This window comes from Mercurialis annua, linkage group LG6, assembly GCF_937616625.2.
Source record: "Mercurialis annua linkage group LG6, ddMerAnnu1.2, whole genome shotgun sequence".
Taxonomy (NCBI): domain Eukaryota; kingdom Viridiplantae; phylum Streptophyta; class Magnoliopsida; order Malpighiales; family Euphorbiaceae; genus Mercurialis; species Mercurialis annua.
In genome coordinates this window covers 42,359,495-42,499,249 of record NC_065575.1, presented here as the reverse complement: position 1 = coordinate 42,499,249, position 139,755 = coordinate 42,359,495, and the positions used below count along the sequence as shown (strand labels likewise).

Genomic DNA, 139,755 nt, shown 5'->3' with positions numbered 1-139,755 from the left:
TTACATGCATATGAAACAAAATTGAATCTAACCGTGATCATAATAACTATAATTAAGGATTAATGGTTTCTAAACAAATTGATTAAAATATTTTAACAGAATGATGAGAATTGTAAAAACAATCATCGAATAGTGCTTTTTCAACAATTAAAAAGATATCCAAATAAATAAGAAAAAAGCTATCCGGATAGAATCTATCCGGATTTAGTCCTTTTTAACCATATATGAAGGATATTTAAATAATTTTATTTAAAAGTAAAAATTAAAAGACATTTGTAACCTTCAGTAAAAATAAATAAATATTTTGAATTTAAATAGATAAAATAAGATACATGTAACACTTTGAATTAGCTAGTACAATTAAATTCAAACACATAACAAACTCATCCATAGCAATCACATAATAAATAAAAATTAGTTAAAAGTAAATAATTAAATAAAAAACTTTTTTTCCTCTCTCCTTTCTCTCAAATAGAAAACCCTAGCCGTCAAGCGTTTCTCCTTCGTTTTTCGCTTCGGCTGCCGTCAATGGTTTATTTTTGCCGTTGGCGGTAGCCATTTCTTTTTAATTGATTTAGAATTAAATAAATGACAGACTCCTTTTCATCTTTTTCATTTTGGTTGGCAAATCTATCGACGAGGCGCATCAATTTCAATAGATATACAAATAAAAAATCAGAGATGGATCAAGCCCTTTCAAGATTGAAGCTGAAATCGTTATAGGTTAGTATTCGTTTTTTTTTTTGATAACTATTTTACAGTGATTGTCTTTTTTTTTTGAAAGTTTTGTTGTTCTTTTTATATGAAAGATTTGTTGTTTTTTATGAAGAGTTTGTGAGTCTTCTGTTAGACAGAAAAGGATTGAATTTTATTGTGTTAGAGCGGTTATGTAATTTTGATTTTGTTTTGTAAGGCGATCTGCGAATCAAGGTTTATATCTTGTTCCATGTCAGGTCATTGGAAACGGTTGTACCCTTTCTGAATTCTTACACCTGTAACTGCTCTTTATTATTAATGAAAGATTATTCGATTGTCAAAAAAAAAAAATAATTAAATGTTTATTAATTAATTTCACATTTGTGTAAACACTGCTGTGTTCATTTGCCATAGATAGAACGAATAGTTCTATCTTCTGGTTTGGTTCCCAGTTCATGTCCTTGAACCGGTTGTCAAACAATCTCCCCAAAACAATAAATTGTAAGGATGCAAGTTTAATTTATTAAATTACACACATATATATTTTTCATTAAATAAAGTCCAATGATAAAAATATTAAAAAAATTTATTTTTTAGAGAATCATGTGTGTTATAATAAATTAAAATACAAAAAGGAGGTTTAGACGAATTTAACCCACCTAATCTATGAAAAAAATCACATATAAGCTTATTTAATTTAATATTGATTCGGTATATTAAGTTCATGTGATTTTGATTATTATAACTTCAGACAAAAATTATACTATGATAATTAGGTTAATATATATCTACACGTTCATAAATATTACTCTCTCCGTCCTAAATTAAAAAAATGTAATTTAGTTAGTAATCTAAATATTTTATCTATTTTTCATTTTTACTGTGCTATAATTTTTTTATATGTATGAGTAGCGTGTTAATAATTTTGTTTCACACAAAAATTTGTTAAATAAGTTGTGTAGTCCAATTTTGTATCTATTAATATCAAACATATATTCATTTTATATATGAAATAATTAATTCAGTGGGGATAATTATATATTTATTGGAGGTAAATAAATCTTCTAATCTTTAACTTATCAAAACTGAAAGATGGTTTATAATTTGAAACGTCAAAAATCAATTCAACGCGGATGAAATGTACGGTGATATATATAACTTAGTTTAAAGCAGTTTTCTAAAATCCAAATTGGTGTTGCCACTAGCTCTTGGTTCAACTAGTTTTATCGTCGGAATCAATTGAGTAAATATTTTTAAATAATATAAAACCATACTTGGTTTATGGTCCAATCACTGCTTGAACAAGTTTACTCACTAGTTAAACCGTCGGTCAACTCGAGTTATCCAGTTTAATATGATCTAGCCCAGTTCTCTAGGTTCGATGGACCAGACAACTGATTTCAATTTTACCCTTTATTTCTTAAAAACAATTATGCAAATTGAAATTTATTTATTTTTATGAGGAGAAAGTACGTACAAAAATTTATAATATTTAGTATCGAATTATATTATTTTACATTTGAAAATTGAAATAATTAATTAATTCAATTGTTAAGGGTAAAGAAGTCTTTAACCCTCAAATTAATTACAAAAACTAAAAGATGGCTTATAATTTAAGACGATACAAATAATAAGATGACATATCAATTCCAAATAAAGGAAGTAAAAATGATTTAGTTTAAAATCAATATTTTGAAAACTGAACGGTGTGACCACGGGTTTCCCATACAACTAGTTCAATCACCGGTTGAACTAATTGAGTAATTTTCTTTAAAATAGACGCAGCTCACGGCCCAACCGTCGACTAAATTGGATTTAGTCATTGGTTCAACCACATGTCAATTCAGCTTGTCCAGTTCAATATGGTCCAGTTTGGTTAGACCGGATTTGCAGTTTTTTATATTAGTTGAGTCGGACACTTGACCGGTTCTCATTTCAACTGGTAAACAAACCGGTTTAATTCTTTAATAATTAGTTTAAAGTTGAATTTTTCCTTCAGTTCTCTTAACTGAACCAAACCGAGCTAAAAAGTTAATTGCTATAGTTATGGATATTAGATAAAAATATTTTTTAAATTATAAAAATTTAAAATTCACAAAATTAGAAGAAATATTAAATAGTTTATAATTCACTTAGCCTCATCAGATAGTATTTATACTTTTCTGTATTTTTTTTAAAGTGACTATCAATTTCGAAAAATATATTATACTGGTGAGCAATTTTTGATGACAAGGCAAAACAATCTTGAAGACTTTTAGTTTTTTTATAGAGCAAATTATGTTGAGGTTCTTGAGTTATATCATAATTAACAGTTTAATATTTCTTATTTTAAAAGTCTACTTAACAGTCTCTCAGTTTTAATTTCGTTAACTGAGAGGTCTTTTCGTTAATTTGAGGGACTAAATCATTAAATCGAGCTAAAACTGAGGTATCAAATCATTTAAAAGTGAAGTATCAAATCGTTTAATGAAATTAAAAGTGAGGGATCAAACCATTGGCGAAATTAAAGGTGGGATACTAAATTATTTGAAAATAAATGTCGAAAACAGAGGGTTCTAATATTTAATGGAATTAAAACTGAAGGATAATTAAATAAACTTTAAAAATAAGAGATATTAAACTGCTAATATTATATGATCTCTAGTTGAATCCTAGATTAATTTTTTGAGTTTATAATTTTGTTGAACAACTACAAAAGACATATTTGATACGCAAACACCGGTTTCCGTTTGGCTGATGTTGAAATGGCTAAAAGAATTCAAGGATTATGTTTAACTAGTCGTACGCCCGCGCATTTGCGCGGAATCAAATTAAAAATTAATTTAAATAATAATTTTATTAAATAATGTGAAAGAAAATCAATACAATTTATATTTTGTATTTTAATATATTGTACTGGAATCCGTTTTTTCCTCTCAATATTCACCTAAAGTTACTTGATGTGATAAACTGGGAATCAGGTGCTATGTTTCTTAGTACTTTACGATATTTATCAGACTTGCTTTTATGATTTGATTATTTTGTACTTCTTAATTAAAATTATATTTTTTCTATCTTAAAATATGTTCTCAATAACCGCATAATAAAGGTTGCATAGATGTTTCTTCTTGATAAGACTTTTTTTTATTATAAAATCTTTATACTATTTTTTCTGTCAAAAAATAAATTGATAAATTGCAATAATAATTTTAGCATATTTGTTTTTAGCTCTTTTATATTTTAGTAGCATATCATATTTTTATATATATATATATATATATATATATATATATATATATATATATATATATATATATATTCATAAAAGGAAATTAACATTCAAATTCTTTATATTCTTTGAGTTTTGTGTTGTAGAATCTATACAAAATATATTGGATTAGATTATATTTATTTGCAACTATAAATACTTTATTAATTTTATATTTAAGTTAATATAAATTTTGTAAATCACTTTACTTTTGAAGAATTTTCAATAATAATATTAGACTTTTCATAATTTTAATATATATTGCATTTTTTTTCTATCAAAATAACAATAAAAACGACAATAAAACAATACAATTGAAATAAAAAATGTCACAATGTCCATCAAAAACAATTTCTTATTAATATCCAATGAACAATTTAATATTTAAATTATTTTTACATAACAATATAGAATTGTTAATATATAACCAATAAAGACTTTCATTAAAAAAAATATTTGTGTAAAAAAGTATTTAATTACTATTTTCTAAATTAATCTTTTATTTATTTTAGCGGAGTGTGTTTTTAACAAATTTTTAATTTAATTAAAGTTTTTTTGAATTTAATGTAATTGAGATAACTGTGAAATCACTGATTGATAATTAAATTGATTGCGTTGGTATATCATCATTATTTATTCTTAATATGTAAGATCTATTTATTTAAGTTATTCTTAAAAATATTAATTTTACATATGTGGTAATTACAAATTTAATTTTTTACATGTAATTATGAATAATTTAATTATACTTATATTTTATCACAATATAAATTTTAATCCCGATGCTCTATTATATATAAGTTATATTCTTTCAAAAATAATACATAAATTATGATTATAAACAAATTAGCTATCTAATGAATTTTTATTTTAATTCACTTGTATTCTTATTTTATTTAATGTTCATATATTAAAGGCCAAATGACCAAAAAGGGCAAAACCTTTAATGAAAATTTCACAAAAGTCTAAATCTTTCAATTTTATCCAATTTATCCTGAAACGCATTATTTCGTTTGAATTTTGTCCAATTATATAATTTTACTCACGTGGCACCTACGTGGCGCTGAAATAGCATGCTACACATCAGCGCCACATAAGCAAAATTGTGTAGTTGGACAAAAAACGAAATCATACGTTTCAGGACAAATTGGATAAAATTGAAAGATATAGACTTTTGTGAAACTTTTATGAAAGGTTTGGCCTTTTTTAGTCATTCGACCTATATTAAATCTGACGTTATATCATAGCCTCTGCAACGGTTCAATTGTTTACGTCAGTCCCATGACTTTTTATCCAATGGTCCAATACATTTTAAAATATATTACTACTCGCAATTGCACAAATATTTTCTTTATATTAATTTTTATAGAAATATGCATACGAAATTAAGCATATTTTTTATGTTCGGCTGGAATTTGTTATCATTCCAATTTTTTTATGACAATTAAATACAAAATATGTTAATGTAAATTAAATAGGCCTAATGTCTTAAAAAAAACCCGACCTTTTAACCCCTTTTCAATCATACCCTGACGTTGAAAATTTGTCAATTTTACCCTATTTTGCATATTTGTGTTTCAATTGTACCCTGAAAAATTAAATTAACGTCTTTTGCGTTTGGAAATTTGTTTAAAACATTCTCCATGTCTAGCATATATTAATTATATATTTTTAAAATTTATTTAAATTTAGTTAAATTATTTAAGAATTTAAATTAGTGTTAATTTGATTATGGTTTTTAGTTAGTTTTTAAAAATAAAGGACTTATTTGTACTTTTTTGAATAAAAAAGAATTTAATTTCATGTTTAGACTTAATTAATTGAATGGTTTCATTATTTAAGTAAAAAAATTAATAAAAATTAAAATATTGGGGTACAATTGAAAACGGAAAATTCAAAAGTGGGTAAAATTGACAAATTTTCAACGTCGGGGTGGAATTGAAAAAAAGTTTAAAGATAAGGGGTTTTTGAGTGATTAGGCCAATTAAATATGTAGTTTATGAAAGTTGATGTAAATTTAAATTTTATGATAGAAAAAAGTGTTGTTTAATTACTTTAGATTATGCTCAAAACGTAGTACTTTTATATACTATTAAATTTAGGCTTAATGTCTTAAAAAAGACCCGACCTTTCATTCCATTTTCAATCCTACTCTGACGTTGTAAATTTGTCAATTTTATCCCATTTTGTATTTTTTTTATTTATGTGATAAAAGTTCAAAAACAATTCTTCAAAAATAGTCAATTTAATATAAAAAGTTATTCTAATGTAAAAAGGGTCAATTTAGAGAGTTTTTGCCAAATAAAAAAAGGTCAATTTTATGTTTTAGGGTACAATTGAAATGAAAAAATACAAAATAGGGTAAAATTGACTGATTTACAACGTCAAGATAGGATTGAAAAAGGAATGAAAGATCAGAATTTTTAAGAGATTAGGCCTTAAATTTACCATATTATGTTAGTAACATATTTCCTAGTGTAATCAAAATAATACTTTAGTATAACTTTTAGTTGTATAGATGAATAAATACTGATTTGTTTTTTCTTTTTTAAAAAAGTAATTTTAAAACCGTATAGGATATATATATTTAAAAGTTGATTTCATGCACTTTTCTATCTTCATAATCAAATTTTCCTCTTTCATTTTATTTTATTTTCTACTATAACTTGAGAATATATTTGTTTTGATGATTAGAATGTGAATAATTTCTAACTCTTGAATTTTATCATTTTATACGCAGATAAAAAGTCTGACCTATAAAAATTCAATCCGACCAAATTAATTTATAAATAAAAAAAATTATTTATTAATAATAAAATTATAAGATAGTTTAATTGTATTACAATTATTTAATCAATAGTTTAAACATGGTATAAGTCATTTAATTGGATTTTTATTAATAAAATAATATTAAATTGTTTTCTATGAATTTTTTTATTTATGCAGAATCAGCTTTCATTTATAAGTTCTGTCCTATCTTTTTCTATTTATTACATTGGAAACGAATTTTAGTATATGAATCATGAAATTTAATAGGTTATATTAGTTTATAACTCTAAATTAATTTTAACCTTGACCCACCTAAACATTCTTAGATTGATTTCAAAAAGTATATTGTATCATGGAAACACGTATTTATCATTTTGCTACAACTTTCACTATGTGCTTTTTAAATTTATTGGATAGATATAATAGCTAATTTCTATTCTATACGTTTCCACTAAACAGATTAGTATAATTACTTTATTTATATTCAAACAAAATAAAATTTATGTAAAATAAAGTTACCATTTAGTAAAATTTGTTGTAATTTAAGAAAAGTAAAAACTCATGAGTAGTTTAAAAAAGATGGGAACTCGTGAGAAAATTCTATTTGATAAGAATTAATAAAAAAATTCTATTTGATGAGAATTAATAAAAAATTTCAATTTGGTGAGAATTAATGAGAGAGCTCTGTTAATCCTCTCAATTATATAAGTATATAGATATAGATTATTAACAAAAAAAATGTTAAATAATGATTAAGTAGTTTATTAAAAACTGAATACTGCAAAACGTAGTAAATATTAAATTTAAAGATAAGTACTATATTAAAAATCATTTAATATAGATTATTAACAAAATAAAATTGTTAAATAATGATTAAGCAGTTTATTAAAAACTGAATACTGCAAAACATAGTAAATATTAAATTTAAAGATAAGTACTATATTAAAAATCATTTAATATAGATTATTAACAAAATAAAATTGTTAAATAATGATTAAGCAGTTTATTAAAAACTGAATACTGCAAAACATAGTAAATATTAGATTTAAAGATAAGTACTATATTAAAAATCATTAAAAAAAGATTAAATGAAGTATTTTAAGAAAAGTGGAGACTATGAGAATGCTCTATTTGGTGAGAATGAATGAGAACTCTCCGTTGGTCCTCTCAATTATATAATATATAGATTTGTTCGGTATAATTACTTTGAACAATCTATGTTACAACGTTCATCGTTCTTAAAATTTTTACTCTAAAGAACTATTACTGCAAATTTAATTTTCATGTGCAGTCTAATTAAGAAACTAACAAAAATTGATTTTATTGCAAGTGGTGAAACATGATTTTTTAACAAACTCTGCAAACCTTAAATGCCTGTGTTCATCATGCCTTGTGAATTTTCCATGTTGAAAACTATTTTTATTAGAATCTTCTTCAACTGGTTTTAGAGTAAATTAAGAACGATAGACTTTAGAACATAGATTAGTATATAAAATGCATAACTATTATGAGAAATTAAAATTGAAGTTGCACAAAATCTTAAAAAAAAAATACAGTTGATTTTTGTTAAGAAATGTATAATTACTATTAAAAATAAAAAGTAATTTTATATAGAAATAATTAGAGCTTAATTTTTAAAATAGTTAGAGTAAATTAAGAGTTTGTTAGAGAAAAGATAAGTTGTAAAAAAATATAAATTACTAAAAGTTAATATCAAAGTGAAAAATATTTAAAAATCAATGGTGGTAAAAAGGTTAATATAGTAATTAATTTATAATTGAATAATTAAATTAAGAAAAAAAAATTGTATCCTGATAGATTCTATCCGGATAGCATCACCCAATAAATAAATGGTTCAAATATAAAAACTAAAATTTGAAACCGCGTGATTCTTGAAATTTTAAATTTTTCAAGTCCCTTATTTAACATAATTTCAAAAGTTATCCAATAAGACATAAAACATCATCATAAAATCATTATTAAAAATAACTCAAATTAATTTAAAGATTTTTAGAGACTTATGTTTTTAATTTTGAGATCTAAATCCAATCAAAAAAAACTAACCTTCTCAATCGGATTGAAAATTCTTCAAACCAAAATAACAAAAAAAGTAATAAAAAGTCTATCAATAGATTTTTAAAAAGAAATTATTAGATAAAGTAGTATTATTGGGTTTCTTGCCACCAAAACCACCTTTCTAATCTAGGATCTTTTAATCATATAAAGTAGAAGGATCTTCAAAGTATGAAGTTTTACATGGTTGTCAAACCCGAACCGGACCGGCCGGTTTATCCGGAAAAACCGGAAACTGGTCAGGTAACTGGTTCGGGTTGCACTAAAAACCCCTATATTTAGGGAACCGGCCAACCCGCGTCGAACCGTCCGGATAACCCGTGCTTTTCAACAATTTAACCGGTAAATCCGGATTCATACCCGGCCGGTTCTACCAAGTAACCAAAATGTTGCACTTTTCCTTAATTAAAAAAAGGAGAATGCCAAGGCTGGGATTCAAACTCATGCCAATGACACTAACATACAACATCTAATACCATCCAACTAATAGTTTTTTTATGTTTAAGCTTTATTTGTATTATATATGTTCAAAACAAGTTGATTTTCTATTTTCAATGTATATCACTATATTAATTATTTATTTTTTATAAAAATATATTAATAATTATTAAATATATTATTATTTTTAACCCCCGGTTGAACCTCGGTGACCCCGGTTGAACTTCTAACCCTTGACCCTCTGTCTTCATCGGTTCAATGGCCGGGTCGGTTTTGACAACATTGAGTTTTATTAGTGAAATAAAGTAAAGATTGAAGAAACGGAGGAGGTGATTTTTCCTGCCAAATGTCAAAACCACCTCCTCAAAATTATGATTTTAGTTTTGTATTTTTTTAAAGAAAAGGGAGTGAGTTTATTTTTAGAGAGAAAAAAAAAATGGTGGCCAGACTTTCACCATTATACTCTTTGTATTCTAATTATTTTGAAAAAATTTATTAAAAAAGATTCTTGTACTATACTATTTGTATTTAGAAAGTCCTATACTATTTTTTTATTCTTTGAGTCCTTTTATTTTTTTAATTTTCGATTTTCAAGTCCTTTTGTGTGACTTGGTTTAGAAAAAAATTGAAAGAAGAAAGGCCAGAAAAAACTAAAAAAGAACATGAAAATCGAAAATTGAATAAATAGAGGGATTGAAAGAAAAAAAATAGTATAAAGACTTTCTGAATAAAAATAATATAATATAGAAGCCTTTATATGAATTTAGCCAATTATTTTAATAACAGTGAATTCCAAGTACTTCCGAAATTAAACATTTGATTGACATTTGAAATTAAAATTTCCCTGAAATTGAAATTTGATTACACGGTGGCAACACGAGATTGGACCACTAGAACTACACTTTTAGAACGGACTGCTAAAAAAACTTTGAAACAATAAATTTAATTAGTCAAACTAATTAAAAAAATTATTATATTTATTTTTTATTTATATTTATATTTTTATTTGAAGATAATTCAATTTAATTTATTTTTTTATCGATTCAGTTAAAACAAATATTTTAATTAATTAATTAATTTTTAACCTAGCCATTTACTCACCTGTATCTAAATCCAAAACTAAAATATTCAAGACAATAAATAACTTTTTATCCTATGATCCACTATGAAATAACCCACATCATATACCACCTGCTACGACAAAATATCAAAAATTTCTGCATTCAAGTTACACTATTATTTAGGATTAAATTTTTATACAACGGTTATCGAATTATAAAAAATTATGAAATAATTATTATAGGTTTTCTATAAACTGGATACCAAATTATAAAAAGTTGTAAAGCGGTTGCCGAACTATAATTTTGTTATAAGACGGTAATTGACTTGTTGATGTGGACACCAGCTTGTAGATGTGGACGAGGCAAAAATATATAGTCAAACATGAAATCGATAATCACTTTATAAAAAAAAATTGGCGGGATTCATCCTGCCATTTTTAGCGACGGTAATTCCGTCGTTAAAATAGCGGGATGAATCCCGCCGTTTTTTTTGGATTTAGCGACTAGAATTATTTTAGCTACGGATTTGATATCCGTCGCTAATATTCGCGCTAATCGACTGTTTTCTAGTAATGACAAGCTACACATACCATCACATTTTTAAAAAAAAATCTCATAAAAACAGGAGTGTACAAAATTCATGTGATAAACAAACTTTTTTTTTAGCAGCATATAGCAGTAGCAGTTACAATCTGAAAAAGACTATATATTATTACAGAACCACAAGTTCTTGAAAACGCGCAGCAATACATGACACAATTAAAACTTATGGATCGTATTGCCTAACCGGCACCTTTCAATGTGCTTTTTACTAGTACTGTCTGCAATAATCTCAGGACATCAATTGCCTTTGCTGCAGGCTGCAGCATGCATTTCCAACTGAAAATGATTGGTCATTTCGACTTGACATGAAAAAAATCTAGATTTTTAAATATGAAGCATTAAGAAACCGATCACCACCGACCATAACATAAGGATCAAGCACAAGACGGGGGGTTAAATATTGTTGTGGTTGTCGAATTATACTTTTAAAATAATATGACAAACTATAGTTAACTGTTTTGATAACTACAAGCAGGGACACCCAGGTGAGAAGGTGAAGGGTCAACCGTCCCCCCAATTTTTTATTTTTTTTACTAAAGAGTGCTTCAAGTGGTTATTAATTTTTTCTTTTTTCTAGAATCTGCCCCCTCAAATATATTTTTATACGATCACGTCCCCCATACTTAAGTTTCTAGTTCCGCACCTGACTACAAGACACTACTCCTACGCACGTATAAAGTTATGCACATATACAGGGATGTGCAAAAACCGAGCAAACCAACTAAACTGAAATATTTAGTTCGGTTTTATTTGAAATTGTAAAAATAATTTTGGTCGGTTGGTTCAATTTGGCTTGAAGCATAACAAAAAAATTCAATCAGTTTTCCATTTAAACAAAACTGAAAAACCAAATCAAACCTAAAAAAACTAGGGAACAGACAAGTTAGGTTAGGTTCGGATTTTTCAAAACTTCGATTTGATTTTCAAGAAAGAAAAATCGGTTCTGTCGGTCCAATCTGACCGTTTGCACACCCCTGCACATATATAGTTATAACTGATAACTACCGAATAGAATTAACTTGATTGAGGCAAAAACCACTGATCCAATTATTTGATTGTGTGATGTGTTGTTGTTCTTGAAACTTTGCAGCAACTTCAACATATCTATTTATAGAAAAAAATAATATTACAGAGGGCAGTTGACCAATGAATTAAACAGTTAAGATATATACGGCACAAAAAGGTAAAAGAACCTTGAGACATCAGACAACCAGATTCTATGTCCAACCTAATCAAAATATTAGACAATGATTAACAAAAAGTTGAAAATTTGACAAAAGAAAACTAAAGTACAAAATGTTAAGAAACAGCAGCAAAACTAAGATATATTCCACGGCCAGCCAGTGCTACATGATCTTTCTTATTCCGGCAAATACCAACGAAAATCTAAGTGCTCCACCGTGGAATAGACCATCTTCCGCTCGAAGGAGACGGAGACGATGAGACAGCCATGTACAAAGAGGTTGTTTTTTGTTTTTCGTAATTTTTTTAATTTTCTGATCATTTAGGACTTGTTGAACTTAAATAACCTAATTTCTCAGCTAATACATCAACATCTTCATTTTCATCAACTCCGTTAGTACTCTCACTCAACAACTCTTCCCAAAAACCATCGTCTAGTACTCTATCTTCTTCCTCTTCCTCCTCTCCGTCGAGTTCTTCTCGTCGAGATCTCCCGTACCCTTGCATTTCCAGAGCAAGCGCTTCCAGTTCCGACACTCCAAACCCATACTCTAAAGGCTCAGCTTTAACAGAGTTTCTACTTGATTCACCGGCCCCGCTACGTCGTCGTATCTGGTCAATAGGCCGTCGTCTTTTCTTAGTCAAATCTTCTTCCAGTTCTTTTCTTTTGTCCTTCCGCTGAGCTAACTGTTGTACAAAAGCCGGATTTTGAACCGCTCGAGCCAAGAACTGCATCATCTGCTGCTGTTTCATTTCTGTTCCTTGTAACCTCTGTTCCATTGATTGAATATGAGCTCTTGTCGTCTGCTGTTGATGTCTGAGCTTCACTAGTTCCGTCATTAAAACCTGTTTGTCGCGCTTTAGTCTGTCGAATTCTTTGTCCAGTCCGAATCTTCCGACTTCAACGCAAGATTCTTGTTGCTGATGAGGAGTATTTTGTTGGAGCTGATGGTGAGGTGGCAGTGGCTGATTTGATGATTTTCTTCTCTTGATGTTTTTTAGTAGATGTTTTTGTCCTCTCAAAAAACCTTCGTTTGCAAATTCCCATCTATCTGGGTCTATCTTTTTAAAACCCTGCAATTTTTGATTTTTGAGTATCAGATCACCAAGTTTGATTTAATCTCAAACTTGCATCTGAAAACTTATTTCTAAATAAAAAAATTAAAAGTTTCTGACTTTTTTTTTTGGTTAAATTTTTTGAGACTTTTTAGAAAACAAAAAAACAAAAAAGACCCACATGGGCACGTACAGAAACAGCCATTGGGAGATTTTTAAAAGAAAAAATTATAAAAAATGTGGATTTAATCATCACAGTCTGTAGCACAATGAACATTCCAGAACTTCTTAGAACAATCTTCTTCGCTGGTGAGTTAGTCAATAGTTCACTTGGTCACTGTTCCTTGAAGAATAATAAAAAATTCACTTTAACAACCGGAATTCATTCGTTTCAAAACAAGATTAAGATCAACCAGAATTGTATTGGACTAAATTTGAACAGCAAATTAAAGATTTACTTACATAAGTGTTAAGCTGTCTGACAAAGCTGGAGAAGTTATTATGTTTGAAGCACCTAGGCAAAAGTTCAGTAGAGAAAGTGTACGGATCCCAAACGACAAAACTGGAACCACTTACACTCCAAGAAACTACATGATCAGTGACTGGATCATCCACCATTTCAAAAGTCTTGGTCAGAAATGGCGGTGGCCCAATATCATGAAGTCCTTCTCTTGGCTGCGGTGGTGGTGCTGGTGGTCTCACCATTTCCGCTACTTGTGGTGGCTCATCCCCAAATTGAAATGAGCTTGAATCTCCATACTCTTTTTTCACTGTGAAATATGGATTCATAATTGCAATTCGTACGTTCTGTGTGTTAGTGTTGTAGTTAATTCAAGAAACAGAGTAATAAACTAAGCCAGTTCAAGAAACAGAGTAATGAACTCAGTTCAAGATTATTGAAACTGAGAAAAGAAAAGGTAGTTAAATCTGTTGGAAATTGAAAAAGAATAAATGAACAAGTTATTCATGGTAAGCAACTTAAGTCAAGAACAGAGTAGTGTGTAAAATTCAGAGGAGAGAAGTGTAAGATTATTATAGAAATGGAGAAGATAGAAATGGATTGAAGATTCTATTTTAAGGTTAAGACAAGAAAATTTGTATTGCTGTTACTGTTTTTATAGCATGTACAAGGGTTGGTTACACCATAGTTAGTTGAGTAAGAAGGGAGTGAGGTTCTAATATCTTTAAATAGAAAGTTCTGTTATGTATTTTAGAAACTTCTAGAGTTCTTGGTGGTGATCCTATTCTTTTATGAATTATCTTTTTTTTAATGCAAGGGTGGAGCAGAAAGGTAAGAAGTGGGCGGAGAGTGTTCTTTTAGGAAACTTCTGGAAGAGAAGAAGTTCCAAAGGGGTAGAAATGGTATATTGTATGGTGACCATATGGTGCGGGCCTCAATTTATCTCTTCAAATAAGTGTAAGAATAAACAAATCAATATTGAACAAAAGACCATTTTACCCCTTAATTTGTGTAGAAGTTTTTAAAAAATCAAAAGCTGAAAATATATATCATTTATACTCTGAACTCGTACAAATCAGGTCAAAATCTCCCTCCCCATTTTACTATAAAGCTCAATTCAGTTTAGTGAAGGAAATAAAAGAGAAGAGAAAGAAGTAATAATCAAGTGTGAAAAAGAGCGTACCTTAAAGTCTGCACATAAGGTGATTTACATAGTTGATCTGTGCAAACTTTCTTTTCTTCTCTCTCTGATTCCCATTTTTCTTTTTACTTTACGTAGCCGATTCAGTTACACCTCGACTAGTGTATCAGATGCATGCTACGCGGGGGAACATTGTTGTGTATTAGAACTCTTGTGGTCCCCTCAAAGTTGTTACGTATATATGTTGCCGAGTAAAGAATATTTGGGCAACTTTCTGGTATGACCGCATGTATTTAATATTTTGGGTGAGCAGATACGGGGAAGCGGTTTACGCGTTCCAAATTGTTAGTGAACTTATGAGCTCCAATTCATTCATATGTCGAGATTCTAGCGTTACTAGCGAGCTTATAAGCTCCAAGTTATTCGTATGTCTGGATTTTTGAGTTACCACATCTTAGTTAGGTTATGTCATTTATTATTTATCTTAGTGATGTTTTATTTTAACAAGATTGTTTGTGCCTAATACGTGTTATGCTACATTATCAATTATTTTGATAAATGCTATCTATTACCTTTAGTGTTTTCTTATAAAGATATTTGTCTATATCTACAATACATAAATAATTAATTAAAAAAAATTATAGTAATTATTATTTAATTATAAATTTAATTATTTATTTATATTCATTTTAATTTTAGTTTTAAATATTTAATCATTTAAATTAACTTTTTATAAAATATTTTTTTCTAGTAATTAAACCGGCTAAAACTGAAATCATGAACCAGAACTTGACCGGACCACCCAACTTTGACAGGTGAAAAAGTTAAGAAATTTGTAGCCAGTTGGCTAAAACTACTAATAGTAAAAGATGGGATATTGAACTCCCTTAATTAATGACCTTACCTATTATTATTAAAAGTATACTAAATTCTATTTTAGTAATAAAAAAAGTCATTAAATTATACTAATAAAAGGGATACTAAATTTCTGGTGAATTATAAAAGGATTATTAAGTTATATCTTCTATTATAAAAAAAAGTCAATGAATTATGTACCTTTTTATAATTTTGGCTTGCCACGTTAATAAAAATGACATCGTTTCATATGGATGAACTTTTTTATGACAAAAGATATAATTTAATGACCTTTTTATAAAAAAAAAAGTTTGGTATTTTTTTTATAAAAATAGATAAAATCAGTGACACGTGGAATTTTATATCCTAAAGATGAGTCCTCACTCCCACGTTGTTGACACAAAAATAAATCCTACGTTGTACTCTATGATTAAGCAAACCAAGTAGATAATACGTGTCATTTCATTTGGATAAAAGTAAAACAGAGCATGACGTGTCTTTCAATATATATGAGACACATGGTAAACTGTGATTGGATATTTTATAGGCCATCCACTTTACCCTTAGAAGTTTCGGATAATTAAAAGGGAGAACCTGAGATTATCGATAATTCAAAGGATTTTAGAGTTATTTATGCTTTTGTGTAGACGACAAGCGAGACAAGAGAAACAAGTGGGTAGAGGTGGCAAATGGGTGTTCTTGGGCGGGTTTGGGTGGGTTTCTTTGGGTTTGGGCATTTTTGGGTTGGGTAATTTTGGGTCACAATATTTTTGGGCAGTTTTGGGTTGGGTAATTTTGGGTTGGGTTGGGTCATGAAAACCCAAAATTACCCAAAATAAAAAGTGAGATACTTGAAATCTATATTTGAGATAAAAGGTTCAAAATAAAAAAAACCAAATTAATTTTTTTTCAAAGAAATTACTTTTCAAAATATTATTTTTCAGAAACAAATATTTTCCGGGAAAAAAATAATTCTCCCAAAAAAATAATTTTCTGGGAAAAATTAATTTTCCGGGGAAAAAATAATTTTCTGGGAAAAAAAATAAATTTTTTCGAAAAAAAATAATTTTCTGGAAAAAAAATAAATTTTCCGAAAAAAATAAATTTCTGGAAAAAAATAAATTTTCCGAAAAAAAAAAAATTTCTGAAAAAAAAAAATTTCGAAAAAAAAAAATTTCTGGGAAAAAAAAATTTCCGGAAAAAGAAATTTCTGGAAAAAATTATTTTAAAAAATAAATTATACAACTTATAAATATTATTTTAAAAACTCAAATACTCTTCATATTGAAATTTGTTTGGACTTAATTTTACCCATTGGGTCATTCTTATAAACCCATTTTAGCCCAAAAAAATTTGGGCTAAAATGGGTTGGGTCAAAAATTACCCAAACTTTTTTTGGGTGCAAATGGGTTGTATTTCTTTGGGCGGGTTGAGTTGGGTGCTTGGGTTGGGCATCTATTTGCCACCTCTACAAGTGGGCATGGCAAAGGCCTATCATATTTATTCGCTCTCCCGTTTCTATTATTTTTCAATTTTTTAAACTCGAAGAGTGGACATATTATATGCTTGCAATATTTTAATTGTTTTTTAAGCTCTAAAATAGTCTCAAAGGATGACATTGAGAAAATAAAATTATTATAAAATGTAAGATATTTATCCATACAAACCTTCTACACACTTCTTGAATGTACTAGACTTTCTGTGTGTGGGTGATACAAGCAGCAGCAAAGAACAATAAGCCTAACAATGAACAATAAAATATTACCAATAATTTACGCCAGCATACTCTCGTCAAGTTAGATATTATCATATTATTATAAAAAGACATATTTGATTTCCAAAATTTTCCAACAACACTATAGTAAAAATCATTTTTAATTTAGTTCTTTTCCATTTTATCAACTAAAAAAATAAATAAACTCCTAAAATAGTACTGTTTCAAAATTAATATTTTAAATTGAGCTTAATTAAGATTTTTCAATGAAATTCAACAAAATTAAACTTTATAAATCGGTGACGTGAATTTGACATCTATGTAAACAATTGATCTAATAAAATATGAATAGCAGAACTTTTGTAGTTTTGCTAAATGTAAAAATATATGCAAGTTAGGCGATTTTTAGATCTAATTTAATTGACAAAAGGCCAACAATGAAGATTATTTAAAATTGTTGTTTAAATTTTAAATAATATTATTAATATAGATTTAAGATTATAATTTTGTCCCCCTTATAACTTTAACTTTAAAAGCTTAATATTATTAAAAGCATATTATGTTAGCACAATATGTAATGGAGGAGCGGAGATTGTTAATATTACAATTACATTTGTATTATGTCTACAATTTTAAGCGATCGTTTCACCAAATTAGAGTTGAGGGGTTTATGTATTTATTGAGTAAAAAGTCAACGATTTATCAGCACCTTTTTCATTATAAATTGTTTTTTACAAGTATTTTTAATAAAAGTTGCTCCATTAGCCATTTAAAATGACACATGAATATTATTAACCGCGACTGGGAGGTTCAGATTTTTCACATCTTGAGAGAAGCGAATTTCGATGCGGACCATCTTGCGTCTCTGAGCAACGACAATTTCATCGGGTTAATCTTTCATGGTAACCCCCCTAGCCTGGTCCCCTGGATCATGCATGATTTTCATAGGACTTCTTATACTAGAAGAATTGTGTCTTAAGTGTTTTTAGGCTTTGCTTCTCATCCTTGTACCAAAAAAAATGACATGAATATTAGAAAAATGAAAAATATCATGAGTAAAAAAAAAACAGTTGCAATTTTATTCTAAAAGTAGACATAGACGGAGGGGCGGAACCAACCCTTTGGCTGAGATAGCGACCGCCCACGTAATTTATTTATTTTTGTAAAATTACCACCTCAACTTTTTTTTTTTAAATATGATTATTTAATTTTATTTTTTATTAGCCCTCTCAAATTTTATTTTATACGAATTAGCCACTTCATAATAAAATTTGTAGTTCTGCCCCTGCATAGTGCATAGACATAAAATTTATGATGAATAGAAAGTAAAAAATCCAATACTATTATAAGTCTAACAATTGTATCATATTAGTACAATAAATTAATAATGTGTTAGTCATACTAATATTTTATAATAAAAATAAATAAAAATTTAAAAATTTATTTCACAAATGTGCATTAACTTGTTTTAAAAATTACGTAGCATAACTCGCCTGACATCAGTTTTGGGAGTAGTTTGGTCGAGTTGCCGTCAACATTCTATGGATGTCTTCCATAATGGCATTCTCACAAATGTCGAGCGTTATAGAAGACTTTTGAGTTTGACCGAAAGAAAAATATGCTCTCCTTGTTTTGTAGTTGATGAAAATTAGGGACAATGTTTTTGCGCCGTAGATTTGAAACAGGGTGGATATTGTTTTGCAAAGCCTACAGCTTACATGTTCATGCGATTGTTCGACCGATTCTTTGCTAACCTTTTTTTTTTTTGGGTAAGTCTATCCAGTTTTCAAGACTTTGCCTTGATTAACCGGATCCGATCCGCATCGTACACCTGGCTTGGTGGGTGAATACGGATGCGGCTGTTTAAAAAAATCTTGAACCGGAGACACATATATTGTATTTTGACTTTATGCCTTGTACCAAAAGAAAAGGTTCAACAAAATTCTTTCAAGAATAAAGATATATTATAAGTAAAACTTAGGCTCTAACTTAACCCTATTTTTAACCCTATGTTACAGTAAAAGAAGAAAAAAAAATGGCTTGAGCCTACACTGAGACACCCCGTAAATGTAAGGTCATATACTCGCATAACAAAAGAAACCCTAATTTCTGATCAGCTGATACATAACCATCTTTATTCTCATCACCTCCTCTATTACTTTCACACAGCAATTCTTCCCAAAACCCATCATCAAGCTCTCTATCTCCACCTGACAGCATTTCTTTATCTTCTTCTTCTTCTTCTCCATCAGGTTCCTCTCTTCGAGATCTTCCGAACCCTTGCATTTCAAGAGCAAGGGCTTCCAGTTCCGACACTCCAAACTCCATAGGCTCAGCTTTGATGGAGTTTCTACTTGATTCTCCAGTCCCGCTATGTCGGCGTTCTTGATCAATAGGCCGTCGTCTTTTCTTAGTCATAGCTTCTTCCAGTTCTTTTCTTTTACCTTTCAGCTGAGCTAATTGCTGTATAAAAGCTGGATTTTGAACTGCTCTAGCCAAAAACTGCATCATTTGCTTCTGTTTTCTTTCTGTTCCTTGTAATCTCTGTTCCATTGATTGAATATAAGCTCTTGTGGTCTGCTGTTGATGTCTGAGTTCCACTAATTCCGTCATTAAAATATGTTTGTCGCGCTTCAATCTGTCAAATTCTTCTCCGACATAAGCCTCTTGTTGCTGATGATGATGGTTTTGATGATTTTGTTGTTGCAGTTGATGAGGTAGCAGAAGCTGATTTGATGATCTTCTTCTCTTGATGTTTCTTAGTAGATGTTTTTGTCCTCTCAAAAACCCTTCGTTTGCAAATTCCCATCTATCTGGGTCTATCTTTTTAAATCCCTGCAATTTTTCATTGATGATTATCAGATCATCAAGTTTGATTACTTGCATCTGAAAAAATTTGACTTTTTTTAGACTATTTTTAAAAACAAAAAAGACCCACATGGCCACGTACAGAAAGATCCATTGGAAAATTTTAAAAAGCAAAAATAATAAAAAAATGGAATGAATCATCACAGTCTGTAGCACATGAACATTCCAGAACTTCTTAGAACAATCTTCTTCGTTGGTGAGTTAGTCAATAGTACACTTGTCCACTGCTGCTTGAATAATAATAAAAAATTCAATTTAATATAAATCCACTGAATCAAAGAAATACAGGTGGAATTTTCAAAAATTTCATTATTTCAAAACAAGATCATACTTGACCAGAATTGAGGAGTCAAAGAATTAAATTAAGCAGCAAATTATAAGATTACTTACGTAAGTGTTAAGCTGTCTGACAAAGCTGGAGAAGTTATTATGTTTGAAACATCTAGGCAAAAAATCAGTAGAGAAAGTATACGGATCCCAAATGACAAAACTAGAACCACTAACACTCCAAGAAACTACATGATCAGTGACTGGATCATCTACCATTTCAAAAGTCTTGGTCAGAAACGGCGGTGGCCCAATATCATGAAGTCCTTCTCTTGGCTGTGGTGGTGGTAGTAGTCTCATCATTTCCGCTGCTTGTGGTGGCTCATCCCCAAATTGAAATGATCTTGAATCTGCATACTCTGTTTTCACTGTGAAATATGGATTCATTACTTCAATTAGTTCTACTGTGTGTCTGTGTTGTAGTTTTAGTGTGTTTGTTCATAAGTGCAAGATTTTTACAGATTTAGGGTTAAGACAAGAGAACTGGTTTTACTGGTTCTGTTTTTTCAGGAAGTAAAAGGTTTGGTTTAGGCCATAGCTAGATGAGTAAGAAGGGAGTGAAGTTCTAATAAATAGAAAGTTCTGTTATGTATTTTAGAAACTTCTAGAGTGGATATGATATAATATGATTATATGAGCCTATTAGGCAAGAAGTAGGCGGAGTGTGATCTTTTAGGAAACTTCTGGAAGAGAAGAAGTTCCGAAGGGGTAGATATGGTAAGTTGTATGGTGACCATATGGTGCGGGCCTCAATTTATCTCTTCAAATAAGTGTTAAGAATAAACAAATCAATAAAAACAAAAGAAATTGCAACTTGTGAGAACTGGACCTTAGCAATTGCAGATCCAGAAATATTTTATAGGATAAAAAAAATTATAACAAAAATTTATAAGAAGGATAAAATTAATAAAATATAAATTTTAAGATGGACAATGCTACACATTTTAAGGCGGAAAATTATACTATTAAACTTATATATTTATATTTTTAAAAAAATTTAAAATAATAAGATGGTCAACTGTCCATCATATACTCTTCCTAATTCCGCCTCCGGACCTTAGTATAAGTTAAGTCAAATTAAATTCAAAACGGATTCGTTTTGAGGAAGATGAACGGCAGGTTGAATGACGTGGACTGAATCGAAAGAGGGTGATAGTGGAGTCGGGACTTTCAAATGTCGGAATGTATATAAAAAATGTTATACCATTAATATACATTACCTATTATATTATCATTGTTCTCTGAATTCGTGGAGAATAATTTTTTTTTGTTCTATTCATAACATTATAAAATTTAAAATATGCTAAATATAAATAGATTTGAATTTTTTGGAGTACAATCGAAAGTAAAAATTGCAAAATGTAATAAAATTGGTCATTTTATAAAGTCAGAGTGTGACAAAAAAGAGTATATAAATGTTGATAATTTTTGAAATATTTTGCTAAAATAAATTACACTTATATTCTATTATTACGCAAATCAAGTAGGATAAATTCTTAGGTAGATTTATAATTTTACTATTATTTTAGTAAGGTACGTATTATATGCTACATACTCGATTTGCCTAAAAACTTTTCAAACCAAGTACTCCCTCCGTCCCGTTTAAGAAGGGACATATCCCATTTTTATTTGTCCCATCTAAGAAGGCCATATCGTGTTTTCCGTGCCAATTTATATTAAACTTCCACTTTTATCCCTTTAATTATTCCAATATGTATTAAATGCGACTCAATTTATAATACATCTATACTATTATTAGGAGAAAATATACTAATTAATAGGGGTAGACATGATAAAATAGAATATTGTTTTATTTTATTAATTTGTGTGCAAAACTCATTTGTCACTTCTTAAACGGGACGGATGGAGTATATAATATTAGAATAATTATACAATACAACGGTTGTACCATGTCATTCGTGCAACAAATTTATGAGGCGTTAGCTATGTATAAATATTTAAAGATAAAAAATAAATAAAGATTTTCTATCGCAAATGATCATTTGTTTATGGATTAATTGCACCAAAAATCACCAACTTTCGCGTGTTTTTGGTATTTAACATAATCATTTTTTCTTGGCATATATAAAAAATCACCAACTTTCATTTTTTGGCATATTCGTCCACATAACCATTTTTTTTTGAAAAATTAAGCGCAAAACGGCGTCGTTTTACATTCGAAACGACGCCGTTTCACATCATGCGGACAAATATGTCAAAAAATGAAAATTGGTGATTTTTTATGCCAAGAAAAAAAGATTATGTTAAATATCAAAAACACGCGAAAGTCGGTAATTTTTTTATGCAATTAAACCTTTGTTTATTGTAAGAATGACGTGGCACGTCTGTCGCATGGGATAAACACTTATGATATTATGTGTCAATCCATGTGGATATTAGCAAAATATACCATGTGACGTGTCTTTTAATTCATAGGAGATTACACGGTGGATTGTGATTGGATATTTCACAGGTTCCCACTTTAGCCTTGGAAGTTTCGGATAATAAAAGGAAGACCTGAGATTATCGATAATTCAAGGTTTTTTAGTTATTTATAGTTTTAAGTACACGACAAGCGTGACACAGAAGCAAGTGGGCATGGCAAAGGCAAAATTATATGCTTATTCTCTTTCTAATTTTTATTATTTTTCAATTTTTAAACTCGAAAGGGTGGACATTATATGCAACTTGCAATATTTTACTATTGTTTTTTCAGCTATAAAATAGTCTCAAAAGATGACATTGAGAAAATAAATTATTATAAAATGTAAGATATTTATCCATACAAACCTTCTACACACTTCTTGAATGTACTAGACTTTCGGTGGGTGACACAAGCAATCTTAATAATTGCAATAAATTATTACTAATAGAACTAAATTTATAATCCGAAAAGTTAAGGGTTAAGAAGGAAAAAAAAGGATTGTAAAGATTGGATTTGATTCGAACTTGCAATATTAGATTCAAGCTCGATCTATTATGAATTATGAATTATTAAATTAATGGTTAATTGTAAAAAATATTAAGACAACATATTTTGAAATTACACATAAATTTTAAAATTTGATAAAATTATTTATTGATTTTCAATTTTGAAAAATTAAAATATTAATCTATGGTTGGTTAAACAGAGCCAATGTTATTGTTTTTAATGCCCACCTCATTGTCCTTTCAACAAAACATAATTCGGTCTTTTGATGCAATTTAAAAATTTATATTTTATTTATAAATCATGTTAAAATTCATATTTTTATTTGTATTTAATTTCTATCTTATTTAAATTTATTTTATAAATTAATTAAGTTCAAATAAACACTTTTAAAATTAATAAAATTAAATAAATAATTTATTAGATTTTTAGATTTTGAATGTTATTAATCAATTTTTATGTAAAAATCTCCTTCCCAAAATTCGATTTTTTAGTGGAAAATGTGTGGTTTTCAGCCTTAAGCCGAAAATTACGATTTTTCTAACTTTAAATTTATATATCTCTATTTTAATTTTTTTTTTTGTTTATGACCACAACTTTCAACTTTATCCATTTTTTTATTTTTCAGTTTCAATTATCTCCACTTGTTTAAGTTAAAGTGAAAAAAAATTTAAATATGCTCTTCATATTATTTCATATTATTCTAATTTATCTTTTTACCATCAAAAATTCCAAATGTAAATTAACATGAAGCTTATATTGATTTTTTTCCAATTAAATTTGGACAAATGGCTATAATTGAAACCGAAAATTAAAAAATTGGATAAAATTAAAAAAAATTAAAAGTTGTAGTCATAAATAAAAAAAATAAAAAAATTGAGGTATTTTTTTTAATGCTAAGCTTATTTTTTTATTTTGTTAACATTTGATGTAATGTGCTTCAATTTTTTAAAGAAAATCTAACTTCTGATAATTATAATAAGGTAAAAGATACAAAAAACCCTCGTAGTTTTTACAAAAGTACAAATCAGCCCTTTTACTTTTTTGGGATATAATTAAGCCCTCTTTGTTTTCAAATATAACAAATAACCCCTTTCATCCAACATCATTAGAAACACTCGTTAACGGCTGATATGTCTCTCATAATCATATAGGAAAAACGTTCAAAAATAATTTTAATATTTAAAATATGTACCAAAAATTTGAGGGGGTATTTGTGTCCCAAAAGTAAACTAAAAGGATTTATTTGTTCGATTTTAGAATAATAAGGGTTTAATTGTTCAATTTTAAAAACACGAGACCTTAATTGTGCTCAGATAAAGTAAAAGGGCTAATCTGTACTTTTGAAAAAAATTCGAGGGTTTTTTTGTACCTTCTGCCTTATAATAATAAGAAAAATAATGTTTAGAGATATTTATACAAAAAGTTATCGGATAGCTCTGAAACATTAGATTTTGTGAGCAACAATTGGCCACTGTAGTCCACCTCGCACGTGCTGTAACGCGTACGGCGCATCCATTGACACGGCGTATCCTTACTAGGCTAGAAATCTTCTGTTCTTTGACTTCTCATTGACTCGTTGAGTTTTTGTTGGTGTGTGACTCAGTGAGTGAGCTATATTGGCGGCTTCAAACTCATATGTGGCGTTTGGCGGGTAACTGATTTTAAAGGTCATTGTACTTTTTTAAAATTACAAAATGGTGACCGAACTTCAAAACGTAACATTTTAGTTATTATACTATTTGGTTATGTTAAGATAGAAAGATTTTTGATCATTGAAGAAAAATATTTCGAGTCGATTTTTTGTTAATTGTGTGCATATATGAAATATAAGGTATTATTTGTCATAAATAATCAAAATTTGATTACTACATATGTATAATTTGACCGTAAAATACTTAAAAACCTTCCAAAATCACATATTTAAAGGTTTAGTAACCATTTTGTTACGTTTTAAAGTTCGGTCACCATTTTGCAATTCTTGGAAAGTATAGTGACCTCAGGAATCAATTACCCGGCGTTTGGCCTTCGTAAAGTTAAGCCACCTACACGTCGTCCTTACTAGAAACAAAGAATTTCGGTATACAAATATACGTGGCATATTTTTAATACATTCATCTTGTAGCATGACTATTATGAACTTATAAATGTCCACGTATTTTTTTATACTTTGCCATAGATAAATTTATCATTAGTGAAAAAATCGACTACAAAAGTCGTAAATCAACTCAAAAGAGTCTCAAATCTGGATTTTTCGACTCATTTTTAGATTTGTGTAATTTTTTAAATTTTTTGTAATGATTTAAATATTTTATAAATAAATTATTGTAAATCTATAATTTTTTGTTTATAAAATTGTTCTAGTATTCATATAATTATTTATTTTGTCTTTCTATTATTCGTAGATTTGTTTATTGCTATTGATTTTGTAAAAAACAAATTGATTTATGGTGCATTTGTAGTAATTTTAAAATATATTTACGTTTTAGTATATTTTTGGTGTATTTCTGCCTTGGCAAAAAAATAGTGTATTTCTGCCGTTTTTTAGTATATCTATGGTGCATTTATAGTGTTTATAGTGTATTTGCAGTGTTTCATGGTGTATTTGCAGTGTTTCATGGTGTAGACCATTAAAAACACTATAAAATGCCATAAATACACTATGCATACTATATATACACTATAAAAACACTATAAAAACGCTATATATACACTATTGTTACACTATAAAAAAATAATAAAAAATTATAGGAAAAAAATCTATAAAAGATAAATAAATTATTAAAAACTGAAAAATAGGATTGTGCAATTGGTCGGTTCGGTCGACCGAACCGAAAAACCCGAAAATCGAATGATATTTGTGAAATTAAAAAAAAAAGTATTTTTCGTAAATAAGAAAAATCAGAAAGAAAATCAAAACTTGACAGGTAAAAGTGTAAATAAGTTACCAAAACATTTATTTCAGGAAATTACCACATCATTAAATGAATATTAAAAGAAAAATACAAAGAATGGTGCATTCATTAAATTTTTTACACCTTATAATACTCGCTTATTCTGGAAACCGAGTGTATGAGCATGGGCAAAACTAAAATTTCGATTTAAGAGGGTCGAAAATTTTACATTTGACAATTTAAAAAAATCAAATAACAGTAAATAATAAAGACTCGAGGCAATTATCACTTATAAGGGCGGTTATAAGAAACAACTGCCCCTATTCTCCCTTATACTGTAAACCCTCTAATAATTAATACTCAATAAATTAATAATTCTAATAATTAATAAAATTTTAAGAAACCAATTTGAATATTACGTCTTATAAAGTATTTAATAAATTACTAATTTTAATAATTAAATTTTTTTAATCCACCATTGATATTAATTATCAGAAGATCGACTGTATGGGCGGCTCTAATATGTAATTTGTTGCAATGATTTTTAAAATTTTTCGGGTCCGATCCTCCTCGACTCTTATGGATTTGCCTCTGTGTGTGAGTACAGTAAAAAAGTATTGAATATTCATTAAACAAAACAATTATAAATAGTTAATACAATTTAAAATTAATTACATTTAAAGTTAAAATCAGCGGGTAATCGATTTTGGAGGTCATCCAGCTTAGCCAATCTAACAAAAAGGTCACTGAACTAAAAAACGCTACAAAATGCTACCTGGACTTTTGTTTTTGTATCACAGGGAGGTCATTCGTTGTATTCCGGCCTATTTTTGCTTAGGTGGACATTGATAGGAGTATTTTTACTCCTATCTTTAGCGTCGTTTCCGCATGCTTTATTAACGTTTTATCACGGTTTTATGGTATTTCGTATGCCTTATTACGTGTTTTAGTATTTCAGGTACTTAGGAGCATTGCGGAAGCATTTTGGTGCAAAAGTTGGAAAAGACGACAAAATCGATGCGGAAGCTCATTTGCAAATCTGAAAAGCTGACCCCGGGGCACTAATTGACCAAGTTGGACTAGCTAGAAGCCTCAAATGAACTCGTGATCTTCATGAAAGTTAAAGTAGACGTCCTGAGCTTTCCAACGGTTCAAGAATCGACTTAATCGGACAGTTCTACACCAAGTTACGAAGGTTTGAAGATCGAGATTTGGAGCAGAAAATGGCAGCTCGAATTGGGCTTCTCATTTAGCCCAAGGAGCTCTATTCAAGCTTGGGCTTGCTGGAATGGGGAAATCTTAAGTCAAGATGCATTAAGGCTTTATTAATTTGTTATTTTGGGCCCAACACATGTGTAATTGAATGTTTGTTTTTTTCCTTCTTTTGTAAGTACTATATATATGGGGCCTTATCTCTATTTTAGGTATAGAAGATTTTGCTAGACTTTATTCTATTTTGTACTTTTGAATCTTCTCCTAATTTTAGAAATCCCCAAGTGTAGTCCTTACCTTCTTCAATAGAATTTCCAGATTTTCATATTTTCCTCCATTGTTGAATACTTAAGCTTTTTCTATTGAAGATTTATTCTCATTTTATTATTGAAGTATTATCTTATTGAATGTTATTGGCTTGGGTTTCTACAAAGGTAACTAGATCTATCTCTCAATGATTTATTATTCTATTTGCTTGATGTTTGTTGTTTTAGCCATGGTTGGCTAAACCCCTTTGTTTGGGGGTTGAAATGAAGTTTAGAAATGTATGATTTGGGTTAGGGTTTGGGCTTATTGTTGTTGTTCTAATTGATTTCCCTAATGCTTGTTTTAGTTTAGCTACCTAAAACATGATTCTAGGTTGGTTAACACTTTGAGAGAAGGTTAATTAATTGGATAGATCAATTAGGATCCTAATTAATGACGCCATGAGAGTGGGTTAGAAATTAGGAAACCTTAGAGTGGATTGTTAATCGCCAATTGGCTTGTTAATCGTGTTTAGTGCCACGAGAGTGGATTAGGCTTGGTTAGTTGGCTTGTTTGTGATTTTATAACTCCTTGAGGCTCGAGAGAGCGGGAGTTATGCTTTAGGAACGCTCGGTTCACTTGTTGAAGCCCTAGACCCGAACCATTGATTGCATGACCTAAGCGTAGTTTCGACCTCCAAACCCCTTTATTAATTGAGTTATCCGTAATTGTTTAAGCGCTTTAGTCTTCTAGAATTGTTGTTTAATTGTTAATTGAAAGTTTTATTTTAGTTAATTGCTATTGTCAAATTGATACTTGAATTCAAATTCCAATTGTCTATTGTGCTAAACGAATTGAATCGCATCTAAGTTCATTCTCATTGATAATCACTCTTGAATTCACTCCTTGTGGGATCGATAACTCGGACTTAGGTCCACTCTATTACAAGTTGGGTTTATTCTCAACAAGTTTTTGGCGCCGTTGCCGGGGAGTGACGAGTGTTTATTGGTTGATTGAAATTAGTTATTGTTCGGTCGAGTTAGCTTTATTTTCTGTTTTTTATCACTTTTGTTGTTTTTGCTTCTTTCCGGATTTACGCGTGGTTTGCTTGTTGTTGTTTGTGTAGGAGATTAACTATAGTGTATGCACAATACACGAAGGGCCAATCTTCCACTAGAACCGTTTCAAGACAACCTCGGGAGATTTGAAAGAAGTGTGAGAAAGGAAAATCGTATACCCGTTATCATGGAACGTGGGGATGATAACTATGAGGAAGAGCAACAAGGGGACAATCACCCTCAAGTTCAAGGCCATCAAGCACAAAGACAAACTTTGGGGGATTTCTTCCTCCCGGATGTGGATAATGCTACCTATGGGTGTTTTGCAAGGCCGGTCACCGCGGCTACTTTTGAGATCAAGCCTAGCACGATTCAACTCCTAGAGAATCGGTGCCAATTCTTTGGGTTACCAAGTGAGGATCCGAATGAACACATAGCCAAGTTCTTGGGAGTGTTGGACACATTCAAGCTCCATAATGTCACCTCCGATCAAATCAAGCTTCGAATGTTTCCGTTCTCACTAAGAGACAAGGCTAGCTTGTGGCTTCGATCACTTCCTAATGCATCTATCCACAATTGGCGGGATCTTGCTCAAGCTTTCCTTCACAAGTACTTTCCGATGGGGAGAACCGCGAAGTTGACAAAGGACATCATTGATTATTACCAATATGAGGGGGAATCTCTCTATGAAACTTGGGAGAGGTTTAAGGATCTCCAAAGGCATGTACCTCATCATCGGCTTGTAAGGGAACATGTGCTTCAAATATTCTATAATGGTTTGGGTGAGATCACAAGGTCTACTATTGATTCGGCCGCGGGAGGATCTTTGATGCAAAAGACGCTTGATGAGGCTAATGAGTTGATTGAAAAATTAGCTATGGTGAGTAGCACTTGGTCCTCGGAAAGGAGAAGACCACCGGCTCAAAAGGCATTAATGACACTTGACCAATCCAAGGAGTTTGAAGCAATGAAAGCCATGAATGCCTCTTTACAAAGTCAAGTTGATGCCTTGAAGAAGCAAGTGGGTCCACGGAATGCTCCGGTTGCATATGTTCAAGTAGGTTGTGAGCATTGTGGAGATTTCAATCATGGAAGTAATGAGTGCTATGCCACGGGTCAAACTTGGAGCGAACAAGTGAATTATGTGGGAGGTCAACGTCAAGGGAATGATCCTTACTCGAACACCTATAATCCGGGGTGGAGAAACCATCCTAACTTCGGATGGAGGAATCAAGAGGGCCAAGGCAATGTGCAAGCAAATCAACAAGCGGGTCCTAGTTTCCAAGGAGGAAATAGGCCCCAACAACAAGGTCCTTATCAAGGCCCTTATCCTAACCATCAAGGGCAAGGAAACAACTATGGTGGTAGACCTCAACACCCTCCGGGATTCCAACAACAAAAGAATACGGATGAGGGAAATGTGCTTTCCAAGGTGCTAGAGAAGCTAGAGAAAATGGAGCAAAGGGAGAAGAATCAAGCTTCTACCATTCATCATTTGGAAACTCAAATTTCTCAAATGGCGATTTCGCTTCAAGGTAGACAACAAGGGGGATTGCCGTCTACTACGGAGAACAATCCTAGAGAGCATGTTAAGGCGGTAGAGCTCCGAAGCGGGAGAAACCTTGAGAAAGCCAATGGGAAGAAGCATGTTGTTGAGGAGGATGAGCCTCAAGTGGTTATTGATGTAGCAAGCTCAAGCCAAGAACTACCAAAGGAATGTGAGGAAGTGGTTATCGAGGTTGAAGAGCCCTATGTGAGGCCACCACCGCCGCCACCGTTTGTGCCACCGGATCCATTCCCAAGCCGGTTAAGGAAAGCTCAAGGGAACGAAAAATTTCACAAGTTCCTTGAGATTTTCAAGAAATTGCAAATCAATCTAAGCTTGGCGGATGCACTTCGGGAGATGCCCCAATATGCAAAGTTCTTGAAAGACATAATTATGAACAAGCGTAGTTGGGAGCAAGATGGGACAATACCGCTCACGGAGCATTGTAGTTCCATAATCCAAAGCAACCTACCGATAAAGCTTAAGGATCCAGGGAGTTTTTCTATACCTTGCACTATAGGAAATATGAATGCTATAAATTGCTTGTGCGATCTTGGGGCAAGTATTAACTTGATGCCATTGTTTCTTTTTAGGTCTTTGTTTGGTGATCAACCGGTAAAGCGCACCTCGATGGTATTGCAACTTGCCGATCACTCTCTCAAAAAGCCATATGGGACAGTGGAAGATGTGCTCGTTAAAGTGGATAAATTCATCTTTCCGGTGGATTTTGTGATCCTAGACTATGCGGTAGATAAAGAATGTCCTATGATTCTTGGTCGCCCTTTTATGAACACCGGGCGTGCTCTCATTGATGTTCATGCCGGCAAGCTCACGTTGAGAATTGATGAGGAAAGTGTGGAATTTGATATGAAGAGAGTGATGCGGAATGCCATCGAGGAGGAGGATTGCATGAGAATTGATGTGATTGATGAGATTGTAGAAGAGCAACTCCGGGAGAATGTGCAATTGTTGAATGAAGCAAAGAGGGTAGAGATTTGTCCTCAACAAATCTCTCAAGTTTCGTTTCATTCCGAGTCGGGGGATGATGAGTATACTAGAGAGGATGAACCGAAGCCGGAAAGTTTAGATAAGAGCAATGGTGTGACTCCACCATCTTCGGAGTTGCCCCCGAAAGTTGAAATGAAGCCGCTCCCGCCACACCTTCGGTATACTTTTGTTGGGGAGAATGAAACCTTGCCGATAATCGTCTCGAACAAGCTCTCTAAGGATCAAGAAAGGAAGGTTGTGCAAGTGGTGAAAGAGCACATGTTAGCAATGGGTTGGCAAATCTCAGACATTCGAGGAATAAGTCCTCAAATTGTGATGCATAAGATTAATCTCGAAGACGAGTCAAAGAAGTCGGCTCAAAGGCAACGAAGATTGAATCCGAATATGAAGGAGGTAGTGCACAAAGAGATCGTCAAGCTCCTCGACGCCGGAATAATCTACCCGATTTCGGATAGTGAGTGGGTTAGTCCCATTCAATGTGTTCCTAAAAAAGGCGGTATGACGATGGTGGAGAGTGAAAAAGGAGAGCAAATCTCCACGAGGACGGTAACCGGTTGGCGTGTATGCATCGATTATCGGAAGCTCAATGAGGTAACCCGAAAAGATCACTTTCCGCTACCATTTATCGATCAAATGTTAGAAAGGGTAGCGGGACACAAGTTTTATTGTTTCCTTGATGGGTACTCGGGTTACAATCAAATCTTAATCCTCCCGGAAGATCAAGAGAAGACGACCTTCACATGCCCCTACGGTACCTTTGCATACCGGCGAATGCCCTTCGGACTATGCAACGCACCCGCCACATTTCAAAGGTGTATGACCTCAATCTTCAACGATATGATTGAAGATATTATGGAGGTGTTCATGGATGACTTCTCCGTGTTTGGCGATTCGTTCGATGGTTGTTTAGCGAATCTAAGGCGGGTTTTAGCACGATGTGTGGAGACAAATTTAGTGCTAAATTGGGAAAAGTGCCACTTCATGGTGGATGAAGGCATTGTACTCGGGCATAGGATATCGGAGGCGGGAATTGAAGTGGATAGGGCAAAAACGGCGGTTATTGAAAAATTAGTCGCTCCGACTACGGTCAAAGGAGTTCGGGCATTTTTGGGCCACGCAGGTTTTTACCGGCGCTTCATTAAAGATTTTTCGTCGATTGCTCGACCTTTGACAAGTTTGCTAGTAAAAGATGCGTCGTTTGACTTCACAAGGGATTGTCAAGATGCTTTTGAGAAGCTAAAGTCGGCACTTGTGACCGCTCCCATTATTTCATCTCCGGATTGGAGTTTGCCTTTTGAGCTAATGTGTGATGCTAGTGACCAAGCATTGGGTTGCGTGTTGGGGCAAAGAAAGGACAAGCGGGTGCATGTGATCTATTACGCTAGTAGAACTATGGCGGGAGCACAACTCAACTATACCACTACCGAAAAGGAGATGTTGGCGGTTGTCTTTGCTCTCGATAAGTTTAGACAATACTTGCTTGGGTCGAAATGCATCATATACACCGATCATGCCGCTTTACGGTATCTATTCACTAAGCAAGATGCAAAGCCTAGGCTTATTCGGTGGATTCTTCTCATGCAAGAGTTCGATGTAGAAATCCGAGATAAGAAGGGTACGGAGAATGTGGTGGCGGATCACCTTTCGAGATTTGAGAATCCGGAACCAATTCCTATTGGTGAGGAGATTAATGAGCGGTTTCCGGACGAAACGCTTATGATGATTCGGGAGGTGGAGACACCATGGTATGCCGATTTTGCAAATTACCTCTCATCGGGAGTCATGCCTCCGGACTCGACATCCCACAAAAGGAAGAAGTTCTTATCCGATGTTAAAAGGTACTTGTGGGACGAACCTTTCTTGTTTAAAATATGTGGTGATGGAATGTTGAGACGATGTGTGTCCTTGGGAGAAATGATGCCCATTTTGAGTTCATGTCATGAGACCGGACATTATGGTTCGGCTAGAACCGCCGCTAGAGTGCTTGAGAGCGGGTTCTTTTGGCCAACTTTGTTTCGTGATGCCAAAGAGTTTGTTGACCATTGTGATCGGTGCCAACGTGTAGGCAACATCTCGAAAAGAGATGAGATGCCTTTGACTTCGGTTCAAGAAGTGGAAATATTTGATGTATGGGGTATAGATTTCATGGGGCCTTTCCCGGTTTCATTCAAAAACCAATACATTTTGGTATGTGTGGATTATGTTTCGAAATGGGTAGAAGCGGAGGCTTTGCCCACTAATGATGCTAAAGTGGTGTTGAGTTTTCTTAAGCGGCTAGTGAATCGGTTTGGGACTCCTAGAGTGGTTATTAGTGATGGTGGTTCGCATTTTTGCAATCGGCAATTTCAAGCTCTTATGAGGAAGTATAATGTGCATCACCGGGTCGCCACACCTTATCACCCCCAAACGAGTGGCCAAGTTGAGGTTTCGAACCGTGAATTGAAAAGAATTCTCGAGAAGACGGTGAATGGATCCCGGAAAGATTGGTCTTTGAAATTGGATGATGCATTGTGGGCGTATAGGACGGCCTACAAAACTCCACTCGGTATGTCACCATTCCGTATTGTTTATGGGAAGGCGTGTCATCTTCCTCTAGAGCTTGAGCATAGAGCTTATTGGGCTATTAAGAAGTTGAACTTTGACTTCAAGAAGGCGGGGGAAAAGAGATTGCTTCAATTGAATGAGTTGGATGAATTCCGATTCATGGCATATGAGAATGCCAAGCTCTATAAAGAGAAAACGAAGCAATGGCATGATGCTCACATCTCCCCAAAGGTCTTAGAGGTTGGTTCGTTTGTACTTCTTTACAATTCACGCTTGCGGTTGTTTCCCGGAAAATTGAAATCTCGTTGGAGTGGCCCATTCAAAATCCGGAATGTGGCGAATCACGGTGCGGTGGAATTGGAGAATTCCAAGGGTGAAACTTTCAAGGTTAATGGCCACCGATGCAAACCATATCTTGGACCCTTGACGAATCGGGTGGAAGATGAGATATCTTTCACAAATCCTACATGAGTCCACCGTGAGACGGTCGAGCTTTCGACTCTAAACAAGCGCACTTGGGAGGCATTCCCAAGAGGTTCGATTTAATGTTTTTGTTGTTGTTTTACCTTCTTTAGATTGTTTAGATATTGTTTTTTGTTAGTTTTATGTCTTTTTGTTCAAGATAACGCCGGCGTGTTTGATTTTTGGTGTGTAGGTTGGACGGAAAGGCTTGTATCGAAGTCTCCCTCGTTAAATGGGAGCTCGATTCAAGCATGGTCTTGAAAAAGACCATGCTCGAATCGAGCATGGTCTGGAAAAGACCATGCTCGAATCGAGCATGGCAATCTGGGTAACCAGATTGCCATGCTCGATTCGAGCATGGCTTACCAAAGTCCATGCTCGAATCGAGCATGGCATGGAAAGGGCCATGCTCGAATCGAGCATGGCAATCTGGGTAACCAGATTGCCATGCTCGATTCGAGCATGGCTAGCCTTTTGTCCATGCTCGAATCGAGCATGGCAATCTGGGTTACCAGATTGCCATGCTCGATTCGAGCATGGCATGGAGAAGGGGGAGCTCGATTCGAGCTCCCCCCTTTAATGAAGAGGGGGCAATTTTTTTTAAAATTCCATTACTCCTATTGGTTGAAATTTTGGAATGTTCCTATTGGTTGGTGTTGAGGGGTGTTGGATTGATGAGGTGTTTTAATCTTGGCCTTCAAATTAGAAAAGCATTTCACAAAGATTCATGACATGGCAAGATCTCCACCCCTCTTCTCCTATTTTTCAAATCTTACCCCAAAAAGAACTCCAACACTTCATCTTCTCCAAATTCTTTTCCCCATTTATCAAAAACTCCATAGCCAAGACCTCCATTCTCTTTCTTCTAGCAAAATTCTCCAAGCTCTATCTCCACCATTTTTAAGCCAAACTCAAAACTAAATACACTTTCAAACACCCTTTTCCTTCCTCTACAATGTCTCGGAATACAAGAGCAAGCCGAGCCTCCAAGAAAAAATCCATACCTCCTAATGAGCAAGAATTTCAAGAGGAGCTACCACCACAACCTATCCGTTCTTCAAGAAAGACAACCAATTTCGGGGCTCTTTCACGGAAATACAAGGCACCATTCGAAATCCGCTCGGATAGTGAGGGTGAACGCTATGAGAAGATTAAGGAATTGGGTGTCACCGATGCGTATGCCATTTGTTGGGAGACTATGAAGAAATTAGGCATTGATGCAAAGTTAGAGGCGGATATTCGATTCCTTTTTCTCGACAAGTTGATAAGGATACCACACGATCAATGTGAGGCACTCACATTTGAATTCTTCACCACTCTTGCCCCAACCAACAATACTTCTATTACATTTCGGTTGGATGGCAAGGAACGGGAATATACCTTGGAAAACTTGTTTCAAGACTTTGAATTGAATGATGAGGGATTAAAGGAGTTGCCGGAAATGGATGCTTTTGAGGCAAACGTGCTTTGGAACAAGGCATCGGGTAAACCGAGCCACGACTCACACATTTCCAAGTTGAAGGAGGTTCGGGATATTGCCACCATAGTCTTGCTCAAGTGGTATGGCCACACCTTTTATGGACGCCATGAGCATAACAAGATAGCGAAGTCGGATTTATTCCTTTTGCAAGCGTTGGATCACCCAACGGAACCGGGCAAACAAGTGCATTTGGCATACCGCTTGATGAAGTCGATACAAGAAACTCCTAAAGCTCTAAAGAAGAAAGGTTTTGGATGGTTGGTTTTGTTTTTGGCACGAAAAGATCCGGAGTTTGATGAAAGCAAGTATCAAATTCAACCGCCACGAATGATTGATATGGATCATTTGGGTATAGGAGGATATGTGAGGAAGGGAAGAGTTGTGGGAAAGTACAAGTATGATAATTGGGTGGAAGGACATCCCGGTGAACCAATTCCGCCTAGGTTGTGCGCATCACCAAGGCAAGAGGTAGAGCCGAGGCGAGCTAAAGAGCCGGTGAGGAGAAAAGACAAACATGCGGCCGGAACAAGCGCCGAAGGAGGAGCAATACCGGAGGGCGTGCAATGGGAGCCTCCCGCTCCTAATGTGGATACAAGGAATGACTTTGAAGCCGCCCAACTCCAATTCATGGAGGATCAACGCAAGATGTGGGCACGTATGGAATATCGCCAAAAGAGGCTTCATGATCGACAAAGGCGTCACGAAGAGAAATTACGTGACTATTTCAATGCCCAAGGAGGGCCGGCCTATCCATCTCCAACTCCATCGCCCGAACCACCGGAATTCGACTAAAACAAGATTTGCATTTCTCTAACTCAACTCATACAATTTTGTTTTATATTTCTTACTTAGGGACTAAGTTCGAAATAGTGTGAGGAGGGTTAGTCAATTGTATGTCGTTAGTTGAAATTTATCTTGTTTTATGCTTTATTGTGTTTTATTTCACTTTGTTGTTTTAGTTTGTGTAGTAGTCTAGTTATTGAGTCACCTCCACTAAATCTTTGCTCTAAGCATGATTTTGAATGTTTTGTATGTTTGTGATTGTGGCGGAATTTGGAAATTTATCAACTTATGACATCTCCCGATCTTTAATGGCATGAATGTATTTTTGTCTAATTTGAGCAACTTCCAAGGATGATTGATTGATGAAAATACTTTTATGTGACAAAATTTTGATGGAAATTGGGTGAAAATGTTCTTTGGTGAAAACAATTGTGAGCATGATAGTTGTTTTGGGATATGGATGCATGATGTGCAAATTTTTGAAAATTTTGGGTTACTTGTGAATAAAGTTGGGCATGATTGGCATGAGAACATAGGAATTAAATTAGTGCATAACACCACATTCTTTTCTAAAATGTTGAGCCTTCATTATAATTCTTGTGTGTTGTGCAACTATATTCCTAGAACTTGCTTAGTGTCCATTTAAGACTATATAGTTGAGTGTCAATTGCTAAATGATTATGGCATTAGGATCACCATTTTGTTTAAAACCACTTAAAAAGCCTACCTTTACCACTAGGTCACCCCTTTGAGCCTTAAGCCATTTCTTTCAAATTGCAACACATGTTAACACACCATCCCTTCAACAAATTACCCTTTGAAAATACCCTAAAAATTGACTTGAATGACTTTTAACTATTAAGAAGTTTGTCTAACTTGAAGAATAGGAAAGGCATGAGCTAAGAAGTAATTATGTGCCTAAAGAAAAGAAAGAAAAACAAAAGAAAGAAAGAATAAAGAAAGATTTTCATTTAAAAAAAAAAAAAAAAAAAAAAATAATAATAAAAAAAAAAAAAAAAAAAAAGAAAGAGAGTAGAAGAAAAGTTGAATAAAAGGCATGAAAATCAAATTGAAGTTCAAATGTGCAAGAAAATTCCAAGTTAGACAAATAATTGTGAATAAATATCTAGTTGTCAAGTCAAATTTTTGTAGCCAAAATTATCCTTCTTTACCTACCCCCTAACCCCTAGCCAAATTACAACCCATTCAAAAGACCATATGATAGCAATTGATTACCGAACTAAGTAGGGGAGAATCGGACTAAAAGCAAGCCTATGGTGAATTAGCATTTTTCTTGAGCTTAATTGTGTGCACCCCCAAACACTTGTGTGTTAGAGTGAATCTTGTGAGAATTAATATGCTTTTAAATTGATGCCTATGTTTGCTATGCCTTGATTGCCTTCTTATCACTTGGCCAAGTAATGCATGTCCCTTAGATGATCTTAATGACTTGAATTGTTCAACAAAAACCTTAAGCCAATGCAAGTGTAGTCTAATTGTCATCTCATTTTGTCATTAAAAGTGCATTCATCTTTTGTGTGCATCATTAGCGGTTGTTGATTTTAGGCGAGATCATTTGAGCCATTGTTGAATAGGAGTTCATTTGTTGATGCTTGTTCAAGATCGCCATGGTTAGTTTCCGTTTAATTTGCCTAAGTTCATTTCTTGCTTGGGGACAAGCAAAGCTTTAGTGTGAGGAGGTTTGATAGGAGTATTTTTACTCCTATCTTTAGCGTCGTTTCCGCATGCTTTATTAACGTTTTATCACGGTTTTATGGTATTTCGTATGCCTTATTACGTGTTTTAGTATTTCAGGTACTTAGGAGCATTGCGGAAGCATTTTGGTGCAAAAGTTGGAAAAGACGACAAAATCGATGCGGAAGCTCATTTGCAAATCTGAAAAGCTGACCCCGGGGCACTAATTGACCAAGTTGGACTAGCTAGAAGCCTCAAATGAACTCGTGATCTTCATGAAAGTTAAAGTAGACGTCCTGAGCTTTCCAACGGTTCAAGAATCGACTTAATCGGACAGTTCTACACCAAGTTACGAAGGTTTGAAGATCGAGATTTGGAGCAGAAAATGGCAGCTCGAATTGGGCTTCTCATTTAGCCCAAGGAGCTCTATTCAAGCTTGGGCTTGCTGGAATGGGGAAATCTTAAGTCAAGATGCATTAAGGCTTTATTAATTTGTTATTTTGGGCCCAACACATGTGTAATTGAATGTTTGTTTTTTTCCTTCTTTTGTAAGTACTATATATATGGGGCCTTATCTCTATTTTAGGTATAGAAGATTTTGCTAGACTTTATTCTATTTTGTACTTTTGAATCTTCTCCTAATTTTAGAAATCCCCAAGTGTAGTCCTTACCTTCTTCAATAGAATTTCCAGATTTTCATATTTTCCTCCATTGTTGAATACTTAAGCTTTTTCTATTGAAGATTTATTCTCATTTTATTATTGAAGTATTATCTTATTGAATGTTATTGGCTTGGGTTTCTACAAAGGTAACTAGATCTATCTCTCAATGATTTATTATTCTATTTGCTTGATGTTTGTTGTTTTAGCCATGGTTGGCTAAACCCCTTTGTTTGGGGGTTGAAATGAAGTTTAGAAATGTATGATTTGGGTTAGGGTTTGGGCTTATTGTTGTTGTTCTAATTGATTTCCCTAATGCTTGTTTTAGTTTAGCTACCTAAAACATGATTCTAGGTTGGTTAACACTTTGAGAGAAGGTTAATTAATTGGATAGATCAATTAGGATCCTAATTAATGACGCCATGAGAGTGGGTTAGAAATTAGGAAACCTTAGAGTGGATTGTTAATCGCCAATTGGCTTGTTAATCGTGTTTAGTGCCACGAGAGTGGATTAGGCTTGGTTAGTTGGCTTGTTTGTGATTTTATAACTCCTTGAGGCTCGAGAGAGCGGGAGTTATGCTTTAGGAACGCTCGGTTCACTTGTTGAAGCCCTAGACCCGAACCATTGATTGCATGACCTAAGCGTAGTTTCGACCTCCAAACCCCTTTATTAATTGAGTTATCCGTAATTGTTTAAGCGCTTTAGTCTTCTAGAATTGTTGTTTAATTGTTAATTGAAAGTTTTATTTTAGTTAATTGCTATTGTCAAATTGATACTTGAATTCAAATTCCAATTGTCTATTGTGCTAAACGAATTGAATCGCATCTAAGTTCATTCTCATTGATAATCACTCTTGAATTCACTCCTTGTGGGATCGATAACTCGGACTTAGGTCCACTCTATTACAAGTTGGGTTTATTCTCAACAGACATCTGAATCCTCAAACCCTCTCTTTCTCCTCCAGCTCATCGACATCTTTTTGACTAAAATCAAAACTCCCCGTTTTTAATATTTCCAATAATATATCAAATTTTAATTAAAACAAAAACTAAGGAGCTTTTCTTCTTTTTTACCATTTTAACCTAATTAGAATTAATTAATACTCCTTCACCATCTTCACCTCGCACTGCCGCCGACAGAAGCAACAACAACCCTTCAACACCTCCCCACCAGCCGCTGCCATCTCTACTCGCCGCCATGTCAAGCTGCCATGAAACCCCCATTGTTCATCTGGGTTGAACAAGACGAAGAGGAGCTTCGTTTGGTTCAAACCCAGACATAATCTTTGTCTGGGTTTAAGCCAGACGAAGAGATCTTCGTCTGGGTTTGAACCAGACAAAGCTCCTCTTCGTTTGGAGGAGGCGGTTGGTTATGAAGCTGAAGAAAATTTCCTCTTCATCTGAGTTGCTGTGTTTTGGTTCAGTTGGTTATAATTGGAAAACCTAATTTTTCTTATTGTTTTGATGAGTACAGATCTTGTTTGTTTGTTGTAATCTTCATTTTTTTTACCAAAACCATCTTTTTTGCTGTTGGTGATGTTGCTGCATTAATTCTTGCTGTTGCCATCTTCAGTAATTTCTAATTTTTGTTCTTGAAGAGCAATTGAGCAATGGAAGATGGCTAGAATGTAAATAAGATTATTAATTTTTATTTTGAAAAATATGTGCAAAGTTGAGGAGGTGAATTGATCTTTTTTCAATTGACGTGGCTTGTGACATGGACTACAAAAAAAATCCGGCTGCCACTTGTGATAAAAATGGCCGGAAATGGGATAGTGACTTCCCTGTGATACAAAATCGAAAGTTTAGTGAGCATTTTGTAGCGTTTTTTAGTTCAGTGATCATTTTGATATATTGTGTAAGTTGAGTGACCCCAGAATCAATTACCCTAAAATCAGCCTATCAACTCTCGACGGAAATAGCATTTTTTTTTAACTCTTTTTGGCACCAAAACTATGCGTGCCGCACCAATGGCTCGTTGAGTCAAAAGTTATGATACGGTGCGGAGAATGCGTGCGGCGCCAACCAACCGCTTGGTTAATCAAAGCTCATTCGATGATTATAACGGTAGAACATACTGTTTACTAGCGCGCGAATCAGTTCTTCAGCTCATTTATAACGGATTTTATTTCCACACCATCAAATCCCAATGAAAATTGAAAATTCAGCTTGACAGAATCCGATGTTATCAGTTAATCGGAGTTTCGTACTTCTAGGGTTCGTTATCTCTCTATACGTAACGAGATGTTGCGGCGGAGAATCGTCTACGTGTTTGACTGTGTATAAAGATGGCGGTGCGCCGGCGGTGTTCGAATCTCCAAAATGCCCTAGCTGGAACCTTCCTAACTACGATTCCCGATCGCGTACTACTACCGGTACGGCTTCCTCCGGCAGCAGTCGTTGCCAATCGGCGATGATTCAAGGTCGGAGAAAGTCTCAGGAGGATCGTACACTTTGCGCTCTCGATATTCGCATTCCATTTCCTGGTTTATTTCTCTCTCACTCGCTTTATCGCTCTTACATTTACAGTTACATAAATTTGCAGACGTGTGAATTAGGGTTTTATCAGCTTTTCTTAATAAAATGTTATATTTTCTGAGATCAAATTCTTTCAGATAAGCACTGTGGTGGCTTTTTTTTAGGTTAGATAGGGAATTTTTTCTCATGTAGTTGTTCTTTTTAATTTTTCGAGCAGGTAAGACAGGCGTTAGAGAGGTTGTAGTTGGAATTATGGCAGTTTTTGATGGACATAATGGTGCTGAGGCTAGTGAGATGGCTTCCAAGTTGTTGCTGGAGTATTTTGTTTTGCATACCTATTTTCTTTTGGATGCAACATATTCTTTTGTGTTGAAGAAATCTACTGGAAGATTGCCTAGTAAGAGAGAAAAGGATGTTATTATACGGGCGTTAAATTTGGATAAAAGAGTCGGACTGCATAAATTGAACTTTCATAGGTGCTTGACTGCTTGTAAATGTTTCTTTTTTCCTTTAGAATTTTGTAGTTTATTTTCGTTTTTTTTTTAATTTATCCTTTAGTTTGGCTAGATTTGTTGTTAGTTCTCATATTGTCATGGTTAGCAATGCACTGATATTGGGTTATATCTCAACGCAATTTCAAGTACACGACTGTTAGTTTGACTTTTCCTGTTAGTTTGGAGTTGTGTGTCCAACTCTTCTCCATGCCACACTTGTCCTTGTTAGTAAATAATAATAAATCTACATATGGTAAAATGTAGAAATGCCACAAATATGTACATCCTTCTGGACTAAGAATATTTAGATCTAGTTGGTTCTGTTATTGCAGAAAATGTGCTTCACTGTTTTATACATGCTTTAAAGAGAGAATTTTTTGCAGGTCTGAGTTTTATTTGCCAGAAAATTTTGATGATTCTTTCCATTTGGAAATTTTGAAGGAGGCATTATTGAGCGCAATCCATGATATTGATGCTACATTCTCTAATGCAAGTTCACTTTGACCTGTCCTATCCTTTTCTATTCGAGTCCTTTTTTTTGCATAATACTTCTTTCATATTTTTACTTATGCTGACAACTGAAATCATCCAATTTGGTCATGAAGGAAGCATCTCGAAAAAACATTGATTCAGGTTCCACGGCCACCATAGTTATGGTAGCAGATGGTCAAATTTTAGTTGCCAATATTGGGGATTCAAAGGCCTTTTTGTGCTCTGAAAAGTTTCAGTCTCCTGCAGAAGCAAAAGGTCTGGAACACGTTGTCCTGTATATACTATTATAAGTTTAGATACATATTTTATTATAATGGCTTGACTTTGCTCTCTTCAATGGTTCAAAGTGCTTTGTTATATGATATATTAAGAATATAGTATAATAAACATAGTTATTATTGAATGGAAATATGGTGAAGATTATTAATGGTCAGTGTGTTTGAATTTACAGCCACTTTATTAAGACTTTACAGAGAACAGAGGCGCGAGGGGGCTGCTTCACCTTTAAGATATCGTGACAACCTGAAATCAGCCACATCAAATGGACTGGCACATCTTATTGTTGAGGAATTGACTAGAGACCACCATCCAGATAGAGATGATGAAAAGTTTAGATTGGAAACTTTTGGCGGATATGTTCATGAATGGGGTGGTGTGTCTCGAGTAAATGGTCAATTGGCTGTTTCCCGAGCTATTGGCGATGTGAATTTTAAGAGGTGAAATTGATAACCAATTAAGAATTTTATCAACTTACTTTGTGCTCAAGCAATCTCTCTGATTTTCACATCGTACATGCTAACTTGCTTATCTTGCCTCTGTATCATCTATCAGACTAGTTGGACTGTCATGTTCACATGTTTTTCTTGTCTAAAGTTTCTGAATAATCTTCAGATATGGTGTTACATCAGCACCTGAAGTGACAGATTGGCGACGTCTCACCACAAATGATACATATTTGGTGGTCGCATCTGATGGCCTGTTTGAGAAGTTGAGCCTACAAAATGTCTGTGATATACTTTGGGATGTAAGCAGTCATGGTATCATGAGATCGGAGCTTTCTTCTTCATGTTCACTTTCATTAGCTGAATGCTTGGTTAACACTGCCTTTGAAAAGGGCAGCCTGGACAATGTGGCAACTGTAATTGTTCCATTAGGATCTTTTGGAATTCCACAAAATCTACCAAAGGAAAGGTGTCTTGGAGAGGGAGACATGCATTGCTCATTAAAAGGACTAAAGAAGTTCACGAGTGAAGATTCAGGTAATTATTTTCTTTGCCTCTAATTTTTCCAGAGGTGCCGTATCTGACTCAGTATTGGCACAGAAAAATACAGCAAAGATGAGAGGACCACTACGTGGTTGTTTGCAAAGGGCAAAAGAGTTGAATTTTGTAATGGATTGCAACGTCATGATTGTATCAAGCACAATGTTAAAACTAACTCTGAGTTGGTTCTTCCTCTCGAGGGATAAACTAACTGCTTGCAAAAGACTGAATATAGTTCTCTCTTGCTTAGATGAGAGATGTAAAATTACCTTGACCATTCTCCCATTCTGCTGCAACAGAAATTGCCATGATCTCTCATTAAGAACTCCTAGATGCTCAGTACTTAGTCCATGACTGTCCTAAGACTTAAAACAAAACCAGGAGAAAGAACACGTTTCATCAACTTCTCAAGTTAAGTAGCAAGCCTACTGTAGATTCTAAACTAAACCAAAAAGTGAGGAAATAGTATAAATACAAGATTTGATAAGAGCGGTATATGACCACCAATGCTGGGGAAACTATCCTTTCCACTCATCCTACATCTTTGAAACTGCAGGTTGCCGGAATATTGCAAACAGACATTACTCCCCAGCAAAACTTTTATGTTAAAAGCCAGCCTTGTCATCCAGTATATTGGAAAGCTAAAATAAGGGTGTTTAAACCATCTTAACTTATTCTAAAAATAAAACACAGCAGGCCCTTCACTACATTTTTTTTTAAGAAATAGTGCAGTGGCTTGATGGTATCAAATATGTGCAATGGACAAGGTAGCCATGTTTTTAGTAATATTTTTAATGATGTTTGAGCCTTATGTATGTATTTCTCTACCCGCATTCCTTCATAGTGATTTTGACTGTTTTGCTATAGAGCTTCTTACTGTTCTACTGTTGCTTCATTTATCAACTTGCAAACCGTTAGTGATTAATGTCATGTTGAGAGCATAAAATCATCAACTAATTCTTTAGTGTTTGATGTTGAAGTCCTTTGATTCCAGTGGCATGTTAATAGTCTCATCATCTAATTAAATGCCTCGCCTACCCCAACTTGGTGCTGAATTATGTGCATCCTACTGATTCTTAAACTCCAACAGTTATCTGCCGCAAAGAGCTTATACTGTTTCTGTCCCTCTTTTCCAGCTAATGACATCACTTCTGATCTCGTACAGTTGACACATGGACTTCCAGTTCGTGTAAAGTTTGACAGGTTATTGGTAAGGTGCTAAAAGGCTTGTCTGTGGTGTATTTATTTGCTTTTTAAATTGTGGGGTTTTACCTCATATTGTTACCCTTGAGAAAATGGATTATTCTGCTGGTGGGAGATATTATGTGTTATTTTTTAACTTGTGACTATATATGAAATGATCAGGGCAGATAAAATCATAACAGCCCAAACTTTGTACTTTTCCCCCCAGTTATCCATATGCTTGAAAATGTATGAAAGTATCTTTATGCTTGAAAAATTTGAAAATTTAATTTTTGTTCACCAGGAAAGTAATGGGTCTGACTCTGAGACATTTTTCCTCGTATGTAATAAATTAAAGTAGAATTTAGCAATTTATGCTGGGTTATCTTTTTTTTTTCTTTCTCTAGGTTGAAGGAAAACATTGGAATTTCGGATGTTATTATTTGTCTGAGAACCTTAATGACATGGATGTGGTGCGAGCTCTAAGTAATGACACAGAAAATTATGCTTACAACCTACCTCAAGCTCTACCGAAGGTCTTCAGTCACCAATATGGTAGGTAAAGTTGCACTAGTTCTCCATTGTGGCACAGTCCTATAATGACCTGACTTATTGCTTTAATAGGATATATGGAATCTTAGTCTACTAAATTACGTTCAATTGTTTGAGTTGTGATTCAGGAGGACCTCTACATTTGTATAACGACCTTAATTATTGCTTACATTTTGAGATGACTGTCGGTGGAGCTAAAGATCAATGCACTAATCCTGAAGGCTTTGCTAGTTTCCTTGGATTGCTTGAATCTATTCCATTTCAGGATGCTGGTTCAAATTATGGATCAACTGAGTATGCAATGCCTGATTTAAGGTTCCAATCTTTTCTTTTATATATAAATTTTACCCTACCTTTGTGATTTTTAGCTGATGAAATAAGATTTTAACATTCAAGTTTCCCTGAAAGAAAATATGGGGAGAAAGCAGAAGAGAATGTGGAGTTTTTGTGGTGGGGTGAAGTGATCTTTCATTGTTATGGTGTAGTTTATGAAATGGTTCTGTTCTGTTGTCCTATGATTATTGTGCTCATCCATGTTTGGGGTTGGGCCACCTCTGCGATGTTTATGATTGTTGCCTTTTTCAAGTTATCTTAACTCAAGTTCACATTATGCTTTTTGCTTTGTTTTCTCTTGGAATAAACAGCTAAGACACTCATGATTTTTTCTTTCATTAGATATGTTTTAAAGAAAAGGTTTGGTCGAGGATCATATGGTGAAGTATGGCTAGCATTTTATTGGAATTGTCATCAAGATAACGATAGTTCAAGTTGGTCTGTAAAGAATGAAAGTATGTCATCTAATAGTCGTCCAAATGCAAATAGAAGAGGTTCAGCTCATAGCACTTCTCATGATTGCAATGCTGGTACTTCTGATGACGATCTGTTAATTTTGAAACGAATCATGGTAAGTTTGAAATTTAATTTGTGCCTCACTTAGATCCCATTCTGATGTTCATACTAGTGTGCGCTAAGGATCCTATATGATATGCAGTCGTCCTTTTGTTTACTTTCATTGCTTTTGCTTCTTTGCTGCTCCTAAATGACTATGACGGTCTGAAATGACCTTATTGAGCTTGCTTTCAAAAGCACCGAGTTGGAATTTCCATTATTTGTGCCCTGCATGGACCTGGCTCACCTGACAAATAACATGTGTCAATTATATCATTTTAGGCTGAGCTTCTAAAATAATATAGCCTATCCTGTTAAAGGTCAAGTTTTTATGGTTAAAATTTCTGGTCCTTGTTTATATTTGATTTGTTCGGGTAACTCGAATTCCAACATTGTCTTATTAATTTGCTTTCGATTTTCAAGTTCTAATGTTTTGTATTTGAGACGACTTACTTTACGTGGGATGTGACTGTTTCATTCTACTTCAGTTGATGCATCCTTGTATTAGGCCGCATTTTAGTTTGTGTTTGAGTTGTAATTTCTGAAGCTAAAAGTTTTTTAATCAGGAATTTGATACTGTAACAGGTGGAGAGAGGAGCTGCTGTTTACTTGAGTGGTCTACGGGAGAAGTATTTTGGTGAAGTTTTTCTAAATGCCTCCAGGTGTCTTGGAGACTTACTATCAGATGGAATCATGACTTCTTTACAAGAAGAGTTGCAAACAGATTATGATGAACAACTACAAACAAATAAATCATTTTTTGGATTTGGGAATATGCTTCCAAACACATTTACAATGCCGGGTGTTTCTTTAGAAGAAGGTTTAAACCATATAGCGAGATACGTGGAGTCTTTTGAGTCAAGATCCAATGAAATTTGGCTTGTTTTCCGTCATGAAGGCGTTTCCTTGTCAAAATTGATATATACTGTGGAGGAAATAGAACATGATGCTGATGAAGAAAAGGTTGAAGTGAAACGTCTTCAGGTATTGCGTCCCTCAAAGTGGTGGCATTGGCTGAAGACAACAGAAGCAGGAAAAGATGAAATGCGTAACCTTATATGGCAGTTGGTATGTCTGCAAACAAATTCTGAACTAAGTGCGATGTGAACCTGAAGATTCCGGTATCTCAGGCATCACAAATTCCTCCACATTCTCTGCATGATTTATTTGTTACGCATTTAATGATTTAGTTCATTGTATTTTGCATCAACATCATACTTTGAGGCATGTGATTGTTCAGTAAATACAGTTGCTTCTTTCCTGCTGAACTTGTCATCACTAGGAATAGATTGACAAATTTCTTTATTGAATTTAAAGCATTTTTTCTGATAAATATTTTATGGAAGCTTTATTGGGTCTTCAGGTGCAACAAAAGGCTAGTGTTGGTTTTGTTATTATGTTTATTTGTGTTGAGGATAGAGTTATAGTGGAATTTAACAGTAACATGTATATTTATAATATAATATAAATTTCTGTTTCATATCTTTGATTGAAAAAGTTTATGGAAGCTTTTTTTAGCTCTTGCACAGTTTAATACTTCTATTGCTCGTATATGCATCATCCTGCTCCAGATATATCTAATTGTTTTAAATTTTGTCATTTTCAGTTGATGGCAATCAAGTCCTGTCATGACCGCAACATTACCCACAGGGACATCAAACCCGGTGAGAGCACCAAGTTCTTGTTCAATTAGGTTAATTTTTGTGTAAAGATATTTATACATAGCCCTTTGGAGATTATTTATACAGATATACTGCAGAAAAACATGCTTCTGATGCTTCTAATTTCAGCCATTGGTTTTTAAAAGATCAGTTAATGTATTGACATTACCTCTGATGCCATAATTAACATCACTTGCTTTTTCTGTCTGTCAGTGCATTTAAAGTTTCATTTGTCTTGCAACAAGTTTATTATTCAATGGTAAAATTGTTATCATATGGTTTTTAAATAACTCAAAGACACTTTCATATTTCTTTTTTGTAGAAAACATGGTGATATGCTTTGAAGATAAGGACACTGGTAAATGCTTAATAGGAGCTCCCAGTGGAGAGAGGAGCTATATTACCAAAATGTATGATTGATTTAGTACTTTTAGTTACTCGAGAAGCTACTTATTTTTAAATATTTACTTTTGCTTCTTCTACCTATAAGTTTCTAATCATTGATTAGTAAATGGACACCTTGTGAAAAGCAGTGTTTGTGACGTGTTTTCTGAGTGTATTTTGAGTTATGATCCTGTTATTAAACTTTGTCTATTGACCGTTAGGCGCATTATTGACTTCGGTAGTGCAATTGACGAGTTTACGGTGAAACATTTATACGGGTCAGCAGGACCTTCTAGGTATTTGATTTCTAGGAGCTCTTTTGTTTTTCTCGTATGTTATCATCTTATCAAATGTTTATGATAGGTATCTCATTTTTGCTAATTAGGGCTGAGCAAACTTATGAGTACTCTCCTCCAGAAGCGTTTCTTAATGCTAGTTGGTATCAAGGGCCAACGGAATTGAATTTAAAGTACGTTCTCCTTCCTTCCAATTATGCTGATGCTTAAAATTTTGTGTCATTCAAATGTTTTGACTGAATTATGACCATTACTTCTCTGTTTTGATAGGTACGATATGTGGAGTGTTGGAGTTGTGATTTTGGAGTTGATTTTGGGATCACCAAATGTTTTTCAAGTAAGTGCTTTAACACAAGCACTTCTAGATCCACATATAGGGGGTTGGAGTGAAAATCTCAAGGAGCTTGCATACAAGTGAGTGTTTTCCCATATAAGATTTATCATTATTAAGTTCTCGGATTCTTATTTTTAATGGAGCTGAGTTATGATCTTTTGCTGATTATGTGCTGTTAAGAATCGCCCATTCATGTATGGATGTTTAACAGTCTGACATATTATTTGGGAGAGTGTCTGATTGTTAAGGAGGAGGAGATTTAATGATTAACCTTCATCTTTTTGATCTTTCACAACTATAGTAAGGTATGCTGACTTTTCAGCAGAAATCAATGGTTATAATACTGCTTTTCCTCGAAATACGTCATAATGGAAACATGAAGTATGAAGATATTTGTAACTTATTTAGTTGCGGAACATATTAACCTTTTGACACTAGGAAATGATCCTCTCTCTTTTCTACCATTGAGGTATATCTGAAGTTGCTTCTGAATTTTATAATAAAGTAAAAAAATTAGATTTTGTTGAGAAGCTTCTATAAGCCTTTAACCCTAGCTACTGACTACATGTTTGTTCTTTTTTTAATCCTTAATGAAGTTAAAGGTGCATCTTGAATGGTTCGGTGTCATGTGGGAAAGAGAAGAAACCCCGTAATCTTCGCTAAAGTGACTACATACACCAGGGAGGGAAGAGAGAGAGAGAGAAGAATCGATGAGGGTGTTATGAGTCACCAATTATAGCTTGTATGCATATTCCTTGACCATTTTTTAAATTACATGTGGTCTTATCATAGTAATAGCTCAAGATTTATTTTTGCTTTATTGGTTCTTGAACAATTATGATGACTGGAAACCATGAGAATTGTCTGTACTAGAAAGGAGCAGCTTATTTGATAATAAATTCTCACACCATAAACAGTATGATTCACAACATTTAAGGTGAAATGGGGCAGTTAAGTTTTAGCTTCCTAAGACAAATGTAATCCGTAGTGCACTGTTTTACCTATTTGAGAATGGTTGTTTTTTTTGGATGCTTTATCCATTAGGATAATTTAAACATGCATGACTAGCTACTTTTGTGGCACCAGACTTAGGTCTTTCATGGAGTTGTGCATCTTAATTCCTGGGAGTTCCTCAAAACGTGAGTACACGACAGGACAAGTGAGTTTTCCATCTCGATTGCTATATTTCTCCTAGTTTTCTTTGTATCTAAACATATTTGTTCTTATTATCTTATTATCTTTCTGTTACCATGTTCAAGTTATTCACCGAGTTAACTGGTCGTTAGGATCAAGCACTTGACTGTCCATACTGGATTTAAGTGCTAAATGTGTTTATTTTTTGAGAAATAATATTTGTTGGCAGTAGGAGAGAATTTCAGGTCATTCAGAAAATTATTTGTTATATATATCATAGACCATGAGTCTTAGCCTAGGCAGTAAGGTGGGAATTTCATAATTGTGCAGCTTCATAAGATGAGTAATGTTTATTCAAGGTTTCTGTAATCTGTGTTCCTTGCACCTGTTATGTGCAACCCATGTTTTAACTTTTATTTACTGGAAACCCTTTTTTCTGTTGAGATATCAGGGTGGAGCTTCACCTGCTTCCTGGAAATGCTCTGAAGATTTCTTTTCACAACAAATCAAGAGCAGGGATCCACTGAAACTCGGGTAGTTTATAATGCTGTGGATACTGTCTCTGATTATTCTACTTCATTACCATATGTAGTTTGTCCTTAATGCTGGTGTATATTTCTATTCTTGCTTTATATATTTGCAGATTTCCAAATGTGTGGGCTTTGCGGTTAGTGCGCCAACTATTACTCTGGAATCCAGTAAGTGTGAGATTTGATTTTCGGTAATTTTATTGAAGTTAGGGTGAATTCAACTTTTAGAAACATGCCTGTTTAAGAGAGATGCGCATATACAATTTATTTTTAGTCCATGAATAATTTTCATCAGAATGTGCATGGGAGGGAAGCCAGAATATAAGTTTACCCATGTCTCGATATTCATTTCTTTTAGCATCTTGAAATGAGTGGAAGCCAATCCATAGGCATCCTGTAAAGGCTGTTGATTCTCTTGGATCAGCAATATGGAGAGTCTATAAGAATGCAACATGGCTGCTTTAATGCAACAAAATTTATTATTAAGAAATTGCTGGTGTCAAATTTTACAGTCAGTTGTCTGCCGCTTATTACCTGTTTACTTTTTTATGGCAGCATTGCAAATTGGACAAACAGTGAATATGGTTTAGACATTGATTAATTTTATTGCGAGTGCAGGAGGATCGATTGAGTGTTGATGATGCTTTGCGGCATCCTTATTTTCAACCTCCCAATGATTGACTATGATTATAAAAGCTTATATATTCCGATACCTGGAGATCATTGTTCCAAGAGGTAAATTTCTGTCTTCAGTTTTTTTCAGATGGTTCATGAAAACTTGTATGAGAAGCGATATTCTTTTGTTGGATTTTTTTTGAAGATTGGAATACGAAAGGGAAGCCAAGAAATTGACTAAATGTCATACCTGGGAAAGCTTTTTACTAAACCATGCCATTCAGTGTCAGATTCAGGTAGAACCATTATATTGGGTCCAATTGAAAGTAGATCACAATCATGAAGAGAAGCTTCAGGTAGTGGCTGACATGGCATGGTGCTAATCAATTCAGCTAGCTGCAGCTTATTCTCGAGCCAGTGTTGAATTGGCGATTCATTGTGGAAATGGTATGTTCAGGATGTCGAAGTTCTACTGTTTTCGCTTCTCATGCTGTTGCCATGTGCAGTAGAGAATTCTAATTGTTCCTCTTGCATCAAGGCGGCATCCATCTTCTGCTAATGGACTGATATAACAGTTTCATCTGATGGAGGCATATCAAACACTGCCAGTGATGGAATTTAACTGAAATCTTTGTTCTTAGTAAAGGCAATATGCAGACCATCTGTTACCTATTGAGGATTATGAATTTTAACAATAATAATTTGCAAGGATGGCCTTTGTTTCTAACTAGTTGCATCCTTAATTTTGTTTTAAAAATTGGTATCACCTTTAATATATCAAAAGTTACAATGATGTTTCATAATTCAGACTATGAGTGAATATTAGCCTCCTAGTCTCGATTATGTCTTGGATATAATTTCAGCTGATCTCAAGGGAACTATGATGGCAGACAAGTTGTTGTTACTGCCCTTTCTGTATGCAGTGTTAATGATGCACGTCGCCATTGTCGTACTCTGTCATGCACCACACTGATTATGATAACCTGCTGTAAGATTTCGATTTCGACGAAAATGACGACAATGATCGGATGGTAGCAATGAAAACAAGATCAAATAAAAGTGATGCAATTGCAATATCAATTCTTCCTTTCATCTTGACATAAAGATAAGAATTTTTTTTCCTTTTAAAGGATTAGATTTAGATGCAGTTAGCTGTTTAACACCAATATAGGAATTAGTTGTAATCTGTTAAGCCTCTGTTAAATAGAAGCAGAATAGGATCTTGATCTTTGTTGCAGCTGAAAACCCTAATCCATGTTGAAGAATCTAAAAATTAATAATCTTTAACTATTCTTTTGGGTACTTGGCTGTAAGGTATAACAAGAGAAAATATGGAAGCTTTTTGACATTTGATTAAATTAAATTACAAAAATTTGAAAAGCATAAACTAAGAAAATGAGGGAAGGGTATTTTGTATACATGGTAATGAAAAAAGAAGCATGTATTTTCTTTTTTACTTGTTTGCCAGTGTATGTTTAGTGTTTTCAGGGCTCATGTCTGTTCATGCGGCTGTGAAGCTCCAGCATTTCTTGATGGTTTGGATCGACAGACAGAGCTGCTCGACAGTCGCGTAGGGCTGCCGTGGCATCACCGACATGCTCGTAGAAAGCAGCTCTTAAATGTGGAAGGTGAAGATCTGCTTTAAATGCAATTGCCTTGGATAGTTCTGCAATTGCTTCCTTTTCTTTGTGACCATCCATTAACACTGTTCAACAGAATAAGCAATGCATTCAATAATGTCGAATTCACAAAGAAATTGATATAAAAAAATACTATAAATGTTGTTGAAGTTAGTCTTAGTTTACACATTACTGCAACGGGGAATGAAATGAAGAAAAAAAAATCTAACCTGCAGCTCGAAATCGGTAAGGGTATACATGAAGTGGATCTAACTTGGTGACCATTTCTAAATCTGCTTTTGTAAGTTCACGATCACAATACTCAGATCTTTTCTCATAAGCAGATGCATTATTCCGGGCATTCTCAACCAGTTTAGGCATTTCCTTATATGCAGCAGCCTTGTCATTTCTGAGATAATGGACCCGAGAAAGACCCTGGTGTGCTCTTGTGTGCCTGATCTTAAGGGCGTTAATGTAGCAATCAGCTGCCGAGTCTAAATCCTTGGAGTCTACATAGACACTTCCGAGGTTGTTAAGTGCCAGTAAAATGAAATTTGTGGACTAATATGTTACTCTCAAAGATTCACGGAACTATTGGACACAGCATAAAGGCGAGCAATATATCTCATTCAGTTGATGCTCTCATACATTTCCCTAGTTATGTCATATTTTGAACTTTATCCGTTGTTTGGTCAATTCTACAGTACAATTCATTTAGTTTCATTTGATATATTAAACATTGATCGATTCTAGAAAACTTAAAATATAGAGTAGCTAACTGAATTTATAAGTAAACCAAACATAGCTATATTAATTTACAAATGAATTCCACAGTATTTTTTGAAATTCATTTGAACCAAACAAACCAAAATGTTCCAGAATTTGATATTATTTAAGCTGACATTTAGGTAACAGAATAACAGTTCTGAATCACTTACTAAGGCTGGCTGTCCTACATTTTGTCAAGCTAGCTCTTATATTTAGAAATATAAACTTCACCTCCCTAAATAATTTAGTAATTTTCTCCAACATGGCAGTTGCTAAACAAAATTGAGAATTAACTGCTGCCTAATTCTTTCAGTGCTAAGATTTGTGGCGGAGAATATATTTTGTCAATATGCAAATTACTCCTCTATCAGCAGCAGTAACATAATACAGTCTTTGATCTAAATCTGTTAAGGTGTTATGTGCATATAAACCAAGTCGAATACTTATTAATCTACTGCATGACATGAATAGACTTGTAATTGGTTGAAAAATTCCAGCAACTCACAGGATAATCATTTGGGATAAGATGGGGGGAATAAAACCATACTTGGCCTTTTCGCAGTCTATCAGACGGGCACTTCAAAGCATCTTGAAGCAGAGAAACAACAGTCGAAGAACAGGACGGATCCTGGCTAGAGTCCGAGTGCATAGGCTTTAAGAAAGAAGGCCTCAAAAGACCTATTGATTTTGATAGACTCCTCTGCTTTGCGAAGCCCTTCGTCACAACGGCCGGTGTCATAGAAGATCCATCCTTCATAAACTAAACGTTCATGTTCAGTTGGTGCATGTTGGCGAGCTAATCGTTGACTTTGCATGGCTGCCTCAGGACAGTTCAACCTGATCAACAAAAGAGTCGTAAACAATCTGAATATCCATAACTGCATGTAAACATAATTTATTTGTAGGGGTCATTTTTTAGTGAAGCATAACACAGCGGAAACACTTCAAAGTAAACTTAAAACAAAATCCAACGAAAAACCGCCCCCGCTCCTTTTCCAATTTGGAGAGGTGAAAAGGAGCGGCGGCGGTTTCTGAATTAATTTTTAGAAAAATTAAAAACTAAAAACAATTATTATTATTTTTAATTTTTTTAAAAAGATGGTATTTTTGTACTATTAGTAATATTATTAATTAGTATATAGGTTAAAAATGAAGGATTGTTTTAAATTTTTTTTCAATAAAAAAGTACAATTTAATACTTTGGGTATAGATGAAATATAAAAATTTAAAATTGGGTATAAATAGTGTTTTTACAAGATCAGCGTATAAACAGAAAAAAAATATAAGGTGGGTTTTTTTTAAGGAATTAAACATTTTTGTTAAGAACAAAGGGTCAATGCGCCCTCTAAACTGTTAACATGAGTCATCTAACTCAATTTATATCTTTTTGAACAACTAATCTCAAAACTCTTTATTTTTGGGGCAAATAACCCAATAACTTATATTTTTATTTCAAAAAATAGATTTATTATAATTTTATCACAAAAATTAAGGAAGTATTTAATTATTTTTTTGCATCCCTCATTTCAGATTTGTATTTTACGTGTTTTAAAAATACAATAATTAGGTTTTTTGACCAAAAAATGAAGAATTTTGGGGTTAGTTGTTTAAAAAAGTATAAACTGGATAAGATAGCTCCATGTTACAAGTTCAGGGGCGCATTGAACCTTTGTTTTTTTTGTTTTTAATACTCGTCGAGTAGTGAGCTAACCTCGAGTTTGTGCAAAAGTGTTAGGAGCCCAACTCGTGAAGAGTCTCAAAATTCGGCGCGTGTCTGACATTAAGTCGAGTTAGACTTATAACAGCATAGCTCCAACAAACTCGAGTTTGGAATTTTCTTTTCTTTTTTTTCCTTATATCTTTGTCTCTGTACTGAAATTAGGGTTATATTCTCTTTAATTTAGGATATTAATTTGGGGTCAAGCAATTCGAGTTATCTTTTTACCTGAAACTATCTATAACCGATGCCTCCGCGGACAGTGAAGAGAGGTGCCGCGGCAGCGGGATCCAAGAGGGGGATGAAAACGGCGAGAGGGGCGACCAAGGGACAGAATCAGCTGCCGGAAGCTACAGAAGAGACGCCGAACAAAGACACAATCTATGGAAATCCTTCCTTTTCTGAGGAGAAACAGCTTCTTGCAAACAAGTCAATTGTGGAGGAAAATTTAGAAGATGAAATTGTTGGTGTTAAATCAGATTCCAATAGCACTGCTGCTTTGAAAAGTAAGTATTCTTCTTTTACGAGTTTCATGATTGATTGATTGATGTTTTTGGATGTGTTTATCAATTGGATGTCGCTTCATATGACAAAGATTATATGTTTTTAATTGGATTCTTATTATAAAGATTACATCTTGATTTTATTTAGCTTTAATGTAAATATGCTTTTTGTGTTCTTGCGCTCCTTAATGATTTTCATCTGGTAGTTAATAGCGCCATGATATATTTAGTGAAAAAAACACAATGCGTTTTATGTTGTGGTTACACGGAGAATTCTAGAATTTATTGATTGGTCTGGATCGCCTACCTTTTTTCATGCCAGAAGGGGAAGATGCTAAGGTGTCTGTTAATGAGTATGAAAAGGATGAGTGTTTACAGCTTGATGATAATGAACCTGAATATGAGCCTGAAGAATATGGTGGTGTGGAATATGATGATAAAGAAATTGAGCAAGATGAAGTTCAGGCAGTGGAAGTTGGGTATGAAGTGGAGGAAGAGCCAGAGGAGCCTGTTGGTGAAGAAGAAGAGGGTGATCTGGTGGAGGAAGAATTGGAAGATGTTGCTGAAGAGTTTGAAGAGGGTGAAGAGGATGATGAGCATGTTGGTGAGGAGGAAGATCATGCTCAGATTGTCGATGCAGAGCAGGACCACCATGACGTGTTCAAGGAAAGACGCAAGCGTAAGGAGTTTGAAGTATTTGTTGGAGGTTTAGACAAGGATGCTATGGAGGATGATCTTAGGAAGGTGTTCAGCCGAGTTGGTGAGGTTACTGAAGTTAGGCTAATGATGAATCCTCAGACCAAGAAAAATAAAGGATTTGCTTTTTTGCGATTTGCAACTGTTGAACAAGCAAGAAAAGCTGTTACAGAGTTAAAAAACCCAGTGGTAATATTCTATCCAATCCATGTCATTTTTGGGGTATCAAGTATAGTTACATTACATATTAAATATCTTCTTTCATGACTGAAATCCAGATTAATGGGAAACAATGTGGTGTAACTCCAAGTCAAGACAGTGATACACTTTTCTTAGGAAACATTTGCAAGACTTGGACAAAGGAAGCTGTAAGTATATTGGATTACAAATGTTAACTTTCAAGTTTCCTCAACTGCTAACTTTCAAGTTTCCTCAACTGCTGAATACTTGGGAGTTGATGTATTCCTGACTTTTGGTTATTGACATATGTTCCAGTTGAAAGAGAAGTTAAAACATTATGGAGTCGACAATGTTGAAGACATGACACTGGTTGAGGACAGTAACAACGAGGGAATGAATAGAGGTTTTGCCTTTTTGGAATTTTCATCTCGGTCAGAGGCCATGGATGCTTTTAAGCGGCTTCAGAGGAGAGATGTTTTATTTGGGGTTGATAGGCCTGCAAAAGTATCTTTTGCTGATTCCTTCATTGACCCTGGTGATGAAATAATGTCACAGGTATCATTTACTTTACCATTTTGCAGTAACTTTGGATTATCTGGATAAAGTGTATTGACCTTGCTGTATCCCTGCTCTTATAAAAGTGAAATCAGCATTCTCTTGTCCTTTGGGCTTACTCTATGCATCCGATCGATTAAGTTAGAGCTCCAAAATTTTTCACATTCTTTTGTTCTCATTTCTTTGATACACTAGGTAGATGTCAGCGCGTTGCGCGGATAAAATCAAATACTTAGTAATCATCTTTACTTTTATTTTAGAATTTAGAATTATTTAATTTTACCTTGATTTTTTTTGAGTGTGATAGTTTAATTTCCATTTAAAGTAGTTAATTGATATTATTACGAATTGGTGTTATTATCTAATTATAATTTATGTATAATTTTTCAGATTACTATGATTTAATTTATAATAATTTGGTTAATATATTTAGGGTGACATGATTCTAAATGTTTTATGATACTTAAAGAGTTAATTATGAAACTAAAGAATATTGTTAACTATTTGTGTTTACAAAGTATGACATGAAATACATTTTTAAAATTAAGTTATTTGATAGTCAAAGTTTAAGTTTATAGAATTTTATGATTTTGATATTTAAAGGATTTTTATAATTTTTTGAATATGAGGAGTTTGTTTTAAAATTTAAATATATTTAATTATATTAATAAGCTATAATATTTAATTTATTAATATAAATTAAATAACTAAATAATTTAATTCAATCTAATTTATATTAGTGGTGGAGTATGTAATAAATTTTATTTCAAATTATATTATATTATATTAAACTAAATTAATTAATTTAAAGAGCCTAATAAAAATAAATTTTTAAAAAGCATTGGATGAGCACCATTGGATGCTTTCCCCAATTTCTTTAGCATCTAATGCGGAGCTGTCCCAATTCTTTTATCTTTGATGATGCAAAAGTATTTGGACCACTAATATTTAATCAAATTCATTTTACTGTTTACTGTGACATTGTTTAGATGGAAATGCTTAGAACTTTTGACGGGATCTATCATAATGCAAAATAGTAAGGACTTCATCATCTTTATTAGCTTGAACAAACTGACTCAAGCCACAGTCAGGTGTACAAAAGCTATATATATAACTACGGTTGCTATTTGTAGATAACTTATCTGAAGATTTACCATCTCAAATTTTCTGGAAAGTACTACAAGTATGAAAATACAATAAAGAATCAAGATTAGAGTTCAATATTAAACTATTAACACAAATTAGTAGTTTTACCTTATCATTAGAGAAAGATGACATGACTTGACTTTTCCATGTCGATATGAACATTCTATTCCGTCATATTTGCTGCATTGGAAAAGAAATCAGATAGAAATGATCATTAGGTTCCAAATACGAATAATTAATCCGAACAAATGTGTTATTTTTGGATGATGTAGATTTTCAACGCCCTCTTTAATCATAACTAAAATTCAAAATCTCTTTGTTTGTCTTGTGTTTATGGGTAGAAGACAAATTGATGCTATTTATAGATAACTTGTAGATTGTAGATGTTGTTTGATGGATGTAGAAAGAGAAATGAAAGGAAGAGTAAATAAATATTTTAAAGTAACCGTTACTTAGTAACGGTTTTAATAATGTGATTAAATATGGAAAATTTGAAGAGTTTTGGTGAATTGAAAAGTTCATGGCAAAGAAAAATCGTTATTTCTGCATTTTAGAGAACTTAAATTAGAAGGTTATGTGACTACAATGGAGTAACAGTCTAATAAATATAAAAAACTTGAAAACTTAGAAGTGAATTTAAAAGCTTATGGCAATGAAAGATCATGAGTGTGTTCTGTTGAAGTGGGACATCCCAAATTGGTTGTGTGTGTGAATGGACATGTGTTTATATATTAGTTGGGCACCTCCACTTAACACCAATTGGTTTTAAGATGGAATCTAACATGGTATCAAAGCCTTGTCCATTCACACAATTTGAGTTTGACCCGGCCCACGTAAGATGTGCGTGAGGGGGGACTTTGTTGCTCGGCCCGTACACGCTACGCGTGAGCGGGAGTGTTGAAGTGGGAAATCCCACATTGGTTGTGTGTGTGAATGGACTTGTGTTTATATATTAGTTGGACACCTCCACTTAACACTAATTGGTTTTAAGATGGAATCTAACATGTTCAATAGGAGTGAACATAAGCAAGATAATTCGTTCTTACTTAAGTTTGAAGTATCCACATGTCTGAATTAAGGAGCGCCACTTGTCAAAATTGTGTTAAAAGTTAATTGGGAGTTCAGAATTATAGTATAGTATAGATTATTGTTCATTTTGAGGCTGTTAAGAGTGTTCAGAATTTGGTGGTTGTAAAACTATCACGCTGTAATTTAAGTGTGGCTAGTACGTACATATGTATCTCACTTCGTTATATCTTCAGGTGAAAACTGTGTTTGTTGATGGTCTGCCTGCCACATGGGATGAGGATCGTGTTAGGGAGATTTTGAAGAGATATGGAGAGATTGAGAAGGTTGAGCTTGCTCGAAATATGCCATCTGCTAAGAGAAAGGACTTTGGTTTTGTTACATTTGATTCACATGATGCTGCAGTGACATGTGCTAAAGGCATTAATAATGCAGAGTTGGGTGAGGGAGACAACAAGGTTTGCCAGTTATTTTTTGCTTATATGATGTTCATCTCTCATGCTTATATGCAGCACATTGGTTTCTCGTTGCATATTTCTTTCCATAATAATTGTTGTGGCATTTCAGGCTAAAGTTAGGGCTCGATTATCAAGACCTCTCCAGAGAGGAAAAGGAAAACATGCAAGTCGTCCAGATTTCAGGTCTTGGTATGGGGGTAGAACTGCTAGAGGTCCATGGGTTCGTCCAGTTAGAGGAATTTCTAGCCATACTGTTCCATCCAGTATGAAGAGGCCTGCAGGATTGCGAGATAGACGTGCCCCTGTAATGTCAATGCCAGCAAGAGGCAGGCCCTTGTCACCTCCTTCCAGGTCTTATGATAGGAGGGCACCTGGTAAATATTATTTATCACTTTATTATAAGGATGCTCTTGTTGGTTATATTATGTTTATTCAGTGGCATGCATTCCATGACAGCTCCATCTTACCCGAAGAGTAGCCTGAAGAGGGATTATGGCCGGCGTGATGAGCTTCCTCCTCCAAGAAGCAGAGCTCCTGTTGATTATGGTTCCAGGTCTGTCCCTGAGAGACGGCAATTTTATAGAGATGATTACTCGTCACGTGGCTCTGGCTATTCAGATCTTCCAAGAGGCATATCTCGTGCTTCATCAAGAAGAGCATATGCGGATGATGGATATGGTCAGAGGTTTGAGAGGAATCCTCCAACTTACCATGAAGGGCGTCCTCGTGATTATGACACTGTGTCTGGGACTAAACGTCCATATTCTGGAATGGTCAGTTTATTGTTGGTTGTCTTATATTTATTTTTTCAATTCTGAGGAATAGCTAAAATGTTGATGTATATTTATGCAATCTTAGGAGGATGTTCCTCCACGTTATGCTGATTCTGGTTCTCGCCATTCGAGGGCTCGGTTGGACTACGAACTTGGCCCTAGTGCTTCCCAATATGGGGATGCATATGGTGATAGGTTTGTGAACATAATTTGGTTTGTATTTTACTTTTCATTGTTAGATTGGCTAAGCCTTGGTAAATCATATTTTCTTTCTATGGTTGCTAGAAGTGGGAGATCCAATGTAGGATATGGGGGCAGCAGAAGCTCTCTTTCCAGTCAGGATTCACATGGGCTATATTCCAGCCGTCAGGGTATGGGTTATGGAGGTGTGTTTTGTGTTGCAGAGAAATTAATGTGAATAATATCACCATTAGAACTACGATCTTAAGTTGTGCTCTACTGAATTGGTATTCTTTCAGGATCTTATGGTGGCAATGATGTTGGTGGAATGTACCCATCAAACTATGGTGGGGAATACATGTCTCGCAGCAGTAGTGATGTATGTTCTTTGCCACTTGTATGCAATGATGATACATACATGTGTTGTCATCCTATATTCTTATATCCTGATACCGTACTTCACTTGCAGGTTGCTGGTAGGTCTTATTCATCTATGTACTCCAGTCGTGGCATGGGTAGCAGCAATTACATGGGTTCTGGTGGTTCAGGATCATACTATTGATGTAAGTAAAATTATTACTTCAACATTTTCTTTATTATTAAGTGCTCAAGGAAGTGCGAAACCTTTGTGCCCTGGCCAATTTAACGGAGATCATCATTTTCTGAAGATTTAGCATCTCTTTGATTCCTTAGAGGTGTGATTGGACAAAAAAGGAACTTGTGGGTACTAGTTAATTTGTCTACGGAACAGATTTGACATGACAAGGGGCTGCTCTAGGATGTGGGGTGTATGAAGCTTATGCATTATGATGCTTATTTAATTGGAGAGAGCATCTTGTCACATGTGTAAAGCCTCCAAATGCTGTTGAAGTTATTGAGCTTAAAAGTTATGTACTCAAGAGAAGTGTTGCTTTGGTTAAATCTTGTTTTAGATATGCTGACTGAAAACTTGTCAAGTCCTAAGCTCATGATGTATGGAATTTTACTCTTATAGAGATGAAAACAAGAATTGCTTAGTATTTTGATATGTATGAATTTGATTTATTACTCTCAATCTTTAAGTTCACCTTATGGACTCGAGAAGCGATTCTGCTTATATATATTGATGGACAGCTGCTATGTTGGATACTGGCCTCTCTGTCTCACTCTCTCTTTGTATGGTAAGGAATTTTGGATAATCAGGATTGGAAAATGTAATTTTTTGTTTACATCATCTCTGTGCGAGTGAAAGGAAGTTTTCCAGCAAGCTACTGAGGTGCATAGGAAAGTAGTGATACACCTCTGGATTTCGCCTTTAAATTGTGGTTCATAGAGCCATATAAGAGAAGTTATTGGGGCTCTTGGTAATGGCTTGTGAAGCTCAATGTCTTCTAAATGCATGTTTTGGGATCCTAATGCTGATATTTCTTTTTTCTGTTACTAAGTGTGCATTTAATTTAAGACTGGTAACTTCTATATAAGAGGAAAACTGAGCTCTACACGAGCATATTCGAGTAAACAGACTTGGAGTGTTAATTTTCCTGCGCCCTAAGTTGGATTATGTTGGATGGAATATATTTGAGCTGGAGATGTGGTATTTTTCCTCCTAGTCATTTTTTTTGTCTCATCTTCTTAAAGTCAAAAACTCATTTTGCTTGGTTGTTCTTGTATCACCTAGATTTTATGTGGATTGCCAAGTAACGTGTCGAGTCTCACAGACTGCTTTTATATTTAGTGGAGAACATATAAAATGAGCATAAAATGGTCGGTTCATCCTTTTGAGGATGTTCTAGAATGGAATGTGGAACTTATGAAAGAAACCTTGTTTTTTGGTTATTGTCAGTCAGTGGTCTGATTTCTGCATTGGACAATGTCGTTTATTTTGGAAAATGATATAGTAGAACTTGGAGCAGTCTGTTAAGAATTTTGGTCCTTTGGCAATTGAATTACAGTAAGATTGGAGCTTGTGATTGCATTAAATATCAGGTAGGCTGAATTTGATAAGTTGATTCTTTGTAGCAAAAGCAGGTGAGAATTGCTCTTATGATTTTTGATTCCATCGACAAGAATTTGGTTATAAACACAGATTGTTGCTTTAATTTTCTTGGTTCGTAAACATGAATTTGGATAGCTGAAAAATAAAATTACTTCAAATGGAAGAACATTATTTAAATTTTATTCAGTTTTGCAAAGGTTGGTTCTTCAGTTTATGGTTGTGGATAGAAGGGTATTCAACATGTTAGTTGGAATTGTTTCTTATTGCATCCTTTATTGATCGTATGATTATTGATTCTATTGACAAGAATCATGCTCTACTTTTGGGTTTTATTCCAGGATTAATATATTCTCAAGTTGATTAACCAATCTTCACTTTTCAGTACAAAATTAATCTTAGACTAAAAGAGCTTAATTTATGTTTAAGTTAATTCATTTTTGAATGAGTGTACACTGATTGAACGTGATAAGCAATGTTCAATCAACTTGAGATTCTGATCCTTCATTTCGTAGCTCGACCTCAACCTACAAGTTGTTGCTGGGTGCGCGGTGTGTGTTGAGATTGTAATTATTACGGGTATGTATTTGCATTTATTTGTTGATCAGTAGTACTAGTTTATAGCTCTTGTTGGACTGTTGTAATTGCAATTATGGTATATAAAATAATTGTGAATGCTCTCTCTATCCTTACGTATGTACTAATGTAAACAAATAGCATTATGCTCTTACATTCTGAAAATTAAACCGATAAGATTCCTCGTAAAAATTGGCTTAATTTAATGAACTGCATGAGAAACTAAACTCTATGACATTTTCAGCTCTTATATTGTTTGTATCAGATCCTCCGCAAACACGTTTACCATCATTTTATCTTCAAGTTGTAACATCTCTATTTTCTCAGCGAACGCTTTTATGAAGAACAAATCTGTTTTCTTTCATTATTTCAACCTAAACCAATTGAAAAAAGTTGAGAGAATTCATAAGCTGCTTATGGAGTTGTGATGTAATTAAATTCAAGAGCACCACCAAAAGTTGCTGAGAAAATGGCGGCACATTACCTGTTGATTCAGTCCTTCATTTTCAGATGTAATGACAAATTTAGCTAAATGAATTACAGAATAATCCTAAATAAAATAAATTATTTTATTCATAAAAACTAATCCCTCCGTCTTAGAAAATTTATGTCCTTTTTTGTATCGCCTTTAATATATCAAAAGTTACAATGATGTTTCATAATTCAGACTATGAGTGAATATTAGCCTGTGACCAATCAGAATCCTAGTCTCGATTATGTCTTGGATAAAATTTCAGCCGATCTCAAGGGAACTATGATGGCAGACAAGTTGTCGTTACTGCCTTTTCTGTATGCAGTGTTAATGATGCACTCTGCCAATGAAGTTGAACTCAGGCATACAGAGGAGTTTCTACTTCCTTTCCATTCAGAGATGAGATCACAAATATCCTCTTCTGCCAAACTCTCGAAAATGCCGTCTGATGCAACCACAAGATGTGCATCGTTAACATCTAAAAGTCGCCAACCAGTGTACTCCGGCTCAGCTATAACACCGTACCTATCGACACAAATTATATATTTTTATGCACAGGAGTTGGTACTTTTTGATAAGTGCGTCAACACATTAACTTAGTTGGATTCCCAGAGATTGACAGAGCAAAATTGAGAAGAAAACTAGCAAACATTTGACTCATAAGCTCGCTTACCTTTTCAAATAAACATCGCCAATGGCTCGTGACATGGCAAGCACCCCATTGACTCGAGGCACACCCCATATTGTAACGGAACCACCAGCTGCTTCAATTCTAGCTCTTTCATCTTCTCTATCAGGATGATGATCATATGTTAATGCTGTTGCTGAGAGATGCACTGTTGAGCTACCTATCATTTCCTCACACACGTCTAATCAGATAAACCTAAAGTTTCACTGAAGAACCGGCCAATGAGCATAAAGACGACTCCTTTTACGCATCCTTTAAATGCGGAAAATGAAGAAGACAATACGAAATAGCTATATTGTACTGGAAAATATTGAAATAGAAAGCACCGAAATAATATGTTTACAAGAATATGATGTATATATAAAATTGTCGAGTTATTTTTTACAAGAATATTAAATACTATGAAGTTTCCGAATTCAAAAGTATTTCTGAAAATGAAAACAAAACACCGAATTGTGCACTGGATAAGTTTACAAACAATATAGCGAAACAGAAGATGCCAAGAGATCCTCACCAGACTGATATTTCTCTGAAAAAAGAAGAGCCTTGGAGTCCCCAACATTAGCAACTAGTATTTTGCCGTCATAGATAAGAGCAACAACAGCAGTAGAACCAGAGACATAGTTGTTTCTTACAGCTTCCTGAAAATAAACCACAAACAATGATCTTAACTTTAAAAAGGCAGCAGAGTTGAATCAACGTGTCCCGTTTCGAAAATATTTCAGACAATGTTTGTTTCAAACTTCAATTTTAACATTGAAAACCATAAAATAATATTGTTTCGCTGCGTCTGTATTCGAGTGTCCCGTTTTTCGTGTGCGTGTCCATGCTAGCTAGGTTACTAATGATTAAATTGTGAAACAAAGCTGCTATAAGCAGAACAAATCATCACTTACCTGAGAAAACCTCAAATCAATGTCAGCAATTGTCCTAGACAAAGCTTCTTTCAAAATTTCCAGCTGAAGTGCTGAAAATTGATGATCACTTGAGGACGACACGTCATCATCATGATGTTGTACAATTTTCTTGTAAGATTGAAATACAACATGCAAATAAAGATAATCAAGCAGAAGATTTGAAGCCATTTCACTAGCTTCACTTCCACCATGCCCATCAAACACTGCTACAACACCGATTTTCTGCTCCTCAAACCCATTTTTACCTGCAAAACTTCATTATATGGAATACTGGATCTAAAAAGTTTAGGGATTTTGATTATTTTTTAAAAGACTGAAACTTTTACCAGGTAATGGTATATTGAAGTGAAGATGACAAACTATAGCATCTTCTTGGTACTGTCTGCGTCCATGGAGAATGGCAAACTGGCAATTATTTGAAATTTGATTTTGAAGAGATTTCCATTGGGAACACTCTAAAGAATCGTATACAGCAGGAGCGCTGCCGCTGTCATACTCCGTCATGCACCATACTGATACCGGTAGCCCGCCGTAGGACTTTGATTTCGACGAAGACGACGACGGGATGGCAGCAATTAAAACAAGGTCAAATAAAATTGTTGCAACAGCAACATCAATTCTTCCTTTCATCCCGGAAGATTTTGATTTTGACATCTTTTTCCTTAGATTTAGAAGTAGTTAGCTTTTTAATCCTGTTATGTAACTGTAGCCACTCTGTTAAGCCTACTTAGTTGCAGAGAAAATTTTGATCTTTGTTGTAGCTGAAAACCCTAATCCATGTTGAAGAAACTAAATTTATAATCTTTAATTATCCTTTTGGGTACTTAGCTGTAAGTTATAACAAGAGAAAAGATGGAAGCTTTTTGACATTTGATTAAATTAAATTACAAAAATTTGAAAAACATACACTAAGAAAATGAGGAAGGGTATTTTGTATACATGGTAATGAAAAAAGAAGCATGTATTTTCTTTTTTACTTGTTTGCCAGTGTATGTTTAGTGTTTTCAGGGCTCATGGCTGTTCATACGGCTGTGAAGTTCCAGCATTTCTTGATGGTTGGGATCGACTGAAAGAGCTGCTCGACAGTCACGTAGGGCTGCTGTGGCGTCACCGACATGCTCATAGAAAGCAGCTCTTAAATGTAGAAGGTGAAGATCTGCCTTAAATGCAATTGCCTTAGAAAGTTCTGCAATTGCTTCCTTTTCTTTGTGACCATCCATCAAAACTGTTCAAGAGAATAAGCGATGCAACTTCAATAAAGTCGGTTTCCGGAAAAAAAATTGAAATCATAAATATAAACGTTGTGAAGTTAGTCTAGTTTACACACTACTGCAACGGGGAAATGGAATGAAGAAAAAGAAAATCTAACCTGCAGCTCGGAATCGGTAAGGGTAAACTCGAAGTGGATCTAACTTGGTGACCATCTCTAAATCTGCTTTTGTAAGTTCACGATCACAATACTCTGATCTTTTCTCATAAGCAGATGCATTATTCCGGGCATTTTCAACTAGCTTAGTCATTTCCTTGTATGCAGCAGCCTTGTCATTTCTGAGATAATGGACCCGAGCAAGACCCTGGTGTGCTCTTGTGTGCCTGATCTTAAGGGCGTTAATGTAGCAATCAGCTGCCGAGTCTAAATCCTCAGAGTCTACATAGACGCTTCCGAGGTTGTTAAGTGCCTGTAAAATGAAATTTGTGGACTAATATGTTACTCTCAAAGATTCACGGAACTAATGGACACAGCATAAAGGCGAGCACTATATCTCATTTAGTTGATGCTCTCATACATTTCCCTAGTTATGTCGGGTCATATTCTGAACTTCATTCGTTGTTTGGTCAATTCTATTGTACAATTCATTTAGTTTTTCATTTGATATATTAGCATTGATCGATTCTACAAAACAAAATATAGAGTAACAACATGAATTTATAAGTAAACCAAACATAGCTATATTAATTTACAAATGAATTCTACAGTATTTTTTGAAATTCATTTGAACCAAACAAACCAAAATGTTCCAGAATTTGATATTATTTTAAGCTGACATTTGGTAACATTCAGTTCTGAATCACTTACTAAGGCTGGTTGTCCTACATTTTGTCAAACTAGCTCTTATTTTTAGAAATATAAACTTCACCTCCCTAAATAATTTAGTAATTTTCTCTAGCACTGCAGTTGTTAAACAAAATTGAGAATTAACTGCTGCCTAATTCTTTCATTGCTAAGATTTGTCGCGGGGAATATATTTTTTACTCCTCTAATACCAGCAATAGCATATTGCAATGTCTTTGATCTAACTCTTTTAAGGTGTTCATGTGCATAGAAACTAAGTTGAATACTTATTAAGGTTGAACGACGGTCATTATCTTTGGAAGATGAGCTAATCTACTACATGACATGAATATACTTCTAATTGGTTGAAAAATTCCAGCAATTCACAGGAATATCATTAAGAATAAGATAGGGGGAATAAAACCATACTTGGCCTTTTCGCAGTCTATCAGACGGGCACTTCAAAGCATCTTGAAGCAGAGAAACAACAGTTGAAGAACAGGACGGATCCTGGCTAGAGTCCGCCAGTGCATAGGCTTTAAGAAAGAAGGCCTCAAAAGACCTATTAATTTTGATAGATTCCTCTGCTTTGCGAAGCCCTTCCTCACAATGGCCAGTGTCATATAAGATCCATCCTTCATAAACTAAACGTTCATGTTCAGTTGATGCATGTTGGCGAGCTAATTGTTGACTTTGCATGGCTGCCTCAGGACAGTTCAACCTGATCAAGAAAAGAGTCGTAAACAATCTGAATATCTGTGGAGTCCATAACAGCATGTAAGCATAATTTACTTCTAAGGGACATTTTTTAGTGAAGCATAACACAGGGGACAAGAATTCGGAAACACTTCAAAGTAAACTTAAAGAACAAACTGCGCTCACTGCTGACAGAAAAAATAATGCAGAGTCAAGAAAACTACATGTATGCTCTGATATCACAAATTTCGGTTATGTTTGCAGGTAGATTCACTGCTAAATTTCATATGCGCAAATACTGTGCTGCATATACTTGATGATAAAGTTAAGCATTGGCCTAAACAAAATAGATTTAGAAGACGCAAATACTGTGCTGCATATACTTGATGATAAAGTTAAGCATTGGCCTAAACAAAATAGATTTAGAAGATACCAAGGCGGCAAGGCCAGCAACAAAATAGTTTGAGGACATACCTAAGAAGAAGCAAAGACTGCCTGAAGTATAAAACACCTTTCGGTGCATCCGATTCAAGCATTTGGTATATGACAGAGAGGGATCCTATATCATCCACTGCTGACCACTTTTCATATAATTGCATCCAACAATCTGCTGTCGTCCAATGTCCAACATGCTCACGTACAAGGGTACGGAGTTGGTATGCTGCCACCCTTCCCTCAAACATCCTATAATCTGGGGAAAGTGTAAGTATTGTCTGAACATCGCAAAGAGCTGCTTGGTAATCCTCGAGGGCAAGATAAAAACAAAATCGGAGTTCCAAGCATTCTAACGCGAGTTTAAATCCGAGAACCCTATTGATTTCAGCAAGTGCAGCTTGAACATTCGGTTTTCTCATCAAGGAAGCAGCACGATACATGTAAGGATAAGTAAGAGTTGGATCCAACTCAGTTGCTTTCTCAAGGTCCTCATACTTCTTATCACCGTCACAATATAAAGACCTCTCCAGGTACATCCACCCAAGTGGAGTAACAGATGAAATCACAGAGCTAATTTTTTCATAAGCCCAAATCCGATGACCACTGATGTAACCGAGTCTAGCCAAACCTGATATGGAATAAACATGACCGGCATTCACAGCTTCCTCAAAAAGATGTTCGGCTTCATCATACTCTTTCCTCAAGAGTCTCACACATCCCAATTGATGGAAAGCCAACAGTTTCTGCCGGTTAGTTTCAGCGGACTCCACTAATCGTTCAAGGAAAGAAGCAGTTTTATTGGAGCGAGGATCCAGGCTCATGGAAACTTCACTTAATAAACAGTACAGTGAGAACGAGGCTGTTCCAACCATAATCATTCTCTCTTGTTTATTAGCATTGCTAAATATGTCCACCACCCTATCATCATTCAAACAATCAGGCAATTCATATAAGAAAACTTGCAAACAAGAAGCAGCCAGCACAGGAGAGTTCTCTTGAAGAGCATACTCCATCAGTTCTACAGCGTCTTCTCTAGAGGAAACCAAAGATGCAAGTTTCCGATCACACGCATCCTTTAGCCTCTCGCAACAGAAATTATTTGCAAAAACCAATATTTCTAACAAATTATTATGAGGAACTTCATTCAAACTGCCAGTCTCACAGAAATCATTTATTGTCTTAAAACCCAGTGGGGATATGTTATTTTCAGAGAAATCAATGTGTTCACATGAAGATTCTGCAAAACTTCCATTAAGCATAGCATGGAACGGAGCAGAAAGGCCTGCAATTTTCTTTCTATCGCAAACTATCTTCTCATCTCCTATGATAAAAACGACGTTTCTTAATTTACAGTCAGCATTCATCATAACAGACACCTCAGAACTTAAACTTAAATCCGTATGCAGCTGGGAGACAACATCTAACGGCCCAAACGCTTGTGCGCATTTACCACAAGTAGCAAGCAAGTCAGAAATAATCTCCTCTCCTTGCTTCTCATACTTCAACCATGCCCCGAACACAAGCTTCTCATGCACAGAGCCAGCCTTCTGCCACGCCAAGCGGAGGCTTCTCCGCATAAGTTTGACTTCCCCAAGTCCTCTAAAGACCTGAAATTGCAATAAATAGAGATTCGACCTATCTTGTGGAGAACAAGATTCAAGCTCTTCATGAATCTGAGCTAAAACTTCTACATAATCAATAGGTTTATAGAATGGTAAAATTGGAGGCTCAGGGACCTTGATAAGTGATTCTCTACATATATTTACCAAAAACAGAAAAAAAAAAGTAAAGTCAATTATTTGAATAAGATTTTAACTTTTCAGCAATGAAAACTATATAAATAAAAGCAAAAACTTACATGGATGATGATGATGAAGAAGAACAAGAAGAAAACTTGGAAAGTTTCCCTCTCTCAACCTGAAGCCAAGACTGTGGATTTAAAGCATTGAGTTGTGACTCTTTACACGACTCGGATGGGAAAAAAGTCCTCATGGGACATAACAGATGAAACAAATCCCAGATCTCCACAGTAGCCAGATAGGTTTTTCCCCCACTTTCTTTCTCACACTCACCCTCCTTCCCCAGAACTTACACAAGTTTCAGGGTCAAATTTAAAATAGCTGATAGCTTTTATCTGCTAAAAAATCACTACCCTTAGCCTAGAGATCTCTAAAAAGTCCACAAAACACCAAAAAAACACAACAAACACTTAAAAAACAAACTCAGAAACAAACAAAAATTTACATAAAAAAAGAAAGACCAATCTTGTGTTAGCTATCTAATTCATAGAAATGAATACATACAACAGTAAAGCTTCTATTCTTTAACATAACACAAAAAGTTTCAATCTTTACCATAAAAAATATAATAAATGGAACTATATAATCAAACCCACATTACACTAAATCCAATATTCTCAGCAGAAAACTACAGTTTAGATGAGTGTTTGAATTTGAAAACTGGAAATATGAGCTTTGCAGAAATGAAAGTGAATTGGAATCCAAAGAAGAAAAATTGTGAAATCCAACTTTTTAAGCTTCTTTTGTTTGGTAAAAGGGAAAGTGTTTTTCTTTTATTTTCTTCCTTTTGTCTTACTTTACTTCTCTCTCTACTTTCCTCCCGTTAGATAGAGAGTGAAGTAAAGTGAAGAAAGCAATTGAAAAAAACACTGTTTGTTGGGAATAATTAAAAATTCAATAAATAAATGTGATTTTCAAGAAATTAATTATATAACTCCTATTTTTAACCCATCTTGATTGACGGGACAATTAACAATTGATGAATTGAATTTTGTTTTTTCACAATATATAATTGTGAAAATGAATTATCCAGATAAAATTTTATTATAGAAAGTGAAATTTTCAATAAAGAGGTGGGTTATCAAAAATATTTAAAAAAATTAATCATTTAAAAATATTTATTTTCATAATTAATCTGTTCATAGACAAGAAATTTAAATTCATCACTTTTATACTTAAAATCAAGAAAAGATAGATTATTTTTGAATTTTTAATTCTAATTATTGATCATTTGTTTATGGTGAAAAAAGTAGAGTATTGTTTGATAAAGCGAAACGGTGTCGTTTAATGCAGCGTTGGATTAATGCATCGCATCAATAGTTGTGTCAATGAAGTGGGGTTCTTTTGAAATTTATTATTCTTAAAGTGTTTAAGAATACTGGGTAAGACTACTGTATGGTACTCATACTGGAACCCACGGCTTCACTTTATTACAAGCCACTGATTTTGCATAATGAGTGGGCGCTTCCTTGTCTTTTTTATTTCATTGGGGATTTGAATTATGAGGATTACTTTTCAGGCAAAAGGTATAAAAAAATCATCGTATTTTTTTATTTGGTACAAATAATCCATCGTATTAAAAAAAGTACATAGAAACACCAATACTAATATTTTTTGGACAAATAACACCCTCGCTATTGATAGATTTCTATTTTTTTAATGAACAAAGGATCACTTTACCCCTCAATTTGTGTCAAAACATAAAAAAAATGTGAAATTGGAAAATCATATCACTTATACCATGTATTTGTGTAAACCTGGTCAAAAGGCCCATTTTGCTGACATAAAACTTTAATTGGAGAATAAGTTTCATAAAACTCATAATTCATTCTAATTAGTTATATTAAATACCAGTTAATCATAATTAAACCCTAATTAAAATAAATTAAATGAATTTTTTTTATCCTTTTAAAATATAAATTCAATTTTTTTAATTTCAGGCGAGAAGGAGCTCCTCGTTTTTGCGAGGAGCGGTATATTTTCGTTTTTAAGTGAATTAATTGCATCACATCAATAAATGTGAAACAAACACTATGAAGGCTAAATGCAGATTAGGATCCTCAAATTATACTAGTGTTGTTTGATTGCTTACATAACTTAATTGTCATTATCACCTGAATTTGCATTTTTTATTTATAAATTTAATATAATGTTTATAAATAAACAATACCGCTTTTACGTTATTAATATATTTAAATTCCTTTTACAAATTATTTAATTTATGTTATAAATATTATTTATTCTTATTTCAAAAATAAAAGACAAAGAAAGGTTAAATCATGAAAGAGATTAGGTGAGATATGACTAAAATACTAAATAATTTAAGAAAGAAACACTAAAAAAATTTAAAAAATCACTAAGAAAATACGTAGATTCTATTTACATTTTTAATTAAAATGACATTATTTTTAATTTGAAACATAAGGAATGTGCAAGGCGGGAGGTGAAGCGTATAAGTGGGATACAGAAAAGTTTTGGGCAATACAAATGAGAAAAAAATAATTCGACCGCACAGCACATGTCTCTCCACCATTATTACAATATTCCCAATCACGCCGTCGTCTACTGCCGATGTTTTCGCCTCGATTAAATGACTAAAATGGCCCTGTATATGAATTAATGTGATAATCAATCAATTAAAATAATATTAATTGACAATATTTTAATTAGAATTAATGCGATATTCATTGATTTTTCATCACATTAATTAATATCATATATTAACGGTAAATGGATAGTTCATAATACTGTGTGGCGAACTAGATCCACGTAACAATTTTTTCAAAATGACTTGACAAGTCAGGTCGATTCACTCTGTTAACATGGTTTGTTTTATTATAAATAAGACTTATTTAATTGAGCCAAATACGATGCAAATTTAGAATGAATAGTCAATACGACTAGCACATTAAATTGAATTGAAAATTCAATTAATACAACTAAAATGACAAACAAAACACACTTAACGTGTAAAGATTTTTAAAACATATAAAAATATAGTATTAAGCAAATCATAATTTTTTTTTAAAGATTACTTATATATATATATATATATATATATATATATATATTATAATTTATTTAATAATTTTATTTTTGTATTAAATAACCACCTTCAGTTCTATATTATTACAACTAGTATAGCATGTAAACAAGTTAGGGGAATTGGTAAGTAAATTCACGATACGATCTATTTATTTAGTGTGTTGATACGTTTTCAATACAAATCCGCCAAAACTCAATCCAAATTTATAATTTTATATATTTGTATGACCCATTTTGACATCCTAATCCTAACTCCCATGTTTGGCATGTTGCCCTGTCTTGTGGGATGGTCATCCCATCTCATTTCCCACGTAACATGTTTAGATCTCCTGTCTCTCTTTGACGCAAACTAAGTGCTTGTTCTTTTTTTGAGAATAAACTAAATGCTTGTTTTGTTCGACATAATTAAGCATTTTTCTTTTCGGAAAGTAATAATTTTCTTGATTGGTTCATTTTCTAAATTTTAGTTTCAAAATAAATAGAAAATTGCATTTTATCTAGAGAAGTAATTTCCGAAGCAAAATGTAGAATATTTGTACTTCTATAACTAATTAAGCTAAAATACTAATGTAATCTTAATTTCAAGTTTAGAATATTAGTAATTTTAAAAAAAAGTTTAGAATATTAGTAAATTAGACTATTGAGATTTAAGAGTATTATAGTTTAATCTAATTTGAACCTAGTATATACTGAATTTATGATAGATCAACTCACACATACATCTAATATAACATGCGTATGGATTTATTATTTAATAGGCTTTATAATTTCTTGCTGCATCCTGAATCATGAGACAAAAAATATATATTCAAATTCTACCTTAATTTCTAAATCCATAGTTTCTCAACATTGAGTTTTAGCTGACTAATTCTTTAGTTTGCCTTAGGATTGCAAGCAATGAACCCAACCCTAATATAAACTTTTATTTTTGGCTTTCTTTTCAAAATTAACTTTCTTTGAAAGTTTATTAGTAAGGTGATTACCGAAATAAATCAATTAGTCATGAAAATAAACACAAAAGTCAAACAAAATGTGATGTGATTTTATGATACGCTAGAAATCATGCATCTTCAAAGAAAACATAACCTAGCTAAGTATAAGGTTCAATGAATTAGAAAGAAGCAATTCTAAAGGGATATATAAACGTATAGCATTTTGCATGTATAATTAAGTCTAAGATAAGGACAGAAAAAAAAAAGGAATTCGTTGTTAACAGAAAACGCCTACTAAAAGGGAAAAAGAAGGGTTAAAAAAAATTATCATTTTAATTTCATGAAACAACTATGTTTTATGCTTCAAAGGACCACATGTGTAAAAAATAAATAGTTAAAGGACCAAATGAAATAAAAATTAATAATATAAGGATTTTAGAATGGGTTTAGCGTAGAATATGTGGGACATCGACAAGCAAATATCATAATTCACCACAATATTTTAGGCAAAGTCACCGAAAAACACCCAATTCTTTTTAAACTTTTCTCATTTATGGTCCAATCTTTCAAAAATATCAATTTTAGCCTCATTTCAATAAGCATGTTTCAATTGTAGCCAAATACTCATTTTTCCAAAAAAAATAATAATAGCATGTCAAAGTTAGACTATAATTGACGAAACTTAAAAAATATAATCATAAATGAAATAAAAAAATAAGAAAGATGGGAAATTTTTTGAAAAAATTGAAACATATTTATCGAAATAAGGTCAAAATTCATGTGGTTAGACCATAAATGAACAAAGTCAAAAATGTTGGGTATTTTTTAGGAATTTACCCAATAACAATAATTTAAGCATAGACAAAATGGGGGAGCAACCAATGGTGGGTTTAGGTTCTTCTAGCTTCAAAATAAGTATATATTCTTTTTCACCATGATCAATAATTTGAATTCTGTCACCAATCTAGTCATAACTATTTAAGCATGCATATCTTCTTCACTTATCCTAAACTGGCTCGTCCATCCCATCATGGGTCCTTCATGCCCCACTTATGTTCCCTTTGGCTTAATACTTTCAAATCTATCATTCTCAGTGTCTACCCAATAAACACTTACATTGAGAAATTTAAATTTCTATGTCAACCTTAATGTTGTTCGAGCTGCTATTAGACACTCATGTAGCCTTTGGCTGCAGAGCATATAAGGGCAGCTCAGGCAACGGATCGACATTTTCCCACCCTAAAATACAGTATTTTACAGACACTAAGAGACGTAGAAGTTTAGAATTCTTACTAACTTGAGGAGAAGACGCAACTTCTACAGAAGAATATACCTTATGGTAGAAATTCATCCCGAGGTGGTACTCTATTCCCTATTGCCTTCTTCATTGATATCAGGAAAAGAAATGGTGACTCATGCTCTCCATTTTTAACATTCTTAAACATCTGGAAGGCATGTATAAGACGATCAGAATTGTCATTCTCACTGTTAAGCATTTTTCTGAAACAATTCCAGACCATAGATGATAAAGAGGCAGGAATAACGTCAGCAATTGCTAATTTGTCATCTGGAATAGAGTACTCAACTAACTAAAAATCCATTTAAAGATCATTCTAGTGACGAGTGAAGCTACAGTCAAATTTCTTGCTAGCATCTTGTATTAAAGCCTTGCACAAAATTTCATCTAAACGGGAACAAGAAGTAACTTTACTTGATAACTAGGTAGTGCATAAAATGGTAGCTAAGGTAGTGATGTGGAACTGGTATAGCAACACAACAAATATGGTTTCCAGAAAGAACCAGCTAGTTCTTAGGATGACAAACATATAGTAACATATATTTTATCAGACAGATAATGTACATCCCACATTTAATAATTTTACTATGTCAAAAAAACAGTTAGTAAACAATACACAAATAACTCAGAGAAGTTATGAAACAAAAGCACAACTCTAATACTACACACTAAGTTTCTCTACAGAGCAATTGATTGGGATAGAAAGTACATGCTGTTCTTGGAAAACTAAGCTCATGACAAATTGACATAGATTTGCAATTCCTACTCCATTCTCAGAGGGTTTAATAATGAACGTGACGCAACAGAACAGCTAAAGCAAATGTACATGTGATGAAAATAGTATGTCACAATTTTCAATTAAAATCAATTTAATAAAAAAACTCAGAATATGAACACTCCAAACCTGTTCCTGAACAAGAGTTTAGAGCTCATGTGTATTTCTGTGATCTAACATTGTTCCCTTGTAATCTGTATCAAATCAAATGACATAAACTAACTGTAAGCATTCCAAGAGTGCATAATGTGTCATTTCTAATACGAATGACAATTTAAGCCACAGAGATAAGTATGTCACCTTTGTCGTTAAAATCAGCAGATAAACAGATTGCAGAATTCTCCATAAAGCTGCATTGATTAGGTATTTTAGGTGGCTGTGCAGGTGAGAATTTAGCAGTTAGGTTCAACTGATCATTTGAGAACTGATCTATCAAACTATGGTTCGAGTAAATCTCAGAGCTGGCAGATGAAGGCCTTGTCACCTTTCTCTTATTATTGTTGAATTTTCACCTAACAGGGGTATGAGGGACAAATTAATAGAGCAAAATCGACTAACTGATTTGTTCTGTTTTCTTTCATGGAGAGCATATCAACAATTTATGATGCCTGTTGTTTTGTTTCTCAAGATATCTCGGTACTGATGCTTTTCTACTTGTTGGTCCTAATATATTTTCATATTTTGAAAGGAATAAGATGAGAAAAAAAGTTAGAAATGTAAAGGAGCGTAAGCACAACAATAAACAAAATTACGTGCATAATTCTATACAATCAGGGCGTCATCTGCTCTTGTTTCTTTTGGGTGATAAGTTTGATTACCCAATATGAAGGAGAACAGTCACAGAAACATTTAAGGGATTAAATAGCTTAGCATCAGCACTGACCTAGGCTGTCTTCATTAGATACGTTGTTTTCTTCCTTGAGCAGAAGACAGATCTCTGTCACTTTCCCTGTAAAGAAAAACCAAAACAACCTGATATAAAAATTTATCAGGGGAAATGACCTTTGCAAATATCCCAGCTTAAAAGAGCAGGTCCATTTGCTCTGTAATCTTAGTGGAAGCCACTATTGTGTATACAAACATTCCAGTAACCATTGAGTTGACAATATTAGACTCATTAGGACTAGTGACAGCATGTAGGGACAAGAAAAAAAAATCCTTGTGTAGGCATATACGAGTTTACTACCCAAAGATGCTAACATGGTTTTCCATCCAACCTGCTGGAAGGATAGGAAAGAAAAACATAGGAATAAGAGATGTTCTGAAACCTGGAGCTTGTAACTGTTATGGAGGTGGCCATAATGCTGGAGCTGCATCGGATGCAGTTTCAAGAGATGTAGAAAGTGGGTGTGCTGCAAGCTGCATTATCGTTCTTGCCTGAAAATAAAAACATCAGAAGACCTATCAACTGCAAATTAACTTTTTAAGTACTCATTCTCAGAAGGAAAATAACGTTTTCAAGTCTTGCTAAAGAGAAATAGGATGGTGACCTTCTTATTTGGTACATCATCAAATACATTAATCTTTCCAGAGTAGAAAATAGTCATCTGGCTTCTGCAATCATTTTCTGCACCTCTAGTCCTGACAAATTAAATTAAATTACTTCAGTTTTAGAACATAAATTATTATTGTCTACGTTACAACAAAGAAGCTTGTCATCTTTTCCTCAAAAATCATGGCCATGAACCCCGATGTTAGACAAAATTATTTACATTGCTGCACAGGATCATTGGCCATAAGGCCCATAACGACAGTTGTTCGCAGAGTATATCAAATACATAGGCAATTAGTAAATGCACTAACAAACACAGATTAGCAAAAAGAAAAGATTTGAAAGGGTTCAGTAGCACATTTAACCCAATTGAATGTCTGAAAATGGAACAATGTCTGGAGATGGAACAAGCCACAATGAGGTTATACACAAGACATTACATGGCAGTAAAGATAATTTAGCAACATCATCTGAATATTTTTACTCTAGAGAGATGGGGCTTTAATTCTGTTACTAACAATATAGGAGGCTCTCCCACGCCCCATAGAGAAACATTATAATATAAATGCATGTCTACTCTATTACACAGTCTAAACCCAGTAGAAAAAAATTCTATCTCAAGCTAATTCCATCTCGAAGATGTTTTACTTAATAAATCAACATCAGCTAACAAAAGATACTAGTACAAAGAGAGCACAACTTTCAATCATTTTCAAATGTCAAACAAAAACCTAACCGTTATGATTTTAACTGATATCTGACCAAAGGTTACAAACACACATCCAGACCGAAAATCTGCATACGGTATATTTAAAGTAAACACACCAGCAAGCACAACATGCCTCTAAAATTGCAGACAGAAAAAGGCAATATTATATGATCAACAAGCTTACACAATACTCATAGGTCAAAAACTATACATCAAAATGTTAAAAACCTATCCACAAGAAGTAATACTAAGGGCCAAAAATTAATTTTCAAAAAAAACAAATGACTCGTTTATTTTATCTTATCTAAACAAGATTAAGAGTTCATTCACGAATGCATGTGATGTGTAGTAGCTAAGCTAATTATGATTTTATAGTATGGTTGCAGGTAATCAACTAATGTTAATTAATAAGAAATATTTAACCTCAGGGAAAACGGTACAGTATCTATGGTTGCAAGAAGGACAGGGACATACTGTATAGATGGATCATGCTGGCAATACGGCACCGTTTCATCAGGTGACTGGGAGTGGGAGATGAGAGTATCGCCACCGTTATTTTCCTTAAGAATTGAAACAGAGGAATCGCTAACAGCTTACAAAAAGTTCTTTAAGAACAATATAACTAAAATAATGAGTGAGCAATAAGCAGCAAACATACCATGCGATATCGAACGGCGTTGAGGGCCGAATCCGACGTCGTTTCGAGGAGAGCTTTGAGAGAGATGACTTGCTGTATGGCCTGAGATTTATTCCATGAAGGTCGTCTCATGCCTGTACTCATTTCAGTCAGTACAAGTTTTGAAGCAACAAATAATTTTGAAATTACTAGATAGAGCTAGGAGATAGACCTTTTTGTTTGAGGTAACGGCGGCAATCTTCGCGAGTGAGCTCAGAAATGTCGCGTTCAGTGAGCTGGTGGAGAGGTTTGTCTAGTGTGGTTGTTGTTGTTGTTGACGACCACCGCATGGAATCTGTGTGTCCCGCCGGTTGCATTGCTACTGATTGATGATCCAGCCGGTAGTTATACCGTTATACTGTAATTTGGTTGGGTTTCGCCCAGAGCGACTTCTTCATTTCGCTGATACTGGTACATAGGGGCGTAAGAGCATCTCCAATTTTAAACAGTATATTTAATAAAATAAAGAGCATCTTTAAAATAGGGAGTGTTATTTTTATTTTTACTCCATAAACTCTTTAAATTTAATTTTAAATTTTGAATTTTTATAGATCATAATAAAAATATTAAATATTAATAACATTAATTCAATGATTTTTTAATGATAATATTTTTATTTAATTTAATTTTTATGAAAAGTAGTACTAATAATATATATTAATAATATGAAATTATTTTTATTTTAAAATTATTTATTTATTCAGTTTTTATATTAAAAATAATTAATATTATATTTTAAAGTAAAACAAACTAATTTATTTTTTAAAATTTAAAAATTGATCTTTTAAGATTTGAAGTAAAAAGTGAAAATGGCTCTCCACATCTTTTCTAAATTAAAAAATAGAGAGTCCATTAAAGTTTTAATTTATTGTCAAATTCTCTAAATTAAAGAGTTTGACAATTTTAAAGAGTTCTTTGGAGATGCTCTAAACGAGTTGAGCTACTCATGATCTACTCGAGATCGACTCGAAAAAAGCTCGACATCGGCTCGAAAAATTCGAGCCGAGCTCGAGTATCAATTACTAGGCTCGTGAGACTCGCGAGCCAAAATAGGTGTAAACGAGCTTGTTATAAAATAACAATAAAAATTTACATTTACCAAAAAAAACCAATAAAAATTTATTATCATTATATAAAAATTTTACACCTCTAAATTTAGGTATGCATCATAAAAATTGTTTAAATTACATAATAATAGTGAAAAATAATTGAAATACATTAACTTTAAATTTTTAATTATTTCTTTATTTTTATTAAATTCAACTTGAGCTCGAGCTCGAACTCGAGTAGCTCGAATGTTGTTCTAGCCCGAGCTCCAAAATTTAAGCCCGTTCGAGCTCGAGCTACTCGGCTCGGCCCATTTACACCCCTATTTGTACGACTATTAATTAGTGATATTTTTATGGAGGTTAGAGTTGTAAATAAGAATGTATTTTGGGCGTGTTTTGCGGAAAAAGTGGTTAAATTTTATTTTTTTAGTTATATATGAAAACCATATTCAAAAAAGTCAATTTTTTTGGAAATAATTTAAATTTTAACATCAAAACTTTAATAATTTTAGAAATAATAATTCTATAATCGAAATGAGAAAATGAAATTAATAAATATTTTATAACTGTAAAAAGTATTTGAGGGTTTAGCTCAATGGTCAAGCCTCTCATTTTATATCCGAGGGGTGGTTCGATCCCAACTTTCGCAAACCGTGGTTTGGCTAATTTAAAATTGGTTAATTAATAATTATAACAACTGATCTCTGCTAATAATAGATTAATCTATTTCTGATGAAAAAAAAAACAAAATTTCTAAATATGTATCAAAATTAATCAATTTAAAATGTTATAGGATTGTAAACCGCATACTATATTATAAATTTTAATCACAACGGCCATACAAATACAACACAGAAACAATCTGATCTGAAACCAAGTGAAATTTATCCGAAACTAACTCAGTACAATGTAACTACGTTGTGGCACCTTCTTAAAAGTAGCCCACAGAAGATCAAAATACAGAGGAAACTGAGCTATTGCAAATAATGTCACTGGCAGACATGTCACAGCATAAACAGGCAATGCAGCCACCTTTAACTCGTCTCTAAGCACAAAAAAATGCCCAGCACAAAACGACACCAAAATAGCAGCGATCGACACAAACAACGACGATAAACCCACCAACAACTTCGTCGGCAAATCGCTCTCAAAATCCTTTTCTTGGTACCGCGAAGTAAGAATCGAAAGAAACATCACCACCGCCGTCACCGAGAAGCACAGAGCTACAAGAGATGATATAGCGAATATGTTGAATGCGGGGTGGCTTTCGAGCGTTGGCTCGCCGTTTTCCTGGTTGACTCCGCCGGGGACGGTGGCTGATGTGGCAAAGGCAACTGTGGCGATGAGTGCAGCCACCACTGAGCATGACTCGGAGGTGTGTGTTAGCCATTCTCCTCCGCTCCTAACGAGTTCTTGGTGTGTTATGGAGAATATGTCCTTCGGGGTCTCGTTGTTCTTGTTGCGAGGCGCAAAAAATTGGTGTGGCATTGAGTTCTTGACGTACTGAATTCAGGAAAATGAAAATATAAAATGGATCAGTAACTACAAAATTTTAAGCTGATGTATATACAGACTTCAAAAAAAAAAGCGTATGGACAGTTGAGCACCTAATTATTTTGAATGTTTAAAAAATATAAATACATAGTTATTAGTATTTCAAATTTATAGCACACCACCTTAAATTTTTTATATTACGCATCTTATAAATTTTTTGTACAATCTTGCCCACCTACACTGTGTATATACATACCTGGTACCACTTGAACTCCCACTGCATTTGCAAAGCAGCGCCTGGGATACGCCAGGGCTTGGAGTCGCCGAGCATGGCAGCAAGGTGCAGTGCGCTATTCCAATTGTCGTCAACCTTGCGAAAAATGCTGGCTCTCATAACTTCTCTCTTCCATAGAAGTTCATAAACATGGGGTTGCCTGTTTTCTACTGCCAATAGCACGATGTTCTTCTTCTCTGAGTTCATATCATGAATTGCTACTGGGTATATATCTAATATTTTCTCCACCATTTCTGTGATTCCATTCTTTGCTGCAATTAGTATGACCGATTCATCTGAAAATTCATAAACACTTCCTCATTCAGTCATCTCTATTTAAAACACAACGATAATTATTATGATATTGTTTACTGACTGCTTCTCGCGCATGGACTTATGTTGAATAAAATACCTTTAAAATCCTTACTCTTATTTTCTTTTGCGTTGATGCTTGTTTTGCTATCAGCACCATGTGTTTCTGTGGTATGTGGATTGGGCAATTCTTCAAACGAGGTTACTAGCTGCGGGCTCTTTCCTCCTCCGGTGCACTCGTACTCATACATAACAGCTCGTTGAAGAAGCTCGTCCATGATTTGGACTGACCAGGTGTGCTTCTCTTTCTTCTTCTCCAGCTTCTTTATCTCCATTGACCCCAAGCCCAGTATCACTAGCATTGCCTTGGACGCGAACTTTAAGATGTCGAAGCATGTGTAGTAATTTGAAGGAAGTGATCGCCTTCTTATAGCACCTTTCTTTTTTGACTTTTTTCCTGCAAGAGTAATTTATTTATTGTTTCATGAATGTAGAGCTAAATTAACCCTTTATCTTGAATTTATATAACTTTTTTTAAGAATTATCTTGAATTTATATAATTAATAAAAATCTCACTAAAAGTTATTGATAAACTTTTTAATTAAAGATGCAAAAAAAATATATAAACATGATCAGTGTCAGAATTAGAACTATGGGGCTAGATAGTTCAAAATATTCGAGATCAAAGAATACCAAATAATCATTTTTACACAAAATGAATTTACATACTCACAACTTTAATGTTTTTACCAAATATAATATAATTTTCAAATTTGTTGTTTGTTCTATCATCTTTTTGATCTTTATCAAATATATACATTACTCGTTTTGAGCTGATGGGGTACAACGTTATTCATTTACATGTACAAAATTGATCCTACGTCGCATATACATCCTCGTGTCATGTTAGCTTCAAATAAATTGTGAGTATATTTAACAATAATTTAAAAGACGGTAGATCAAATAGGAAAAATTTAGCGATCGTGTTATATTTGAAAAAAATATTAAAATCGTGGGTGAGTATATTCATTTTGCCTTATTTTAAGGAGAATCAAAGAACTTCTTTCAAAAATTGAAACAAATAATACGTAGTTAGGTCTAAAATTTTGAAAAAAAAAATCGAACAATATGTGTTGGATCTAGAAAAATCCTATCACTCACCTTGTTGGCTCTCTGTATCTCCTTCTAACTCTAAATCTCTATGCCACCACTGCCACTTCCCAGTTGAAACTGGAAATATTATAATCGTTAATTACTATATAGCACCAACAATTAAAACATGAACAACTCAATTAATCAAATTATTTTAATTAATGAAAAAGAATATCAGTTTATAACTCACCAAATTTCACAAATTTCTTTGGCAACCAAAGGATATTCAGACACGTTTCATAATTCTCTGGATAAGCTGCATGCTTGTTATTTTTGTTGGATAATATTGTATCCACCCATGGTTGATCAATCATTTGGTCCACCTTAAGCTCATCAACAAATATACCTTCCAATAAACATATTTAACAGCTTAATTTTTTCTTATTAATTATGTAAATAAGTATAATATTTTAATAAAGGAATTAATGTTCTTAATTTAAATAAATAAATGTTCTTAATTTAAATAAATAAATGGTGCATACAAGGATATATGAATTTGTTGTAGCCTCCAAGGTATGTACAGCTTTGAAAAGCACTAGGCTTATTTGCCAAGAGATGGAGAGGGGTTATTCCTTCTTCATTCCGACTATTAACCAGTTCTTCATACAGAAATATTATCTGATATGCTAAATCTGTGGTAATCAAAATTAATAAGCTTTCAAATAAAGTTAATAGCTGATTATGCTATTTGAACATCAGCTCAAAAAGAACCAATCTATAAAGTTGGATGGTTTATAAATTATAATATAACCTTTAATCAAATATATCCACAACTCATTTGGAACTGACATAACGCAAGATTGTATATGTCACGTTGGATAAATTTTATACTGGCACAACAGTTCAAAACGTGTTATGATTATATTTGGCAAATATCGAAAAGATGATAGACCGAATGACAAAATTTAAGAATCATGGTATAATTTAGCAAACACAAAAATATTTTGTAGGCAAATAGATTCATTTTGTCAAAAGATTATAAAATAATTATCGAACTATAAATTTTTAAAAAAACATTTACCAAATTTTAAAAATTTATAAAACAATTGCCAGACTAAAACTTTTTTATAGACTAATTATCAGTTATGAATATGCATTTATGTCTCCACATCATCAAAATTTGGTCTGAATATGGGTGATCTCTAATTGTTAAAAAATATAGCTTGATAATTATTTTAAAATTCGATAGCTCTTTTGTAAAAAAATTATAATTAGATAGCCTTAAAGATCTTTTAACTTTTTTTTTTATAAAATTTAACTTGTTAATTAAGCAACAAAAGAAAGAAAAAACAGTAATGAGAAAATCAACATGCTCACCAAAATACTCCCCTTTGATAGCCACATGAAGAATAGTATCACCGTCAGCCTTCCTATAATATTTCCGGCCAAGCTCATGCCCACAAATGCTATGAAGACACAGAAACACATCCTTTTCCCCAAACACCGCCGCCCAAAAGAACGGCGTCTCCATATCCTCGTTACAAACACCCACCAAATCCGGATCCAAATTAGCTAAGCAATAGCACATCCGAGCATTCCTCACCGCCGCAGCAACATGAAGAGCGGTGTTCTTATTATCATTCACAACATTCAGTGCCTCTCTGGCTTCTTTCAGGTGACCGGACATGACTTCCACTAGCTCCGCCACCGTGTCTTCTTGACCGTCGCGTACTGCTAAGTGTAATGCAGTGTCGCCGGATTTTGTGATTTGTGCAGCGTATGCTTTTGGGTTGGTTGTGTAGATTTCAACCACTTGTCCCCATTCGCCTCTCATGGCGGACCTAAATAACTTGCTTCTTAAGCTATCCATTTCTTGATCTTGATCATATAATGCCGCATTCATTATCTCCTTTGGAGAGCCCATTTAAGTCTCCTCCCTTTTTTTTCTTGCTGCTGTTAGTGTATATTAGTGTAAAATTTACTGACTCTGCACATCAGAATTAGCCATGAAAGTATTGGGTTATTTATATTAGGCTAACTCTGTCAAAAAAAAAAAACAAAAAAAAACTTTACGTGTTTTTTGCAATTTAAATAATTAAAATTCTATCCAATTTTTCAAAATTGATTCAATTTTGCTCACATGGCAATACCACGCTTAAATATTACCCATATGATGATGCTATGTTGGAATTTTGCCCACTTGATTTGATGGTGTCAAAAAACATCATTTTTTTAATGTTGCAAATTTAATCCAAATTGATAAATTTGTTGTATCTATATTCTATTTTTTTAATCAATGTGATTGTCTCAATTTAAATTTACATACAAATTCCAAAATTAGCGAAACTCATTTTTTAAAATTCTATAATTCAACTCGTGATCTATAGTTTTGATTTTTTTTTTAATTTTATCAATTTTTATAAAGTTATAATATAATATAACTTTACAATGGATAAAATAAGGTAGGACCGAAGAAGACTTGGATCTCAAGTCTAACAAGTTCCACCTGCTGATGGTGTGTATCACGATTAATCTTGCTCAACAACAGCCAAAACTAATTAAGTTATTCATCATTTTATAAAGGGTTAATATCATAAAAATTCACCAACTTTACATGTTTTTTTATTTTAATCACGCAGTTTAAACTTTTTCATTTTCATGCACGAACTATCACTTTTTCTCAAATTCATACAGTTTAAACGAAGAGTGATTGAAGATTGCACTTAATTTGCGAAACAATTAGTAATTTATTTTTATTTTTGTACGTAAGATTGCGAATCAGGCAGCATGTCGTTTGTTCCATTTCAAGTCATCGGATTTAGTTTTCACATTATCCTAAGTTTTTTAATAAATATAACTGTTTCATATTCAATTTTATGAGATCCGATGAATTCAAACAACAAAAACTATAGTATGCAGAACGAAAAATAAAGTGAAAGCAGAGAATTTTCTTTATTTTCATTGATGGTTCCATAATAAGTATGCAATGACTTTGTTCCTTTTGACAGAGGCTATATATCTCAAACTGAAAAAGCGTATTGATTAAAAAATTAAACTTAAATTTTTTACTTCAGTTTGATTCTAAGATTCTTTAAAAAAGAGAGTCTAATTTTAGATTTTTAGCACCCATTTTGATACCCTTATACTTGTTTTTATTTATCTATTTTTTTTAAATGATATATCTAGTCACATTTAAATTATTTTAAATTTCTAAATCTATTTTTTTGATGGAAAACATGCGTACACTATAATCACTATGAAACACGCATGAGCCGAACTAAAAAAGGGACCAAATAAACAAAAATTTAAAAGTATAAGGAGCAGATAAAAAAAAATTAAAAGTTTAAAGAGCAGATAAATAAAAATTTAAAAGTTAAAGGATCAGATAAATAAAAATTTGAAAATATAAAAATCTATTGAACATGAAAATTTAAATCAATATTCTAAATCTATTTTATCATTTTTCAAGTGGTAATGGTGAAGGCAACTAAACACATGCGTAGTGATTCCGGCTAAAAATGACCTATCAAATCAAATCCGTCAAGTAGAAGAATTTAATAATACAAATTTTTAAAATGACCAGAGAACAAAAATACAAGGGCCTCAAATAAATTTGGTCAAAACGTTAGAAAAAACTCATCCACTGTATTGGTTGTTTTCCATTTCCATGTTGCATTTCAGTTAAATCCTTCATATTTATCATATATTTTATATAACCTTTATAATATTATAAATAGTTAAAAAAAAATCTTTTTGTCCACAAATTCAAATAATAATAATAAAAATAATTTTTTAGTTAAATTTAAATTAATGGTTCTAACATTTTTATATCCATTCTGACATTTGAACCGTCTCCTACCATGCCGTCGTCCTCCTATGATCTGACCACCACCCCACCCCAATTTACCGTTCATCTTCCTCAAGACAAATTCTATTTGGTTTCGTCTTGAAAAAGATGAACCAAAGGAAGATTGGTTCGTTTTCTTCAAGACAAAGTTGTTCGCCAGAGGAATGCGATGTGTCGATGGAAGACATGTAGGAGGAAAGCAGCGGGATCGGAGAAGGACTGCAGTTGATCAAATATCAATATTTAATTGATTTAATATTTTTATTAGAATTAAAAAATTAATTATATATCTAATAAATTTATTTAGATTAAATTAAATTAATTAAGATTTTAAATTAGCTTTAAATTAATTAATATTTTAAATTAAATTTTAAAGATAAATAGTTTATTTGAATTTTTTGAGTGAAGAAGATTATAATTTACCCTGAAATTTAGTGTTTTTTTTTTTGAATTATTTCATTCCTTGAGTAAGAAAATCTTCCAAAATCAAAAATTATGAGTACATATTGAAAGCGAAAAATGTGGATTTGGATAGCGATTTTACAAGATCAACCTGTAACTGAAGAAGAGTTTAAAGTTGAGTGGCTTTACGACATTTTATTTAAATCCAGAGTCTAAATTGACACGTTTTCTTTATTTGTTTAACATTGTTAGGGACATAATACTCTAGAGTTTAAATTTACAACGTCAGATTAAATGTTAATTTAACTCTCTATTTTTTTTTTATTTTTTTTTTTGGTAAGCCCATCCGGTTTTCAAGGGTTCGCCCTGACTAATCCGGATCCGACCCGCGTCGCGCACCTGGCATGGTGGGTGAGTCTACCAGTGGGAATTTTCTGCATTCACAAGGACTCGAACCCGAGACCTTGTTTAAGCGATATCAAACCGTTTACCACTTGAACCAACCCCCATTAGTTAACTCTCTATTTTATTTGTATGAGGACGAGGTTTCTTATAATTTTTCCTAGTATTTTTTTATTTATAGTCCAATTTTTAATATTAACAATTTTATTTCATCAGCTACCATCTTCTCTCAATCTTTCTAACATCTAAATAGAACATGGTCTACTAACGTTTCAAGTCTTGAATAATCACAAGATAAATAATATATCGAATTGAACACATTAACAAGCACAGAATTAATTTGCTACATCCAGTCCTCTTTTTATTCAATAGATACATATGGAAAGGATACAAATCTGAGCCCTAGAATCCAACATCTATACCGACTGATTAATGTAATGCTGTTATGATTTTGAGGAACACTGGAATTAACGGCATAATTTATAACTGCCGCTAAAACGTACCAATATTAATTATGTTATTGAACTGGACAGGATCAAGTTTTGCAGGAGCAACAGAAGGTTGTTGAACAATGGTCATATAGTCGTCACTTTCACCTTCAAAATAAGCCTTGAAAAACGCCACTATGATACCGCCGACAGTTTGTCTCATCGGCTTCTTAGGATCCGGACTGCTCTTGCACATATGACTTGTTATAATCCAATCAATACCTGTTATATTGTCATTTAACATGTCCATGTGCCCATAATCTGTAGCCACAAAATGACCTGCCGGAGCCTTACACTCGTTGAAAAACTCCACATGGTTCACTCCATTCGGAGCACAAGCTGGACAGACTAGCCAGCAGACCGGCTGGCTACCCAACCCGGTTCCGATGACCGCTACTGGAATCGATAAGTTAAAAGAATGAGGAATGTACGTCAGGACTTTGGGGAGGGTTGGGTTATTTTTGCTTGCTCCTGCAACTGGGTCTATAAGTACTAGTCCTGAGATTTGAACTTGTAGAGGCGTTTTTGCATAGCCAAGTGCGAGTGCAACTGCGGTTTTTCCGCCTCTACTGTGGCCGCCGACGGAAAGCTTGTGTAGATCGGGTTTAATGTTTTCCGGTAGCAAAGATTGCAGACCTGAAGGTAACCAGTTTGCTACTTCTGCTGCGTACTCAAGCTCTTCTGGTTCACTTATAGGCATCATTTCGAAGAGCCCTTCGAAGCAATAATATATCTGAGAAAAATTAATGCAACGAAACAACAAATTAGAACTGATTGAGCTTCAATTTAATTACTATGTGTTGCTATTTGGTGGTAATTGATTTTCAGATAATCAAAAACTATCCTCTTATTTTTTTTTCAGTGACCAAATTTTACTTACTTTTACCATATGATAATCAGTTTTTGCCAATTTTTTGTCTGAAAATTTATAACATATGTATAATTTTCTTTTTAGCATAAAGTTTATTGGTCAGATTATGCATACGTGTTAAATTTTTAGTAATTAAAAAGAACATTAATTGTAACGTATATTTTTAAATTTCCCGCAAAATTAAATTAAAATCACAAATTCATACCTGAGGAGCAACAACTATATAACCGTGAGAAGCTATATGTTGGAAGAGATCAGTGTAGAAAGAGTTGATGAGACACGTGCCATGCAGAAGCATAATGACCGGGTATAAACAAGGAAGAGTCGGTTTATATATCAACACAGATTTATTGAAAGGTGTGGCTGATTCGTTCACTTGTAAATATGTTGTTGGAACGTTTCCGATTTCAAAAACATCAAGAACTCTTCTTGTCCCATCAGATTGGGCTTCTGACGGAGTTAATGGCAGCATTATTACTAAAACCACCGCCGCCACCGCCATTGTTGCAACCAGTTTAGCCATTTTTGAGATATGTGAGAAAGAAGAGAAAGATGAAAAATTACACACTGGGCATACTTCTATTTATAGTGAGCTTACTATGGAAGTATGTGCGTATACGCAGGGATGAAATTAGAAAGAATTTATAGTAGACGATTGAAATTTTATTATTTTGAATTTTTTTTTAAAAATATAAATACGCATACATCGCAAAAAAAATTGAAAAAATGAAATCTAATAATATAGTTTTTCTGCTTTAAAATAATAAATACTATCCATTTTAAAATTTATGTTTTGAACATTTTGCCCACATTACAAACTTTCAGTACAATTTTGCTCACTTTATAAAAGAAATTTAGATCCGCCACTGCAAATATGTATAACTCTTTAATTGATGTTCAAATACATACATGTGCAATTAGAAGTGTCTAGCTTTGATTTGATTTGGTTCGATTCAATAAAATATAAAATTAAACGGTTATATGGAAAAATGCTAAACATTTACAGTGGCAATTTTTTTTTAACTCAGACTAAAGACATGTGAATCATTTAATCTATCACTAACCTTCCGACAAGTCCGCTTTAATTTCTCTCTACTTTTGACTTCACTACAGTAAATATTTATATAAGAGATCTTTGTATTAAAAAAAGGTTATATAATTTTGCGGTCGTTAAATTATAATATTTCATATAATGATTATCAACTTTAAAAAATTTATATTTTAATAGTCAAGTTTTAATTTCACAAACAATGGTAGGCCATTAATTTTGATAATTTTCTACTTACATAAACAACGAAAGTAAAGTATTTATTATATATTAAGATTGACAAATGTAAAGTACGGTTAAGCAAGTTTTAATTTCACCAACAAAAATTTAAAAAAAGGACTAAATTGTGCATAAGAGTTTTTTTTTTTTTGATAATTGGAGAGGGGGGAACGCGATGATAAAGTAATTCTCCAGATAATTAATAAAATTATGTTTAAAAGTTCAAAAGGACTATTTTTTTTATTTTTTGAAAATCTATCTATATTCTTTAAATATATTTGAATTTGATAAATTCACTAAAATTTATCTATTTTTTTAAAATTAATTTAATTATGACTATATGTCAATTACATGTGTAATTTACAAAAAAAAAATGCTAATTGAAATGCCATGTAATTCAAATAAATTATAGTTTCATATTTTATACCGATTTGATATTGCCACATAAATTTGATTAAATTTTTGAAATATCAGATAAATTTTTAGCAAATTTGTAAAATTAAAATAATTTTTATAATATTTAAATAAATTCCAAAATTGCATATTTGACTTTTTAGCGATATTCGACCAAAACAATTACCGGCTGTAAGTAATGACCCCGACCACCTGCCAATTATATACCACATACGTATATGGTATCCAAGTCATGATTAATATTCAAATTTGATTTTTCAATACTTACAAATTATGAAAGTGATGCCATTCCAAAAACAATAAATTGCACTTTGATCGAGATAAACGTGTTTTTCATTCGCTGCAATGATATGTTTTATAATTAATAGGAAAGTAAAAATCAAGGCCAAAGATATATTTCTTCCGGTTGATAATATTTAGTGCTAATTTCCCTAAATACATATTTCACCAAAATAATTACAATTTTATATTGCAAGTTTTAAATTTTATTTTTTGACTTTTTGCCCTAACCGTATTTACTTGTTTTGTTTTTTTATTTACCAAAATATCTTTTTCGGTTTTTTAATTTTGGTTTTCGGTTTTGTCGGTTCGGTCAACCAAACCGACCGGCCATTTTTTATATAGTGTAAGATTAGTGTATATATAGTGTTAATTTTTATTTTTTATAGATTCTTTTCCTAGGGTTTTTTATTTTATTTTTTATAGTGTAACAGTAGTGTATATATAGTGTTTTTATGGTGTTTATATAGTGTAAAATTAGTGTATATATAGTGTGTAAGTAATGTATAAGTGGTGTATAAGTAGTGTATAAGTAGTGTATTTATAGCATTTTGTAGTGTTATTTGTGGTTTAACCATGAAACACTGCAAATACACCATAAACACTGCAAATACACCATAAACACTGTAAATGCACCATAAATATACTAAAAAATGGCAGAATTACACCATTAATACACCAAAAATACACTAAAACGTAAAGATATTATAAAATTATTACAAATACACCATAAATCAATATTTTCTTTACAAAATCAGTAGCAATAAACAAATCTATGAATAAGAGAAGACAAAATAAATAATTATATGAATGATAGAACAATTTTATAAACAAAAAATTATAGATCTACAATAATTTATTTACAAAATATTTAAATCATTAAAAAAAACCTAAAAAATTACACAAATTTAAAAACGAGTCGAGAAATCCATAGCGCGAACGGAAAAGACGAACGAACTAGCGCGAACGGAAAAGACGAACAAAAAAACGACGAGAAATCCATCGGAAGTAGACGAACGGAAGCGCGACCGGAAAGACGAACGAAAAAGACGAACGAAAAATAATCGGAGAAGATAACACTACTAGAAAACAGTCGATTAGCGACGGATTTTAGCGACGGATTTGAAATCCGTCGCTAAAAGTGGCGGGATGATTTCCGCCAATATTTCTTCCCTTTTAGCGTCGGATTTTGTAATCCGTCGCTAAAAGTAATACATTTAGCGACGGATTTCAAAATCCGTCGCTAAAAGCATTATTTTTATAAAAAAATTATTAATTAAAAAAATTATTAATTAAAAAAATAAATATTAATTTAAATAATATTAATTAAAAAATAAATTATTACAAAAATAATTATTTATTAAAAAGTAATTATTTATTAAAAAAATAATTGTTTATTATTTGTTTTTATTTAAAATAATAATTAAAAAATAATTTATTAACTATTTATTTAAAAATAATTAGTATGAAAAAATAATTATTTTATATTACGGGAGTAAATTGTGGGAGTAACTTTTTGTTACTTTAAGATATATTTAAATATAATATATATAAATATGTAACAAGAATATGAGTTGGTTGAGGTGGAGCTACGCGTGGGGGAACTAAAAGGTTAAAGAGGATTGGGTGGGAGCAATGTGAAGGATGGATGACCTACTGGGAAGTTTGCAAATTTGCGATAATTGCGGTGGGTGACAGTGTGTAGTGTAGTGTATAGCGGGTGGGTGGGTTACGGAGTGCGACCCATTAAATAATATTTCATCTTACGTTTTTAATTAAAAAATTATTTTTTTTTATTTTCAAAAATTAGCGACGGATTTAATCCGTCGCTAATTTGATAAAATTACATCGCTAATTTTTTTATCCCGTCGTTAAAATTTTAGCGACAAAAGTCCGTCGCTAATTCGTCGCTAATGGTGATTAGCGACGGATTTTTGCCATTTAGCGACGGAAAAATCCGTCGCTAAATGGCTGTTTTTTAGTAGTGTAAACTGAAAATCAAATGAAAAAGAAGAACAAAAGAAGAAGAAAAGAAGAGAGAAGAGTGTCACGACCCAATTTCATGAATCGTGACCGGCGCTAGGGTATGGGTATGGTTGTACCAAAACCCGTAGCAAGCCTCGCGGAAATCAAATAATCATTTAAACCTGCAGAAAACTGCTCGGGGGCAACCGAGACTCCAACCTAAGTCTAGCAATTTATACTACAGTTCTAATATAAATAACTTCAATATCTTAAATGTTCAACATCATGCCTTATATATAACAATATCTAATCCAGAGTAATCATGCCAAATATAATAATCGAATATATCGACAATCCCAAAGTGTAGAATCAAATGAAATAAATAACTAGTTCTACTGCGGTCTAAGAGTTTGAAAATAGAAACTAGTTTAAATAACATAAAAACCTCCGAGGAATCAAAAGAATCGGAGTGGACCAGCTTTCAAATCATAAACCTGGAAAATTTGGGAAAACAACGGGGTCAGATTTACTGAGTAGAGTTTATATAACAATTTACATTTATTAAGTTAAAAACCTTTAAAACGTTTAATAAAATATTTTCATTATGGATTATCAATGAAACCCTAAACCACAATTCTAAATCCATTGTCGTGTCGGTGAGACGTATCTCAATAACCGATCCCCGACTATCACTTAATAAATAGTGAGCTTAGGAGACGTATCTTCCACCGGTGCCCTCACTAAGGTGAGACGTATCTCAAACCTACCTCAATACCATAATCATTACCGGTGCGCACGCAGTCCCGATGATGCCCATCGAGTAGCACGTTCCAAATCAAATCCACAATGCCGAAAAACAGTTCGAAAGCTGTTTATACATATAAATATACAAAATATAACATTTGCTTAATAAAGAGGTAAATAGAGATATAAACTCACTGCTTGCAAATCCACGTGAAAAACCTGGCAAGCAACTAAACCTGTTTCGACTCCGAAGCACGAGCAGTCGACGTGTCTAAAAGAAGGCATAAAACATAATTAATATCATCCCCTAACTCTAGAGAGTACTAGGCAACACGTAGGACTAGCACATATATCAACCAATCCAAAGTACACACCATCAATATGTAACTACACATATTTAGCCAAAATGTCAAAGCATTAACCGAAGTAGAGTAATCATACATATTCAACATAACCAAAGTCATACGATAGTCAAGTCCAATTGAGTTCCCACTTTTAAAACATAATCCGGAAAACCATTTCAATAACTTAGTTAAAATCATAAAACCAAGTTTAAACCAAAGTGGTGAGCTAGCCGAGTTATCACAACTGCCAAGCCTATACTCACGAATTGGGCGACCCAAGTCTAACCCGAACCAAACATCCAACCAAAGTAAAACAATTCGTTTAAAGTCCGGAATCATTTAAATATACCAAAGTTTCAATTTAGAGAAATAAGGGAATTCAAATTAAACATTAAAACCCAAGTATAGCATCATGATTATAATTCGATAAAAGTTCGCAAAGGACAAACACAACCAAATAAGAAAAACACCAATATACAACAGCCCTATCATGCTTAATAATCACATTTTATATAACACATGTCATAGCAAAACATTTGCAATCAATTAATATATTTTTCACGACATCAAGCCAATTAAGAATTCATGGCACTTTGCCCAAAACTAGACCAAACATGAATCGCCAAAACAAAACACCTTAGATCAGTTCATATACATGCCATAATCAATAATATGAAAGTAATTCAGATCTTAAGTCATTACAAAGCATCGAATCTGAAATCAAAGCATTTTAGTGTAAAACTAGCTAGTTTGCAAACTAAGCCAACACGTACTAAAATATTTATAATTCAAACTCCCAAATTCATTTAGATCAGTAGTATATCATACATAATTTCAAAATACCAAACCAACTCAGATCTAAACTCATGCCAACATCCCTTAAACAATCGATAACGCATTTTCGCTAGAATTTGCCTAAACATGCTAAACAAACCAAATCATGCATTCGACAACCCAAATCATATAGCCACTGATCCTAAATCATATAAACATCATATATATCATCTTAGAACAGTAGGTACATCATCGCAAAACATTTATGCAATTACAACTCTTAAAGAACCCAAATTCAGCATTTTACGCAATTTCAGCTAAAACAATCGAGAGCATGCCAAAGTGTTGATACAACCAACAAGATCAGTTCATAAACATCAAATCCATCAAACATATCATACATATCAGTAACCTAAGCATAGAATCTCAATTTCATAGATTCAAACCAGTAAATCGATTAAAATACAACAATTGCTAGAAAAATCCTAACATTGATGAATCATGCCAAACGCTTTTCAAAACATGTAACATCAGTTTATATATGTACAAACCATCATTTTATCCATACAAACTCAGTAGCATAAGCATGGCATGACAATAGCAACAATTCACTTCATTAAAATCCTATATTATGCATTTCTAGGCAAAATCACATAGCAATGAATTCATGAATCAAATGGATATGAAAACAATACCTAAGGATGATGAACAATAAGATAAATAATGTATTAACCCAAGGTTCAAGGGGCTGGACCGAATGTAATTTAATCCACAAGCCTCCAACGAAGAACACAACGTAGAAATCGCGTAGATCTTGCGAGTAGGATGTAAAATCATATTCTTAGCGGAATGAATCGCATCCGGACTTGTTAGAAAGAAGAAATCAAGTTCTTTGAGTGAAGAAATTCGTTTTTAGGTTTTGGAGATTAATGGGGGCTAGGGTTTGCAACTTAAGGGGTCTATTTATAGACTCCTGTGGGCTGCAATTAAAGCTCACGGTTTAAAAGGTAGTTTTAGAGTTAGAAACCTCCAAATAACAATCCAACCGACCAGATTTTAGTAAATCCTCATAGGAACAATATATCCAAAGATGAGCCCGATCCGACCGTTCAATTGTGAGATATCAACGTTTTACTAACACATGGCAGTTTTGGAAAACATGGGAAAACAACTTCAATAAATACCCGAAAATGAATCGAATCAATATCTAATACCCACACGATATATGTGTAACATACAAGATACAAAACAAGGCTCAATCAAGGTGTCTCAATGCAAGAACCAATCCGAAATCAAGTAAAAACATAACGAGAAAAATACGGGGTATTACAAAGAGAGAGAAAAAAAAGGTGGCTATATAAAATTTCAACCTAAAATGAGATAAGGCTTCTTAATATAGTGGATATTTTTGGTAAATAAGTTAGCTTATTAGGTAATGTAGGATAAGAGGAAAAGATGAGCCAAAATGATGTAAATATTTTACCCAAAACAGGTATTTGGAAAATAATCCCTAATATTTATCGTATTTATTTTTAATTAATATAAAAATTGAAAAAGATAATTAATACATCTTAATTTATAAACACTTTTATTAAATTAATTTTACATTAAAATTTATTTATATTTATTACTATTAATTTTATATAATTATCGTATTTTTAATAAATCAATAAAAATAAACATGAAAAATTGCAATAATGCTCACTTAATATTATCAAATGAAAAATATTATGTACTAAAAAAATTTCTTAAATGCAACAAATTATGTACCATAGGGAGTATATTTTATTTTTCAAAACATTTATATAGTTATACCTTTTTAAAATAATTTTTTTAATGATTGGAAAGAGAGAAATTATTATAACATTTGAGATATAATTTATTGATTTTTTATTAAAAGAAAAACAGTTATTTACAAATTTTATTCTATTTCAAAAAATTTACTTAGTACTTTCCATTTTCAAAAATTTTATAGTTTTTACTCTAAGGAGTATTTTGACTATTTTTAAAATCTTACTTACTTAAACAAATGATCTATAAATATTCAAAAATCTACCTCTTTGATTTTCTTTCTTTAATTTGTAATAGTTGTTTTAGGGGCGTGTATTTAATTCAAATAGAACCGAATTAAAATTTAAATTTTTAAAGTCGTACCAAAAAATTTTAAACTAAATGTATCGGTCCGATTAATCTGGTTCAATTTATATTAGAACTTGACTGCAAAAAAATAGAACAAAAGATCAATTTATCCGATAAACTTGTGTCAAAGTTTTAAAAAAGTTCAAAGTAGCAAACTGGGATCACTTTGACCCTGAACTTGTCTAAATCGGGTTAAAAACCCCCTCATACAAGTTCAAGGTATAAATGATACGGATTTTCAGATTTAGACTTTTTTTGAAACTGTGACACAAGTTTAGGAGGTAAACTGATCCTTTGTTCATTTATCATTAGCACTGTCAATTAAAATATTATAATAATTATTAATAATTAAGATATTGTTAATAATTACTATCAGTTAAGATATTATTAATATTTAGGCTTAATTACTTAAAAACCACTCACCTTGAACTTTTTTTTCGTTTATACCTTGACCTAGGAAAATATTCATTTATACCCTGACGTATGTATTTATGTTTCACCTCTACCCCGAGGCACTAAATTAACCTCTTTTTATTTAAAAAAAAGTTTAAAATAGTTCTTCATTTTTAACCTAAGCTAATTAGAGTTTAATTAGAAATGAATTTTTCTCTAAATGAAGGACTATTTTAAACTTTTTTCTAAATGAAAAGAGGTTAATTTAGTGTCTCGTGGTAAAGGTGAAACATAAACACATACGTCAGGGTATAAATGAATTTTTTCCTAGGTCAGGGTATAAACGAAAAAAAAGTTCAAGGTGGGTGGTTTTTAAGTAATTAAGCCTAATATTTAAAACCAATTAAGATGTTATTCATAATTAATATAAAATTATAAAAAAGAAAGGTATTGAATGATTAGAATTTAATCATTATTTTTAAATTTAATTAGTTTATTGTTTGTTTTTAATACATTAAACTATCATTTTCTAATTCTTTAATATGTTATTTTTGTTCAAACCAAAACATGATATTAGAAAAAGAAAGGTATTGGATAATTAAAATTGCAATTTGATCCTCAATCTTTTATGAAAGACCAAAATTAACTTTTAAAGTTATAAATGAACTATAAATTTTAAAAACATTCAATTAAATTCAAACCAAATTCTAAAATCATCCATTTTAAGTTTAATGATCTCTCTTTAGAATAAATTCTTAGGTAGACTCAGACTACCACGTCATCCGTGGACTAAGCCTATCACATAATGACATGTCATTAAAATGATGACAATCTTGTAATATTATTATTCAAAAGTGTAAATAAGTAATAAACGAATTTACAAGATTGTCATTATTGTAATAACATGCCATTATATGATAGGCTTAGTTCACAGATGACGTGGTGGACAGTGGACTGAGTCTACCTAAGAATCTCTCCTCTCTTTAGCTACCATCATTGAAAATAAACGCATTTTTAAAAGTTTGCATCAAAATTATAGTGATTATAGCTAGATTTCTCAATTATAAAAAAAAGATGATATATATAAGCCAAACTAAAACAAAAAAGAATTATACTACCTTTACATAAACAGATACGAAACCTTATAAATATTTAATTTTTCTGTTCAAACTCGCATAACAAGCAATGATAATTTGTCAAACATAAAACAAAAGTATGAAATAGATAAAGATTTTGCAAAAGTCTGTAAGGAAGGAATAACTAAAGGCAAGGCATCATTCTAAAGGTGACCACAAGTAATATGACAATCGATTTTGATATGCTTATCCGTTCGTGAAAAATTTAATAGCTCTTTTATTATTAAAATGTTAAATATTTGGATGTCATATAAAAATTTGTGTCACACTCCCTCCAATTAAACCAAAATCCAATTAAACCAAAAGTTTTGGAAATGATTTATCTATCGAATTCACTGAAAAATGTGTCAATAAAATTATGTTACTATTTATCAAAACAATTATGTTACTATTTATCAAAAAATTATGTTCTTAAATTTGTTGCTATTTTTCGTATTTGCCGACAAATTTTATATAAGTTGTATATCCATTTTTCTATTTATTATAGAATCATTTGTATCCATGAATAAAAATATGAAATCGGACTAGATAAAAAAAAGTTTATATAAATTTTTTAGTTGGGAGACTATAAAGTTCATTATTTAAAGGGTTAAATGCAAATTCATACACCAACTTTGACCTAATTTGCAATTACAACATAAACTTTGAAACTTGGTAATGTCAGTAACCAACTTTACACTTTTGGCAAATCGATACACCAAACTCAAAAAACACTAACGTGGACATTGTAATAAACCGCCATTTGTCGTTTTATGATTGGTCGGTGTACCAATTTGCCAAGAAATGAAAGTTGGTTACCGACATTGTCAAGTTTAAAAGTTTATGTTGTAATTGCAAATTAGGTCAAAGTTGGTGTATGAATTTGCATTTAACCCTTATTTAAATGGAGGCGTAATTAGGTGAAAAATGATACCTTAACTAATTTTAGTGAAAAATTGTTGGATAAAGACCTTTCATCCATGGTCCCTAATTTCGACGATAACATAAGCCCATTAATATTTTTATTTAGAAAGATTTAGAAATTTATTTAAAATAAAAAAATAATAGTGTTCTATACCTCAAAAAAAAAGTTAGCACAAATACATCATAATTTAAACTTTTCTAGAGTTTTACTTTCCGGTGTCATAATTATTTATGATTTTACTCTCTCTCTTTATCTCTCTTTATATGACACATTAGGGGTGTTTAAATTCAGTTTGGTTGGGTTATGAGCTTATAACCACCCAAACTGAATTTCTAATATTATCTTGGGTTATAATCCAAATAATTTGGGTTATGTTAGTTTAGTTATTCAAAACCAATATGGGTTATATGGGTTATTTAACTTACTTTTTTTTGCTTTTTATCACTTTAGATGAAAAATTTAAAACCCAAATTTCAATCTGATTTTTTTAAAAAAACAATATATATATATATATATTTTCAGAAAAAAAAAATTAAAAATTTTTTTTCCCAGAAAAAATATATTTTGATAAAAAAAAATATTTATTTCCAGAAAAAAATATATTTTCAGAAAAAAAATTTAATTTTTTTCCAGAAAAAATATATTTTGATAAAAAAATTTAAAAAAAATTTTCCAGATTTTTTTTTTTAAATATTGTTCCAAAAATATTTATTTCCAGAAAAAATATTAAAAAAATATTTTTTTTGAAAAAACTTGGTGAATCAATCAACAAATGTATATGCACTTTAAATAATATATAACCCAAACAAACCCAAATAAACCAAGAAACTCTTTTAGTTGGGTTATAAAATTTCAATAACCCAATGGTTTATGATTAAAATGAATTTAGTAGTTTGGGTTGGTTTCACATGGTTGGTTTGGGTGGGTTATGTAAATTTTGTACACCCCTATGGCACATCTTACACATATAGACGCTCTCCGTATCCCTTTCTTTCTTTCTATTCTCTCCTTCTTTACATATGTAATCACTGATTGTCATTTCTTTTGTTCTTCTTTAAATCATTTGTTGGCATTTTTTTTTATTTGTTCAAAACTTTTTTCTTTATTAATTATAAATAATTTTTTGAATTAAAATATCAAATATTTTATTAATTTTAAATTAAGTGTTACTATTTATTTAATATCTTATCATATTGATAGAGGATTTATCATATATGTACTAAATATAATAATTTGAATTTTATAAAATATATTTATAACAAATATATATTAATTATATATTATGATGTTAATAAATTATTACTTTATTATTTATACTATTATAATTATATTTTTTCAATTTATCATGTAATTATCAGTGTATCATATTGCATTTGTTGGGTTTTCTAGGTTCATAACGCAGCGGAATTTCAAAAATTTTATCTAAAACCCAAATCAAGATCCATGTAATTCGAATAAATAGATTAACTGCAGAATTAATACTTTTAATACTTACTTGTATGTCGAATTCAACAGCAATGTAGGAAGGAAGGAGGTGGTTCACTTTGGTGATACCTGGCCTCGGATCAGAAACGCCTCCAAAAGAATGCGTCCTCTACGAGTATCCACACGAACAGACCTTAGCCAAAACTAGTGCTTGTGTGCTAGCACTATTGCTTCACAAGCAATTTCGAATTTTTAGTGATTTAGTGAATAATGAATTTCGTGATTTTCAAACCAATTGCTTAATGTGTATTTATAGTGATACAACAACACTAGGGTTTGAGACAAATTCGAATTTCAATCTCATTGCAATTCTACAAGTTTATGTTTATCAAAAACTCCCTTTTTGATAATCATCCATATATATTAATTACTATATTTATTATCTTCCAAAAATAATAAATTAAAAAAAACACTTATCCTTAAATTTCAAATTAATATATATATTTATTAATATATATATATATATTACGAATTATATATATATATATATATATATATATATTACGAATTATATATATATATATATATTAATATATATATATATATTACGAATTATATATATATATATATATATATATATATATATATATATGATAATTAATCACTTAATCACATTGGGCTTGTACAACCCATAACTGTTTTGGTCCTGTTCTTAGTGTGCGACCCTGTAGGTTCATATAACGTTGGCAGTAGGCTCGAAATCCCTATTTCAGCCCACACGTCATAAGTGGCCTCTAACAAGACATTATGACTACCCAAGTTATACGAATATCGACAATCCGATTTAACCATTTACAATAATTTTTTAATCCCTTTGTCTCTCGATATCCAGATTGAATATAAGGAATAGTCCTGTCATCCTTATAATATTCAATCATTAGTTTCTTGACTCTAAGTAGACTGAAAATGATAACTCTTTATCAATTCATTTAGCATGACCATGCATTTCCTTCAGTCTATCTTCTTCAATGGGCCCATAGATATCTTACTCAAATAAATGAGGGACAAATTCCTTCTCAGTCACTCACATTTCTCACATAATTACTTTCATATCCAATGACAATCTATTCCATTATCCTGTTAAAGATAGTGTAAGACTGTATCAAAATATGAAATAGCTATGTAGAAATCCATGATGATTTCAAGGTCAAAGGATTATACTAATAGTACTGTAATGAGAAATACTTATGACAGTGATCTATGTAGTATTCTCACAGTGGGTCATCCAGTGCCTTATTTCTCAAATAGCACCTATGATTTGACTTAATATCTCATATACATGATTAGTAAAACATAATCATCAGTCAACATCATACTAGTCTCAATGTTCTATTAATAAGAATAGGGATAGATGGTATATAATTCTTTTATTAAACCTAAGGGTTCTACTATCAAGTCACATACTTGATGACCTTAGAAAGAATTAACCATTCAAGTATTTTAATCATTAATATAAAATGATAAAAACTGCCAATCAATAAATAACAAAATGATAAAGTCAAAACATGTTCAAACATGATTGACCTAGTGCATATCACTAACAGCATTGATATCTTATTATCATGTTTTTATCAGTATCGTATGTAGCAGATTATTATATGATAATGTGATGATACTGTTGGATAATATTGAACAAAATCATATTATCATATGATTATCGCAGTACTATATTATCATATGATTATCACAGTACTATATTATCATATGATGATCACAGTTTCACCTTATCATATAATTATCAATGTATCATATTGCATTGTCATTTTATTATCATGCCATTATTAGTATCGTATGTAGCAGATTATTATCATTTCGTTATCATAATTTTTCTGTATCTTTTTTCATGCAGGTACCATATTATCATTTTATTATCCATAAGAACCTTATCATACTATTATATTCACATTATCATCTCATTATCATAAATTTTATGTATTCTTTTCCATATAGGTGTCATATTATCATACTATTATCATAATTTTATTATTTAATTATCATCTGGTTATCACTGGTATCATGAATCTTTTTGTAATTATATTTTCACATACGTTATCATCCAATTATCATAACTTTATCATACTTCATTATCATCTAGTTATCATATTGCAGTGTTGTATGATAATGTTATGGTAACGACATGATAATACAGTGATACTCATATGATAATCAGCCGTTTTAAAAAACAAATTATTTTTCTCTTCATTTTTATGATAATGATAATGCAGTGATAATCATATGATAATCAGAAGCCTTTTTTTGCAAAAAAAATCGTTTTTTTTTGCAGAAAATCATTTTTTTCATCTTAACATCGTTTTTTATGCAAATTTTTAGATCTAAAGTTGAAAAAATTCAAGAGTAATTTATTTAGATCTGAAAGTAAAAATCAAACGTATTTATCACCACGAATTAAGGAAAATCGCTAAAATCAAATATAAAAGGACGGTGAAACGATGGCGGAGCGACAGAGGAACGACGAAGAAGAAAAGAATAAAAATAGAGAAGAAAAGAAGAAATAAATTTAAAGAAGAAGAAAAAAATGGTGAAGAAAAAGAACCAGAGAAGAAGAAGAAAGGGAGAAGAAAGAGAGAAAAAAAAGAAAAATGACAGGTGTCAATTAGAGTAAAATAAATATGATTAGAGTAAAATAATAATAAAGAGTAGGTATAATTATAATATAAACATATTTTAGAGTAAAATAATAAATATATTAAAAGGATGAGGTATTTTCTTTATCTTTTTCTTATTGAGGTAGGAAATCATATTATTTTCAAAAATAGAGTATTTTTCCTAATTTTCTCTTTTACTTAAGTGTTGCAAACCCGTATTCTAGAAGGTGCATGATTATTCTATTTTGGTATATAAGCAAAATGGATGGTGGATATTTTGTGAATCAGCTTGAGATATTCCAGCTCGGGAGACACAATTAGGGTGACGGTGTACCTCATTCTACACAATCAAAATGCCAAATGCACAAGCAAACAGATCACCAATGTACTACTTTCAGCCTAAGTCATTAGCAAACAGAATATTCACCAATCTGCCTTAGCAGCTCAGCATTCGATGGACTCCTCCATTTGCCCTATTGTATACCTTGCATTATGGCTAAGAATTGAAGGCAGTTGAAGAGAATGACTCAGCGCAATTTTTAAAAGTTTCTTAGAGTCTATAAATAGCTCTTTTTCAATTATTTGCAAAAGTATGGAACATCAAGTGAGAGAATCAATCAACCACCAATTTTGTGCTTCATACTGCTCATCCCTCTCAAGAGAATTAGGTCTAATTTTGAGTGAAAGTATTTACCATCAATTTCTTTAAATAACTTGTGAGTTATAGACTAACTTATGGGTAGAATTAGTTTTATATTCTCAAAGAAACATAGTTTGTTGAAGCTAACAAATCAGCTTGTAAGTTACAGACTAATTTCTGGGTAGATCTAGAGTTGTATTCTTAAGACTTTGTCTCTAGCTGATAGGAGTAAAATACTCTTAGTATCTGAGTCCGTTTTTCATCGTTTTATTATGTTTTATTGTGCAATATGGGTGTTTCTGTGCCTTATTGAATGTTTGAGTGTTTCAGATACATTGGAGCGAATGCAGAACTATTTTTGACGAAAAGTATGAAGAATTGACGAATCAACAAAGTTGCGAAGTCTCAAACGAAAAAGCAAAGTAAGGAATTGCCAGAAATGAACATGTCTCGATCGAGACATTAAGGAAAACAAAGGCAGGGTTTGTTGGCCTTTGAATCTATTAATCACTTATTTTTTACGGACGATTGATTTTTCAGGGCTACGATAGAGGAGACGGAGGTAGTGAAAGAAATGTTAGACTATTATGAATTGATGTTCGGCCAAAAAGTAAACTTTCAAAAATTTAACATTTTATTTAGTAGCAATATTAGCAGTGAGGAGAGCTTGAGTATTTGTGAGATTATGGGCGTTGATTTGGCTGATAATAATAACAATTATTTAGGTCTTCCTTCTTTGGTTGGAAAGAACAAAAGAGAGATTTTTTGGTTTATTAAAGATCGGGTTTGGAATAAGATCAAAGGGTAGAACTCAAAATTTCTTTCAAGAGGTGGGAAAGAGATTTTAATTAAAACGGTGGCTCAATCTATGCCCATCTACGCGATGAACGTTTTTCTTATTCCTCATAATCTTTGTGACGAGTTCGAGAGGATGATGAATAACTTTTGGTGGGTAGAGACCAAGTATATAAAAAAGGAATAAATTGGGCTAGATGGGACAAGTTGTGCGTCCCGAAAAAATTTGGCAGGTTGGATTTTAAGAAAGTTTGGGACTTTAATTTAGCGATGTTAGCGAGACAAGTTTGGCGTATGGTGAGTGTGGACAGTAACTTGATGGTTCGTTTATTTAAAGCGAAATACTTTCCCAATTCTTCATTTCTTGAAGTTAAGTTAGGAACAAATCCAAGTTATGTTTAGCATAGCATAAGGGTGTCAAAATGGCTCATGACACGATAACACGATTTGCCTAATCCGTAAGTTTGGCGAATCCGGGTTGAGGCTTAGCGGGTTCGTGTCGAAAACGTGTCAACCCGTTTATGACACGAAATAAATGGGCCGTGTCACGGGTTGACTCGCGAACCCATCTAACCAACCTAACCTGTTTACAAATTATATTATTTATAATAATATAAAATAAAATAGTTATAAATATAAAAAATAAAAATAAAAATAAAAATAAAATTATTAAATTAATTATATTAATATATAAATAAAGTTAATTATATTAAAATCTTGTAATTTGAATATTAATTGATAAATTTAGGGTTAAAATTATATTTATATGATTTAAAATATTCGTAAATGTTAAGTGGGTCGTGTTAGTCGTGTCGTGTTAGCCGTGTAATTGTGTTAATCGTGTTACCCGTTTATCTTAGCGTGTTAATCGTGTCGTGTCGTGTCACTCGTTTAAAATTCGTGTCGTGTTAGGGTTGGGAATTTTGACACGATTAGTTAAATGGCCGTGTTGGTGTTGACCCTAATCGTGTCATCAGAGTGGGTCGACACGACACGAACACGACCACGACCCGCCAACCCATTTTGACACCCCTAGCATAGCATTTTTTAGGCTCAGCCAGGTATCAAGCTAGGGGCGCGTATAAGAATAGGGAATGGACAATGTACATTAGTTTGGGGTTCCCCTTGACTTCTGGACTCGAATTCATGTATGACGGTTGCTGAACAACCGCCTAATCTTAAACATGCTTCAGTTGATCAATTGATGAACTTTGAAGGTGATGGTTGGGATGTTGTCTTAGTGAGGGACGATTTTGAGGAAGAAGATGTTAGTCGTACCTTAAGCACTCATGTTAGTAGTAGAAACGTGAGCGATCGATGGTGGTGGAGGTTTGAAAAGAAAGGCAATTTCACGGTGAAGAGCTTTTATAGACAGATGAGTACTTTGGAGGTAGGGAATTTTAATGAGTTATGGAGTAAGCTATGGAATTTAAACGCTTTGTTTTATATTAGGATCTTTGCTTGGAGAATGTTCTCCGGTTATCTTTTTACGATAGAGGCTTTGGCAAGTCGCTGTGTTTTTGTGCATGCAACATGCATGGCGTGTTCTTCAAGTCAGGAGACTTCCTTTATCTCTTTTGTGAATGTTCTGTGGCAAAAGATTGTTGGAGTCTGGCTAGTTTGTTTCTCGTAAGGTCAAGCCTTATTAATACTCAAGAATGATGTCTTGATTGGCTGGGTAGTTTGGGAAAGGAAGATTAGTTAGTGGCATCTTTTCTTTGCTGGAAATCTGGCTTAATGATGTGGAAGAATGTTGGTGGAACGGCAAGAGGGATCGTGGAGGCAACAGGTTTCCAACTTTCGTCGTGGTTGGCGGCGAGGTCATCTTCCCTACAACTACGTGGGACTGTTATTAGTAAAGAGGATGGTTTGCTGAAGTAGAGAGCCCCTCCTACGGGCTAGTTAAAAGCTAATATTGATGCTTGATCAGTCTGCTAAGCAGCAAATGGGCGTGGGTAATGTAATTCTAGATAACGAGGGTAGTGTGGTTCAGGCTTGGTTTTGCAGCTGGTTTGGGTCTTATTCTCCTTGTATGGCTGAGATTATGTGCATTCGAGTGGCTCTAAGTTGGCTTAAAGGGCGAAATAATATTATTTTTGAGTTGGATGCAATGGGCGTAGTGCTTGAAATTCGAAATCAAAACTTAGTTGATTCTGAGTTACTTATTGAGGATTGTGTGCAACTAGAATAGCAGATAGATAATATTCTTTTTGTTTTCGTGAGCTGCGAATCAGGAGGCACATGTTCTAGCGCAATACGTCAGTTACAATTTAGATCATCAAGAGTGATATTGTCATTTCCCTGAGTATTTCACAAATGTAAATATTTTTAATTTAATTTAATATGATCATTTTTCAATTTAAAAAAACATTTGAAAGAGTCTAATTAAGAGAATATATATTAAAAATAAAGTTGTCACTAATAAAAAATCATATCTCCACCCATTAAAGTATCAATAAAGAAAAATAGCAATTATCGTAAAGATTAATATTAAAGATTACATAAGGAATTGAAACATAACATCAATAAAGAAAGATTAAAAAAATTCCTATAAAGTATTACATATAACTATCAAGAGATCTGAAATTTCTGTTTATCAAATAAAATAAGACTTAATATACTAAAATTAAGCAAGAATTGGACCGCCATCAATCCATAAAATAATTGACGGTGACCAAGTTAAAGACATGAAAAAATAAAAGAGATTTTTTGTCTACTTTTACTAGCATTCCAACATGTAATCTATACCCACTTTGTAATTTGATGCCGATATATATAACTTTTAGGGATACAATAATTAACGATATTTTTAGTGGCATTTGCCGAAAAATGCAAGTAAATGCCATGTATATATGTTATAAATACGCTATGCATGGTTGTGCAATCAAATTATGCTTCAATCAATTGGACATGATGAAGTTTTGCCGGAGCTACAGAAGGTTGTTGCACTATAGTCATATAGTCATCACTTTCACCTTCAAAATAAGCCTTGAAAAACGCCACTATGATACCGCCGACAGTTTGTCTCATCGGCTTCTTAGGATCCCGACTACTCTTGCACAAAGAATTCGTTAATCTCCCAACTACATCTGTTATATTATCATTCAACATGTCCATGTGCCCATAATCTGTAGTAACAAAATGACCGGCCGGAGCTTTGAACTCATTGAAAAACTCCTCATGGTTCACTCCGTCAGGAGCACAAGCAGGACAGACTAGCCAGCAGACCGGCTGGTTACCCAACCCGGTTCCGATGACCGCTACCGGAATCGATAAGTTCAGTGACTGAGGAATGTAGGTTAGGATCTTGGGCTGGGTAGGGTTATTTTTGCTTGCTCCTTCAACCGGGTCTATAAGTACTAGAGCTGAGATTTGAACTTGTAGCGGCGTTTCTGCATACTCAAGTGTGAGTGCAGCTGCGGTTTTTCCGCCTCTACTGTGGCCGCCGACGGAAAGCTTGTTTAGATCGGGTTTAATGTTTGCCGGTAAGAAAGATTGCAGGCCTGAAGGTAACCAGTTTGCTGCTTCTGCTGCGGACTCTAGTTCTGCCGGTCCACTTACCGGTAGCATTGGTATTAATCCGTTTAAGCAAATATATATCTGAGAATTATATTACAATGAAACAATAAAATCTTGTTAGTAATTTTTCTATCTATTCATAATTAGGAGTGAATAAATGCAAATTAATGATATATTGCAATTAGAACATCTTGCTAGCATGAATCAAATGATCAGTTTGCACTACTACATGTTGTGGCAATAACAAAGTATGTCTGGCAAGTAAAACTATTTGTAATAATATACAAAAATGGTAGAGGTGACAATTTTTATCCATACCCATTTACCCACCCATTATATAAAAGGTATGGATCATAAAAGGATAGTTATTTATTAAATGGATATATTATGGATGAATATCTTCTAACCCATTAAAATAACGCTTTGATATGGGTACCCATATTTTACCAATGATATTCAATAGATAAAATTTGGATTGGATGACATTTCAATTTAAGAATATTTATTTTTTTGACATGGGTACTCATATTCTACCCATGACCGAACTAAAATTCTACATTAGAGATGATAAACCGCACCATGCATTATATAAGGGCCAATCGCAATATAGATTAATTTTCAATACTAATTTAAGCAATTTTAAAAAGTTGGAAGGGGCCAAAGGCCATCCCATACTCTAAAAATTCTGTTATTTTTTAAAATTAGACTTTCTTTTATTTTTTATTTGATAGTATAAAATATAATTGACATAAAATCTAAAATTATTGGACCAAACTATAAATATTTTTTCTTTAACATATATTTATCAATTTCATCACATATATATAGATTCATTTTGTTTAAAATAAATAAAATCATTGCACTGGCTGTCAAAGTTAGTAAGATGTAAATAATTTATATAGTAGTGTGGGTAAATTTTTTCTTAACCACTATGAAATTAAAGGTTCCGACTGCACCTAATTGGAAGAAAAAAAAGTTGGAATATGAAAAAGATATTATATAATATACCTGAGGAGCAACAATTATATAACCATGAGAAGCTATATGTTGGAAGAGATCACTGTAGAAAGAGTTGACGAGACACGTGCCATGCAGAAGCATAATGACTGGGTATAAACCAGGAACAGTTGGTGTAATTATCAACAGAGGTTTAGGTGGTGAATTAGCAGCCTCTGATTCGTCCACCTCATACTTTGTTGTTGAAACTTTTCCGGTTTCGAAAACGTCAAGTGCCCTTCTTAGATCGGACTCAGCTTTTAACGGAGTTAACGGTAGTAATATTGCTATAACCAGCACCAGCATTGTTGTTGCAAGCAGTTTTGCCATTTTTGAAATATTTGCAAGTAAATTTGTGAGGAAGAAGAGAAGGATGGATGAGAAATTACACACTGGGGGCAGTTCTATTTATAGTAAGCTTGAGGCATACATCTATTAATGTTTAATTCACTTCTAACCTTTCGACAGTTCGAACTTAATCTTCTTCGGACGCGAGTCCGGACTAAAACCTACTATAATCTTATTGGCGGCATATAATCGTACTAGGTCAATGCGTTAATTTGACATGAGTTGGGTATGCAGATATAAGCCGTATAGTAATGACCAACCATCTCCCAATATTTCATGCATGCTTATTTTTTAAATTTGATCTTTCAATAATTACATTATGGACGAACATTGAGTAAAGAGTCATCTCCATCCCTATATTTATTATCGAGATCAATAACTTCACACCTTGCTATTTTAATTAATTAATACTTTTTAGTTTTACGTCATTAACTCTCAAATTGTACAAAATAAATGAGTTTTACAATTATAGAGTTAATTACCTTAAAAATAGAGTATCATCTACGAGTATTTAATTGATTAAAATGGATATGAGATAAGTGTGAGTTAGTTGATCTTCATGCACAAGACTGCACGTGTCCATCATATGCTCCAATTATATTTTGTCACCTTAACTCAATGAGTAAAATGAGTCAAAATACTAATTTTTAGGTCTGAAGCCGCAAACTTAATTAATTTTATTTGATCTTTTAGGCCAAATTTGAGGGGGTAAAATGAATATGAAAAATATATTATCTTTGAAGAAGTTTAAGAGAAAAGCGAATTATACATGTGTGTTAATCATGTTACATGCGATTTGGTTTCTGTCATTGTTTGTCAGGAAAAATAAGTTTATTATCAGAATACTATTAACTTAGACTGATTGATTGAATTCATTATAATATGTACTAGTCATATTGCTTTCAATAAGGTACTAATTTGAATGTTCAACAGGATTTTGGCAGGCTTGTAAGGTTTGTATTGTAGCATATGTGACCTTGATATGTAAGATTTAACACAAATCAATTTTGGTAGGACGAGAAGAGAAGCAGAAGATGACATTATCATTTTTGCAACTATAAGTAAAGACAAGTTGCTCAATTTATCTGTCAATATGCTTTAATTCAATAATTGAAGTTATATACTACTTTGTTTCTTCATATCTTAATGTATTTGTTCAAATGAATTTTATATTTTCTTATTTTCTTGAAAGTCCATACCGGTGTATTAAAAAATAAATCGGTAACCGAATTGATGAGGCTACCGGTTGAATAAATTATATATAAAAAATAAATTATGAACATAGTTTGCAGTCTAAACTATAGAACCAACTATCAATTCAACCGGTACCAATTTAGTCCGGGTGAACTGATTCAATCCAATCCAACCCAATAGGATCAGATTTACAGGTTTTAAGATTAATTCGATTGAACAACTAGTCAGTTTCCAATTCAAACAGCCAATCTGTAAGAATTTTTAATTATTGTTCCATATAATGTATGTTTTATTTTTTAATAAAATCCATTTAAATTCTATATTCAAATTCCAAGGAATTAATTATTCTTATTTCATTGTCTAGCAAAATTAATAGAATTTGCAAATAATTTCAAGAGCTGAAACATATTTTATTATAATGAAACAAACATCTTAAATAGTTCTTAAAAGCATATCAAATTTAAATATATTTTTGATTTTCTTAATATACTCTTTCACGAGTCCATAAAATTTTAAAGAGAGAACATTTATAAATTTTAGATATAAAAAGTTTTAAAAATAAAAATTCATAAATTTAAAAATATGGAGATCGAAAATTTATAACTTTAATTAGAGAAATAAAATCTATAAATTTTAAAAATATATAAACTTTTTGCTACATAATTTTATTGAGAAAAATTATAAATTTTAGTATGATAAAATTTAGATAGCAAAAATTTCAGATGGAGAAGTATAGAGAGAAAAAATGCAAATATTTTTGTAGCAGTGTTTTAAAAAAGCAAACTATTAACCGAATTAGTATGGCCATTAAATATGGGTGTTACTATTTACCGTCCCAATTTTACCACCCACCGCCATAATTTTTAGTAGTAAAACTAGGGCGGTATTTAGTAGTCTAGTTAATTATTCGTTCAGCCACTGGTTGAACTAGTTGACTAAAAACCTAGCTTGTATGGTGCATGGCTCAAAAACTGGTTCAATTACTTCGACTGTCAATATAATTAGGTCAACCGTAGGTTGATGTAACTCATTTAACCACTATGGGTCAAATTTTTTATTTTTAAAGTTAGTTTGATCGAACAGTTGACCAGTTTTTATTTCAACCGTTGGATCAAGCATTTTGATCCGGACAGATTTTTAATTAATATTTTAGAGATAAAAAGAAATTAAACATAGAAAAACTCATAAAGTTTATAATGAAAAAATTATTTTTTTTTAAATCCATATATTTTAGAAAGAAAAAATCCACAGTAATTTTAGAGAAAGAAAATTCATAAATTTTAAAAAGAAAAAATCCATAAATTTCAAAAAGGAGATAATTTATAAAAAAAAATTTAAAAAAAAATCATAGAGATTATCGAGAGAAATTTTTTAATAGACAATAAAAATTTAAGAAAAGAAAGTTAGCAAAAAATTTATCTATAAGAATATGGAAAGAGAATTTTAAGGGGAAAAAATTAATAAATGTAAGAAAATTCAGGCAAAGAGAAGCAGCATATCTACTCCTCAAGCGAGGAGCAAATCTGCCGACGACAGATGGTGGATGGTAGCGGCGGGTTAAGTGGGTGCTTTGGTTTTTTAATTTTGGCCTAACTACTTAAAAACCACTTACCTTATAACTTTTTTTCATTTATACCACGACCTAGAAAAATTTTCATTTGTACCCTATTTTCGATTTTTATGTTTCGTTTGTACCCCAAGAGTAATTTTTTTGATAATTTAACTAATTTAAAGATGAAAATATTAAAAACAAGATACATAAATGATTAACATTAACGTTTTATTAGAATATAGGTTAAAAATGAAGGACTAATTTAAACTTTTTTTTAAAAGAAAATAGGTCAATTCAACTCATTAGGGTAGAGATGAAACATAAAAATAAAAAATAGGGTACAATTGAAAATTTTCCTAGATCATGGTATAAATGAAAAAAATTATAAGGTGAGTGGTTTTTAAGTAATTAAGCCTTTAATTTTTTAATTGAATTGGTGAAAGTAAGGGTATTTCGAACATATTTTTGAATGCTTTAGTGAGATGGTAGCTAATGTAGTTGTTTGTGATTTTTTTTTTATAAATGAATTGAACGTAATCAAAAGGAATTTATTGGTCAATTAGTAAAATTTAGTGAGTTTAACAGTTTTTAAGGGAGTTTTGTGATATAAGGTCCCAAAATGAAGGACATAATTGATTATTAGCCCTTATTTCATACTTCATGAAGTGGAGAAGAATCTTTTAGATAAATCTAATTCGCAACGTAGCATTATGAACTTTCATTTATCATGTGACACGTGGCAATAGTAAATGTACCAATCAATAGATTAGTTGCTTATATTTTAATGTCAATTAATATGATATTTATTGATTAGTTAATGCATTTATTATTCTCACATATCACAGCATAAATGAATGTTTGTAATCCTACATGACGAATTAGTTTCATAAGATGGATATTAAACTCTGTAGATCACTGGACTTTTTTCAAATTATAAAAAATTCATTAAACGAACTTTTCTTACAAAATGCTCATTGAATTATACATTTTGTTACAAAAATATTTCTGTTGTTATAAAAAGAACACTAAATTTTTTATTAATTACAAAAAAAATATTAGGCTATATCTTTTATTATAAAAATGTCATTATACTATGTCTTTTTTTGTAATTTCAGTTTGCCACGTAAGTAAAAAATTTGCGTTTTTACATAAAAATGGTACTTTGTATATGAGTGAATTTTTTTATAATAACAGATATAGTTTAGTGATCTTTTTATAATAAAATTTGGTTTATTAATCTTTCTGTAATTGAGAAAAATTTAATGACCCGCGGAGTTTAATATCCTTGTTAAGATTATCCAAACAAAGAGAACTTTCTTTCTCAAAATAGCAAAAAGAGGAAAACTCTAGACTGACTCAATTTCTTAACACGAAAGGAAAAAAAAAACTAAAATTAAAATCCAGGTGGTAGCACCAGAATATTCCACAGTTTTCTTAACCGCCAATAATACGATACGAGACGCTTCTTCATCTTTCTCCAACGCAAACAAACAAAGCACAAATACGCACAGATAACACCGTTAATTTCTTAAACGAAACCCTAATTCCTTGCGTATTGCCACAGTCGAATCGCTAAAATATGTGGAATCATCCGTACCGGAAGAATGACGTGGAGGCGGGAGCGAGGCCGCTGTATCCGATGATGCTAGAGAGCCCGGAGTTACGGTGGTCTTTCATAAGGAAAGTTTATGCGATATTATGCATTCAATTACTGGCGACGATTGCTGTTGCTTCCGTCGTCGTTTCTGTGCCTCCTATTGCTACTTTCTTTGTTTCCACCGGCGCCGGATTGGCTCTTTACATTGTCCTCATTATCATGCCTTTTATAGGTATTGTTCTACATTTAATTTTACATTATCGCCGTCGTTTATTTGGATTTTGAAATCTAATTTTGGATTTGTATTTTGTAATTTGTATTTCACTGCAGTTATGTGCCCGCTGTATTATTATCATCAGAAGCATCCGGTGAATTACCTTCTTCTTGGAGTTTTTACCATCTGTCTGGCGTTTGCTATTGGATTAACTTGCGCCTTTACCAGCGGTAATTATTATTTTTTATTTCTGTCTTTTCAAGATTTTCATTAATAATTCGCATTTTAGGTGCTTTGTTGCTAATGATTCATTTTTTATAATTGTGTTTTTTGGGATATTATTAATGATTAAATGAACATTATGCTGTATTATATAACGTCGTGTTCCTTTTACTTTATGATTGAATACGTTTTTAAGTTGCTATGCAGTGTGTGACATACTTTTCTTAATTTCTTGAATTTTGATGTTTATGCTTATCGTTATTTTTAGTAAAGCCATAGTCTCTGTTACCCTCGGAGGATGTTTACAGCGATTAGAAGTGCATAAGTGATTCTCTTGCTAGTGTTTGGACAGATTTTAAGATTGTAAACCTAATGTTAGAACTTTTGAAATATTTAACAAATAACTGAGCGGCATTCTACGATGAGGTCAAGTCACCATATGCATGGACAAGTTTACAATCATACTTAACTTTTGGTAGTATTTCAGTTTTCATTCTACAGTGAGGTCAAGTCACCATATGCTAATGATGTTTGATTACTCACGCAAATGTAATTACAATAATTTAATGGCATTGTAGCTTTTCCATCTAAGTTGATGTGGTTTGGTTACAAAGTCCTGTAGGGATGAGTCTTGAAGGTAAGGAGGTCATAGCCGAGGTGTTTGTGTGATATTGGTAGCTAGAAATATTGTGAACCTTACATCGGACCTTTCATACTCGTATAGTTGTATGAGTACATTTCCGACTTCGATTGCAGTTTCCTATGATAATTTAAATTATCGGGCACATTATAGATGCTTATCTGTGGCATGGTTTTAAACTTGTGTTTCTAGCTCCTCAGTTTAATTCGGAACACTTGCTCAGCAAATTATATTAAATTTGTAGCTCTTAAGTAATATTTGGTGACAAAGTATGTGAGCAAATCCATTGGATGATGACTGATGAGATGTGTTGTATCCCCTAGTTTTTCTTTCATGATTTTAGTTTATTGGATGAGAGTTGGTGAGCAGTTACTTATGCTAACATGATTGGTTTTATGAAGGGTATATTCTGGTTTGTTTGATGCTTTTTCATAACTTTTTGCATTTTTCAGATGCAATAATTTTTTGAAACTTTTTGATATTCATGCTATTTCATGTGGCAACAGGGAAAGTTATTCTGGAAGCAGTGATTTTAACAACTGTAGTGGTCTTGAGTCTTACTCTATACACATTCTGGGCTGCAAGGAGAGGCTATGATTTCAATTTCCTTGGCCCCTTTTTATTTGGTGCCATGATGGTTCTTCTGGTGTTTGCTCTCATACAGGTACGCCTACCCTACAGAATTTTATTCTTCCCTGGTCAAACATTCTTTTGGTGTCCCATGTCTCTCAGGAATTTGAATTGGTTGTCTTGTCTTGTTAATGGGTCATTTGGGGATTTTATTTTTGTATTGGGTGCAGATTCTCTTTCCAATGGGCAAACTCTCTGTGATGATCTACGGGTGTTTGGCTTCAATCATATTCTGTGGGTACATCATATATGATACAGACAACCTAATCAAGCGCTACTCCTATGATGAATACATCTGGGCCGCAGTCTCTCTCTATTTGGACGTCATTAATCTCTTCCTCGCATTGCTTACTGTCTTTAGGGCTGCTGATAGTTGAGAAATTGTTGAACTTCTCTGTATATGCAATTCTGTTTTCAGATCAAAATAGATTTCATCAATATGTAAATGTTATGGAGTTCTTTTCCGTCTCCTTTATTTTTCCCCTCTTTTCTGATCCTTCCTTTTCTCCGGGCTCAGGACAAATGCCAAAATTTGAGAAATTCTGTAAATGCTGATGAATCTAATATGAATAAACTTCACAATTCTTGCTCTTGTTATGCATTCAGCTTTTATATTTCCATGATTGAAAGCGAGTGGCGAATTATTTATCGTTTCTACTTTGTTCAATTCAGTACTCTTTTGCAAAATAGCACGCTAATGATGCTTTGATTGTTGAACTTTCACAGCAGTTTTTCCTAAATTGTTGCACAGTAGTTTTTCCTCCTCAAGAAGTCCTCCACCGTGAGAATGACGGATGCATTTTATTGTTACTGCCTCTGTCAGCTTCAGCCTTGAGAGCTTAACTGCAACATAGGTAAATATGTCAGTGGTTGCACAGGACTGAATTATATTTTTCATTTTAGATGATTTTTATTTACTGAAAACCTGTTTAGCACGTTTTAACGTCAAATTAAAGAAACAAGTAACCCAATTAAAACATTTTAATAGTCTCATTTTTCATGTGATCCAGCATTTGATTTGTCTACTCTTATTATCCTAATTTGGACCATTACTTTAACTACCCCTTAATTAATTTTGTAGTAAATGCTGAGGGTGGACCAGTATCCTGATGCAATTGTCAAAAGGAGACTGGAAAGTGCAAGGTTTTTACCCTTAATAGTAAACAAACGTAGCTGATTAATTTTGAAGTTTCAAGTTCTGGACCTTTTGCCAAACAATTGAATAAATATTACAGATTTTCTTTCCAAAATTCAAGTTCATAGTGATAGGTTGGTCTCGGAATAGGCCAAAAATAGTTAGCCCTCCTTTTATTTTAAGTTAAAAGCTCTTTAGATGTCAACTTCTTGTGATGCAACTCTTCTGTATCAAAGGAAATAGTTTCACTAAGCCCTGAAATATCGACAGAGCTCCTTGAAAATGTGCATGCAAATGAAGCAATTTAGAGATGTTGAAGCAGGAATATATCTGGAAATGATGGATATTCCTGATGACAACACGCATCGGGAATTTATTTGCAAAGTGTATATGGTTATAGCAATTCAGTTGCTCCTGACCGCTCTTGGAATTGCTGCAGTTGTTATTCTTATTCAACCTTTGGCTTACTTTCTCGCATATAGTAGCGTTGGATTACCTTTCTACTTGGTCATTTGCATAGCCGCAATCGTATGTGAGTCTATCTGCTTTTGTTCTTTGTTGTTGTTCTAGAAGTTTCAGATTCTTATATTTTCGACTGATGTGAGAGCGCAGCATTGTGCCTGTTGTACAGCTATGACTTGGCCAATTATCTTCTGCTTGGGGTATTGACCGCTACTCTTGCACTTCTGGTCGGATTGACATGTGCAGTTGCTACCGGTAAGACTCAAATCCTGTCTGAAATGGAGTTCCTGTCAGGTTTCTCATGGTTTTTCATCTGATTTGGTGACAGGGAAGGCAATTCTGGGATCGATGATTCTGACAATCGCAATGGTCATTCTTCTAACTCGATATACATTCTGGGCAGCTAGCAGAGGTCACAATTTCGACTTTCTAAGGCCCTTCTTATGTGGTGCAATTGTTCTAATTGTGGTGTTTGCTTCAGTACAGGTACATACATATTAAATTTTAGAATTTCGTATTCTGACAATTTCGAGTCTTGACTTTGATTTTCCTTGGCAGATTATATATCCTTTGGGTAGAATATTTGTGATGTTTTATGGATGTTTTGGTACAATAGCATTCTCTGCCTACATTATTTGCTTCACTGACGGCCTAATTATTAATGCCGCCTCTTATGATAAATACATTTGGGCTGCAGTGTCTCTGTATGTGGACTTCATTAACCTTTTCCTTTTGTTACTTTCTATCTTCAAAGCCCTTGATTATTAAGATTCTAATAGAACTTATTACAAATAATATATTAATGTTTGGCAGCCTTAATAAGAACGTTTAAATGAGTTATTAACACATGATGTAATTACTTAAGGTAAATAGAAAAAAATATTATTTGTATGTTCCATGGCAGACTATTTAAAGACAGGAATGAGAAGAAGATGATGCTTGCAAGTAAAACTTTTCTCCTAGCAAAGCGTTTATTCTTATTTTACAGCTAACTTGCATTAAGGTTTTGCTTGATTTCCAAACTAAACCTGTATTCTTCTATATATTTCTTAAATTGCTAAACAATGAACAAAAACCATTGACGTGGATTTGTGTTTACAATCAGAAACATACAACATATTGGAACAAGAACTAAACTTATGAGCTATGTTCCACGCGAACTTCTCGAATTCTATATTTTGGCGTTACATTTTGAAACGGAAATGCTTTAGGAACTTGTAACTTTATATTTAAAACCTGATCTTTAAAACAAATATTGTTTCGGTATATTTCATTTCAACGTGTTCATTTTCGTGCCATATTGACCAAATTTGACAAACCTGGAACAGTGGAGTATATCAAGCTCCAGAGTTGCATTGCTTCTTCATTGCTAAAAAGTTGTGCAATTGTAATCATACAACTACTAGTGACTGTTGTCTGTTGTTGCTGTTGTAGCTACAGTTATTTTTGTTCCTCCTGTCACCGGTTTATTCTGCAATACTAAGGCTGGCTTGGCCTTCTATATTGTCATAATTCTTCCTTTTATAGCTGTGGACTGTAGTTAATTTTTCCCATTGTATTCTTCTCCTGCTCTCAGATTCTTTGTTGGACTTGCATGTGCATTCACCAGCAAAATAACCTATTTTGCATGGAAACTTATCGAGTGCTATGTTTCAGCATTTTGTTTTTGTTTACGGAAACGCTTTTAAACTCATCAACTTTACATTTATAGCTTATTCTTATAAAATAGTACATGGTTTTGTCGTATTTTGTTTCGGTGTTTTCCGTTTCAACGGTTAATATTTATACCAAGAAAAACATAAAGATGTTTGAATTGCTTTTATGTCTCTGCTATAGTTTAATTTGATTTGGTGTCAGGGAAGTTATTTTGGAATCTGCAGCATCGCCTGTTGTTAGTCTTACAATGTTTACACTGTGGGCAGCAGATAGGGACCATGATGTTAGCTTTCGTGGTCCCATGTTTTTCTTTGCCTGCATTGTTATTTTACTATTTGCTCTGATTCAGGTCTCTATCTTCTGTTTTTCTAGTTTTCTTTTAAAATTATTGGGTTTTAATAAGTCTCACTAGAATGATATAAACGTTATGCTTATGATGAGTAGATGTTGACACGGGTATATGCAAAAACCAAACCGAACTGAAAATAATATTATAATTCAGTTGTTTAATGAATACAGTTTGATTCAGATTGTAGTTCTGTGAAAATTTAATGTTCGGTTTGCAGTTCAGTACGAGCATTTTGAAAAATAAAAAAACCAAATAAGAAAATGAAAAACATTATAAACTACGTTATTGATTGTTTTGTAGTAGACAAGCAACAATATTTTCATCAACTGCCAGGAACAGCTACCAAGCTCTAACTAGAATCTAAATATTAGCCCTTTGCTTGATCAAAACACCTAAAACTCTTATCTATTAATACTTGTTAACTTCTATACTCCTAATACTCACATCAGCAGATAGTTATGCAATTTGTCTAGGTAAAAATAAGAGAGAGTTCAGCTAAAAAGTCTCTTTTTCCTTTGGGATACAATAGAAAGAAGTTTAGAAACTCCATTAGTCCACATATCATGCTCTCTTTGGTTCTTGCATTCGAACTCTACAATGCCTCTCGTTGTCGTCTTTAATCCAAAATATCGACGCTGATCTCCTCCATCAAACAAGTGTCTCCCTGGCCATGCTGCCATGTTCTTGCACACATCCACCACCACATCTGCATTTCAATCAACAATGTTAACATTCACTTTAAAGCCCTGTTCTTGCCGTTTCATGGTCAGATTTTTCTACGGTTACCAAACTATAGTATTATTACGGTTACCAAATTACAAAAGAATACAAAACCGTTACTGGCTTGTTGTCTGGCTGTACATATTTGCCTCATCCGTATTTATAATTTGGCAATCGTTTTGTAAAACAGTTATAGTTCAGTAATAATTTTGTAACCTTTTTTAGTTTGATAATTTTTTTGTAAAATAGTTGTAATTCGGTAACCGTAAAAATTTAATCCGGGTTTGCTTGGATGTTCTGATAGGATATAAAAACTCACTCTTTTTCTTTTTGGTTATGGTCCCTGCTACATGTCTGCTTTTCATTTTCAGCATTACCTGCAAACATATTCCAAATAACAATGATCATCCGTCTATCTTGCCCGTAAACAGAAATGCTGAAATTAAAATGTTGAAATAGAAAACGCTGAAACAGAAAACAGAGGAACTGCATTTTCGGAGCTTTAAAAGCATTTCTAGAAACAAAAACTAAACGTGAAAACGTAATACTCTCCGAGTATTTGTGCAACATAGCATATCATCAATGCAATTGAGATGCTTTTCAGGAACGAACCCTTACCTGACCAGACCTGTGAATGTAAACAGATACAATTTTCCAGTGCAAATCACCTGCAAAGGCAAAAAAATATGACTTAATTTATAGGAAATTACAGAACACAACGCAGAACGAGAGTTAAAATTTATACTTTTGCGTGTTCGTTTGAGTAGCTCACTGCCTCTGGCAAGAAACTCAAGATTACAGGCACCAAGAGAGTTATCTCCAGACACAAGTTCACCACTACTATAAGTCCTATTATGGCTCACATTATTTCCTGTACCGCAAATACCGATCCCTTTCTCTGTTGGTATAACAGATGCAACATTTAAAACATCTTTCAATGCTCTTGCCTTCAAAGTTGCTGCCCCACGAAGAGCTGCATCGAAAACAAAATATAATCTCGATTACCCTTCGTTTGGTTTAATTGTATTGGGGAATTAAGCTCATTTATAAATGAACTCTGCTAAATTATGTAGAATTCACCAAACAACACCTTAATCTCGAAACAAATTAACAATTTGACATCTGAGTGTAGGACGGACACTTCATTCGATCAACATTTTTCATTTTAGACACGTGTTTTAAACTTTATCATTTCGGACATTTTTAACATAGAAAACTTCAAATAACACTGTTTAGTTTCGTTGTATATGTGTCTAAGTGTCACATTTTTTCCGTGCAACGTAAAATGCAGAGAAGATCAATATACCAGTAGCTGCAGCAGCTGTAAGAGTGGTGATATCATCATGAGAACGAACATTAACAGCAGAGCTCACAACAGAAACAAGATGCTCACGCTCAGCTCCCATAGCCTCAGCTGCCTCCACACACTGTGCAGCCACCAAAGTTGCTGCTGATGCAACAGCCATGTCAGTTTTAGCTAACTGCTCATTTCTTCCTGATGAAGAAGAAGAAGCTGTAGCTGCTGCAATGGCTGCTATAGCAGCAGCCACTGCTGCTACTGAAATGGAAGCATGCAGTTGAGCATTATGGGCTCTGCTTTCTTCTTTTTTCTTCTCTTTTCTCTCCTTCAACCACCTCCCAACGGTCTTAGTCCCACCACCAGCGGGTGCACCACTGCCGTTGCCCGCGCTGGCCCGGCCGCCGTTGAGGAAGGGATTGATGGTGGTCTGTGACTGAAAATACTGCATGACAAAGATTAAAAATTTGTTAAACATACAACTAGGTTTATACAAAATGAAAGTTTTATACAAGTTCATTTCTTAGATGGGTAATTTGCAAATGGTGAAAAATTTAAGAACATTGATTGTAATTTGAGTGAAGCAAGGGTAAAAAAGAGTGGTAATGTGATGTAACTAGAAGAGGAAAAAGATTTTTTACCAAGATTTTGATCAAAATTTGCTTGAAATGAGCTAGACAGCAAAATTTACTTGAAGACATGAAAAAACTATTTCTATCTCTAAAATTTGCTTATTATTACTTCAATTAAAAAGAAACCATTTTTTCAACATTGTTCAAGATTTTCACCAACATTTTGATATTTTTTGTTATATGACTCAACCAAGTGAAAAACAGTTAGATAACCATTGGATCCAAAGTGTTTTAAAGTTGAAACCAGAGATAGCCATACTTGAGATCTGAGAAAGAGGCAGAGAATTATGCAGTGCAAACTTACATGTCAGCCTTAAGTTTTTTCTTTTTCTTCTATTCTACTTTTTTGTTAGAATTTGGGAAGAGTGAAGACTATAATTTATCAGAAGTTAGTTGACAAGACACATCAAAAGATGTTTAGAGAGAGAGATAAAAGGTTTTATTGGAAGAAAACAAAAGAAAAAAAATAATCCATGTCTGTGAACTTCTGTGATTTAACATTATTAGCACACAGATCAATTAGAAACAAGACTTGTAATTATGACTTCAAGGAAATGGTTTTTCTTGTGATCTATTTACAGAAACGGAACCCCGAAATATAATGCGAAAAAATGCCGAAATAAAATAAAGAAAACGATATCTTTTTATAAGAATAGATTATAAATATAAAGTTTCAAGTTTTGAAAAATAAAACAAAATAATGAAACACGAAACTTGACAAATTTTTGTTTAGGTAGCAACCTACGTTATTAAAAACACGTTAGAACTCTGCACTTCGGACAGGAAACTTCATTTTTAACATAAAAAATCTTAAAATGTATCCGTGTCTAATTATTATGTTTTTCCGTATCCGTGTTCGTGCTAACTAGGACTTTCCGTTTCCGTGCAATATAGATTGTGATAGAAGTATAAACAATACCTTAAGAACATCATCAAACTCTTCATATGGTGAAATTGGAGGACTGTCCAATTCTCCCAAGTTCAAAGGTCCACTGCTGTGAGACAATCTACCAGATGTCAACGGTGATACTTCCTGCAAAATGCAAACAAACCCTCATCAACCAAATCATAAACATCAAATCTTTACACCCAAAAACTTCAAATCTTTCATTCACACTCACAGATTGAGACATGATACGTTCGAGAAGAAGCTGAGAACTAGCCGAAGAAGCAAACGAGAACTGATTGGAGGAGGTAACAGTAGTGTTATTACTTCTACCGTTAACAATGTTCTCCTCATGTTCTTCTTCAAGAATAGAAGTAGCAGTGGTGCAACTAGAGCTACTGTTGGTAGATTTATTGGAAGCAGCCTTTGAAGAGAGAGCTTTAGAGACTTCAAGAGCAGAAATGCTCCATGATCTCGACAGGAAATCCATCGGAACTTTCGGGCTTTCGGGGAGTTGCATGGAGCTGTGTTGCTGCTCGAGCCTGCGAGTTGTGATCAGAGGAATTCCTTCTTCCATGTGGAGAACTAATTAATGAAGAAGAAAACGAAGTTTATTGAACAAGAAAAATGGTTTCTTATGAGAATTTAAGAGCAATATATATAGTCTCATAGACAAAAATATTTGAAGTGGTCACACCAGAATATATACCATCGGCTCTCGTCTAGTCCTTTTAGAGGTGGCAAATAGATGCCCAACCCAAGCACCCAACTCAACCCGCCCAAAGAAATACAACCCATTTGCACCCAAAAAAAGTTTGGGTAATTTTTGACCCAACCCATTTTAGCCCAAATTTTTTTGGGCTAAAATGGGTTTATAAGAATGACCCAATGGGTAAAATTAAGTCCAAACAAATTTCAATATGAAGAGTATTTGAGTTTTTAAAATAATATTTATAAGTTGTATAATTTATTTTTTAAAATAATTTTTTCCAGAAATTTCTTTTTCCGGAAATTTTTTTTTCCCAGAAATTTTTTTTTTTCGAAATTTTTTTTTTTCAGAAATTTTTTTTTTTTCGGAAAATTTATTTTTTTCCAGAAATTTATTTTTTTCGGAAAATTTATTTTTTTTCCAGAAAATTATTTTTTTTCGAAAAAATTTATTTTTTTTCCCAGAAAATTATTTTTTCCCCGGAAAATTAATTTTTCCCAGAAAATTATTTTTTTGGGAGAATTATTTTTTTCCCGGAAAATATTTGTTTCTGAAAAATAATATTTTGAAAAGTAATTTCTTTGAAAAAAAATTAATTTGGTTTTTTTTATTTTGAACCTTTTATCTCAAATATAGATTTCAAGTATCTCACTTTTTATTTTGGGTAATTTTGGGTTTTCATGACCCAACCCAACCCAAAATTACCCAACCCAAAACTGCCCAAAAATATTGTGACCCAAAATTACCCAACCCAAAAATGCCCAAACCCAAAGAAACCCACCCAAACCCGCCCAAGAACACCCATTTGCCACCTCTAAGTCCTTTTTGTACTTTATCGGTTTTGTTTCATGGTAAGGACTAGTCAATATAGTAAACAATGTGGTCAAGTCAAGTTTAAGGTTATTAATAGACCTATTTTATTCCACGTGGCATTCTTATATGTTGTTGATTTCACTTTTTTGAGCCAGGTAGGCATTTTATGATTGGGATTAGGCCAATGGCTATGGTCTAAGGAAAATTATAAAAGCATAAGTCTAGCTAGCTAGTTGAATCATGGAGTATGATTGAGTCAATTATTTGAGAGTATGCCCATGTTTGGATAGGAAAGGAAATTAATTATTTGGGAAAGAAAATGATAGCATTTGATTAAAGTATATCCAACTATAATGTCATTTGTTTATTTATCCTCTATGTTAATACAATTTTGTTATATATCAAGCACGGAAATGGAAATAAAAACAATATTAAATATGCTACATACGAAATTTTAAAATTTTAGGAGCATTTTCAGAATAAAAATACAACATTAATTTATAAAATCAAAAAATCCAGTGTATTATAAAGAATAAGGATCCAACCGGTGCATTATAAAAAAGAGAAAATTGCACAAAACACTCCCTTTTCTAATTTATTTGCAATGAATACCTCAATTTTAAAAGTTTATTTTTTTACCTTATTTTTCTATTATTTTTAGTTGTACTCCCAACTAAATTTAATTTATTTGTATTTTTACTCTTCTTTTTATACACACATGCACACCTCATTTTTCTTTTCTTTTTCTCTCTCTTCCTTTTCTCTCTCTTTCTTTTCTCTTTCCTCTTCCTCCTCCTTCTCCTTCATCTTCGTCTTTTTCTTCTTCTTTTCTTCTGCAACTTTTTCTTTTCATTTTCTTCCATTGAATTTCTTAGCAAATTCTATTTAAATTTCCTATAATTTATTTAATATATTCGATTTATAACACAAACAATCAGAGATCTGAAACAAATAAGAAATCAAAGATGAAAAAATCAATCGTGTTCGTCTCAGAGAATTTGAAGCAACGGAATATTACGCCATCGTCACCGTCATATCCTCTTATTCTGGATCTTCTTCTTCCTCTTTCTATTTTTTTATGTATTAATTTTTTGTTCATACGTTTGAAACTATTGTAAACTGTTTGAAACTGTTTTTAAGAAATCGTTTTAAATTGTTTGTTTGAAACCTTTATAAACTGTTGAAAACTTTATAAACTGTTTTATAACTAATTTAATTTTTTTTATGCAATGTTTGAAACTGTTTTAAAAATCCGTTTGAATCTGGTAGAAACCTTTGTAAACTGTTTAAAACTTTTATAAACTGTTTTTGGAATTTTTGTAAGCTATTAGAAAATGTTTTATTTTTAAATGTTTGAAACCTTTATAAATTGTTTAAACATTTTTAAACTGTATTTAGATCAAAGTTGCAAATTTTATTTTATGAAACTGTTTGAAACACTTGTAAACTGTTTGAAATTTTTGTAAACTGTTTGAAACTGTTTTTTTTTAAACTGTTTGAAACGCTTGTAAACTGTTTGAGACATTTGTAAACTGTTTGAAGCTGTTTTTTGAAACTGTTTGAAACGCTTGTAAACTATTTTGAAACCATTGTATAAACTTTTTTTAAATGATAATAAAACTGAGCTTTAGAATTTTTTTGAAACCGTTTGAAACTGCATTTGAAAATGCATTTGAAACTGTTTGAAACCGTTTTTAATAGATTTTTAATGTGACCAAATAAATTAATAATTTACAGTTTTTTTGTTTTTGGATAAATTTATGATCATTGGATTTGAATTCGATGTGAAATTTGAAGCGATTTCATTACGAATTAAAAATTCGAGCGGATCGAAAACTAAAGTTGAAACTTATAAAAAAGTGATGTTAGAATTAGAAAATCAATCTATTTAATTGATATGAATTGAAAAATTTGATTTATTTATTGAATTATTAGCTGTTTTGTTTGGATGAAAAGAAAAAAAGAAGAAAAAAAAAGAAGCAGAAGAAGAAGAAGAAGAAGAAGAAAAAGAAAAATCCAAAACGGCAGAGTATAAAAATAAAAGAGGAGAGTAAAAAAATAAAGATGAAACACACTGGAGTACAAAAAGAAAGTTGAAAAATTATGGTTAAAAAATACCAATATTTTTCTTTTTTAGGTATTCTCCTAATTAACCCTATAAAAAATAACAAATTTGTCCCTTCAATTCGGTATAAAAATTAAATAAAATTAAGCTAGTAGTTTTTTTAAAAAAAGAAATACTCTCAAATTTGGCATTGTTACTCATTTACCCTTCGTCTTCAAATTGTTAATAGTTCTATTGCTACCTCATCTCCATTTTGTATATAATGTTTCAATCAATGACTTTCAAAAACTGACTAAATTATTATAAAAAATCAAATTATGTTACGATTTGGCCCTACCGACTTTTAAAAATTGCCTCTCATATAATTTTATTTGGCTTCTACGTAGAATTTCTAGCTCTGTCACTAGTTGTAATAATTTTATGTCACCCCATTTTAGGGTTATAACGAGTCATAATATTAATTTTAAAGGCGTTTTTTTTATCATAGACATGAATTTGACCTTGTTTTATTTTTTTATAGTATTAAATTTGAGGGGCAAAATGGACATTTGTTTATAAAAACAAGGATTCAAATTGAGTTGTGAAGATGGGGAGGACCAATATGGGAAAGGTGGTGAGCAAAGTGATTATGTTCCTTACAGTTAGTGGTGGAAGTGAATTGGCACCATCCTGAGCCGACAAGCTCGGAGGTCCAAACAACTCTACAGTTCTACACATAAAGCTGACCTATGCTCAATTCCGCATGCCTATCTACGTCATTTTCCTTGTCTTCTCTTATGTTTAAGTTTGGGTAATTTACATAAAAATAATTCACTTTTTTATGTATTCTAATGCTTTAAACTCTACATATGAGAGTTAGTAATAGTCTACCTTTTCATTCTTTTGGCAATTCTTCGTCCAATACTAAAATATGATAGCATTTCGTTCATTATGAAATTGTCAAAACATCAATATTTGGTGATGGAAAAATACACGGATATGGAAATGGAAAAACGGGATACTTGAATACGAAAACGGCCAAACAATCTTATTGTAAGATTTTTATGTAAAAAAATGAAGTTTCATGTCTGAAACATAAAGTGTGTGACACGTTTTCGAAGCAGAACACATCGATTGAATGCAGTGTCTGTACTACCTAGAAAATACTTTTAGATCATAATGTCAAAAAAGTTATTCTATTATTTACAAACTTTCATATATAAAACTCAAAGCGCTAAAACAAATAAAGATGGGGATTTTAATGCAAAAAATCCTTAATTGTTTTTGGTGTTTTTCTTTGCATATAAAAAAGTTTGATCAATATCAGAAACACAAGCGGCTCTCTCTTTTAAAAAAGTGTTTTATGGTGACCACCGGCTAAAGCTATGGCCTTTATTCCTTTTGCCACTTTCAATCAACCCCTACTCTTTTTTCACATTTGCATTTCAAACCAATTTTTTTCCGTCTTCAATTATTAATTTACAATATTCAATTCCCCTTTCCCATTTGCATTTCAAACTTATTTATTACTGTCTTCAATGATTAGCTTTATTCAGTAATTAATTGTCAGTATTTTACTAGTAAATTATTCTATAATTGTTTCAGTGAAGTACTGATGGAGTTTAAAGCAGTCTGATTCTCTTAAGATTGAATTCAAAATCTCACATCAATGTGATAGAGTCTCGTCCCTAGCCATGCTAACCTAAGTTAAAAGGAAAAACTTGTATTTATTAAAACAAAATTAAAGCAATTTACATAGCCAACTCTATAAAGCGCCTAAGTTTAAAGGAAACTAAAGGGATTTACATAAAAGTGCCGCCTAGCCATAACTTTTGACCTTTCGTCAGCCTCAAGTTTCCGTGAATCGGGACCTTTCAGAAAATCAAAATGAGCCTAAAAGCACAATTTTTCTTTTGAATTGCTGACTTAGTGCCATATGCATCAAAACAACTCCAATGATCTGCTAATGCATCTGGGCATATGATCATGCAAGCCAAAAAAAATCAGTCATTTCGTTACGTTTCAGCTCTATTAGGCCAACAAATGTAAAGTTTATTGTGTCTTGAGAGTTTTTAAGCAAGCTTGAATGAGGAAACATTTTGAGGCAGCTTATTTAGTTAAAAGCAGACTCAATATCATAACAAATCTGAGGTTATGAAATGTAAACAAACAGCTACCATATCTACAGTAACACGAACTGTATTCTGTAATTCGGCAACAAAATGCAATGATCAGATATAACATTATTCGTTCAGAACAATGCAGTAACAAGAGCCCCCAACAGCCTAGCTGACCATTAATGGCCAATTTGAGAACTTTTTGGGCTTAAGACGTAACAAATTCTACAATCATGCACTAAGGAACTGAGGAATATTGACTCTGCATAAAAAAGGAAGCCATCTCTATCTATCTAAAGCTTATCGATGAAACGGCTCTTAGTGTCCGGACGCTTATCCTTGCATGACCAACTATGCGACTTACAAAAACCAGCCATTGCACGTCCATGTCAGCACCTGATTGGTGAGATATGGATCAATAACAGATCACAGCATCTGAAAGTAGCAGCTAAATATTTTGCAGTCAAATTACACCAGCAACAAATGTCTTCTATCTATAAAGAAATCTTTCTCATTGCGTGCCATAGCTTGCTGAAGACAATCCACGCGAGAATCACGCATAGTTTCATTTGACAGAGATGTGAATTCCTGTGATCTGGGTGGTAAATGTAATTTAAAAAAATTAAAGAAGCATATGAACTAATAATACCCACAAAAAAGTAACTACAACATTGGGAAACTAAAGATTCAAATTTAATGTAGAAGTTACTAATAAAAAGGGAAAACATACTAACCAGACGTGGTTCAATAGAATAAACCAATTGCGGAGAAACAAACGTCCTCCTACATTTCTTACTTGCTCAAAAGTATGTCAACTTTAATGTATGTTTTATCCCCTTGAAGTTGACAAATAGAGCAATAATTAGTGAAATGGAAAGAGATTTGAACTAGTACATTATATCAATCATACACATAAACAACAAAGCATTGTTATCGAGAACACAGTTATGCAAGAAGGTCGTACCAAATGGCATTTCGAAGCATACAAACCCCCGAGCAGCTATCTACTGGACTGTAAACCACTGCCACCGTAATACTGCTTGGTAGTTTCACGAGAGAATTCTGCAAATGTCATTCCATCCTTCAACCGCGATGACAGTGGTGGAATAATCTTACAGAAATCTTGAGTAGATTCATCCGAGTTATTGGTGACATCGCCACTTCCCTCATTAGATAGATTACCAGTGGACATGCTTTTCTCCATAGTATAATCTGAGATTGATAATGTTTTGCTCCATGCAGGTTGCAAAAACAGAACAAAAGTTTCTCTGCTTATGTTTCCCAACTTAGCTGGTTTTGATACACAGTGAAGAGTTGACCTAAGCTTTCCTTTTGACAGTATATCGGCTGATTCCCCAACCTGAATGATGAAACTTTCTGGAGAAGTCTTCACCATGAGGACAATGTTCTTATTTGGATCAAATATTTGCAAATGTGAATAACCATTTGGATAAGGGCATTCTTGATCAGACGATACTGAAGATTGATCTGTTTCCATATTTTTTGATGAATAAGAGGGCTGCAAAAACATGGGTGCTGTTAAAACAGTAAAGATACCATAATCATAGTGCCACTCCTGCCATAGATCAGTGTTATGTCGACATGATTCCATCTTATCGCCTTCTCTGCCCAAGTTTAACCCTCCTTTGTTCTCACTGCTTAAGCAGTGTTCTTGGTCCGTTATAGAATTGCCCTTTATTTTATTGGGTCCCTTCTTTCCCACATTATCTCTTAAAAGACGGCTATCTAGAACTGAATGATAATGTATAAGGCGACCTTTTGCAGTGCCAGATTCTAATAAGCTCTGTTCCAACTCATGGCCACCAATGAACTTATCGCATATTCGAGCAAGACGGAGCCCAAGATCCATCATGCAGTAACCTAGCTCTTTAAAAACAGTAGAAAGATTTTTAAATTCATCATCCTGAAATGTTTTCACCTCATCAAAATCCACACAAGTTCGCTCCAAATTCAAGTTTGGATGAATAGCCTGCGTTGGTTTAGCATGAACAGATTCCAACGCTTCTTCATATCTTAGGTTCATTGCAAAAGACGACACATTTCGATCAGGATTCTTCAAAGAAACATCACTTCCCAAATTATGCTCCTAGAAATTACAAGTCAGCATGAAATTGCAAATAAATATTGAAACAAAAATGATTAAAAATGAACATCTACACAAGCACTGGCGGACCCATAATATTTTTTAAAAAAAGTGGACAAAATTGTACTAAAAATTTATAACAATATGTAAAATTTAAGGTGGGCATGCTATAAATTTAAAAGTGAAAATACTGTATTATACAATTCTATATTAATAATTTAAAAATAAAACCTAGAGCGAAAGAAAATGGGATATGAATTTTGCAAAGGTTATAAAGAATGGAATTGGAGTAAGAAAAAAGACCTTGAGGAGGCGTTTACGAGAGTCGGGGTGGAGAAGAGCGAGGTTTGAAGCAAGAGGGAGGAGACTGCGGCGGAGAAGAGAGGCATTGGGGACGCCGGTGATGGAAAGAAGTCCGGGTCCGGTGGATCCTAGGGTTTCCATTATTTTTCTTTCAATTTGTGATATTCTAGATACATCTTCTTCATAAGATGGCGATGATGAGAGTAACAATAAATCAGAGTAATGAAGTTCGTAAAGCTCTATTACGTTCGCTTCCCTTGCCATTTCCATTAATCGCTCATCAAAGTACAAAAACTACTACTGTGAAAAGTTGGCACTAAATTCATTTTTAAAAAACAGGGTTAAATGCAAATTCATACACCAACTTTGATCTAATTTGCAATTACAACATAAATTTTGAAATTTGACAATATCAGTAACCAACTTTACACTTTTGGCAAATCGATACACCAAACTCAAAAAACACTAACGTGAACATTGTAATAAACCGCCATTTGTCGTTTTATGATTGGTCGGTGTACCAATTTGCCAAAAAATGAAAGTTGGTTACCAACATTGCCAAGTTTAAAAGTTTATGTTGTAATTGCAAATTAGGTCAAAGTTGGTGTATGAATTTGCATTTAACCCTTAAAAAATGACACTAAATTCGATTTTAAAAAAATGGCACTAAATACATCATCAGCTTCGATGACATGGCTTTGGCCACGTCAACGTGTTAGCTGATGTGGATTTAACCATGTCATTACATTAGCTGACTTGGCAACACCCTACCCATCAATATCTCATAAATGAATAATTATTGCACGCAACCGTTACGACATGTTATTCAAGTAATAAACCAATGATACGTTATTCATGTGAAAAAATTAATAATTAAAAAATTAAAAAATAATTAAAAAAAAATTTATCGTAAATACTCATTAACTTGTTATAAATATGACTTGGCACAACCAAATATACATAAAGTTATTTATATATAAATTCACTAAATATATACATTTTCATAAAATAAAAAAATGACGTAGTATAATTTATTTATTATTTTATAAAGAACTTTTTATTTTTTGATAATCCGATTTATTGATTGGATTTCAATCAAAATTGATGGTGTAAAAGCTGAATTTTTAAAATGTAAGATTTTAATGTGTAAATAATGTGGCAAACTCCGGCTTTCACGTCCTCAATTTTTAATCATATATGCGTGCGCGCACACACATACTTATAGTGTGCATTTAGTTCAAATCGAGCTGTAATTATTAATTTAAAAAATTTACTAAACTAATTTTATAAAAATTTAAAATATTTCAACCGAAAAAACCAATTAGTCTAGTGATTGTTCAAGTCAATTTATATTAAAATTGAATTGAACTTTTGTACTATCAGAACCGAATAAAACATAAACGCTCTCCCTTTTTCAATTATAAAAAAAAATAGTATTAAATTAAAAGTTTCAGTTTGATTCAGCTAAATATTGTTTATTAAGTTTTGCACACCCCTATTTATAAAAGATAAAAGATTTCAGTAATAATTTGACCCCTCAACTTATAAGCAAGTGGCAATTATCACATAAATTAATTTTATGAACAAATTAGTTTTAAAGTTGGTGGTTATGGTCAAATACTGCATTTTTCAATTTCTGAAATCAAATATCAATTCTTGAGACAGACAATTAAAGATGCCAGTTGGATAATTTCTCATTTCATCTTCTTTGATTCAGTTTTCAAGTTCAAGTACAGCCTCTCCCAGTGGCAATCAATTCTACTCAACCGATAACACCGCCTCTAAACTGCCTTCAAGGGGAAGACAATGCCCTAAATTTCTATGAGGAAAACAACGTAACAACTTGCATATCCTGTACAATTGGAAAACAACCTTCTGATATGAAGCATTTCTTCTATACTGCAGTCTCTTTGAAGCTCTTTGCCAACCAAATTGCAGTTTCTCTCGGAGAAACTTTCTCAGGCCCGAATGGCTTCAGCAGCACCCCCAGTTCAGTAAACCGCTCCTGCTGCAGGAGACGTGCACTAAACTCAAGTAGCCCTTCCAATGCCTCTGCCCGCTGTTGATATGAACTGGTATCGAATTGGCGCTGTTGATGCTCAGAAGATGAACGGCTTGAACATTCAGAGCCACTTGGAGCAATTTTATTGCTGATATCGGGTAATTGAGGCTTGGTAACAGCTCTGTCCAGAACCTGGATAGTACACTTGTCCTTTGTGATGGAGCAGTCTACACTTCCTAGAGATGAAGAGCATTGTGCTGAAGTTGATGATGTTTCGCGGATGTGAACGAATGGGTCGTCGGAAGAAGCCAGTGGAAATTCAGCAATCTTGTCGATTCTAGGGGCGTCGACAGAAACATTTGGAGATTCAATGCTAGGAAGAAGGCCTGCATTAGCTCTGGAACGGTTAGGTACGTTTACAGCTTTCGTCGGGAATGGAAGGGATGCTCTGCGTGTAGAATGAGATTTGCTTGCCGCCGGAGTATACGACACTGGAAGCTGCAATTATGAGTACACAAATAAATTAGTAAATGATAATTTTAGCACAGTTTTCAATTAAACAGAGCCTTGCTCTGGGACTCGAAGCTGTAGCACAGGTCAAAAACCATTTTGCCCGAGGTCCAGCCTTAAAAGTTGCAGGTATTATCAGACTTCGGAACATAACAGTGACTAAAAGTCACAGTGATTTAAGAGCACCAGAACGTTAAAAGAACAATCCCAGCACCAAAAAAAATTTAAGAAAAACCTCCCTTGATTTGTGTACTTAAATAAAGACTTACCGAATCACGTTTTGAACAAGTATGGATTATTTTTGATGGTGTCTGTCTCCTTGGAGTAACAGAGACTTTTGCAGGCATCGATCTTGGAGTATTGGTAGCTGATGCAAGCTTCGTGGTAACAGCTTTGGGAATATTGATCTCTTCACGGGATTCCAGGGAGTCTTGTTCCGTACCAGATATACTGGGATTCAAGGTCCTGTCATTACTGAAAGATTGCCTTCTCTCTCTGCCAGTATAATGGAGAACAGCTTCTGGCTCTGCGAATCTTGTTTTCTTTACAAAGTCAGAGTGAGACATATGGACAGGGAAAGAACTACGCCTGGGGCCATTCAACTTCGAATGGATATCCCCAAGAAGTGGTTGAAGATGCGGGTGACTGAGCAAATCTGAAGCCTGGTGCAGAAATGTTAACGTCAAGTGAGAGCAAAGATCTATTATATACACACAAATCCAAATGCCTAGAGGTTGATCTTTCTACCATACATATGTCTAGAAGCTAATTCTGTGAATCTTATTAGCAACTATAATCGTAAAATCTTTCCGCCACCCATATACCTGCATGGGTTCATAAACCTAAAAGTTCATATACAGATCACATACACCACCGCCTATACTCCGGCAATTCAGTCAAATAAGTATAAAGTGGTTTCTAGATGCAAATTTAGAGCCAGAAATTGTTGTTATGGGAAGCTTTGTTAATGCTTTACAAGGAATAGGCTTCCACTTCTTGAAATATTAGAATGTGCAGATATTTGGCTGCGTCGTTGATTCCAAATTCATTCAGAAGTATCAACTCGTAACATAATTGAGGACCATTGGCTCCTAGAAACCACTTTGGAATATCAACCTACTAACAGTATCGGGAACCATTGTGCTGATATTTTGGATCTAGAAATCACTTTGGAATACCAACATACAGCCATTTCTTTAAACTATCCTCTTGTTTAATAAAGCAAGAATTGAAGGGATGAGCGAGAGGAAGGCATACACTTGGTCTAAGTTCTGGATTCTTCCTCAGCATGCTTTTAACAAGCCCTCGGCTGAAAAGTTAAATAAACCAGAAAAATAATGAGCAAGCTCATTAACCAAATAGAAATTAAGCATTAAACAGGAAAAAAAAGTAATAGCAAGGCTTATTCTATAAAGCTTCTGTTGAAGAGAACAGTTGCTAATTGTTCTACGACATTGACAAATTGCCAGAAATAAAGGATTCTTTTTATTATGACAGACAAAATAGATTCTTCAAAACCAAAGGACTTCGTTTTTAATGGGATCCAAACTGAAGAATTGTATTACATGATAAAGTGAAAAAGCTCACTTCATGAAGAGGGAAATAAACTCACAATGCACTGGAGTACATGGTAGGAAGAGGAGCCACTGTAGACTTATTTATTTTGTGGATTAGTGCCTGTATATCCTGATAAAAAAAAATTCTAAATAATATAAGCACGCAGAAATGGGGAAAAGTGTGTGTTTAGTTTGAGTAATATGATAATCTGTTTTTATAAGCAAAAAATCAGCAACTCACAAAAGCTTTAAATGCCGGCTTGTATGCAGCCATTTCATAGATGCAGCATCCTGAAAAGAGGGTCATAAGAAATATAAACCAAAAAGTGAAAATAGACGATCACCTTCAGGCTTTTAGACCTTCATATTGAGTAGTTTACCTAAAGACCAAATATCTGACTTTGAACCATAAGGTATATCAGCAAGAAGCTCAGGGCACATGTAGCTGGGGGTTCCCACAACCTGCATTAGAAGCAGAAATGCCTTCATATCCTAATCATTAATCAAGCAGATGGTGATACACCAAAAATCAAGCTAATGTGATACTCACAGAAGAAGCAAGATCGTCAGAAGTCAACCTTTTGGCAAGGCCAAAATCACCTACAACCAGCATTGATAGGTGAGCAGTTTTTTCTATTTGAGTAGAACGATGGATGCTAATAACCAAAGAATAGGTTTCATGTATAAAAGAACTTAGCAAACAAGGAATAAGATTTTCAATAAGTAACATTACCTAGACGTATGTCTTGATCTTTCGTCAAAAATATATTTGAACACTGGTGAAGCGATTTCATAGTATCATCAGTGACAATTAATTTATGAGAGTTCATACATTAAGTATCAGAGATATTTGTAACAAGCGCCCAAAAACTGCGACCACTTACTTTGACATCTCGATGAAGTATGTGGTGGGAATGCAAGTAATCTAGTGCCATTAGCAATTGAACTAGCCACTTGCAAAGTTTCTGTACATCATTTTCACAGTCGACAAAGTACCATATCAGATTCTATACAGAAAATTGATCTATAGTAAATTGAAAGAGAATAAATTGTCTGCAAAAGTATCTACCTCCTCAGGAAAATGTACACCATTTGCCTTTTTTATAGCTTCTTGCCTGCACCAAGGACATGGAAAACAATAAAAATCAGGAAGGCAGCCTAAGCAAGGCAAGTCATAAGAGCTCATAAGTTCAAGAGAGAGAACTAAAATTTAGAACTTACATGTCTCCACCTTCACAGTATCCTATAATAATGCAGACATAGCAGCCCTGGAAATAACACACAAAATTGTCATTTGAAGAAAAAACGGTGGCATGCACATTCCTTAAAAAGAAAAGAAAAGGGGATACATATTTAACATTTTGTTGGATCAAACAAAAGTTTTAGAGCAACAGTTTGAAAAAATGAACAATCCATAGGGATGCAATACATGTAGAAAACATAGCAATTCATGGGTAAAAAGGGAGAGAAAACTATTACTCAAGACATAAAGATGGTTTAAGCAATATAGCCTCATATGACTAACTGTGCCTACCTTTTCTACCCAGGAATCCTTGTACTCCACAATGAAAGGATTTGTTACCTTCGAAATAAGCTCCATCTGTATCAAAAGAGCCAAATAGAATCTTAAATTACAAAGATCATAATTTCAGGATGAAAAAAGATATTCTCTTGTTAGATTTAGATCATGGAAAAGTTAGATAGCATAACAAAAGAAAAGAAAAGAAATGTCTAGAAAAACATTGTTTCTCTAATTCTTCCGAGCAACCTGTCTTTTGATATGATAATAGCTGACAAGAGAGGTAAAAAAAATAAATAGCATCATCAAGGATCTCCTATTATCAGCCGTCGTAGTTCGTACAAGAGGAAAATACACTCAACCTCTAATGTTTTCGCTAAAAACTTATTCAATAGACTAACCTCTTGGTGGGCAGACCTACGGGCTCTATCAGTTTGACGAGCCAAACGAATCTTTTTCATGACATACCTAGAAAGAAAGAAAAAAATATTTAAAGAACATGTTAAATTGCAAGAGTAATGACGAGCAAAGATCATCATTAACAACAAACCAATTATGCTAAAAACTGCAAGAAACAAACACATTTGCCTAAACACAGGCACAGAAGTGCACATATGAAGATAGGTAATTCATATATACATAAATATAATAAACAATGGAGGAAGTCTCACTTCTTCTTTTCATGTCTATGCCTCACAAGAAGAGCTGAACCAAAGGAACCTTTGCCTATCTGCTCTAGAATTTCGTATTGCTCCATTGCAAGTTTTATACGCCACTTCCTTCTCCTTGGGGTCTTCAAACGAATTTAGAAATCTAGTCCTACAGAGCACCAGACAATTCATGAATAAAAAACATAGAAACCTAGAGCACTAAAGTGAGAATGTACACATCACATAGAACAAACATATACAGCAAGGCTAACATACAAAAGGATATTCCTAAACGGCAAGTACTAAAACCATATGCATAACAGACCAACTGGAAATAAAAGCATGTAGAGACCACACCTTAGACCAACAACACCCTAACAAATTTGCACATTGGTGATCATTGAACCACATTACAAAGAAATCCTAGGGAGATAAGTACAAAGAATTAAGTACTATTAAAGCAAACGTGAGTTTTTTGATCCCTATTCCCTAAAAGTTTTGATTCAAAAACATTTCATCACATTTGCAGCTGTCTTCAAAGACTAATTGATATGCTCTATAGCAAATGTAACCAGCAATCCATAACTTCACAAAAACTAACAAAAGCCCATCAAAATTCCTCACTGTTACTGCCCTATAGAAAATAAATCCCTTCAAATCTTTGCCTACATAAATTAACTACCCTCATATACAGAATCACATGGGGCCTAGATGGCAATAGCAGAAAAACCACAAGTAAACCCTTCCCAATAAACCCCAGAAAGTTAATGCACAACTAAAACTACTTGAACAAACAGAAAAGAAAAACATATCTGTACAGTAAAAGCAAGTGAATGAAGGCAAATTTTCCAATCTAAAACCCAAGAAATGTAAATCCACATCATTAACTCCAAAACTAGATAACCATTAAGTACAATTAATATAAAAACATATCCCCTTATAGATTTCATCTTAAGGACCAGTCAATCCCCAGTCCAAAAACTGCTAATTAAAATAAAATAACAACCAACTACCAAAAACTAATTCTTAAAAGAAAATAACACCAAACAACAAGAAAATAAAAACCCACCTCAAGAATTCATAAACCAAACATTAAAGAAACACTTCAAGAACCAGAGTAAAGCAAACCCAAAAGATATTAAACAATAGGTAACAAGAAAAGACACCCAACCTAACTCGAAATTATATTTTTTTATTATAAAAAAATGTAAAATTTAAAAGAAAAGTAGCCAATTTTTTAAATTTTAACTTTTACAAAATGCAAGAAACAGTACATCAAGAACACAACTTTTTACTTACTAATTATTAAGGGTGATTATTATATTGGTGTTGAGTGAAATGCAAGTTTGTAGAGAGAGAAGGGGCGGCAAAAAAGAATTGAAAAGAAAGCAAAAGTGGAAAAGAAAAAGTTTTTGAAAATTCAAAAAATGAGCGAGGAACCAAGAAATGAGATCAAATGTACTTGTTTGTCACTGTTCATATTGGATTTTAGTTTTAAATAATTGTGTTTATTTTTTTTGTTTTTTCTTGGGAAAGTGACAGAAAGTTGAAATTTCTTGCACGGGTTTAGAATGTCTGAGAGAGATGCAATACACGGACAACAATAGGGTGAACTAATATGTTTTAGCTCAGTTGAAACGACGTTGTTTCGATACTGTTATTTAGCTTTAAACTTCAGTAGGCAATTTCAATCAAGATCTGTTCAAGTCCATTTCTTATCAATGATTTTGAGCGATTTAATTTTGATAAAAAAAAACGTTTTATTTTTATTTTCATTTATTAAATTTTTTAGATAATTTA

The 139,755-nt window shown here is 32.9% G+C and overlaps 16 protein-coding genes, 1 long non-coding RNA gene and 1 other non-coding gene across 35 annotated transcripts; 5 read left to right on the top strand and 13 right to left on the bottom strand.

The window, feature by feature from the left end:
• Positions 1 to 11,970: 11,970 nt before the first annotated feature.
• On the bottom strand, positions 11,971 to 20,915 carry LOC126687905 (uncharacterized). Its single transcript, XM_056106376.1, has 7 exons — positions 20,554 to 20,915; positions 19,345 to 20,130; positions 17,249 to 17,321; positions 14,769 to 14,832; positions 14,452 to 14,530; positions 13,588 to 13,956; positions 11,971 to 13,143 (listed from the first exon to the last, which is right to left on the bottom strand). The coding sequence occupies exons 1-7, from the start codon at positions 20,875 to 20,877 to the stop codon at positions 12,388 to 12,390; spliced, it is 2,451 nt and encodes an 816-aa protein (XP_055962351.1). The 5' UTR covers positions 20,878 to 20,915; the 3' UTR covers positions 11,971 to 12,387.
• Positions 20,916 to 29,463: 8,548 nt separating this feature from the next.
• On the bottom strand, positions 29,464 to 29,570 carry LOC126654204 (small nucleolar RNA R71). The gene has a single exon (XR_007632460.1). It is a non-coding gene; the product is annotated as a small nucleolar RNA R71 (small nucleolar RNA).
• An 11,388-nt stretch (positions 29,571 to 40,958) lies between these two features.
• On the top strand, positions 40,959 to 52,115 carry LOC126686518 (probable inactive protein kinase At3g63330). Of its 6 annotated transcripts, none has more exons than XM_050380595.2 (21): positions 40,960 to 41,492; positions 41,702 to 41,960; positions 42,362 to 42,467; positions 42,584 to 42,725; positions 42,922 to 43,186; positions 43,362 to 43,729; positions 44,869 to 44,942; positions 45,322 to 45,469; positions 45,595 to 45,781; positions 46,142 to 46,370; positions 46,940 to 47,422; positions 47,961 to 48,018; positions 48,338 to 48,425; positions 48,621 to 48,695; positions 48,785 to 48,868; positions 48,966 to 49,109; positions 50,116 to 50,188; positions 50,615 to 50,697; positions 50,807 to 50,861; positions 51,312 to 51,428; positions 51,514 to 52,115. In XM_050380595.2, exons 1-20 carry the CDS (start codon positions 41,189 to 41,191, stop codon positions 51,372 to 51,374), a joined length of 3,288 nt encoding a protein of 1,095 aa, XP_050236552.1. In that variant the 5' UTR covers positions 40,960 to 41,188; the 3' UTR covers positions 51,375 to 51,428; positions 51,514 to 52,115. The 6 variants fall into 6 exon arrangements, with proteins under 6 accessions (XP_050236553.1, XP_050236552.1, XP_050236550.1 ...); XM_050380593.2 differs by having other exon boundaries at positions 41,699 to 41,960; XM_056106102.1 differs by lacking the exons at positions 40,960 to 41,492; positions 41,702 to 41,960 and having other exon boundaries at positions 42,398 to 42,467; positions 42,588 to 42,725.
• A 523-nt stretch (positions 52,116 to 52,638) lies between these two features.
• Positions 52,639 to 54,708, bottom strand: LOC130015627 (ETO1-like protein 1). Of its 2 annotated transcripts, XM_056106103.1 has the most exons (3): positions 54,243 to 54,708; positions 53,158 to 53,436; positions 52,639 to 53,013 (listed from the first exon to the last, which is right to left on the bottom strand). In XM_056106103.1, exons 2-3 carry the CDS (start codon positions 53,306 to 53,308, stop codon positions 52,793 to 52,795), a joined length of 372 nt encoding a protein of 123 aa, XP_055962078.1. In that variant the 5' UTR covers positions 53,309 to 53,436; positions 54,243 to 54,708; the 3' UTR covers positions 52,639 to 52,792. The 2 variants fall into 2 exon arrangements, with proteins under 2 accessions (XP_055962078.1, XP_055962079.1); XM_056106104.1 differs by having other exon boundaries at positions 53,158 to 54,708.
• A 725-nt stretch (positions 54,709 to 55,433) lies between these two features.
• Positions 55,434 to 61,983, top strand: LOC126686521 (uncharacterized). Of its 5 annotated transcripts, none has more exons than XM_050380609.2 (12): positions 55,434 to 55,520; positions 55,600 to 55,918; positions 56,238 to 56,800; positions 56,890 to 56,979; positions 57,107 to 57,346; positions 59,755 to 59,976; positions 60,086 to 60,350; positions 60,433 to 60,749; positions 60,835 to 60,944; positions 61,035 to 61,135; positions 61,229 to 61,308; positions 61,399 to 61,983. In XM_050380609.2, exons 2-12 carry the CDS (start codon positions 55,660 to 55,662, stop codon positions 61,489 to 61,491), a joined length of 2,340 nt encoding a protein of 779 aa, XP_050236566.1. In that variant the 5' UTR covers positions 55,434 to 55,520; positions 55,600 to 55,659; the 3' UTR covers positions 61,492 to 61,983. The 5 variants fall into 5 exon arrangements, with proteins under 5 accessions (XP_050236566.1, XP_050236567.1, XP_050236565.1 ...); XM_050380610.1 differs by lacking the exon at positions 55,434 to 55,520 and having other exon boundaries at positions 55,527 to 55,918; positions 61,399 to 61,492; positions 61,681 to 61,983; XM_050380608.1 differs by lacking the exon at positions 55,434 to 55,520 and having other exon boundaries at positions 55,527 to 55,918; positions 61,399 to 61,492; positions 61,598 to 61,983.
• A 2,049-nt stretch (positions 61,984 to 64,032) lies between these two features.
• Positions 64,033 to 66,285, bottom strand: LOC126686523 (probable protein phosphatase 2C 51). The gene is made up of 5 exons (XM_050380612.2): positions 65,881 to 66,285; positions 65,534 to 65,799; positions 65,152 to 65,278; positions 64,623 to 64,797; positions 64,033 to 64,474 (listed from the first exon to the last, which is right to left on the bottom strand). The coding sequence occupies exons 1-5, from the start codon at positions 66,206 to 66,208 to the stop codon at positions 64,192 to 64,194; spliced, it is 1,179 nt and encodes a 392-aa protein (XP_050236569.1). The 5' UTR covers positions 66,209 to 66,285; the 3' UTR covers positions 64,033 to 64,191.
• Positions 66,286 to 66,405: 120 nt separating this feature from the next.
• Positions 66,406 to 71,367, bottom strand: LOC126686520 (ETO1-like protein 1). Of its 2 annotated transcripts, none has more exons than XM_050380605.1 (5): positions 70,597 to 71,366; positions 68,778 to 70,490; positions 68,037 to 68,328; positions 66,924 to 67,233; positions 66,406 to 66,779 (listed from the first exon to the last, which is right to left on the bottom strand). In XM_050380605.1, the coding sequence occupies exons 1-5, from the start codon at positions 70,728 to 70,730 to the stop codon at positions 66,559 to 66,561; spliced, it is 2,670 nt and encodes an 889-aa protein (XP_050236562.1). In that variant the 5' UTR covers positions 70,731 to 71,366; the 3' UTR covers positions 66,406 to 66,558. The 2 variants fall into 2 exon arrangements, with proteins under 2 accessions (XP_050236562.1, XP_050236564.1); XM_050380607.2 differs by having other exon boundaries at positions 66,549 to 66,804; positions 70,597 to 71,367.
• A 1,471-nt stretch (positions 71,368 to 72,838) lies between these two features.
• LOC126685681 (protein TIFY 4B-like) lies at positions 72,839 to 79,907 on the bottom strand. 4 transcript variants are annotated; one of them, XM_050379604.2, is made up of 10 exons: positions 79,636 to 79,907; positions 79,446 to 79,558; positions 79,262 to 79,347; positions 78,077 to 78,167; positions 77,855 to 77,963; positions 77,470 to 77,535; positions 76,887 to 77,249; positions 76,716 to 76,780; positions 75,848 to 75,959; positions 72,839 to 73,142 (listed from the first exon to the last, which is right to left on the bottom strand). In XM_050379604.2, the coding sequence occupies exons 1-5, from the start codon at positions 79,778 to 79,780 to the stop codon at positions 77,871 to 77,873; spliced, it is 528 nt and encodes a 175-aa protein (XP_050235561.1). In that variant the 5' UTR covers positions 79,781 to 79,907; the 3' UTR covers positions 72,839 to 73,142; positions 75,848 to 75,959; positions 76,716 to 76,780; positions 76,887 to 77,249; positions 77,470 to 77,535; positions 77,855 to 77,870. The 4 variants fall into 4 exon arrangements, with proteins under 4 accessions (XP_050235561.1, XP_050235560.1, XP_055962396.1 ...); XM_050379603.2 differs by having other exon boundaries at positions 76,887 to 77,098; XM_056106421.1 differs by having other exon boundaries at positions 76,887 to 76,962.
• A 1,398-nt stretch (positions 79,908 to 81,305) lies between these two features.
• Positions 81,306 to 85,683, bottom strand: LOC126686077 (uncharacterized). 2 transcript variants are annotated; one of them, XM_050380099.2, is made up of 7 exons: positions 85,062 to 85,683; positions 84,227 to 84,376; positions 83,935 to 84,090; positions 83,754 to 83,822; positions 82,693 to 83,049; positions 82,263 to 82,576; positions 81,306 to 82,015 (listed from the first exon to the last, which is right to left on the bottom strand). In XM_050380099.2, the coding sequence occupies exons 1-7, from the start codon at positions 85,606 to 85,608 to the stop codon at positions 81,407 to 81,409; spliced, it is 2,202 nt and encodes a 733-aa protein (XP_050236056.1). In that variant the 5' UTR covers positions 85,609 to 85,683; the 3' UTR covers positions 81,306 to 81,406. The 2 variants fall into 2 exon arrangements, with proteins under 2 accessions (XP_050236056.1, XP_050236057.1); XM_050380100.2 differs by having other exon boundaries at positions 82,708 to 83,049.
• A 2,936-nt stretch (positions 85,684 to 88,619) lies between these two features.
• Positions 88,620 to 90,284, bottom strand: LOC126686238 (chlorophyllase-1-like). Its single transcript, XM_050380283.2, has 2 exons — positions 89,900 to 90,284; positions 88,620 to 89,556 (listed from the first exon to the last, which is right to left on the bottom strand). The coding sequence occupies exons 1-2, from the start codon at positions 90,215 to 90,217 to the stop codon at positions 88,828 to 88,830; spliced, it is 1,047 nt and encodes a 348-aa protein (XP_050236240.1). The 5' UTR covers positions 90,218 to 90,284; the 3' UTR covers positions 88,620 to 88,827.
• Positions 90,285 to 93,935: 3,651 nt separating this feature from the next.
• On the bottom strand, positions 93,936 to 96,391 carry LOC126653519 (uncharacterized). Its single transcript, XR_007632252.2, has 3 exons — positions 96,177 to 96,391; positions 94,559 to 94,634; positions 93,936 to 94,113 (listed from the first exon to the last, which is right to left on the bottom strand). It is a non-coding gene; the product is annotated as an uncharacterized LOC126653519 (long non-coding RNA).
• Positions 96,392 to 106,729: 10,338 nt separating this feature from the next.
• Positions 106,730 to 107,770, top strand: LOC126687904 (uncharacterized). Its single transcript, XM_050382456.1, has 3 exons — positions 106,730 to 107,197; positions 107,262 to 107,399; positions 107,510 to 107,770. The coding sequence occupies exons 1-3, from the start codon at positions 106,730 to 106,732 to the stop codon at positions 107,768 to 107,770; spliced, it is 867 nt and encodes a 288-aa protein (XP_050238413.1).
• Positions 107,771 to 108,144: 374 nt separating this feature from the next.
• LOC126688378 (chlorophyllase-1, chloroplastic-like) lies at positions 108,145 to 110,490 on the bottom strand. Its single transcript, XM_050383048.2, has 2 exons — positions 110,107 to 110,490; positions 108,145 to 109,179 (listed from the first exon to the last, which is right to left on the bottom strand). The coding sequence occupies exons 1-2, from the start codon at positions 110,422 to 110,424 to the stop codon at positions 108,469 to 108,471; spliced, it is 1,029 nt and encodes a 342-aa protein (XP_050239005.1). The 5' UTR covers positions 110,425 to 110,490; the 3' UTR covers positions 108,145 to 108,468.
• Positions 110,491 to 114,545: 4,055 nt separating this feature from the next.
• On the top strand, positions 114,546 to 117,073 carry LOC126686912 (protein LIFEGUARD 4-like). Its single transcript, XM_050381202.2, has 4 exons — positions 114,546 to 115,017; positions 115,116 to 115,229; positions 116,368 to 116,525; positions 116,662 to 117,073. Exons 1-4 carry the CDS (start codon positions 114,768 to 114,770, stop codon positions 116,866 to 116,868), a joined length of 729 nt encoding a protein of 242 aa, XP_050237159.1. The 5' UTR covers positions 114,546 to 114,767; the 3' UTR covers positions 116,869 to 117,073.
• A 511-nt stretch (positions 117,074 to 117,584) lies between these two features.
• Positions 117,585 to 119,373, top strand: LOC126686913 (protein LIFEGUARD 4-like). Its single transcript, XM_050381204.2, has 4 exons — positions 117,585 to 118,158; positions 118,239 to 118,343; positions 118,417 to 118,574; positions 118,647 to 119,373. Exons 1-4 carry the CDS (start codon positions 117,909 to 117,911, stop codon positions 118,854 to 118,856), a joined length of 723 nt encoding a protein of 240 aa, XP_050237161.1. The 5' UTR covers positions 117,585 to 117,908; the 3' UTR covers positions 118,857 to 119,373.
• A 981-nt stretch (positions 119,374 to 120,354) lies between these two features.
• LOC126686911 (VAN3-binding protein) lies at positions 120,355 to 124,307 on the bottom strand. The gene is made up of 7 exons (XM_050381201.2): positions 123,864 to 124,307; positions 123,662 to 123,775; positions 122,120 to 122,555; positions 121,559 to 121,786; positions 121,432 to 121,481; positions 121,133 to 121,190; positions 120,355 to 120,799 (listed from the first exon to the last, which is right to left on the bottom strand). Exons 1-7 carry the CDS (start codon positions 124,203 to 124,205, stop codon positions 120,585 to 120,587), a joined length of 1,443 nt encoding a protein of 480 aa, XP_050237158.1. The 5' UTR covers positions 124,206 to 124,307; the 3' UTR covers positions 120,355 to 120,584.
• A 5,039-nt stretch (positions 124,308 to 129,346) lies between these two features.
• LOC126685817 (uncharacterized) lies at positions 129,347 to 132,037 on the bottom strand. Its single transcript, XM_050379782.2, has 4 exons — positions 131,719 to 132,037; positions 130,276 to 131,418; positions 130,046 to 130,147; positions 129,347 to 129,906 (listed from the first exon to the last, which is right to left on the bottom strand). The coding sequence occupies exons 1-2, from the start codon at positions 131,986 to 131,988 to the stop codon at positions 130,312 to 130,314; spliced, it is 1,377 nt and encodes a 458-aa protein (XP_050235739.1). The 5' UTR covers positions 131,989 to 132,037; the 3' UTR covers positions 129,347 to 129,906; positions 130,046 to 130,147; positions 130,276 to 130,311.
• Positions 132,038 to 133,387: 1,350 nt separating this feature from the next.
• Positions 133,388 to 139,517, bottom strand: LOC126687201 (serine/threonine-protein kinase Nek2). 3 transcript variants are annotated; one of them, XM_050381647.2, is made up of 15 exons: positions 139,255 to 139,517; positions 137,977 to 138,124; positions 137,707 to 137,773; positions 137,321 to 137,386; positions 137,008 to 137,054; positions 136,856 to 136,901; positions 136,671 to 136,751; positions 136,520 to 136,562; positions 136,337 to 136,386; positions 136,167 to 136,248; positions 136,028 to 136,077; positions 135,843 to 135,916; positions 135,488 to 135,539; positions 134,500 to 134,892; positions 133,388 to 134,218 (listed from the first exon to the last, which is right to left on the bottom strand). In XM_050381647.2, the coding sequence occupies exons 2-15, from the start codon at positions 138,060 to 138,062 to the stop codon at positions 133,613 to 133,615; spliced, it is 1,743 nt and encodes a 580-aa protein (XP_050237604.1). In that variant the 5' UTR covers positions 138,063 to 138,124; positions 139,255 to 139,517; the 3' UTR covers positions 133,388 to 133,612. The 3 variants fall into 3 exon arrangements, with proteins under 3 accessions (XP_050237604.1, XP_050237605.1, XP_050237606.1); XM_050381648.2 differs by lacking the exon at positions 139,255 to 139,517 and adding an exon at positions 139,025 to 139,157; XM_050381649.2 differs by lacking the exon at positions 139,255 to 139,517 and having other exon boundaries at positions 137,977 to 139,002.
• Positions 139,518 to 139,755: the final 238 nt, after the last annotated feature.

Coding starts and splice junctions, on each gene's coding strand:
- LOC126687905 (XM_056106376.1), bottom strand. CDS start 20,877: ATGAATCCATATTTCACAGTGAAAACAGAGTATGCAGATTCAAGATCA. Junction 14,833..17,248: donor ATTCAAGAAGTGTGTAGAAG/GTTTGTATGGAT, acceptor AATGGGAATCAG/AGAGAGAAGAAAAGAAAGTT. Junction 13,957..14,451: donor GAACTTCTTCTCTTCCAGAA/GTTTCCTAAAAG, acceptor TCTGTTTCTTGA/ATTAACTACAACACTAACAC.
- LOC126686518 (XM_050380593.2), top strand. CDS start 41,189: ATGTTATCAGTTAATCGGAGTTTCGTACTTCTAGGGTTCGTTATCTCT. Junction 46,371..46,939: donor TAATTTTGAAACGAATCATG/GTAAGTTTGAAA, acceptor ATACTGTAACAG/GTGGAGAGAGGAGCTGCTGT. Junction 48,696..48,784: donor GGGTCAGCAGGACCTTCTAG/GTATTTGATTTC, acceptor TTTGCTAATTAG/GGCTGAGCAAACTTATGAGT.
- LOC130015627 (XM_056106104.1), bottom strand. CDS start 53,308: ATGCCTAAACTGGTTGAGAATGCCCGGAATAATGCATCTGCTTATGAG. Junction 53,014..53,157: donor TTACCGATTTCGAGCTGCAG/GTTAGATTTTTT, acceptor TCTGTTGAACAG/TGTTAATGGATGGTCACAAA.
- LOC126686521 (XM_050380609.2), top strand. CDS start 55,660: ATGCCTCCGCGGACAGTGAAGAGAGGTGCCGCGGCAGCGGGATCCAAG. Junction 56,980..57,106: donor AGACTTGGACAAAGGAAGCT/GTAAGTATATTG, acceptor CATATGTTCCAG/TTGAAAGAGAAGTTAAAACA. Junction 61,309..61,398: donor TGTCTCGCAGCAGTAGTGAT/GTATGTTCTTTG, acceptor CTTCACTTGCAG/GTTGCTGGTAGGTCTTATTC.
- LOC126686523 (XM_050380612.2), bottom strand. CDS start 66,208: ATGTCAAAATCAAAATCTTCCGGGATGAAAGGAAGAATTGATGTTGCT. Junction 65,800..65,880: donor CTTCAATATACCATTACCTG/GTAAAAGTTTCA, acceptor GAAGTTTTGCAG/GTAAAAATGGGTTTGAGGAG. Junction 64,798..65,151: donor TTCAGAGAAATATCAGTCTG/GTGAGGATCTCT, acceptor AGGAAATGATAG/GTAGCTCAACAGTGCATCTC.
- LOC126686520 (XM_050380605.1), bottom strand. CDS start 70,730: ATGAGGACTTTTTTCCCATCCGAGTCGTGTAAAGAGTCACAACTCAAT. Junction 70,491..70,596: donor TCTTCATCATCATCATCCAT/GTAAGTTTTTGC, acceptor AAATATATGTAG/AGAATCACTTATCAAGGTCC. Junction 67,234..68,036: donor ATAGACTGCGAAAAGGCCAA/GTATGGTTTTAT, acceptor TTCATTTTACAG/GCACTTAACAACCTCGGAAG.
- LOC126685681 (XM_050379604.2), bottom strand. CDS start 79,780: ATGCAACCGGCGGGACACACAGATTCCATGCGGTGGTCGTCAACAACA. Junction 78,168..79,261: donor CAGCATGATCCATCTATACA/GTATGTCCCTGT, acceptor TTAATTTGTCAG/GACTAGAGGTGCAGAAAATG. Junction 77,964..78,076: donor ATGATGTACCAAATAAGAAG/GTCACCATCCTA, acceptor TTTTATTTTCAG/GCAAGAACGATAATGCAGCT.
- LOC126686077 (XM_050380099.2), bottom strand. CDS start 85,608: ATGGGCTCTCCAAAGGAGATAATGAATGCGGCATTATATGATCAAGAT. Junction 84,091..84,226: donor CAACAAATTCATATATCCTT/GTATGCACCATT, acceptor GTTTATTGGAAG/GTATATTTGTTGATGAGCTT. Junction 83,050..83,753: donor AGATACAGAGAGCCAACAAG/GTGAGTGATAGG, acceptor TTACTCTTGCAG/GAAAAAAGTCAAAAAAGAAA.
- LOC126686238 (XM_050380283.2), bottom strand. CDS start 90,217: ATGGCTAAACTGGTTGCAACAATGGCGGTGGCGGCGGTGGTTTTAGTA. Junction 89,557..89,899: donor ATATAGTTGTTGCTCCTCAG/GTATGAATTTGT, acceptor AATTTTTCTCAG/ATATATTATTGCTTCGAAGG.
- LOC126687904 (XM_050382456.1), top strand. CDS start 106,730: ATGACGGTTGCTGAACAACCGCCTAATCTTAAACATGCTTCAGTTGAT. Junction 107,198..107,261: donor AGATTGTTGGAGTCTGGCTA/GTTTGTTTCTCG, acceptor TTGGCTGGGTAG/TTTGGGAAAGGAAGATTAGT. Junction 107,400..107,509: donor TCGTCGTGGTTGGCGGCGAG/GTCATCTTCCCT, acceptor ATGCTTGATCAG/TCTGCTAAGCAGCAAATGGG.
- LOC126688378 (XM_050383048.2), bottom strand. CDS start 110,424: ATGGCAAAACTGCTTGCAACAACAATGCTGGTGCTGGTTATAGCAATA. Junction 109,180..110,106: donor ATATAATTGTTGCTCCTCAG/GTATATTATATA, acceptor TATAATTCTCAG/ATATATATTTGCTTAAACGG.
- LOC126686912 (XM_050381202.2), top strand. CDS start 114,768: ATGTGGAATCATCCGTACCGGAAGAATGACGTGGAGGCGGGAGCGAGG. Junction 115,230..116,367: donor AACTTGCGCCTTTACCAGCG/GTAATTATTATT, acceptor ATGTGGCAACAG/GGAAAGTTATTCTGGAAGCA. Junction 116,526..116,661: donor TGGTGTTTGCTCTCATACAG/GTACGCCTACCC, acceptor TATTGGGTGCAG/ATTCTCTTTCCAATGGGCAA.
- LOC126686913 (XM_050381204.2), top strand. CDS start 117,909: ATGTGCATGCAAATGAAGCAATTTAGAGATGTTGAAGCAGGAATATAT. Junction 118,159..118,238: donor TTGCATAGCCGCAATCGTAT/GTGAGTCTATCT, acceptor GTGAGAGCGCAG/CATTGTGCCTGTTGTACAGC. Junction 118,575..118,646: donor TGGTGTTTGCTTCAGTACAG/GTACATACATAT, acceptor TTTCCTTGGCAG/ATTATATATCCTTTGGGTAG.
- LOC126686911 (XM_050381201.2), bottom strand. CDS start 124,205: ATGGAAGAAGGAATTCCTCTGATCACAACTCGCAGGCTCGAGCAGCAA. Junction 123,776..123,863: donor AACGTATCATGTCTCAATCT/GTGAGTGTGAAT, acceptor TGCATTTTGCAG/GAAGTATCACCGTTGACATC. Junction 121,787..122,119: donor TACAGCTGCTGCAGCTACTG/GTATATTGATCT, acceptor TTTTCGATGCAG/CTCTTCGTGGGGCAGCAACT.
- LOC126685817 (XM_050379782.2), bottom strand. CDS start 131,988: ATGGAAATGGCAAGGGAAGCGAACGTAATAGAGCTTTACGAACTTCAT. Junction 131,419..131,718: donor CTCGTAAACGCCTCCTCAAG/GTCTTTTTTCTT, acceptor TGTAATTTCTAG/GAGCATAATTTGGGAAGTGA.
- LOC126687201 (XM_050381647.2), bottom strand. CDS start 138,062: ATGGAGCAATACGAAATTCTAGAGCAGATAGGCAAAGGTTCCTTTGGT. Junction 137,387..137,706: donor GTAGGTCTGCCCACCAAGAG/GTTAGTCTATTG, acceptor CTTTTGATACAG/ATGGAGCTTATTTCGAAGGT. Junction 134,893..135,487: donor ATCCAGAACTTAGACCAAGT/GTATGCCTTCCT, acceptor TTTCTGCACCAG/GCTTCAGATTTGCTCAGTCA.